Raw genomic sequence first — 139,342 nt, 5'->3', positions numbered from 1 at the left:
ATAACTTACATTCTAGAAAAAAGAAAGATGACAGAGATAGACAGACAGATAGAGGCTAAGTATATTTGAAGTCTTTGGGGGCCTAACATTTAACACCTTTCTTTGGTCCAGGACTTCTCAAAGCTTTGATATGCCACAGTACACTGTGAATGTTCAAGAGATGTAAACTTGGTAGCATTTCCTGAGCCTCCATAGCTCAGCAGGATAAAAACGGGGAAGCTTTTTCTTACCTATGACCTTCGGTTGGTTGCCTAAACTTTTCAGTCTATTTCTTCATATTTTAACATCTAACCTCTTGGTTTCACATGAATTACTTACTATAAACAAGTGCTTTGTAAATGGTAAACACAATAGAACTATTAGATACCAGTTTTGGTCGTATCATGAATGTTGCCCAGTGCTGTGCCATGTGGAACAGAGTAAGACACCATATATAGAGCAATAGACACACAAGGTAAATGAGAGATTCAGCAGGGGAATAGAAGCATTTTTATGGCAAGTTCTATGAAATTCTTTGAACATGGCACACATATTTAAAAAGAAAATTTAGAAAGTGAGTCCAATTTTGAGACTAGATCTTGATAGTGGAAGGTTTTGCTTCAATGATAGTTATGTTTTCTTATATTTATTAAAAAATGAGTTGTGGGCCATCTGGATGGCTCAGTCAGTTAGGCGTCTGCCTTCTGCTCAGGTCATGATCTCAGAGTCCTGGAACTGAGCCTGTGCCGGGCTCCCTGCTCAGTGGAAAGCCTGCTTCTCCCTTTCCCTCTGCCCACCACCACTCATGTGCTCTCAATCTCTCTATCTCAAATAAATAATAAAATCTTTAAATAAAATGAGTTGCATAAGGATACATATTTTGTTAATAAAATTTCACATCCTTATGTAAGTCCTGTTCTTGATTTCTTTTTTGCACCAGTAGGGAACAATCTTGCTCTTGCAAATACACAAATGCCATCTAGTGGCCATTTAAGCAAACTTCAACCACTTAGTGGAGCCATGCAATTATCATTGTTAGAAGAGGCTTGGGGGGTTTTCTTGTTCAACCCTATGCACAGGATGCATGTTGTTCCTCTTCAATGTCCCTCACCCCAGTCAACTGGCATTTGCTTGGACATTTCCAGTGACAAAGAATTCAATACATCCGGAGTCTGGCTTTTTCGTACAGCCTTTGCAAATTCTTCTTTGAATTATGCTTAACTATACCCTCCAGTTGCTTCTACCTTCACTCCTAATTAGGTTTAGTGCCTCTATATGAAATGCACCAAATCTCTTCCCTTCTGGTATATGAAGATAGTTCTTCTAGATAGTTCCCCTCCAGCTCCAACAGTCCCAGTCCTTCCTCTGATGCCAAAATCACCCACCTTTACCCAACTGTATCTAGAGCATCATCAAAAATGGAAAGATTATGATAGTTCTGAAAATACCTTGGGAATAATAATGATGCTGCCAAGCTAACTCTATTTCCCCCAGGATAACTGAGATTAGACTGGTATAGAGAATCACTTTTGAAGAAGACCACCTTCTGCTCCCTTGCTTTTCCTCTGAGTAATGGCAACCGTACCATTTTATATCATGGATGATATAATGTTAATGTAATTGTTAAGTAAAAAATCACATAAATTGTTTTCTCTAGGAACAATGGCTAATTCTACTCCCAACCTCCCATCTCACATTCCTTGTATTTCAAAGTAAATCACCTGTCTCTTGACCCATGCTTTCAAAAAGAAGTTGCATCAACAGGAACAAGACAACAGAAGACAGAGGAAAACTGTTCTTGGGCCCAGGTCATCAATCTTTCTCAAAAACTATTGCTGTGGCACCATATAATGTAGGAATCCATCCCTCAAATGAAAATAATCAGAATGTATAAACTGAAATATTATTGGTCTCTACCAGAATGACATTTGTTTTATGGGTGATTTCTGGACCATAGTGGTTGACTGGATGACAAGGAATGCTTGGGAGAAGGGGTTCGATCACTTTGGGGGGGGAACTAAGTACTTTGGGGGGATGTATTAGTTTCTAGAGGCTTAATTAGGTTAAGGGCTGATGAGGCTCGAGGAAAGGAAGATCACTGAGTATGTCTGGATCTACGGTGATTGTATTTTTGAAGTTGATTGAATTGATTGATTAGAAAGAATTTTGATGAGATGTATAACTTCTGCTTTAATAACAAAATAAAAGGAAAGGTTTCAGCTATAAGTTTGGTCATTTTGAGAAATAACCTTTGTGGTTTGCCAAATATTAAAACTTTCAAGTCAAAATGGGCTGTGCTTAGTTATTTTTAAAAATTATTTGATTCTTTCTCCAGCCTTTCCTTGTGCATTGTACATCAGTGTCTGTATTCATTCCATCTGAGGCCCATCTTGTCTCTTAAAAAGCTAGCCACAAATAGCTCCCAATAACACCTCTGGGCAGACACCAGAAGTAAATCCGATTCTAAGTAAAATGTAGTGGCTTGCCAATGTTTTTACCAGTGAGGAATTACAGGAATTTAGCCATAGAATTTGAAAATAAATTGAAGTCTCTTTTTAGCCATTTTTTGTTTTTAGTACAGACCAAGATCCCGTTCATTGCAACATGTTTTCATAGGCATGAATGCTTGTGTTTGATCCAGGAATAATAAATGATCGACTGTTACCCAGCAGCAGGGTGGGGTGGGATTCCTGGCACTTTTCTTTTTTTTTTTTTTTAAGCAAAGGAAAAAACAACTGAGCAGAAATGTGTTCTTTCAACAGCTTTTTGTGGAAATGTAGGTTAAAGAGACTAGTTTTTTTTTTAAATCCCTTATTGCAATGATTACAAATACTGTTACATGACGCTAACAGGAATGCTGTTTAAATCAATATATGTTATCTGACCTAGATGTTTCCTTTAGGGGCTTCAATGAACAAGACATCTTCAGTTTATTAAAATTTTTATCTTAATGAGTTCTGGGTTCAAATATTTTCTTTTTAAATATAAATATTTGCTTTTGCTAAAGCTAACTTGAAATTCTTGAGCGTTGACTTGAGCATGCACAGAAAAGCTCAGTTTTGTTAGAAGAAGCTAAGGAAATCTACTGTTGGAATTTAAAAAGCAGCTAATGTCTTATAAGTCATTACACTTCACGGTGCAAATTTTCACAATGTAGAGTAATATTTAAAATTATCTTAAACAAAACCTTGATGCTAGGCATCACCAAAGAAAAGTCTGTCTCATTTAAAAAGTGTTCTAAACTGGCAATTCTCAAACTTTTCGTGCTGCAGATTAGCAAAACTTAAAAGACAGATGATATCTGATGTTGATGAGAACAGAGGGAAATAAACACTTTCATATTCCGTTGGTGCTAATGTGAAGTAGGTCAATTTTTAAGATACAATGCTACAAGGGGACATCTGGCTTGCTTAGTCGGTAGAGCATGCAACTCTTGATCTCTGGATCATGAGTTCAAACCCCACGCTGGGTGTAGAGATTACTTAAAATTTAATGCTATAATATTAGGTAGACATACAAAACAAGGAGTTGAATAAAGAAAAGAAAATTCAACCATCTTCCAAGAAAGAAAACTAAGGGGCCTAGAAGTCCAAAGTCCTGTTTCACAAGCAGTGTCCATGTATTTACGAGGGGGTACCAGATTTAACAAATCAATATGCAGATGCCCAAGTCAATGCAAATTTCAGATAAATCATTAATACTTTCATAACTATATATACACCCATAAAATACATACATTTAAAAGGTATATTTTTTAGTATAAGTATATATACTTTTATCAAAAAGGGTTTCCATTGATTATCTGAAATTAAAATTTTACGGGGGCTATGTTTTATCTGGCAGCCCTAATTTAAGATAAAACAATAAGAACAACAAGAGAGGAAAGTTTTACCTGGGGATGATGCTAAAAATCCTGCCCTGCCTCTCCTCTTTTATGATGTCTCCTCCCCCGGGGGATGATTATTGCCAATATTTTGTCACAGGAACTGCTCAGCTAGTTTCTTTATTTTCTAGACACTGTTATCATTACACCTATAAAAAAAAATAGTGTATCTCTCAAAGGTAATGACATTTTTAGCATAATGTGCAATACCATTACCATGTATAAAATTCTATCAGTAATTTCTTAATATACTCAAATATCTACTCATCTCCAAATTTGGAATTTCCAATTGTCTCCTAATGCCCTAATCTTTTCTTTCTTTTCTTTTTTTCTTACAGTTTCTTTGAACAAGAATCTAAACAATCCACACATTGTGCTTTGTTTCAAGTCTCAATTTCTTCATTTAACTGTAACCCCCTTATTACAGCCTGAATTTCAGAAAGGCAAGGCAGCAAAGATCATAACTGAACAAAAGCAACAGTCAGAGGATTAGTCAAGTAGTTATTGCTCAGGATTTACACTGTTCTTTTCCTTGGGTTCAAGTCACCTGTTGTCACATCCTCAGTGTCCACTGTAGAGGACGGATCAGGAATGGCTCCTCTGCCCTGTTCAGGTTGCCTCTCCTCTGTGCCAAAAAAGGTCATGGCAACGTTTGTTCTCAACCCTTGCTGCTGCCCAGGTAGGTGCCCCTCTCTCAGTCTGCCTGGGAGCCACTTCCCTGGAGACTTCCTCCCCCTAAAGTTCTGTGGTCCTTTAACCTCCCTATTCCCTCCCATTGGAGCCTTCCCTTGTCCCCTGATCACTGAGTACCTTCTTGTTTTCTCTTGGATGGAGCCAGAGACAATTTGAAATGCATGAACATGAAGGGAAAAGATCTGAAGTATAGCCTCAAGGTCAAGCGCCCATGAGATATTGAGGTTTTTACCGCAGCCCAGATTGTCTCTTAGTATATCATGTATACATTATTATGCCACAAAAGTCATGGTCTCCTTTTTTTTTTTGCTTCAACTTGTGTCACAAAAGTTAAACTCCTGTCACCCAGCGTGGTGTCTCACTCATGCCAAAAAGGGAGTGTGGGAATGTGATGGGCCAAAAGGGGTAAGGAGTAGGGAAATCCTGCCACATAAAAATGAAGTTAGGTAGGACACATAGAATGGGCCCAATAATTATTTGTTGGGTGGAACAGATGAACAAAATCAGTAAAAGGCACCAATCACAGTGCCTGACACATTGTGAATTTTCAATAAACACAACATTGTAAATTTTCAGTAAATACAACCATAAAATAAGTATTACTATTGGATGATCACTGAGGTCTCTCCCATCTTACCACCAAAGTTCTAAGACATGAATGAGTCAGGATTGGGCCTACATCCAGTAGACACTGGAAGACCCACTTCCTAGGGGCCAGGACAGGCTGCTCAGAGGAGTTACTGCACCTGTGGACTTTCCTTCCTCTTCAGTTATCTTCTCCCACTCACTCTTCCCTAGGAGGGAAGACAGGACATTGTCCTGGAGCTTTGGTGTAGGCCCTTCACATTTCAAACTTTGAATTGCTTCTGGGATCGGCCCCTGTGCTGATATAAATCCTAAATCTTCACATCAACTCCAAAAAAGAGACAGGCTGGATTCCTAGCCATATTTTACAGGTAAGAAACCTAAGGTCAAAGAAAAAATAAATTTTTCCCTCTGGACCCAAATCCTTACCTTCTGATTCCTACCCCAATGCTAGATCTTTCCATTTTCCCATTTCTTTTTCATTGTTTTCAATCCAAATTATATATATATATATATATATATATGTATATATTGGCAGAGTACAAATTAACACATGCCCATTGTAGGAAGTTCAGACAAAATCAAAGCAGTATAGGGGCACCTGGGTGGCTCAATGGGTTAAAGCTTCTGCCTTTGGCTCGGGTCATGATCCCAGGGTCCTGGGACTGAGCCCTGTGTCGGGCTGTTTGCTCAGCGGGGAGCCTGCTTCCCTTCCTCTCTCTCTGCCTGCCTCTCTGCCTGCTTGTGATCTCTGTCTGTCAAGTAAATAAATAAAATCTTTTTTTAAAAAAAGTCAAAGCAGTATAAGACAGAATTTCATCCCCCTATGGTTAACCACTCTAAAAAGTTGGAAGTTTTAAATGTTCTATGTAATTGAGATTATATTGTATGTACACACTTAAATCTTATCATTCACTTAATTTTATTTTTTTTAAGATTTTATTTATTTATTTGATAGGCAGAGATCACAAGTAGGCAGAGGCAGGCAGAGAGAGAGAGGAGGAAGCAGGCTCCCGGCTGAGCAGAGAGCCTGATGCAGGGCTTGATCCCAGGACCCTGGGATCATGACCCGAGCCGAAGGCAGAGGCTTTAACCCACTGAGCCACCCAGGTGCCCCCATTCACTTAATTTTATATCATAACCATCCCTACCATGCTACTAAAAACCCTTTGCTGACACCCTTTGAGTGTGAACAATCTTCCATTTTATGAATATACCACAGTTCTTGACTATGCCATTTATGGATGGACAATTATTTTTCCTAATTTTTCTTGTAAATAATGATGAAATGAACATCTTTGTTAAGAAAACTTGATCCACTTCCTTGATTATTTCCTCAGGACTAAGTCCCTGAAGAGGATTGCTGGTTTGGCAGGTGTCTGGATATGATGCTCTCACCAGCAACTCAGGGAAGTCTCTCTCAAGCTGATACTACTGTGCTCGCTTCAGCAGCACATATACTAAAATCAAGTTGATACTCCTGTCATTCAGAAGCAAAGTAATTTCTAACTTCATTAAGTAAAATTAATAGAAAATTGTAATCTTTAATTTTTCCAAATATGCTTTGTACGTTTTGAAACATATTGGTCTCATGTCTGACTGCTTCAGTAGTTGTAGAATTTACTAAATATTTCATTTGAAATGCAGTAAAAATATTATGAGATCATGCCAAATTTCTAAGTGTCATCACAGTAAGTTAAACAGACCCTGTTGTTACCTAAAGCTGCCAGACAGCTGAGGTCCACAAGAACGGATCTCATAGCAACTTTGCCAGCCCCAACCCATCCTCCAAAGTCTAGAATTGAATAAGCACCTGCCTATTTGACATCTGTACTTGGATATATAATAAATCCTCAAATCAAATAAGTCCAAAATAGAACCCTCAGTTTCTCAGTGCCCTTCTTCTGATTTGTTCCTTCCCCATTTCCCCATCTAAATAAATGGGGGCACCACCACCTGCCGACTTACTCAGGCCAAGAACCTATGGATCTTCATTTACTCCTTCCCTCCCCCTCTATATCCAATGCATCAGGGAGTCCCATTTGCCTCCTTCAAAATGTACTGAAATTGAGCCCATTCTGTCAGTACACATGCTTCTCGGCAGGGCATTCCTCATGTTTCAAAGCATGTTTCCTCCCAGCTCAAAACCCTCCAGTGGCATCCTGTCACACTTGGAAGGAAATTCCCAACTCCCACACAATCTGTGTCCTGTCCACCTCTTCACCCACCCCTCCAGCTGACATCCTTCCAAGCCCTTTTCTCACCGTCAAACTTCCCAGTTCCTTTTTGCTACGAGATTTGGCACATGCTTCAGCCACATCATCACCCTGTGCTGCCCTTCACCTACTCAGGTCTCTGCCTAAAGGGCATCTTTCTACATGCCCAAGATGGACACCCTCCCAACCCCCTGCACCTTTATTCTTCTCTACCACACTCATTACCACCCAACAAGCAATCTCTTCATTTGCTTGTTTACTGACTATCTCCCCACTGGAATGTCCACTCCATGGGGGCATGGACTTCCTCTGCTGTGACTATTGCTAACACACAATATCTGGCAGGGAGCATGGTAGAATGATTGACATGCTCAAATAACTATTTGTTGAATAAATGAATGAGGGAGAAGGTTTTCACTATGAAAAATGTGCATTAGACTCATTTGAGCTTATTACAAGGAAGGACAAAGGAAAGGTCATTCTCTGCAACTTGAGTTCCCATTGGGAGAGGGCTGTAAAGCCCAAATCACTGGACAAACAGAGATTAGTGTCGTTGTATCAGTGCGGCGTCGTGCTAGAGGCTGTGTGCTCCTGTAAAAATGGACACGATATACAGCCCCACGAGTAAAGACAGCAGCTGTCTGAGATGCTCACAAAGGCTCTTGACCAAGAGAAGGTTTGTTGTAAGCACGCTAAATTGCCAAGATTATTGGAGAGTTAGAGCATTTAGGAAAGCAATCATTTCAATTTTAAGAAAAAAGTTTGAAAATTAGTTTTGTTTTCATATGCTCATAAAAAAATTCGTGTTTATTTCAAAGTAGTTACATGTGGCAAAAGTGAATACTTTTGCAGTGAAAGTTAATCTACCTTAAAGCAAGTGGCTCCCATTTCTGATCTCTGTATTGGCGCCATGAAACTGTCCCGCTGTTGGAAATAGAAAAGAGTGTCACCTAGTGGCCACTTATATGAACTACAGCTCCTTGAAAGGTCAAGTCAGAGAACGCTGTATCCTATGGTCCATCTTGCCAGTGGTTACCAGATTTCCAGATTTCACAGACATATAAGGATTTTTGTGTTTGTTTGTTTGTTTATAGAGACTTATAAGGAGTTGTCAAGATTGGTTTTTGTTGACTTAGGATGTTAAACAACAATAACAAATACCACCTGCTATCTAAAAACAACAAAAAACCATTTTAACACCTCCCAAAATAGAAAGAACATAATCTCAGAATAAAGGAAATGTACTTCAAATTGATATTTGAAGTATTTGGCTTTATAAAAAATGTACCACGCAATCTTTTCTTTCCTCAATAGGAAAATGAGGCCTGGAAAGATTTACAGACAGGTACCAACGTGGAAACTTGTATTTAGGAACTCTGCTCAGCTGATGAATCTTTCCTGCAACGGCCTCTGCTTAAATCCCCTCCACCAGGAGAGGCACTCCCTTCAACCACCTCCTTCCAGCACCGAGACGGGTTTCCCTGTAACTTGGGGCAGAATAGGCAGCCTCTACCCAAGGGCCCTGGTTTGGGCCTGGGAGTCTCCTACACCCTTCTTTATTCTGATGTGTGAAAGCGGCTCTCAGATCCCCACCTCCTCTAATCTCTTCCCTGGTCTAAACCCCCTAGTTCTTCAGTCCGTACTTATACTCAGCCTGAAGGGCAATAAAGTACATTCTATGCCTCCCAGGGCTCTGGTTGCTACAAAGTTAAGATTATAGACATTTGTGAACAGATCCTGTGAAGAATCAAAAGTCTGAAAACTTCTTTTCCCAGGCTAACCAGCTCAGAGCAGTACAGAAGTTTTCTTAGGTACCAACCTTCTTGACAAACCTACTGCAAGCACCCCGGGGGAACCCACGGTCCCTTATATTACAAATTCTGTCCTCCACACGTTTAGGTAAAATCTCCTCGAAGACGCCCGCTGAGTCACTGAATAAGGCTGAGGTTTTTTATCAGCTGCTCTCCATGACTGACCTTTCTTAGTCTCTTGCGAGTGCGCTGTGCTTTCCATAGGAAACAAATGGGTGAGTATGCGGTTTCACTTGTTTCAGCGGCGGCGAGTGATAGAAAGCCCATCCTCACCAGCCGTTTAGACCAGCTGATTTATTTCCCTTTGGTGTACAAGCCTAGAAGTGGGTGAGGTATGGCGACCCCACCATATCAGAAACCAAGACTCCTTCTACCTTGTTGTTCCATTCCAAGATCTGTTTATGGTCCAGTGTGACTTCGGTCACTCCAGCCATTACAGCCACGTTCTGGTCACATGAAAAGCCGAAAGGCAAAGTACAGAACACTTTCTCTCTACCTCAGGACATTCCCCAGAAGATGCACCCCACTTCTGTTGGGCATTCCTAGATTCAATGGAGGCTGTGTTGTTGTTTCTAATAGTAAGGAAGAAGGGGGACACTGAGATCGGGGCACAACTAGCTATGTGGACAACAACTTGTATGACATGTGCTCAGGGTCAGACACAAGGTCAAGTGGTTACTGATCCAGCCCTGGCGGCCAGCCTCTCTGGAAAATCACTAACCTTGACACCAGACTGTATAGGACTCCAAGATAAAATCCCCTAAAATAAGATCAATGACCAGTGGACAAAACTGGGCACACAAAAATGTATCCAGTGGAATCATGATCATTCAAGCAAATGGGTTTTTTAACTCAGATCTTCTCAATTAGTGTTTCCATGCAAGAATTCCTTCCTGGCATTTCTCAGAATTGTCTTGTTTTTCCAAAGCCCAAATCCTAGCTAAAGTACATTGGGAAGTCTAGAAACCTGGAGAAAGTTTTCTCCCATGAAAATTAAAACTTAACAATCAAGTGGGGAGTGGGCAAACTAGGTGAAGGGAATTCAGAGTACAAACTTACAGTTACAAAATGAATAAGCCACGGGGATGAAAAATATAGCACAGGCAATATAGTCAATATAATATAATATAGGCAATATAATATAATATTGCGATAACTGTGTGGTGACCAATGGTGACAACGCTTATTGTGGTGAGCATTTTGTAATGTAGATAATTGTGGAATCACTATGTTGTACACCTGAAACTAATATGAAAATGTCAACTCTCCTTCAATTTTTAAAAAAGATTTACTTGAGCAATTTGGGCACTGTTGTATTATTTTATATTTTACTCTGAAAAAAACAAAAATAAAAAATGTTTAGGATAGAAAAACAAAAAAACCAAACCAAACAAACAAAAGAACCTTAACGGTGAACATAGAGATGTCACTAGTTCAAAGAAATCCACTGATGTCAAGTTGGAAGCACATGTAGAGACATAGAGGACACTGAAGCATGCGCTGGAAAATTAAGGTGGACAGATTCCAAATGGGATCCCATCAGGCTTGCCCACAGCAAGTGGGCAAGCATGGCCATGTTAGGAGCCGTGGTGGGCTGGCGCGGGTTTGCACAGGCCCCAGGGAGCAGCTGTGTGCATCCCTTCCCAGTGCTCAGGGACATCACATTGGGAGCTCAAAATTGACCGTACTGGGAATACTTACACCTCCCCTCGGTACCAGGCAAATGCTACATATCAAGGCTTTTATTTTTCCCCCAGAGAGTTGGTTTACCAGCACACAGTGGTTTCTTTTTTTTTTTTTTTTTTAAAGATTTTATTTATTTATTTGACAGAGAGAGATCACAAGTAGACGGAGAGGCAGGCAGAGAGAGAGAGAGAGAGAGAGAGAGAGGGAAGCAGGCTCCCTGCTGAGCAGAGAGCCCGATGCGGGACTCGATCCCAGGACCCTGAGATCATGACCTGAGCCGAAGGCAGCGGCTCAACCCACTGAGCCACCCAGGCGCCCCAACACACAGTGGTTTCAAGTGTGTGTGTGGGGGGGGGAACCGGTCTGCTCCTAACAGTCATTTTTATAAATAAAATAAATACTAGTAATTTTATGCACATAGGATACTTGTACAAGTCCTATGAGTGATGTTAGAAAAATAAAACAATAAATTCTGAGGCAAAGTAAGTCCTTCTTTGGCAATTTCAACAAATGATTTTGTGTAGTATTAGTAACCTTCCCCAGTAGGTCTGAATGTTAATATTATTTGAAAACTTTCCAATAATGATTGCTGGCATTTCCAGGTGTTCAAGTATTCACTACAGGCTACAGTTCTTTGTTAATATTCAATAAAAGAGATGCAAAAAAGTATAACGTGATTGCTTTCGTAGAACACTCCAACATGAAATCAGAAACCACATGAAAATCTGAATTGGCAAGAGCATATTGAATTCAACGGCAAATTCAAACAAATTCAAAATCAAGATTAAGGCAAGCAGACAAAATTGTCATTAAAAAAGGAAACGCAGGGCTCCTGGGTGGCTCAGTTGGTTGGGCAACTGCCTTCAGCTCAGGTCATGATCCTGGAGTCCGGGGATTGAGTCCTACATCGGGCTCCCAGCTCCATGGGGAGTCTGCTTCTCCCTCTGACCTTCTCCTCGTTCATGCTCTCTCTCACTGTCTCTCTCTCAAGTAAATAAATAAAATGTTTAAAAAAAAAAAAAAGGAAATGCAGGATGCCTGGGAAACCCAAGCAGATTCTGCACTGAGCATGGAGCCTGACATGGGGCTCAATCCCATGACCCTGAGATCATGACCTGAGTCTAAATCAAGATCGAGCCCCATGTCAGACTCCATGCTCAGTGCAGAATCCGCTTGGGTTTCTCTCTCCTTCTGCCCCTCCCCCTGCTTTCTCTCTCTCTCTCCCTCCTTAAAATAAATAAATCTTTGAAAAAAAAAAAGAAAAGGGAAGGAACTTCTCTGAAGCAACATGTACGCTAGTGCCCAACTTGAAGATGTTTGGGCCATGTTCTCAAGTCAACCAACATGAGTGCAAAATGAAAGAACATTTTCTACATCTCGAATGCTTGTTGCAAAGAAATTATTAAAACTATCAGGTGGACTATTTCATGCTTTGTGTTTTTAAAGTTCATTTTGTAAATCGTAACTTGTAAATATCAAATATTTGTGGTGTTCCCTTTCCATTTTTTAAGTGGTTTTCTTTGGCATTTATTTTGTGTTACAATTCCCTTCCTTTTATCATTTTCTATACCCAGAGTCTGCATCAGGGAGAGATCATTTTTCATGTTATTGAAATAATATTGTCACAGTATATTGGTTCATGAGGATAATAATATAAAACTGTATTATTTGCTGAAAACTTCTGAAACTTTTAGTATCATATTATCAGAAAATTATTCAGTTTATTATTATGGTCTCTCATTTTTAAAGTATATAAAAGTATTATGAAAGTTGTGGAATGATTTATTGGGGCCCCTAGGTGGCTCAGTCATTAAGCATCTGCCTTTGGCTCAGGTCATGATCCCGGGGTCCTGAGATGGAGCCCTGTATCAGGCTTCCCACTCAGCAGGAAGCCTGTTTCTCCCTCTCCCTTTACTTGTGTTCCCTCTCTCACTGTTTATCTCTGTCAAATAAATAAATAAAATCTTTTTTTTTTAAGATTTTATTTATTTATTTGACAGAGAGAGAGATCACAAGTAGGCAGAGAGGTAGGCAGAGAGAGAGGGGGAAGCAGGCTCCCTGCTGAGCAGAGAGCCCGACCCCAGGACCCTGAGATCATGACCTGAGCCAAAGGCAGAGGCTTAACCGCTGAGCCATCCAGGTGCCCCTAAATAAAATCTTTAAAAAAAAAAAAAAAAAGATGTGGAATGATTTACAATATCAGGAAGCTTGAGAATTCCCAGAAATTCTAATTTGTTGTTCCCGGCTATTGATGTTAGTATCAGTTGGAAATGTGGAAACATTACTCTGGATAACCGATTTTCAAACTTTTTAAAGCAGCCAATCTTTACTATCAAACAAAGCCCACCTTGGAAACAGGAGATAAAAAAGATATAAAAGGAAACTCTGGCTGAAGGAGAAGAATTGGGAGATGGGATTCTGTCCCCAAAGTTGCGACCAAATTGCTGAGTGACTTGGGGCCTGTCACTTACGGATCTCTGCCTTGGTTTCCTCACTTGGAAATTTCAACTAATGCTGCTCTACCTGGCCCCTGGCTTGTTGTGGGAGGCAGCTGAGACCGTGCTCAGAAGAGCTTTGCAAACTTGGGACACCCTGTAGAGGGTTAGGTACCCTGTAGAGGGTTAGGTATCAGGTGTGTGGACGATAAAGGACGTCCACACACCTGATACAACCATTGTAATGCGAGCCCAATGGGGAGACTGGAACTACAGAGGCCACCCATTCTGGCCACTTTCCTAGACTCTCTGCCAGTGCCTGACCTTTTTAAGAGCTGGAGCTTCAAATAAACAAGACCTTGAATTTATAGTGGAATCATTCTACACCTAGTTGGGATCAGACAGTAGAACACAGAAAATTGTACTCCTCACATGAAAGTGATGGATTATAAAAAGGGGGTGTGAATTGTGTGCAAGTTCAGCTAAATGGAAGCCAGGAAGTAGCATTTCAGTCTGGAACTACCATAAGATGTGGAGGAAGATGTCAGTTCCCTTCCCTGAACTTCAGATCTTCAGAACTATCACATCTGTAAAAGGACAGGAGCGCCTGGATAACTGCACATTTCCATGAGGATTCATGCTGTCCCCATTCCCTGGCTGAGCTCACACAGCAACAGGAATCAGTTTTGTTCACCTGCGTCCAGAATGTTCCTGCCAAGGGCAGCTCTGGCATTCCTCAGCCCAGAGAGCTCTTTTTGCAAATAACAGCTATTTTCTGAACAGTAGCAGTAAAGTTTGCTTTTCTTAACCTTTGCACCATTTTTTTAAAAAATATTATTACATGTACTAAAAAGCAACACATGCTTGTTAAAATAAATTCAAACAATGCAGAAGTAACCAAAGTCAAAAGTAAGTTTCCTCCTCCCTGCAACCCTTTGCCCCGGTGGTAATCATATCCTTCCAGACTTTCCATGTGTATATGTATACATATACACATAAGAGTAATTTAGGAGTTTTTTGTTTTTGCTTTTGTTTTCTTAGGAAGAAGGGGTGTTTATTTGCTTCCCCCACCCCATTTCATGGGCCCATTCTGTAACTTGCTGTTTTTTCTCTATTTGTACTGGGCAGTTTCCAAGTCAGTACATTTTTGTAATGGTTATTATTCCGCTTTGTGGATGTACCATAATAATTCCAATAGGGGGGCGCCTGGGTGGCTCAGTGGGTTAAAGCCTCTACCTTCAGCTCAGGTATGATTCCAGGGTCCTGGGATCAAGCGGCTCAGGTATGATCCCAGGGTGTTGGGATCAAGCCCCGCATCCGGCTCTCTGCTCAGCAGGGAGCCTGCTTCACCGCCCCCCCCCCCGCCCCGCCTGCCTCTCTGCCTACTTGTGATCTTTGTCAAATAAATAAAATCTTTTAAAAAATAATAATAACAATAATAATAATAATAATTCCAATAGGGACACACATGTTTCCCTATTGATGGATACTGTGGTCTTTATAATGTTCTCGCTTTCAAAATAATCCTCTAAAAAACAGTAATACTGTAAGACCACCCCTGGACATACATGTTTGCACACACAGTGTGGGTATTTCTGTGTATTGGGATGGCTGGAGATGCACATTGCCCGACACACAGAGCCCAACAACCCACGTTGTTACTCTTAGCCTATTCCCAGCAGCATCTGTAAAGCATGATTTCTATCTCCACGTCCCTATCTGTAGGGTTCTCCTACCCCCTGAGCCCAACTGCCTTCTTCTGCTTTTCAGATGCCACCTGACTCAGCCAGGACTGGGGTTACCTAGAGGAGCAAATTCTAGCCTTAGTCTTGATGAGCAATGATGGTTAAGCCAAGAGTGCTTTGCTGTTGTAACCCCAAAGTTGGTGGCTTAAAACAACACATTATTATAACAAATTTGTTATGTAGATAACAAAGGTACTGTCTTACAGTTCTGGAGGTCAGAGTCCAAACTGGGACATAGGGGGCTCGAGTCAAGGTGTTGGCTTCCTACCTGCAAGCTCTCAGGGAGAATCTGTTTCCATGCTTTTTCCTTTCCAGCTTCTGGAGACTGCTGGCATTCCTTGGATGGTGGTCCCTTCTCTCTCCAAGTCTTTCTTTGACGTCTCTTGCTTCCCTCTTTCACATTTAAGGATCCTTTTGATTGTGTTGGGCCCACCTGGATGATGCAGGACAACCTTATTTTGGGGTCATTTGGTTTTCAGCTGTGATTCCATCTGCAAGAGTAATTCCCCTTTGGATGTAATAAGACATATTCGCAGGTCCTGGGGATTAGGATTTGGACATCTTTGGGAGACCATTATCATGCCTAGCACAGGCACCAAGAGCCTGAAGTTGAGAACAGAGCCCACATAGGAGACTCCTAAGGAGTTTAGATGTATATCTGAGAAAAATCCCTCTGGGGCCAGGTGGGCAGTGGTGGGGTAAGGCAGGGAGGTCAGCCGGAGGGTATTACAGTGGTAAAGCCCGTGAAGGACAGCAACAGTGAAGCCCTGTTCACGTGTGGATTTCCCTGGATCTCTTGCTCTGAAGAAGAAAGGGGTCTTTGCCATACCCAGTCCTAAAGAGCAGCCCAGGAAGTCTCACCCTGATGAACACGAGTGGAACCTCAGCCCTGACCCAGCCCACCACGGCCTCCCTGAGGCTTCACACCTGCAGGGGTACAGGATTCTGTCCTGTTTTGTCGAGAGGAAGTCACAGAGCTGGAAGAGCCTCTAAACCCAGCTGTCAGGAGGGGCTCACCCCTGCCCGGCTTTTCCTCCACATTCTTGACCCTGCAACCAGGGAGGTGTTCCTCTCTGGGACAGGCTGGATTCTGGAGTCAGTGGGCCATTAAATAACATGTTTTCCGGAAAATTACCTTCCTTAAAGGAAACCACTTGTTCCAAGGAATAGAAAAGGGTCATTGTGCCTTGCCAGGCCCCCACTCTCCTTAGGACACAGCACAAAGCTTCTGTCTGGGGAAACCCAGGGCAAATTAGATCCCCAGGTGCTCTGGCCTTCCCTTCATTCTGAAGATAGCAAATGGGTCTGCTGACAGGTGGCTAGAGGCGGACCCCATTTATGGACAAAAAGGACAGTTGAGCTTTGTGCCTGTGGGTTCTTGCCCCAGCAGTGCTATAAGACATTGGGTCCGAAGTGCCTCACAGTGGGCAGCTAGGTTCCTCAGCTACAAAATAAAGGGGATGGGGTGGCTGTGAGCACTGAGATCTGTAGAAAGCCTGGAGTTCTGCACATAGGAGACGTTGAGTAAGTAGGAACAGGTAACAGCAGTAGAAGGAACAGAGAGAACACTGGATTTGGAAACTGGGTTCAAGTGAGGCTCCACCCCAGATTTCTCAGGTGACCTTGAGCAGCCCCTTCCCTTGCTGCCACCAGATAAACACTCCTGGCTTTGCTGGCATTCTGGTGTCTCTGTCCTTGCTGCCAGCCTATTCCAGAGCCTCCCCTCCCTCCCACCCCGCCCTTACACAATTACACAATGGGCTGCGCTGGGCAGAAGGGCAGGAGCACTGGGGTTGCCACACACCACACCACACACACAACACACACCTCATGCACATACACACCCATACCACACACATCACACACACACTTCACTCTCACACCACATAGCCCATGCGTGCTCTGGCACCCACACACTCCACACACATAAGAGAAGTATGATTATAGGAGCTGCTCGTCCCTTCTCTGGGTCATCCTTCCCCACTATCCTATCCCAGCTACCCCATACCCATCTTTCAGCAGATGCTCCTGCTTCTCTGAGACAATGGACCATCCGGCGTGACATGCTCATCTCCCTTCTCTCCCAGACAGGCAGACACACAGCAGTTATCCGCATCCCTGAACATCCTTCCCAGCACCATTGCTGCATCCACACACCACCACCTGGGCCTGACCCCCCCAGACCCCCTTCCTGAGTTCTGCCTCCCAGGCCCATCCTGGGGAGCCCTCTGTGGGTCTTTTCCTTGCTGGTGTACTGTTAGTGTCTCCCTCTCCAATCCTCTTTGCTCAACACATGCTCAACCTCCCTCCTATTCCTAAAAATAATAATCACCGTTGCCTCAGTGTGGCACCATTCTGGCCAAAATACATGGCTCCTCTTCCCTTCAAATTATCTTCAACAGTAACCTCTCCTTCCTCAGCTCCCATTGATCCAACTGCCCCTGCACGCAGAGCCCCTGCACACATGCACGCACCCTAAACACACCACTGTAGGGCCACTCCCTTCACTCCACTCAAACTGTTCTCACCAAGGTCACTGTCAATTCTCATGTTGCAAAATCCAAGGTCTCAGCTCTGTGCTCACCATCTTCAGCCCTCCCACCCCCGAAGCTTTCAACCAGCTGACTCGTCCTCTCTGAAAACCACTTTCTCCCTTACAAGGTTGCCAGATAAAATATAGAACACCAGTTAAAATAGACTCTCAGATAGACAACAAATAATGTTTTAGTATAATTATGTCCCACATATTGCATGGGACATACTTATACTAAATACTGGTTGGTTGGTTGGTTGGTTGGTTGGTTGGTTGGTTTTTTCTATCTGAAATCAAAATAACTAGATGTCCCACATTTTTATTTGCTAAATCTGGCAACCCTACTCCCTGCTTCTCTGTCCCATGTGCTCCCCACCTTCCTACTCGTTCTTCAGCTGCTCCTCCTCAGCCCCCACCTTAGGTCAGCCTGCTCCAGGGTGCTGGCCTTGCCTACCTTCCCTTCTCAAGCTCCTTAATCTCTGGGACAGCTTCTCCCACACCGTTAAGCCCAGCTCCACTCGCGACTGGCCTTGCCCAGAGTCTCGAAAGAACTTTTCTCTAGCTCCTTTGTAGCAACAGCAGATTGCAGTGTTGGGGGGGAGGTGTATGTGTGTGTGCTTGGAAAGACTACCTGCCCAGAGCAACGAGCAAGGCTGCCTCTTTGTTGCCTTCATCATCTATTGCCCAGAAACATGCTGGCCAGATGTGGCAAGAAGCGCTTCCCTTGGGAGCTGGCTGTTGTCCAGCCTCATTTCCTCCCACTGAGCTGCCTACTCCCTGCCCCCACATGTTCTCTGAATCACCACTTGTCCTGCTGCCTCTGGAACACCCTTTCCCAAACTCTCCCTGTTGAAGTGCCCTCTTTTCTTCAGGTCTAGCTCAAAAGCCACCTCCTCCCAGTTTCCCCTGGATCTCCCAGCTCTCCCTCCCTTGAACACCTGAGTATGTTATCTGCAGCCTTGTCCAGGTCACTAAATTAGGAGTTCACCAAGTGCTGGGACCATATCTGGTTGACTCCCATGTTCCCTAGGCAGAACCTGGTACACAGTCAGTGCTCGGCCAGTGTGTATTGAATAGAGAAGTGAATGATTAAATAAGAGAAAAAGTGACAGAATGAACGAACAATTGCTTAAGTAAGGAAGGAAGGGAGACTTATTGAGCAGATGGAGTGGATGGAAGGATGGATAGATGGATGGATGGGAGAGAGAATGGATGAGTGGATAGATGGGAGGGAGAATGGGTGGGTGAGTGGGTGGATGAGTAGGTGAATGGGTGGATGGTTAAGTGGGTGAATGGGAGCAGGTGGGTGGATGGATGTATGGATGAATGGGTAAGTAAGTGGATGGATGGATGGATGGGTGGATGGGTGGATGGTAGATAAGTGGGTGGATTAGCAAGTGAACAAGTGAGGAAAACTCAGGGCTTGACAGACTGCCCATTGCCTGAAGAGTGAGGTCAAGCTCCCCACCATTGCTTTGTTTTCAGAGTCACGTGATTCCAGCCTGCAGACCTTCCTTTCACTGACCCAGAGAGGTTGTGACCATGCAGCACAGGGACAGAGCTCCAGGCCTGGGTCCTGATACTTGGGTCCAGCTGAAAGGCACCTGACCTGGACCAGAGCTGACTTTGCTCACCCCTCCCAGACCTTGCACTTCTATCTCTGCCCATCTGGAGCTTCCATGGCCAGATATTTCTTTGTGTCTAGATATGCTCGCCTACCTCTGATATCTGGGCACATCTGAGAACAGGGCCCTGCTGAGTTCTGAAAAAGGCACCACCCAGGACCCCTTCAAGGAAGGACTTCAGGGTCAGCCTCAGCCGCAGAGCTGCTTTGCCGAGGTCAAAACTTGGGGGACAGGAATGGGGGTGGGCAGCACTCAGAGACCGAGCAAAGGCGGAAGGTGTGTATTAAGGGCCTGCATTATAATTTGACTTTTTCCTCTATCTAGTCCTGCTTTCTCCACCCTCCCCTCACAGATGTTGACCCTATAAACATCTTATACCCCAAGCTTTGTCTCAGTATTCATTTGTGGGGAATGCAAGCTGCAACAGTTCCTTTCCACGTGCATCTATGAAGGCCCTGTTTGGGAGCTCTCAGGTCCAGAGTGACCAAGACAAGCTCCCAAGAACTCCTGTTCCTGGGCTGTGCCTCTCCCTTCCCCATTTCCCCTATTCCATCCCTCTCTACCAATCTGACACTCTCCCTGCCCCCTTCCCCCCCTATACCTCTGCAGCCCCAAGCCTCTCTCTGAGAGTCCTTCCTGTGGCCAAGATGGCCTGCCTAGGTACCTTAGAGCCCAGACCCTTATCAGGGTCAGTTTTGCCACCCTCAAAAAGAGTCCTAGGAGAGCCATCTATTCAGCCCTGAATGGACATATGAGCAAGGAGACCCAGAAGTTTGCAACCCTCAAACTGTACTCTAAATATGGCACAGCATTTATTTCCCAGTACAGAAAAAAAAAAAAAAAGCAGATTTTCTGTTAATAAAAACTGAACATCTCTTTATTTGTGATGAAAACAAGAGCTTTGTTACAGGCTTTTTTGATGTAACATAACATTTTAACTTATTTGGGATTATCTTTCAGTTCATGATTTTTCCATCATTCCTAATGATGCAAGTCATTCACATTCTCTAAGAGCACAAGTGACCTATAAGAAGACAGTAATATAGTCTCATTCAAAATATGTTTCAAAGTCTTCTTTCTGGCTTTCCTGTTAATCAAACAGCTTGTACTTTCTGTGACCATGTTTTTTTCTCTTCTGTTTCATTTTGTAGTTTTCAACACTGGTTCTTGAGAAACCTATATAAGGATATACATTTTCAATAATAAAATAAATGCTTGGTTCCCAAGGAAGCAGTCTTTTGGTTGCAGAACTGCAGGTCTAATTTCAGACAATCGGCAGGGGACTGGTCTCAGGGCTGAGTTCTGTGCGTTGTGCCCTGGCAAGGAACCAAACGACTCCCTCAGCAGAGCATATAAAAATGTAAAAATGTTCACTCGAGGGCACTCTTTCTTCTGGTGGCAACAGAACCAGTTTCACCAGCATGCTGGGATAACCTGAGTGAACTAGCCCTCTGTTCCTGATAAACTCCAGTCATACCACCGTTAGTCTGTAGAGCTGGCCCCCGTGCAATCTGACCCAGTCACTCACTCTTCAGGCCTCCCCTAGGCCCCATCCTGTGGGCAGGGTCCAGCTGAGTTCTCAGGGGTCAGAGCTGAATTCCACCTGGTCCTGGCCCTGCAGATCTACCAGGCTGGCAGACACAGCAAGCTGGGATGGGATGGCACTGGGAGTTTGCCGAATACAACAGGCAGGGAAGGCCAGGAAGGCCAGACTTGAAGTAGTGGAACAGCAGGAAGGCTTGCTGGTGGGTGAGTGGGTCTGACTCACCAGCAAAACAAATCCTAGGAACTGAGAGGCCTCACATGAAGGTCCAGAAGTCCCGGGCACCCACCGCTGCCGCAGGCTGGGTATGGCGACCCGGGCCTGTGAAGAGAGAAGCCTCCTGGCGAAACGTGGCTACCGTGAAACTGTGGCCAGGGCCCCCCTGAGGATCCTGGGCCCTCGAGTCACAGCTGAAACAGCACAGGAGGCAGGTGATGGCTACGGTGACCACAAACAGCACCGCCACCACTCCAATCACTGCTGTTTCCATAGCCCAGCACAGCAGCTGACCGGCTGAGCAACCAGGGGTGTGTCTTAGAGTCTTAGCTCCCCATACGCACCAGGGGGTTCTGGGTGGTAGCAGGCACCCCGCTCTTCCAGCCGCGCTCCTTGTGGGCTCCTAGGCAGGTGCTGGTCTGAGGCCCTGCAACACGGCCCCACTAGGCCGTTGGGTGCTCCGCATTGCACCAGTCAGACCTCAGTTGGTCTCTGTTACTGTTCTCTAAGCTTCTGGCCAGGATCCCAAGTGCCGTGGTCAACTCCAGTGGCAGCTCCTGGAAGAAGACCTATCCTGAAAGATGTGAGCTCAAGAATCCCCGGACTTGGAGGGGCTGAGCGAGAGGGAGCAGAAGACTTTGCTCAGAGATAACCTTGCCAGCCGGGCCCTCTGGTGCCGCCTACCCATTTCAAGAGAGTTTGTCTGCTCAGACAAAAGACAAAATACTCCCCCTCCTGGGGCTCCAGGATGAGCCTGGGCTCCTCCCCTGCAAGAACCTTGGGCCGGTCCTTGAGTAGGCCTATCTGCCGCCTCCTGAGCTCCTGGCCTCAGGCAGGAGGCAGGCAGGCAGGTGGGGAGGAGGGCAATGCCAGCCCTGGGCAAGGTCGGGGTGGGAGCGCTACACGGTCACCTTGAGGGCCAGGGGGCCTTCGGCGGGGGTTGCAGTCCCTTCCTACATGGGACTGGAAGAGGGCTGTTTAGAGAGGGCGGGCTACGCTCCCCCCGGGACCTGACCCGCTCCAACGACTAACATCCGAGCTCCTTTGCCCTGTAGTTCCTGCTCCCGAGAAGCCCTCTTCTGCACGGCCTCCCCCCAGTCCTCCTCGCCGCAGGCTCACTCAGCCTGCTGCCCACACTCAGGTGCTAGGACAACTTACCCTGGGCTTCCCCGAGTGACAGCGCTGGCTGTACGCGGTGCCATGGCCTTCTGACCCGGGGGCCACCCCACGGGCCACCCCACGGCACACTCATCCCTGGGTCCTACAGCCTTTGTCCTGCTTCGGACAAGGCTCCGAGATGTCTGACGAGCTGTGAGCACTTCCTGAATTCCTTCCTCCGATTGTGTGGGCCCAGGACCCGCACAGCTGCCGAGCCCCCTTGGTGACTGCACTCACCCCACCCCCACGCACACCCACGCCGGCCCTGCCCTGCGCAGTCGCAGTTGTGTTCTCCGCTCAGCCTTTCCGGGTGAAGGGTGAGTCCGGCCCGGCCGCTGAGTCCGCCAGGAGAGCTGCGTCCTCTCCGTCAGTCACAGCTCTTCTACAGCTAACCCCCTGCCCTACCCCACTTCCAGAAAGGAGGCTCTACCCAAACTATGAGGAATAGGACAGAGAGAAACAATGCTTCCGGGTGCCAGACACAGCCAGGCATTAGCTCATTTAATGGCCCAGCAACGCTGGCAAGTGATATTGTCTACATTTCACAGACAAAATGCAAATAGTGATAACCACCTGCCTGCAGCCCACTGCTGATGAGTCGTAGTGATAACAAGAGCACCAAATGGTTGAAGGGGAGACTTCCTCCTTCCCCTCATAGCTCAGTGCTCTTCCCGGGTACCACAGGGCCACGGAGCAATCACCTCTTTCTGCGGCTTTACTGATCGGAGTGCAAAGACTCAGAGAGGGCAAAGGGCCAGCCTGAGGTCACACAGCCTGGGTCTTTTGCAAGCTGTCCAAGGCCCCAGTGAATTTTTTTTAGTACCAGTTTTAGGGAGATGCTTAAGCACAGAATGAGTGACTATTGGGACTCCATGAAGCCTGTCAAACTCACTCTTCCTTTTTCCTGGAAGAGCTCAGGGCTCTTCCTCTGTATGAGCAGTGCTGGGCAAGCTGAGCCTGTGGCAGGAAGCTGGACACCTCGAATTGTTGCTATTAACTGGGGCAACCAGAGCAGAGAAGGAAACATGAACCAATCTGTGGTGTGTGGTTTCAGACTGAATTACCAAAATCAACTCACCAATTCAGGATGTAGAAGGCACTAGAGGAATCAGGTTTCAAGCTGAGTTATTTGTTTTCTGACTTCTGGTTTGCCTGTTCTTTGTGGATGCAGAAGAGTGGGAGGCCATCTATGGTAGATGTGTGCTTTTCAGCAGTTTTAAACTGGAATAAAGGGCAATTGCTCAGCCCTCTTATCTTCCACCTTGTATGGGTTTCCTTATCTGACTCTGAGATTTGGGGGCCCTTCCTTGATTCATCAGTAAAACAGGCCTTCTGGTCTGTTCTCACAACAGGCATTCAGTATTTGAATGGATGCTGGTGGCACAGTGAGAGGGACCTGGCTTGTGTTGTGAGGACAGGCGCAGTCTGCTCTGAAGGCCTCTCGGGGTTTCACGTCACACAGGCTGTCTGCCATGTGGAATGACCAACACGGCGCCTCAAGCCCAGGGCAAAAGCAGCAATCTCATAAAGAAGGACGAAGTGTAGATGCCTTCACCACAGTGCCTGTTGCGTCCATCCCCCCACAGCCTTGTGTCCTGTGACAAGTGGCAGCAGCACAGTCAGGCAAGTTAGAAAGATCAAGACAGCCATACGTGTTTGCCCATAGCTCAGAGATGTCCGTACTAAGGGTTTTTTCTGGGTATGTTCTCTTCTTCTTGTGACTATTGTCATCCTGTGACATACAGCCACTGCCCGTGGACCCCAGATGCCATATGACTCCCCAAGATAACTATAACAATCACTTAGATATGTACCTGTCCTCCCATATCCACCATCAGCAACTGATCAGAAATAGACCACATCCCACACTTTCCCTTATATTAGCAAGGGCAAAGATGATGGCAGACATCCGAGAACAGAAAGGAGAGAGCTGTCCCAGAGACTCCAGGCCACACTGAGGTAAGGCAGGCCATCTGAGTCTTGGGGATCCACAGAGAGATGAGGGAGAGGGGATGTTCAAGCCAGCAGGCCACACATGTCCTTCTGTTAAATGTTTCCCCCTTCTCCGACCGCCAACACCGGGGATGGAGTGGGAACCCAAGCTCCCTCAGCAAGGCCCCAGAAGCTCAGAGGCTTAATCCTCTCGGGGCCCTACTGCTATACTTGGTGTCCCATAAGCCCCAAGTTTCTGGCAGTGGTTATTCCAATCATATTTACTTTTCCAGAGAGCACAATGTTCTGAGAATTTTTCCTGAGCATCTGTTGTGTTGGCTGGTTCTGCGCTGGGGGCTGGGAGCCCTCAAAGTTTCTCAGATCTAGGAGGGCAGGGGCCCCCTGAATCCTGCCATAAATCTTGGGAGAAGAAGAAAATGTGATCGTATTCCAACAGAACTAGAAAAATAAATACTAAAAGCAAACTGGAAGCCTATGGGAGGGAGTGACAACTTCTTCTTGAGAAAAGACTCAGAGAGGGGAAGGTATGAAGTGTTTTCTGGGGCCAATGATGGAGCAGCATGGACAGGACAAAAGGAGCAAGGGGTAGGAACTGGATCAGGGGGCTTTGAATAGACAACCGAGAGGCACAGACTCTCCCCCAGGATGATGAGGGGTTTCAGCAGATCCCTCAGACCATGCACAGACGCTTCAGAAAGGGCAGGGCTGGAGGGGGGCAGCAACCCAGGCTGGAGGGACAAGCTAGGGCAAACACAGGAATGCAAGAGGGGAGGAGGATTTGAAGGACACGGCAGAGATAAAATCAGCAATACCTACTGACCCATGGCCCAGAAATCTAGTGTGGCTGTCAGTGTGAATCTGCCTCCCTTTCCCCCTCACACCGCCCAGCCCTCACAGAGACTCCACTGGGAAATAGAAAAGAAACAGGATGTTCTGTTCCAATGAGTCACCAGGCCCCTGACTTTCTGGCCTATTCTCAAGCCCCTCCCCACCACCTCTCCTGGCCCCCAAGGCTCTCCTCCCTCCACTTCCCACCCAAACACAGGCTGAAGGCCTCAGAACAAGATTTCCTTCCTCCCTGTGGAATTCTGCCAGCTATTCGTGGGATATTTGAAACATGCCTCCAGGCTTTCGAAAGAAGGAGTCTCTGCTATCCCATTTTAGGGATGAGGCAACTGAGATCCCGAGGAGGCAAGCACTCTCCCAAGGCCACCTAGCACCACCTCCTCCAGTTAAAGAACCTCTCCATCCCTCTGGTATACACAGGCATCCATGGGCACAGGAAGCTGGAGACTCAAAGCTTGGATAAGAAACCCTGACCCAGTTACCAAGGAAATATTTAATTCAACACAGCCCACAGAGTGGAGCTTCTGCAGGTCCCAGAGCTCAGTCTGCCCTGGAGATGGGCTGGGAAGATTGCTGGAGCCCTTGGGGGCCAGCCTGGGTGGCCTCATCCCTCTTCTCCCTGAGCCCCTGGACTGTCCCACAGAGGCCCAGAGCCCCCCCGGTACACAGAGAGCCCTCTCTGGGCGGGGCCGCATGCAAACCCTAAATCCTCCCTCAGAGCCTGGGTCCAGAGCTTTCTTTCCCTACTACCCTTGGAGCACCATAGGTCCCACCCAGGTTCCCCCAGCACACAGCTGGCCCTCCAGCACCAGGCAGAAGGCACCTGTGTCAAGCATTCACTTCTTGTCAGAGACAAAGGTCCCAGGGCAGTGCAGACACATGCCTGGCTGCTCCCTCTCCCACCTGTGTTAGTCAGGAGCCTCTTCATAAAAGCTTCTTAGCACGTTTTATTTTCTTGCATCAAGGCATAAGTGAATTGACCTTGCAGCCTCATATTGCCTTCTCTCCAAATACAAGGGCATTGCTGGCCCCTCCCAGCTAGCCCCCTGGCCAGTACGTCAGAAGACAGCCCTTCAGAGAGCCCTGCACATCTTCTCTGCGTCCACGTGCACTGACATTCCCTGGGAGGCACCAGGCACCAGGTGACATCTGTCCCCAAAGGAGACCCCTGCTCTCACCCCGTTACCCTCCAGTGTGCGCAGGGCCACCCCCAGTGGCCCTCGGTTCTCTCCTCATCGTACTCCGGGGCGTAGTATGCAGAAGCAGTCCAGTAGGAGCGGCGCACCCTCCCCAGCGTTTCCTGCAGAGAGGCGCCCCTCTGCAGGGGAGCACAGGGGTCCACGAGTCCGGAGTCCCAGGGACAGTAGGTAGGGCAGGCCTGGGCTGCCATTCACAGGTGTCAGCGGCGGCCTCGGCGGGCATGGTGGGCGTGGTGGTGGGCGTGGTGCTGGTGGAGGTGGTGGTGGTGGAGGCCCGCACGGTGCGTGTGAGGCACGTGGCCAGGATGATGGAAGTGGTGAAGGTGTCCCAGGTGGCCCTGGCGCGGGAAGAAGCAAGGCTGGGCCCAGCGGACGCGGTTTCTCCTGGCAGCCGGTCGGTTCCTCTCCACATCCACACGGAGGTCCTGCTGTCCGCGGCACAGGCAGGCGGCCAGCAGCAGCAGCAGGAGGACGGCCACAGCAGCGCCAATGATCAAACCCACGAGGCCTAGCATCTGGACGCTGGACGGGCCTTCCATCTGGCAGCTCCTTGCTGCTTTCTCCCCTTCGGTAGCCTCTGCTCAGCCTTCACAGTCCCGGAACCTTGTTGTCTCGGCCCCCGCGGGCTGGAGAACAGCCAGGGAATGTGGGCGCAGCCTCTTTGGGCCGGAGCTGCCTGCCAAGTGTGAGGCCAAGCGACTGTTAACTCTGGGGAGGTCCATGGGGACGCTGGGTGGGGACAGAGGCATCAAGCAGGGCTGTGGAAGGAAGAGCCCTGAGACTGGGGACAAGAGGTCCAGGCCCCCCACCTCTGCCACCTGGCCAAGTGACCAGGCCAGCCCCCTCCCCTCCCTGGCCTCAGCAGGCACCACTCTTAGATGGGACAACATAGCGAGTAAGAATGTGGGTTCTGGAACAACACAACTCATTAGCTCTGTGACTGTAACACAAGTTACAGTAACACAAGTACTGTGTTAAGTAACACATGTTACTTAACTTCTCTGTGCTTTAATTTCCTCATCTGCAAAATGGCCAGTAAGAGTACTTTCCAGGGCACCTGGGTGGCTCAGTGGGTTAAGCCTCTGCCTTCGGCTCAGGTCATGATCTCAGGGTCCTGGGATCAAGTCCCGCATCGGGCTCTCTGCTCAGCGGAGAACCTGCTTCCTCCTCTATCTCTCTCTCTGCCTCTCTGCCTACTTGTGATCTCTCTCTGTGAAATAAATAAATAAAATCTTTAAAAAAAAAAAAAGTACTTTCCAGCATACACAGGGTTTTCTAAGGACTCAAGGGGTTAAGATTTACAAAGCGCTTACTAGTCCCTGACACGTTTTCCCTCAATATTACTGCAGTGGAGTGTGGCCCCGGGAGACCTCAGCCTTTGTGAGTCTCTGGCTCCCTGTCCAGCCACCCAAGTCCTCCTGGACAGGGACAGGCCCTATGGAATGAATTGTCCTGTACTTCAGGAGCTCAGTGAGGTACTGCGGGCAGATCTGCATCATTGGGCAAGTTGAACCCTGTCTCTAGGTCCTCGTTGCCGCCGGGTCTGGGTGTTAGACCATGCTCAGGAGGCAGGAAGGAGGCTGCTGAGCTCAGAGAGGCCAGACCCCATCCTGCCTCCCGGCACCCGTTCAACAGTCTCGACTGTTGAACAGCCCCTTCTGCCGTGGGCTTGTCAGGTCAGAGATGTTCTCATCCTCAAAGCTCCTCTGCACATGCAGCTCTGCATCTCACTCCACCAGACCACAGATGCCCAGGGCCCTCCACAGTGAGGCCCCACATCCTCTGTGTCCTTCTCTGGTGCACGCTCATCTCCCTGCCACCTGGAGGAATGTTTTCAGCAGCTAGCCTCTGCAGATCCTTAGGCAAACCCTTCCCCTGACCCAGCCCAGTTCCTCCTCTGGAAAAGTGCCAGGGCAAGAGGTGACCTCCAGGGACTTTCCCTCTCAGACCTCAGTGACATGAGCTCTCTCGGGGAGGCCTCAAACCCTTAGTGAAAACCTTCTCTGGATGAAAACGCCAAATGCTGTCTTCAACAAAATTGGACTCAGGGGGCAGCAGCTCTAATGAATCCAGGGGTTTTTGTCCTCAGAGGGAAAGCCACTTAAACTTTTAATGATGCCAAAGTGAGAACTCCCTCCTATGGCTTCTGGAGCCCTGGGAGCCCAGCTGCCTTCTCTCAAGGCCCATTAAGGGATGGGGAGGGGAGTCTGCTGGAAAGAAAAGGAGGAAGGCAAACAGAACTTTCTCCTTCTTCTCTAAGGAGACTCCCACTCCACACCAACCACGGGATGGAGGCAGAGCCCTGCAAATGGCAGACATGCAGGGCTTCAGTCGGCACAAAGCGCCGACTGGAATCGCTCAGACCCAGCCCTCAGTGAGAGTTAGAGAAACTGAGGACAGAGAAGGGAAGCAACTTGCTTCAGGTTTCCCAGCTTTGTGGGCTATTGTGTACAGCAGGTAACAAAGACAGCACTATTCCTGGAGTGATGGGGCATCCAGAGTGAGAGGCTGAGATCAGCTGGGGAACTTCCACAGAGTTAACAGGGACAGGGATGGGCAGAAGTGGATGACACTGAACGTTCCACCCCCTCACACACACATACACATGGCATTTGTTTTCTTGAGTGCAGAGTCACTTCCCATCTGGACAGAAGACAGGATCCCAGAGTGGGTATTTGATGAGATGCTTTGAGCACCTGGGGGAAGGTAGAGAGAGCACAGTCCTCTGGGTCCGCAGAAGTGACTGAGACCTTCTTGGTGGCCTGACTGGACACAAGGGTTTGCAGGACTGAAGACTTTAGAGGAATGTGTGGTTGTGTCAGAAAAGCTGTTCTGTACCACTGTGACTGTATTTCTCCCATAGGGTTTGGTCTTCTGCACACTCCGCAGGCTGCCTTCTTGGCCGACGTGCTGGGACCATGCAGATAGGTCAGCCATTTGGAGTTCCTATCATTTAGCTTCATGCCCATACATTCTAGGGCGCAAAGACTTACACTTGCATGCCTGTGCGCCCTTGTAAACTGTTCTGTGGGTAAACTCATGCACCAAGAATTGTGTGCGCACATACTCGTGCACATATGTTCCATACAAGCTCACAAAATTGTGCTTGTACTAGATACAAGTGGCTCTTGGTTGTCCCACAATCCAACCCCTGTTTTCAGTAATTGGTGGCACCACCTAGTGGTGAAACTGTAAATTGCTAGACATATGAAAAAAGATATCAAGGATTGCATCTTATTACCAGGGTTACTAGAATCTAAAAATGGATAAAGAGTAAAATCCCAAAATTTATATTCCATTTAAATAAGATTCAAAAGTCAATCCATGCATGAATTTGGGGAAATTATGCAAATCAGGAAATTTGTTTTCAGATTAAAAATCAAATCAGGAGGGGCGCCTGGGTGGCTCAGTGGGTTGGGGCCTCTGCCTTCGGCTCAGGTCGTGATCCCAGGGTCCTGGGATCGAGCCCCGCATCGGGCTCTCTGCTCAGCAGGGAGCCTGCTTCCTCCTCTCTCTCTGCCTGCTTCTCTGCCTACTTGTGATCTCTGTCTGTCAAATAAATAAATAAATAAAATCTTTAAAAAAAATCAAATCAGGAAAGACCACTTTGAGAACCTATCTCATAAGTCTGGAGGGAAAAAGAATAAAGAGAGAGAGAGAGAGAGAGAGGAAATTCCCAGGAACTCAAATATGCTTATATAATGGACATTCTAAAAGTAGAGAGCAGAGACCATGGAGAAATGATCATTCAAGAAATAAAGAAAATTCCTGAGCAAGAATTGAGCATTTAGATGAGAAGTCTCACTGCATACTAGGCAAATTATTTGCAGGGGTGGGGGTAGCCAGGGCAGACCGTCTAGGTATACCCAGGTGAAATTTTGACATTAAAAATGTTATGTAAAAAAATATAGAAAGGAATTCAGATGGTACAGCTATATAGAAACAGTCTGGCAGTTCCTTACAAAAGTAAACACCTTCTACTATATTACCCAGCGATCACACTTCTTAGTATTAACACAAAGTAGTTTAAAACTTACATTCACACAAAACCTGCACATAGATGTTTACAGCATCTTTATTCTTAACTGCCAAAACTTAGAAGCAACCAAGATGCCCTTCCGTAGAAGAATGAATAAATAAACCAGGGTACATTAAGACAAGAATATTATTCAGCACTAAGAAGAAATGAGCTATCAAGCCATTAAAAGACATGGAGAAATCTTAAATACATTTTGGTAAGAGAAAGAATACAATCTGAAAAAGCTAAATACTGTATAATTCCAAACATATGATATTCTGGAAAAGGCAAAACTATGGAGACAAAAGGATCAGTGATTGCCAGGAGTCAGAGACGAGAGAAGCATGAAGAGGTGGGGCACAGAGGATTTTTCAGGCAGTGAAACTATTTCCCAGGACACCGTCATGTTGGATACATGTTATTACACATTTGTCACAGCCCTTACAATGGACCACACAAGAGTTAAGCCTAATGTAAACTATGTACTTTGGTTGCCTATGATGTATCAATGGAGGTTCATTAATCACAACAAATGTGCCACCGTGGGGCCAGATGATAGTGGGGGACGCTATGCACATGTGGGGACAGGATGGATATGGGAAATCCGTGTACATGCCACTCAATTTCGCTGTGAATCTAAAACTGCTCTAAACAAATAGTCTATTCTAAAAAAGTAAAAGGATTAAGAAATGATCCTACAAGCAACTGGAGCTGTTCAAACTGTCTCAAAGAATAGAGCAAGATAGGAACTTTCCTTTATTTTTTAATTTATAAAATTTACTTCTACTTTCTAATTTACTTTCTAAACCTAGCATAACCCTGATACCAACCCTGACAATGATCGCATAAAAACACCGCAAATATCAAAACTCTAAAAAATAACATATTTATATCCCTAGCAGAATGTTGAAAGACTAATGCTCCATAAACAAATAGTTTATTCTAGGAATGTGAGAGTGGCTTGATATTTTTAAGAAGTCTATTGTTATAATTATTTATACAAATAGGTAAAAAGAATAAAACCACTTAATATCCTTAGTAGGAGGCAGAAAGGCATTTGATAAAATTCATTATTCATTCTTGATATATATATATGTACATATATATATAGGAACAAAAAAATAGAGTGTATTAGAAGGATACTCCCTTCACATGATTAGAAAGAAAAATATTTCAAACTACCAGCCAACATCATGACTGATGGGAAGAAAACAGAGATGTTCTCATGAAATCCAGGGAAAAGTGAGAATGCTCACTCATACCAATTTCACTTAGCACATTTTTTTTAAGATTTTATTTATTTATTTGACACACAGAGATCACAAGTAGGCAGAGAGGCAGGCAGAGAAAGAGGGGGAAGCAGGCTCCCCACTGAGCAGAGAGCCTGATGCGGGCCTCGATTCCAGGACCCCGAGATCATGACCTGAGCCAAAGGCAGAGGCTTAACCCACTGAGCCCCCAGGCACCCCACTTAGCACATTTTTAAAAGAGCACAAAATAAAAAGTAGAAATATTTACTATGTAATTACATATCTAGAAACCTTAAGAAATTATGCTAAAAACCATTCACACTAATAAGAGGTTTAATAAAGATAATTTAAAAATAAAATATAGGGGTGCCTGGGTGGCTCAGTTGTTAAGCGTCTGCCTTCAACTCAGGTCAGGATCCCAGAGCCCTTGGGATCAAGGTTCACGCTGGGCTCCCTGCTTGGTGGGAAGCCTGCTTCTCCATCTTCCATTTCCCCTGCTTGTGTTCCCTCTCTCACTGTCTCTCTCTCTCTCTGTCAAATAAGTAAATAAAATATTTTTTAAAAAATAAAGGGGCGCCTGGGTGGCTCAGTGCATTAAGCCTCTGCCTTCAGCTCAGTTCATGAAATCGGGGTCCTGGGATCGAGCCCCACATCGGGGTCTCTGCTCAGTGGGGAGCCTGCTTCCCCCTCTCTCTGCCTGCCTCTCTGCCTACTTGTGATATCTCTCTCTCTCTCTCTGTCAAATAAATAAATTAATTAAATAAAAATTAAAAATACAAAAATATAAATACAAAAAGCAGGGACTTTCCTACATAATGGTAATAATTAATTTAAAAACACAACAAAGTAAAAACATTACAGAAATTGGCAGTAAAAAACGTAAAACCTCTAGGAATAAATTAAGCAAGAATACTAATGGTGGGGGCTGGAGGGGGTAAGGGAGACAATATTTTGCTCAGGAAAGAAATATGTGAGTTTCTTCCTTGTAGGCCCAGAGCACCTGTCTGGGGAAAGATTTGAATTATTACAGAAAAAATACAAAGAAAAGGAATGAATATGCAATCTTTGACATTCAGAGCAGGCCTCTTCCTTATAAGTCAAGCCAATGTCCTGAGAGCATTTTCGAAGTTCCTTTTTCTCCCCCTTTCAACACCGGATCAAGAAGCAAGCTGAGGACCCGGCCCACAGAGCTCCCCCACAGCGCAGAAAGCTCCCAACTTGCGTGTGTGACAGCTGAGTAGCAAGGGTTTGAAGCTCTAAGGCAGAGGGGGGCCATGATAGCCAGGCCTAGGGGAAGCCTGGTCTCTTCTGGCCCCAGGTGATGATGAAAAAGAGAAAAGAAACAGAAGAAAGAGATGGGAAGTATAAAATCTGTGAGGCAGCCCCTAGAGGATGGGGGTAGAGATGGGGGTAGAGACCAGTAGACACTGACATTATGTGGATAAAAAATACAGTCTACAAAATCTGGGAATTCATAAAAAACGTGACCTCATTTGCACATACAAGGCAGTTAGGGCTGGAAATGTTCGAGTTGCAACCTTAAATGTATGCACAGACAAGAGCTGGAGAGCTACACGACGTGTTATTAACAGTGCTTCTCACTGAGTGGTGGGGTTACCAGTGATTGATTTTTATTTCGGCAATCGGTATTTTTAACATTTTAACAATAAACACCTTATTTGTATATTAACGAAAGCAACAGAAGTTACAGCAGCTTTAGAAAAGATATTCAGGGGGTGCCTGGGTGGTACCATCAGTTAAGCAACCAACTCTTGGTTTCCGCTCAAGTCTTGATCTCAGGGTCTTGACCCCACCCCCAGCTCTACGCTCAGCGTGGAGTCTGCTTGAGTTTCTCTCTCCCTCTCCCTTTGCTCCTCCCCTCTGTGCTCTCCAGCTCACTAGCTCTCTCTCAATTAACAAATAAATATTCAGAAACCATGCCGACCCAAATAGAATAGCTCTGAATCCCAGCCAAGCCATTCACCTCCTTCACCAAAGAGCAGCCAGACTCCAGAATCATAAACTCGATTGGTGTCAGCTTAAAAATGCCAAAAAGTGTAAAAAGTATATCAGATTGGCTGTCCTCGGGAATGGGAGGGAGCTGATTAACCCAAGGGAACTGCTCTTCCCCAGCCCTCCTGGATGGTGTGCCCATGGGCATTTAGACACGCATATAGCAGATAAACACAGTAAATTTTTTTTAGCCTCACTTTCCCCTTATGCACAATGAGGGAAGGACTGGTGACAGATTGAATCTGTACAGTCAAAGTTGCCTTCCCTTCTGACTTTTCAAGTTTCTACAACTTTCTGAAACCACCATTAAAAGATAACCGTGACACTTAGGATTTCATTTATTTAACTAACATCTATTTAACCTGGCCCCGCATTTCGTGCTAAGGCTAGGGAGAAGAAAGATGCAAATCTTTGCCCTCCAGGAGCTTTCTACCTTGGATAAGAGACAGAAATAGAAATGATTACAATGTACCAGGTAAATTCTGGGACCTGAGTGTTCAGAAGGCCCCAGCACATTGCAAAAGAGAGGGTCATTCATAAGTAATAAACTTCTCTCCCTTTTCTCCCCAACCTGCTATTTTAATAATTGCTAGAATAATTACACTTTACAAATTGATCTCACTTAAACCTCCCACAACTCAATTATCCTCGTGTTACATACATATGAGGCTCATAGCTAGGAAGTGGCAAGCCAGAATGGAGCCTGGGCCTGTCTAGCCCCAAAGCCTACCACCAACACAGTGCTAGACTGAGAGAGGGAACTGAATGAGGCATGAGGCCTCCCTTCAAAAGAGGAGCTGTGTCTCTGAGAATCCACAGGAGAGAAAAAAGAGACTCTGGGAGAATAAAGGAGGAAAAGAAGGGAAGAGTCTTTCAAGACTTCTGCCTTAAAAATTTGAAAAATTCTGATTAGATGTGTAGAACAATGTTCAAAGAGATAATAGTTTCCTGAGTGGCTTTCCAACCTATTCTCCACCAAAAAGAAACATTTTCTTAAAGTAGATAATAATCAGGGGTGCCTGGGTGGCTCAGTGGGTTAAAGTCTCTGCCTTCGGCTCGGGTCATGATCCCAGGGTCCTGGAATCGAGCCCCGCGTCGGACTCTCTGCTCGGCAGGAAGCCTGCTTCCTTCTCTCTCCCTGCTTCTCTGACTACTTGTAATCTCTGTCTGTCAAATGAATAAATAAAATCTTTAAAAAAAAAAGTAGATAATAATCAAAAGATGAGATGGTTGGATAGATGAATTAATATGTGATAATGCGAACAGTAAATTGCTGACAATTGTCAAAATTAGGTTTTAAGTATATGGCTATTCACACTACAATTTTTCTGGCCTTTCTGTATGTTTAAAATTTTTCACATACACACCCACCACCAACCCTCCCCCCCCACACACACAATGTTGTAGGCAGGGGGCAGTAAGCAATAGGTAAGCAGGAAAGTAGGAGAATGGAGTTTTCTAGTGCTGTCCCATATGGTAGCATTAGCCACATGGCGATTGAGTCCATGAAATGTGGCTAATCTGAGTTGAGGGGTTCTGTATACATAATATAGACTCCAGATTTTTAAAACTTATACATAAAAGAATAGAAGATATCTCATCAATAATTTTTATCCTACGGACGCCTGGGTGGCTCAGTCAGTTAAGGTCTATCTTCAGCTCAGGTCATGATCCCAGGGTCCCGGGATTGAGTCCCACATTGGGCTTTTCCTTGCTCACTGGGGAGCATGCTTTTCCCTCCGCCTCCTGCTCCCCTTGCTTGTGCTCCCTCCCTCTGACAAATAAATAAATAAAATCTTTAAAAAAAATTTTTTTATCCTATTCGCAGGTTGAAATGATAATTTTTATATGTTAAATTAAATAAAATACATTATTTAAATTAATTTTTACCAGCTTTTGGTTTTTTAAACATGTACTACACATGTAACTTATATGCACACCCTGTAGAGCATTTCTACTGAACAGTGTCACCTACAGCACTGAGTCACCACAGATCCTATTCTTTTGCTTATTCACACCTGCTCTGGATCAGTTCCTGTGCTGGGCGAGGCAGGGATGAATCAAACACAGTCACGGCCACAGATAGCCGAAGGTCCAGGTCCGGGAGACAAGCCAAGACAGACCTGGAAACCTACAGGATTTCAGTATCTAGGTAATCTCAGTGGCTTCCTTGCTTGTGAGTGTCCATGTGGTGCCTTTCTGATTAGACAGAGGGCAGAACCTTTCTACACATTTAGAAATATGTGGGGGTGTTTGAAGAGGTCAGGATTGAGGGTCAGCATTTCACATGCAAGAGTCAGGGAAGGTAAGCATCCCACACTAAAGACAGTCCCACTAGAGGAGAATTATTTTATCCAAAACACCAGTAGTGTCCCTGTTGAGAAACCCAGTAGGGGAAGAATGACACACCTGTTTCTGCCCACTGGATAAGGACTCTGAGGCCTGTTTACCAACCCATACAGAGGTAGCACCGATATTTCTATGCAGGCAAGAACAAGAAGCTCCCTTGGGTACTGAATCACATAACCCAATTCCATGTCTCCTTAAAGGTAGGAAAACTACCCTGGGACAGTTAAGGACACCCAAGGCTTTGGGTCCCAGCAGGAAACCTGTCTGATTATGAAGACTGCCAAAGGCAGCATTCACTTAGCCCAGCCTAATTAACTGTCTGGGAGCCTGTACCCAGGGTTCAGGGCACCACTCTCCAGCATCAGGCTTTAAAATGCCACAGTACAGCCCACTTCTGGAGGTGGTTCCCAGTGAAAATGAGTCATCCCTTTGGTCTGACCTCAGGGGTTGGAGCTATGGGAGATGAGGTGTGTGGATGGGTGTCCTAGCATAACTGCAGTTAAGGACAAGTCCTCAAACTCCACAGATCCCCAGAAGGCCTCAGTTGAGCACCAGGTGAAGGTGTAAGGACTCTGAGATAGGTGAGTATCACTGCTAGCTTGTGAAATGATCAGAAATCCCTTTCTAGGGGCACCTAGGTGGCTGAGTGGGTTAAAGCCTCTGCCTTCGGCTCGGGTCATGATCCCGGGGTTCTGGGATAGAGTGCATCGGGCTCTCTGCTCAGCAGGGAGCCTGCTTCCCCCTCTCTCTCTGCCTGTCCGTCTGCCTACTTGTGATCTCTGTCAAATGAATAAATAAAATCTTATAAAAAAAGAAAGAAAGAAAGAAATCCCTTCCTAGAACAAGGTTCAGTGGTGCAGGCAAGAAATGAGAGGTGCCTGCATCATAACAGTATCTGGGAGAAATGCAGGTAGAACAGGCTTAAAATATATTGTTGAGATGGAATTAAGAGGACTTCTGACACATTTGATAATGAGACTTAAGGGACCTGGAATGAACAACTGAATGGTAGAATAGGCCAGGATAACTTCTTGAGAAACTTGTCAGTGAAGAGGAAAAGAGGGATGAGGCAGCAGCTGCAAGAGGAAATTATGTCAAAGAAAGTTTTATTTTAAAGATACAGATGAGTGAAAAGAAGGGTCACATGTACCTTGATGTTCATAGCAGCAATGGCCACAATCGCCAATCTGTGGAAAGAGCCAAGATGCTCTTCAACAGACAAATGGATAAAAAAGATATGGTCCATATATACAATGGAATATTACACTTCCATCAGAAAGGATGAATACCCAACTTGTGTATCAACATGGACAGGACTGGAGGAGATTATGGTGAGTGAAATAAGCCAAGCAGAGAAAGTACATTATCATTTGGTTTCACTTACTTATGGAGCATAAGAAATATGAGACTGACACACTACTTACTGTGCAAACGAGGCACCTTGGAGCATAAGGAATAATATGGAGGACATCAGGAGAAGGAAAGGAAAATTGAATTGGGGTAAATCAGAGGGGGAGACAAAGCATGAGAGACTATGGACTCTGAAAAACAAACTGAGGGTTTTGAAAGGGAGGGGGTGGGGAATGGGTGAGCCTGGTGGTGGGTATTAAGGAGGGCACATATTGCATGGAGCACTGGGTGTGGTACATAAACATTGAATCTTGGAACACTGAAAACATAAAATAAAATAAAATAAAAATATAAAAAATAAAGATGCAAGAAGATGGAGCCCTGTATTCCATGGGAATCCCCAAGGGAGGGGTGTAACTCATGGAATGACATTCCTGTGGAGAAGAGAGGGATTAGGGATTAGAGTCAGGAATAGGGGTGGAGTGGGATATTTTGATATTAACTCCCTGTCTCAGTGCCTGGTATCATGAGCTTCCAGCCAACTAGATACCTGAAGTGATGCTCCTTGGAACTCATTCCTTTTCCTTCCTGCTCACAGTTTTTTTTTTTTTTTTTAATTAAACTATGTGATATTTACCACAAAAGTTTTTTAAAAGGTGATAGAAAAATTGAAATCAGAAAGAGAGAAAAGATATGTGAAGCAAATAAGCAAAAGAAAGTTGGTATAATAATAGACAAAGTAAATTTTAGGGCAAAAAAACTTTCTAGAAATAAAGAGGATGCATATATAAACATAAAAGATCATTTTCACCAGGAGGATATACCAATTATAGTGTTGTATGCTCCTAATAACATAGTATGAAAGTATATAAAGCAAAAATTTCTAGAACTCTAAGGAGAAACTGACAAATTCATAATAAGGAAAAGGATTCTAACACATATCCTTAAATTATTGAGAGGTCAAGCAGACCAATCAGTAAGAATTTAGATTTGAACAAAGTTGACTGTGAACTTGATAAAGTGGACATATATAGAATCACTGCCCTCAGCAGAGAAGACACATTCTTTTCAAACACACAGATACTATTGATGAAAAATCACCAGAAAATAGGTCATAAAGCAAATCTCAACAAATTTAAAGGATGGATATCATACAGACCACAATCTTGGAATACAATGAAGTTAAATTAGAAATCAAGTTGAGATAAATTTTTAAAATTTAAAGGTTTATCCAACAACCTCCATTTGTTTGGGAATTAAGAAATATACTTCCATAATAATTAAAAGGAATAGTAATAGAAATTACAAATTATTTAGCACAAGACAGATTTAGAAATAGTACATATCAAAATATGTGGAGTGAAATTAAAAAAGCATTTATGATTAGAAAAAATAAAGTCTTAAATTTAATGAGCTTAAAAACTGAGAAAAATAAGCCAAGGTTAGCAGAAAAAAGAAAATAATAAAGATTAGACCAGATATAAATCAAACAAGGAAGAGAGAAACAATTTTTTAAAAATCAACAAAATCAAGAGTAGGTTTTAAAAAATATATACAATTGGTAAATCCTGAACTAGACTAATAGAAAAAAGAGCAAAGACTCAAATAAATAGAATCAGAAATTAAAGAGGAGACACTATAACAAGTGACAGAGAAATTAAAAATAACATAAGAATTACTATAAACAATTACATATCAACAAATTACATAATCTAGAAATGGATAGATTCTTAGAATGGATAAATTAGAAAGAAGAAATTTCTTCTAAATTCTTAGAAGAAATGGATAAATTCTTAGAATCCCACAATCTACCAAAACTGAATCAAGAAGAAATAAAAAGCCTGAACAGACCAATAACAAAGAGATTGAATCAATAACCAAACACCCCCTACCAATCACAGACTAGGACCAGATGGCTTCACAAGTGAATTCTACCAAACACCAAAAGAAGAATTAAAACCAATCCTTCTTAAATCCTCCCCCCAAAAAAAAAAACAGAACAAGAGGGAACACTTGCAAACTCATAATTTTATAAGGCTAGCATCACCCTGATACCAAAGCCAAAACAGCCGCCATGAGAAAAAACAAAAACAGAAACTGCAAGTAAATATCCCTGGTGAACATAAGATGCAAAAATCCTCAATAAAAATTCTAAAAAAAACTGAATTCAACATTACATTAAAAGGATTATATACTACAACAAGGCAGACTTATTCCTGGAACGCAAGGATGGTTCAACAGACAAAAATCAGTCAATGTAACAATACACCATGTCAACAAAATGAAGGATAAAAAAACATGATCATCTCAATTGATTCAGGAGAAGCATTTGACAAAATTCAACACCCTTTCATTGTAAAAACTCTCAACAAAATAAAAAGAGAAGGAAACTACTTCAACATAATAAAAGTCATATATGAAAAAAACCCACAGCAAACATCATGCTCAGTTGTAAAAGACTGACAGCTTTTCCTCTAAGATCAGAAACAAGGCAAGGATGCCCCCCTTTCAGCATAATACTAGAAGTTCTAGCCAGAGAAATTAGAAAAGAAAAGGAAATAAAGGCATCTTAATTGGAAAGAAAGAAGTAAAATTATCTCTGTTGGCAGATATAATCTTATATTTAGAAAACCCTAAAGACTCCACAAAAAAAGCCATTAGCACTATAAATCAACTCAGCAACATAGAAGGATACTATACACAAAAGCCAACACACAAAAATCAGTTGCATTTCTATACAAGAACAATCTGGAAAGAATCACAAAAACAAGTCCGTTTACAATAGCATCATGAAGGGGCGCCTGGGTGTCTCAGTAGGTTAAGCCTCTGCCTTCGGCTCTGGTCGTGATCTCAGGGTCCTGGGATCGAGCCCCACATCGGGCTCTCTGCTCAGCGGGGAACCTGCTCTCTCTGCCTGCCTCTCTGCCTACTTGTGATCCCCCTCTCTCTGTCAAACAAATAAATAAAATCTTTAAAAAATAAAAATAAAAAATAGTATCATAAAGAATAAAAGACTTAGGAATTTACTTAACCAAGGAAGTGAAAGACTTGTACAATAAGAACTACAAAAAAAAAAAGAAGAAGAAGAAAGAAGAAGAAGAACTACAAAAATTGCTGAAAGAAATGCAAGCAGACATAAATAAGTAGAATCACTTCCCATGTGCCTGGATTGGAAGACTTAACACACTTTAAATATCAAAACTATCCAAAGTGCCCTACAGATTCAACGCAATCCCTAAGAAAATCCCAATGATGTGTTTCACAGAAATAGAAACTCATCCTAAAATACAATGGAATCTCAAAAAATGGCAAGTAGCCAAAACAATCCTGAAAAAGAAGAAAAGGAAGACAAAACTGGAAGACTCACACTTCCTGATTCCAAAACCCACCAAAAAGTTACAGCAATCAAAACAGTATGGCACCAGCAAAGAAAGAGATGTATAGACCATTAGAATACAATAGAGAGCCCAGTAATAAACCCCCACATATATGATCAAATGACTACTGACAACAAGGGTGCCAAGATACTCAGTGAGGAAAGGATAGTCTTTTCAAAAAATGGCACTTGGAAAACTGGGTATCTACATGAAAAGAATGAAGTTAAACCCTTACTAAAACCATATACAAAAATTAACTCAAAATGAATCAAAGACCTAAATGTAAGACCTGAAACAATAAAACTCTTAAAAGAAAACATAGGACAAAAGTTTCATGACAGGGAGTGCCTGGGTGGCTCAGTGGGTTAAAGTCTCTGCCTTCGGCTCCAGTCATGATCTCAGGGTCCTGGGATAGAGCCCCACATCAGGCTCTCTGCTCAGCAGGGAGCCTGCTTCCCCCACCCTCTCTCTGCCTACTTGTGATCTCTGTCTGTCAAATAAATAAATAAAATCTTTTTTTAAAAAAGTTTCATTATATTGTATTTGGCAATAATTTCTTAAATAGGACACCAAGGAAATAGGTAACAAAAAAAAAATTAGACAAACTGGACCCCATGAGAATTTTAAAACTTTGTGTATCAAAAAAACAAAAACAAAAACAAAAACCCACTATCTACAGAGTATGAAGGTAGCCTACAAAGTGGGAGGAAATATTTGCCAATCATATATCTGATAAGGGATTAATATCCAGAATCTCTAGAGATCTTCTAAAACTCAACAACAACAACAACAACAACAAAACAATTTAATTTAAAAATGGGCATAGGCATCAGAAAAGATCAGAAAAAATGGGCATGTGCATCAACCTAGATGGAACTGGAGGGGATTATGCTGAATGAAATAAGTCAAGCAGAGAAAGACAATTATCATAACGTTTCACTCCTATGCGGAATATAAGGAATAGTGCAGAGGACCATAGGGGAAGGAAGGGAAAACTGAATGGGAAGAAATCAGAGAGGGAGACAAACCATGAGAGACTCTGGACTCCAGGAAACAAACTGAGGGTTACAGAAGGGAGAGGGTGGGGAGTTGGGGTAGCTGGGTGATGGGTATTAAGGAGGGCACGTGTGGTGATGAGTACTGGGTGTTACATACAACTAATGAATCGTTGAACACTACATCAAAAACTAATGAGGTACTGTATGTTGGCTAACTGAACATAATAAAAAAAAGAGAGAAGTTATTCCTAAATTAATTAATTAATTAAAATGGGCATAGGACTTGTACTGACATTTCTCCAAGATGATATATTAATGGCCAATAAGCATATGAAAAGATGCTCAATATCACGAACCATTAGGAAAACATAAATCAAAACCATAATGAGATATCACCTCATGCCTATTATGACGGCTACTATTATGGAAAAAAATGGAAATTAATAAGTGTTGATAAGCATGTGGAGAAATTGGAACCCTTGCATACTGTTGATGGGGAGTATAAAATAATAGTACTGCCACTGTAGAAAATAGTGGAGGCTCCTCAAAATTTTGGAGGTTCCTCAAGAAATTTTTAAAAAGAAATGCTATACCAGCCAGCAACTCCACTTCAGGTACATACCCAAAAAAACTGAAAGCAGGGTTAACGTTAGCATAACAGCATTGTTCACAGCAGCTAAAACATGGGAGCAACCCAACTTTCCATCAGCTGGTGAATGTATGAGCAAAATGCGGTATGTCCATACAATGGAATGTTAGTCTGTCTTTAAAAAGGAAGGCATCCTGCAATGGCGACAATATGGATGAACTTTGAAGGCATTATACTCATTGAAATAAGCCAGTCACAAAAAAGATAAATACCGTATAATGCCACATGGTAGGCTCCTCTTCTTATTTACAATTCCCTGTTGCCTTGTCTATGAATTCAGTTTCCATTTACCACCTCCAGGAGTGGCGATGGAGGGGCTGAAGGAGTTACTGAGAGGATGTCAGCTGGGCTTGGCAGCTCCCCATTCCTCCCAGGACTTCTCTGGGTGTCTCTGGTTCAAGCAGTGACAATTACTGACTCAGTTTGAGGGCAAATATCTCCCATGTCCACTACCTGGGCCTGCCTGCTTGCTGTTACAGTCTCTTACCAGTCATCTTGATGGTTCCCCCAGGCCCTTCCTCCTGCTCCTCGTAACCATTGCCTGTGAGCCAAGAACCCCCAAAACCACTGTCTTCATTGCAGTAACCTCTTCCTTGCTTTGGTTGGCTATGGTTTCCTCTAACAATTCAATCTCATTTGTTTATCATTTCTCAGCAATTCTTCAACATTTCTGGTCTGCTGGTAGCACTCTCTCTGATTTTTCAGTGTTGTTAAGAATTAAGAGTTAGGGGCGCCTGGGTGGCTCAGTGGGTTAAGCCTCTGCCTTCGGCTCAGGTCATGATCTCAGGGTCCTGGGATCGAGCCCCACATCGGGCTCTCTGCTCCGCAGGGAGCCTGCTTCCCCCTCTCTCTCTCTCTGCCTGCCTCTCTGCCTTCTTGTGATCTCTGTCTCTCTGTCAAAAAAAAAAAAGAATTAAGAGTTAATTTTTATTTAAATATGTACAAGTTCTATCTTCTACAAGTTTTTGGTAAGACCTCCACACACATATTGAGTCTCCAAACTTGGCTAGCTCCAAGGACTCAAGATCTTACTTTCTGGACCAAAGATGAAATACAGTTTTCTGATTTGTAAATTTATTGTAAATTTATTGATATGAAAGGCCATCCAGATTCATAAAAGTGAAAGTATATTTGAGGTTTTGGCCTCGTTGGAAATGACATAAAGATAATTATAAAGCTTATTATAATTATAATTATAATTATAAAGAAAGGATATATTAGTGAATCGACTGCTGGATTCTGAGAGAATAGATTCTTTTAATACAGGTTTGGTCTCTTCCCTCAGGGCCTCCTAGCAATTAGAAACTAGTAGAGGACACACAGCCACATAACTGGGGCACACAGATTTTATGTCCCCCAGATTCCTCGATCTGTCATCCTGCTGCCAGAGTGATCTCCCTAGGCCTGAGTCCTGGGACTCAGGGCCTCATAGCAGTTCCAACCACCTCTCACCTCCCCAAAGGTCTTCAAGAACGGCCCAATGTCCACCAGGTGGAGCCCTGGAGTTAGAACCCATCAGATGGCCCCCCCAAATCAATCTTGCACTATGACAAGAATAAAACACTAAGAGGAAAATGGGTATATCCCAAATACATGGAAAATTTGACAATGGGGAAGAATATATATTGTTGGAAATCTCTTCACGAACACATTAGAAGGAAAAGAGCTATGTAACCAGGACATTTAGTAAAAGACGTGGATTGATGGAGATCATGTTCCTGGAGGAGAAAACTTGATTTTATAATGACAAGTCTGCCTTTCAAATTTGTCAATGAATTAAAGACAAAATCCCAGAAGAGATTTCATGAAATTTGACAAGCTGACTGCACAATTTTTTTGGAAAAAGAAATGTGCTAGAATAATGAAGACACTATTAAAGAAGGCTAGTAAGAGGGAATCTGACCTAGCAGATAGCAAGACACTAGTAATTACAGTAATTAAAAGAATGTGGTATGAGGACTGTAAGAGACAAAAAAATATATTTAAGACCTAACATCGTGTCTAGAAAGAGATCCACAAATATATGAAAAATGAGTATTGATAAACGGTGCTGCAACAAATGTAATTCTGGAAAATGCAAGTAATCTAGTCACAGAAAACATTCGAGGTGGCCTGGTTTGGGGAGAGGGGAATGGGTTACCCCAGGGCATGGGGAAACTTTGGGGATAACAGATAAATTCTCAGTCTTGATTGTGTTGATGGTTTCATGACCGTACACTTACGTTAAAATTCATCAAGTTATATGATTTATATATATGCAATTGTACATCACTTATGGTCAATAAGACCGCAACAAGAAAGCATGCTTAAAAGCCATATTTAAGAGCGCCTGGGTGGCTCAGTGGGTTAAAGCCTCTGCTTTCGGCTCAGGTCATGATCCCAGGGTCCTGGGATCGAGCCCCACATCGGGCTCTCTGCTCCGCAGGGAGCCTGCTTCCCCCTCTCTCTCTGCCTGCCTCTCTGCCTACTTGTGATCTCTGTCTGTCAAATAAATAAATAAAATCTTTTTTTAAAATGCCATATTTAATATGATTACAAAATCAACTGGGGAGCTTGGGGGGCTCAGTCATTAATCATCTGCCTTCAGCTCAGGTAGGTCATGATCCCAGGGTCCTGAGATCGAGCCCCGCATCAGGCAGGAAGCCTGCTTCTCCCTCTTTCACTCCCCCTGCTTTTAATTGCTTTTAATTGCTCACTCGCTCTCTCTCTCTCTCTCTCTCTCTGTCAAATAAATAAATAAAAATTTTTTTTAAAAAATCTATTTTTCTGTGTAGATATGCATATGTAAATGACCAGAAAAGTATCTAGATAGATATACATAAAACCAGAACACTGGTTACCTTTGGGGAGTTGGGGAGAGGCAGCATGAAAAGGGGGTGTGACTTGTATACCATATACTTCTATATTCTTCATGTTTTTTTAAAAATACGTTCTAGGGGCGCCTAGAACGTAAAAATACGTTCTAGGGCCAGAGGTTTTAACCCACTGGGTGGCTCAGTGGGTTAAAGCCTCTGCCTTCAGCTCAGGTCATGGTCCCAGGGTCCTGGGATCGAGCCCTACATCGGGCTCTCTGCTCAGCAAGGAGCCTGCTTCCCCACCACCCCCCACCCGCCTGCCTCTCTGCCTACTTGTGATCTCTGTCTGTCAAATAAATAAAATAAAATCTTTTTTAAAAATACGTTTTATATGTGTAACTTGTATAAGTACATAAAAAGCTAAGAAAAGCACTTGTATTTTAAAATAGTTAAATAAAGGGGCGCCTGGGTGGCTCAGTGGGTTAAAGCCTCTGCCTTAGGCTTAGGTCATGATCCCGGGGTCCTCGGATCGAGCCCCATATCGGGCTCTCTGCTCAGTAGGGAGCCTGCTTCCCTTCCTCTCTCTCTGCCTGCCTCTCTGCCTGCCTCTCTGCCTACTTGTGATCTCTCTCTGTCAAGTAAATAAATAAATAAATCTTTAAAAAAAATAGTTAAATAAAAATCAAACAACAATAACAATATCCAGTTCCAAAATAAAATGACCATATTTGATAACGAGGCCCTTGAGCCCACAGAGGCACTGGAAGGAACCTCGAGGAGCCACCGTCAGGATACCTGTCCGGAGCGTGGAGAAGAGGAGTCAGGCGCAGTGAGAGGCACCCTATCACCACCTGACCTGGGCAGATCGGCTTTGCACTGAGCGAGGACGATGCATTCACGGGCGGACCCATCAGCATCACAGAGCTACCAGAGGACCCTGAGCCAGCCGCTTCGCCTCTCTAGAGCAGTTGTCCTGTCCATAACAATGAGGGTGCACCAGGAGGTTAGATATGGACTCCCTTGCCCTGATATTCTGCGATTCTCTTTGTCTCTCTTCACCCAATTCCCTCCCCATTACACCCTTTCCAAATTTTGCATTTTCTTGAGATCCCCATGAAAGCTGGCAGGACCTCTAACTCCTGTAAAGCAACTCTGCCTACCATTTGGGTGCTCACCCGTTCACTATTTTTTAAATTTACTCACCGAGAAGCATTTATGCATTTATTTAATTATTCATCCATCCACTCCTTGACTCATTCTGTACACACACACACGTCACACAGGCTGGGGGCCGACCTGTAAGTATGGGCCCTGACCCTGAGTCACTTTCTCCAACTTTTCCACACTAATTAAGATTTCCAAAGAGACTCTGTGTAATTGGGTCTTTGGGACATCATCCCTGAAGCACCCCAAAGTTTCTAAGCTGGGCGCCTTTCCCCTTCTCCCTCTAAATTGCCTTGGGGATTGCACAATCCCTTGGCACATAGGGAGCTTTGAAAGGTGCCTACTCCATTTGGCCTGCCTGCTGCCTGGGAGGCCGTCGGTCACAACGGAGCTGGGAGCTGCCCAGGTCAGAGAGACCCTGGCCACCCACAGTAAGCTACTGAGGACCCTGTGCAGCCTTGAGCACACCAGCGTCTCCTAATTCCACCAAACCTGACACCCTTTAGAGAACCTCCACTGAATTCTGAGTACTTTGCCTAATTCCACCCAATTCTAAAAGCTCCACTTAATTCTTTCAAGTTGCAAACACATCCCTGAATTCTGCACAAATCTAGGCATGTGTTCTTAGTTTGGAAAGCTGGGTCAGTGTGAAACCCTGTGTCCTGACCACCAGGGTTCCCGGGGGGCCCACTTCTTTGAACGGTGTTCTCCGAGCTGCAGCCAAGGAAGGCTCCTGGCCTCTGAATTATCTTCAGGGAAACAGGGAACATGGATCAGAAAGAGCCTCAAGGTAAGTAAAAAAGAGGAGATGTGGGGACAGGGGAAGGGGCCTTGGCTGGGAGTCAGGAGCCCCAAGGAATTACTGGACCCTTGGCTTCCCCCTCCAACTCAGTATGTGATGATGCTGGGCACGCCTCTTCTCCTCTCTGGGTCTCAGTTTCCATATGGAAAGAGGGGTGGTCTCCATGAGCTTCAAGACCCTCCCGGCTCTGCCAGGTTATTGTCCAGATTAGGAACAGCTTATGATTGTCACCCAGCTGCTCGTTCCCAATTTGTCTGAGCCCCATGAAGTCATAGCAAGACAGGAAAGAGTTGACTATGACCAGGCTGGGGGCTTCAACTTGGCCTTCAGAACCTGGGTGAGGAGGGGAAGGAGATGGCACCCCTACAGGCTGGCAGGGTAGGCAACAGACGACTTTGGAAATGCCAACACAGGGCCATGGTACACAAAACTGGCCTGGGAGAAATAAAAGAAGGCTCCCTGGGAGAGATGACATCTGCACTGGTTTTTAGGTAACCTATGTCTAGGAGTGAGGAGAAGGCAGAAAGGATACTGTGGGCTCTGCAGACAAAGCTTCCTAGCCCTGCTTTGGGAACCAGAGTTCCCCGGCATCCAGCCACATCCCTTCTTGGCCTCTCTTCCTACAGGCCTCCAACCCCCCAGCTGAAGGAGAGACAACAGAGCAGGGAGACCTGCAACTCAGCACTCAGGCTGGAAAGCAGACAAGACATTGAGCTAGTGGTTCTGTGACCATGTCCTCACTCTGATGTCTCTTTCTCCTCCTGGTTCTGCCCAAAGTTTGCTCCCCCCCACAAAGGCTGCTCCTTCTCTACTGTATCTCCAGGGCCCCTGCTTGGTCTCCACTCATCCTAGTCATCCTGCTTGGTCCTCTGAAGCCCTGGCCACAAGTCAGAGTGTCTGCACTACTGGTGTGTGTGTGTGTCTGTGTGTGTGTGTGTGTGAGAGAGAGAGAGAGATAGCGCACAAGAAAGTGAGAGTGCCTGCTACCCACGTGCACACCTTCACATGAATGACTGTACAGGGACACACATGAGCCTGTGTGTGTCATATATTTGCACAGCCACATATGTGTGCACATGGGGTCAGAGAGTTGTTTGCACATACACACGTGGCTGGGGGCCGTATGTGGGGACATGATGTGGGTGTGTGTATACTGAGATAGAAAGCCAGTGGCTGCCCATGTTTGCTAGTGATTTTAGGGGACAGATTATAGTATGTGGAACCACATGAAGGGGAAGCTGTAGCCTGACCTGACTAGTGGGGCTACACAAAATGCCCTCTCTCTCCACCCGCGGCCCTGGCAGACACTGGTCTGTGGCTATTGACACTCAGTTAAACAGAAGTGCCCCTCCAGGAGCCCAGTCTCAGGTTTCCCAGCTGTTTCTTGGATGGAGCTTGTAGATCACGCTCCCCTGACCCCACAACGTCTCTAGACACAGCCAAGAAGAGACAAGACCTTCTACCTGAGGTCCCAAGGCTAGAGCAGAGCTCTCCCTCTGCAGAAGGGGCCCTTCATCCCTGCGGTGGGCCCAGCACTCTGGACCCCATGTTTGTTCCATGCAGGAGGGAAGCATCCACAGGGGTCACTCAGCCTGTACCTTGCTGGATGGTGTAGGCCCGGTAACACCCAGAGACTCTGTATGAGGAAGGATGTTTTGTGACCCCCCGCATGGCTTGACAGAAAGAGAAAAAAAGTGGCGGGGGGGGAGAAAAGTATGTCCATGGGACCATGGGACAAACAGTCTTCTTATCTTACCACTAGAGGCCTGCAGACAGAAGCAGGATGAGGCTAGGCATGGAAACTGGAGAGGATTTCTGCCTAGGAATGGTTTGAATTTAGTGGCCTGGGAGCACATACGTTCTCATTTGTTCCCCTAATGCCTAGCATGGTACCAGGTGTGTGGCAGGAACTTAATCTCTTCATTCTGGAACAGATAAACACGCGACAAGTAAAAGGGAACTGTCTCAGGCAGGTGAGGCACCCCCAGGAAAAGGTGCTCCCTCCAGACCCAGGTCTGGACAGCACGTCCCATGGGTTTATTGACATCAATGGCAGGTGCCCGAAACACTAAGGAAAAGTTGACTTATGCTCATTACCCAGTGGGAAGATTAAGGGGAGAACAGGGGAGAAAGATGTTCACGCAGTGTGATAAAAGGACCACCACCATATGGCCCTTGACAGAAACAAACATCTGCTGAGCATGATGTGGGTATGAGCATGATGTGGGTGTCATACAGCTGCGAGGCCTGGATTCTGGACTCACCATGCCACGGATCCATGATGCGATCTGTTTCCTAGCTGCACAGTGAGATCCAACAGGTTCACCTCTCAGGGAGCCTTCCACGCTGATGCCCTACAAAGCCATGGGGTCAAAGCAGCTCTGGCTCAGGCCGGAGAAATTAGGGGTTGGGGGGCCAGGCCAGCTAGTCCTACAAATTGCAGCTCGAAAGCCCACAAGGAAGGCAGATTCTGAAGGTCAGTCCACACACAGTAGCTGACAAACAGGCCCTGTGGAGGGACAGGTGGATGAGCCCGCTGACAGGCTCAAGGTTCAGCCGTCCCTCCAATGAGAGGCACAGTGTATGCCTCATGCATGGAGACCAGAGCTAAGCTAAAGACACAGCCAGACGTCTGCAGGCTGAGAAATAAAGGAGAAGGGCATTCCCAAGAGCGGGAAGAGTGTAAGGCAGCTCAGAGTCTTCCTAAAAGCCAGGAAGACCCTCAGGAACCATCTAGCCCAGGGATTCTCAGGTGTGCCACCAGGCCCAGCAGAAGCAGCATCTTGCAGACTGAGTCAGAAGCTCCGGGGATGGAGTCCAGCAACCTGTGTTGTAACAAACTTTCCAGGTGATTCTGCTACACATGAAGATTTGAGGACCTCTGATTTTCCCCAAACTATGTTAGTAGAACACTCGTCTGCTGTAGGGGTGCCCGGGTGACTCTCGGTTTCAGCATAGGTCATGATCTCGAGCCCATGTCCAGCTGTGCTCAGCAGGAAGTCTGCCGGAGATTCTCTCTCCCTCTCCCTTTGCTCCTCCCCTCTTAAGCACTTTCTCTCTCTCTCAAATAAATAAATAAATCTTAAAAAAGGAAAGAATACTTATCTGCTGCAGATTCATGTAAAAAAGAGGACCCATGATCAAGTAAGTTTGGGGATTACATGCCCTATACCACGTTTGGAAGTCACAAATCGCACTGGCCTATATGAAGTCCTGCAGTAAAGGGCTTTATTTACTTTCAGTTAATTTAGTGTTGTCTCAGATTAATTTTTCAGATTGCCTACTAACATTCCCCCTAACACCCTCTCAGGGAAATGCTGATCAAGAGCAACGCTCACGTCTCACACGGATGAACTGCCGCCCAGAGGTGCACGGATTACCGGAACTCAAGGACGGAGCATGTGTAAGAACTGGAAAAGGCCTTAGCAACATATCCCCACCCAAAAGAGGCCCTGTGGGCTGTCCCCCACCCTGCACCCTCCCTCCCTCCATCCCAGCTGTGTGCCCCCTTGAGCACAGCAATATGGAGCTGGTCAATAGGACAGAGATCTCTGAGTTCTTCCTGAAAGGATTTTCGGGCTACCCAGCCCTGGAGCACCTGCTCTTCCCTCTGTGCTCAACCATGTACCTGGTGACCCTGCTGGGGAACACAGCCATTGTGGCAGTGAGCATCCTGGACGTCCGCCTGCACACACCCATGTACTTCTTCCTGGGAAACCTCTCCATCCTGGACATCTGCTACACATCTACTTTTGTGCCCCTTATGCTGGTTCACCTCCTGTCGGCCCAGAAGACCATCTCCTTTATTGGCTGCACCCTCCAGATGTGTCTGAGCCTCTCCACAGGCTCCACGGAGTGTCTGCTTCTTGCCATCATGGCCTACGATCGCTACCTGGCCATCTGCCAGCCTCTCAGGTACCCCGTGCTCATGAGCCCTCGGCTCTGCTTGTCACTGGCGGGAACCGCCTGGGTCCTCTGTTTCTTCAAATCAGTGACTGAGACAGTCATTGCCATGAGGCTGTCCTTCTGCGGCCACCACGTGATTAATCACTTCACCTGTGAGATCCTGGCAGTGCTGAAGCTGGCGTGCAGTGACACCTCAGTCAGTGAAGCCCTCCTGCTGGCGGGGGCCATCCTGCTGCTGCCTATCCCCCTGGCCTTCATCTGCCTGTCCTACGCCCTCATCCTGGCCACCATCCTGAGCATGCCCTCAGCTGCTGGGCGCCGCAAAGCCTTCTCCACATGCTCGGCACACCTGGCTGTGGTGATGCTGTTCTATGGCACCGTCATATTCGTGTACATGAAACCCAAGAGCAAGGAGGCCCGCATCTCCGATGAGGTCTTCACAGTCCTCTATGCTGTGGTCACACCCATGCTGAACCCTGTCATCTACAGCCTGAGGAACAAGGAAGTGAAGGAGGCAGCCAGGAAAGTGTGGGGTAGGAGCTGGACGTCCAAGTGAGGGAGGCCTGGGATCTTCAGGTTAGTGGGTGAGGCCTCCACAGGCCCACAGTGAGGACAGGTGGTGCACAGGGCTGAGCCTGGAATCCTCCTCCCGGAAAGCCAGCACCAAGTCCCACTGACGCCCCTTCCCTGGCATCGCCCTGGCCGGCCCTCCACATCGCTTCCTGCACCTGTACACCAGCTCCCGGCTGGCCTCAAGGCTGCACTCTTAGTGGTCCTTCCACTCTGTCATCCCCGGGGCATCCAGAGGGACCTCTAGGAAAAACAAATGGGATCGCATCCTCTCCTGATTGGTAACCCCCAAACGGCTCCCCCTACTCTCAGGACAAAGTGTAAGCTCTTCCCGGAGCATTCTAGGCCTTCACAAGCCGGCCCTACTGGTCCTGACTAACCCCCAGCCTTTTGCCCCACCTTCTCCTCCTGACAGCCACACACAACAGCATGTGTGAGCCCCGATGTTGCCAGCCTTGCCCAGCTGCGTGCTCCTTCTGGTTCTTTCCATGAGGCAACCACATCCAGCACGGCTTGACCCTCAAGGCCCAGCTCAAAGGCCACCTCCCCCAGGAAGCCTCCTCACTGAGCTCCTCCTGCTTCACTTGTGGTGTTATTATAAGAGCAGACACAGTCAGAATCTACTCTGTCCCAAGGTCTGGCCCTACCCAACCCTAGGCCCCCTCACAGGTTTTGTAAATAAATACATGAACACAATGTTGCAGGGTTGATAGTGGCAAAGCCTGAGGTCCTTCCTAAACCTGAGCAGAGCAGAGACAAGTGTTCAAAGATGACAGGCATGGCCTGGTGTCCTGGAAGGCGACAGCAGAGGCAGCGATGAGGCCCAGAGTCCATGATCCCCAGAGCGGTCCAGCCCTGGGGTACCGATCACCCTGGGCAGCCCAGGGCCTGTATTCCCAACATCTGTCTGGAACAGCAACAGCAGCCATCGCCGTGCCTCCCAGTCCAGCATCCAGGCCTCACCTGGCTTTGGGGAGACTTGCTCGACCCTTCCTTATCTCATCACAGGGATCCTGCCAGAACTGCCCCTTCCTGGTGCTCAGCCTCTTCCCGCTTTCCTCCTGACAACTCAGTGAGCACACAGTAGAAACGGAAACAGATTCACAGAGTATCTCCATTCCCTGCCCGCCATTCCCCGCCCTCCCTCCACCCCCGGCCTCAGTGGCATCATCTGTAAGAGGAGGAGCTGGCCTCGGCCTCCAAGAAGCAGTCCAGCTCTCCTGTCCCCTGCCACAGGGAAGCCCAGTCCCTGCTAGAGCTCTCAGTTCCCCTCCAATCCCTCTTTCTGCTTTCCATGTTGGTAGGAGAGAGCCCAGCCTGCTCCCTGAAACTCAACCCTCTCTGACCAAGCCAGATGAAGGCTGCCCGTCAAGATAACCAGCTTTGAGGCCACGACAGGAGTTTGGACGTTATCACGTGGGCACTGGGGTTTACAATCACATTTACTTTTAGTTAGATCACTGACTAGATACCATTTTTCACCCATGAAATTGGGGAAGAATTTTTTTAATGTCTACTGGTAATGAAGGTATAGTGAAGAAGTAATGTCATACACTACTGATGGAGATGGGAATAACTTAATATAAACTTCCTGAAAAGTCACTTGGAAGCATGAATCAAAAGACTTAAAAAACTGCTAGACTCTATGAGCGAACCCATCTACTTCTAAGAATTAGTCTCATATGATCATTAGAAACACAAAGATTTATGAATAAGGATATACAAATAATAAATCCTGGTGGTATCCAATGACAGAATGTGATGCAGCCTTCAAAAAAATTCCTCTTTCCTGAAGAATATTTGATAATGAGAAATGCCCACAATGTAATTAATAGAAGAAAGCAGAATTCATAATTTTGCATTTACTATGATCCTAATGTTATTTTTTGAAGTATTTTTGTTACGGATTTATGAATTAGTATAGATGCAAAGAATCCTGGGAAACTATGAAAAAATATTGAGTTGTTTCCACTGGATGGTGGGGTTAAATAGGATTGATCAGATAGAGCTGATTATTTTCTTATTTAATTCCAATAGTTCCAATATTTATAACATGAAAGTGACTTTGAACTTAAAAATAAGGTGATGCATTTTTTTTTTTTTTATTTGACAGAAATCACAAGTAGGCAGAGAGGCAGGCAGAGAGAGAGGAGGAAGCAGGCTCTCCGCCAAGCAGACAGCCCGATGCGGGGCTGGATCCCAGGACCCTGGGATCATGACCTGAGCCGAAGGCAGAGGCTTTAACCCATTGAGCCACCCAGGCGCCCCAAGGTGATGCATTTTTAAGAAATGGAAGATCACCTGGTTCCAGAATACTGCACTGATGAGGCCTCCAGCCTGAGGGACAAGAAGTGAGCAAGCTGCTGCCCTGTTCCAGGCGCTCAGGGTGGGGATGGGAATAAGTCAGGGGCAGCCTGACCCGGTGGGCAACCAAACAGAGAGAGGGCAGCTCAGAAACACTTGGGATACACAGATGACTGCAGAGCTAGAAGATGGAGAGAGAGGCCTGTGGGATGCATCCTGGGTTTCTGGCTTATTTAGGTGGCCAGCACTGCCGCCCCGAGACAGAGATGGAGAAAATGAGAGATGCAGCGGGATGGTGTTGAGTTCCAGGTATCCACAGGTGACAAGAGGACATTGTTCTATGAGCATGGAGAAAACAAGTGGTAACAGTCTTCGAATGTTTGACTTTGACCTGGGATCTTGATAAAGATTCCAGAGGACAAATCACAGTATACGGGGAAAATCTGTAGCTGCTGCTGCTTTATTTAAGGTTGTGTTGTAGTCTCTACAACTGTTTCAGCTGTTTTTATTATGAAAGGAAGGAGAGGAAACCTGGAGAGACCCAAGCACCTGTCTGAACCCAACTCAATGTCCCTCACAAGTGCTCATGGCCTCACGCTCTGTACAGCAATGCGCTTTCCGGAACTTTCATGAGTCCTGATCCTCACAACATTCTGGAATGGAGACACCGTTTTCATAGACCAAGACACCCATGCCTAGGACAGGGGGCCACAGACTTCAATTCTCGGATCCAAGGGGTAGGGTGGCAGCAAGACCCAATCGGAGTCTGTCCGGTGTCTCTCCTGTACCCATCTCACCACAGCCAGGCGCTCCAAGGGAAGTGCACGAATCCCAGGGTCTCTAAGCCCCACAGCTGCCAAACCTGCAAACATGTATAGTTCCAGAGTTTGAACTTTAAATTGGGCAGGGACTGTGAGGTTCCCCAGGGCATAGAGCAGAGAGCTCTGTGGCAGGGGACCAGGAGGCTGGTCCTCGAGCTTTGGCCCTGGCCCAGCCCAGCCCAGTGTGTCTGCTGGTACTGAGCTCAACACCTGCTGGCTCTGCTCTCCCAAGCCCTGGGTCAGGACACCTGGCAGCCTGCTCTACCTACCCACCTGTGTGTGCTCATGCCACTGGGCCACAGGTATGATGAGGTAAGGACGATCCATTGTCCAGCATGTGGGCTATTCTCATGAAATCTTTTCTGAACATATGAAAACCAGAGTATTTGCTTGTGAAAGAAGACATAGTGATACTAGTGATATTGGCTACCATATACTGATTACTTACCACGTGCCAGGCTCTGTGCTAAGAGCTCTGCATGCCCCATCTCATTGGATCTTCAAAATAACCTCACAAGGAAACACTGTGCTTATCTCCACTAGACAGGTAAGGGAAGTGAGGCTGAGATAACTGCTAGCAAGTGGCAGGTCTGGGACTTGAGCCCTGGTGGGTCGGACTCCAAAGCCTTCACTCACCTGCTCTGCCATCCAGTGAGGAAGTGGTCAAGCAGGAATCCTAGATCCAGGCATGTCAGGGAAATTGCAACAGAAGCTTCAGTCCTTTTATGCCCATGCCCTTTCTTTTAAAATAATTTGTGAAGCTTAAAATAAAATATTAAATGGTTCAAACTAGATTTGCCAGCCAATGAAATTGATAGATTTACCTTGCAAAGTAACCCTGGGTCTGTCAGACCTTGGGGATGGAAGTTGCTAGACAGAGTGAGGAAATGTTTCAGAAGGTACAGGGTATTATATGTCACCTAATTGAGTGGTTCCATTCACAGGAGAAATCTGACCGAAGTCATACAGCAGAATCAGAACAAAAGCTACCATCAAACCTGGATCCCTCACTCCTGTCACAAGGCTCCCGGTCCTGGTTCGTGGCATCACCCTGCCTCTCAGGAGCTCTAAAACTGGGGTGTGGAATTCAATAGTTATTCTCAGAGACACTCAGCTTCCTATCTCTCCGTGAACCTGATTTTGCAGGACACGACAGCATGTGAGATGCTGGCAGGTAGATGCCAGAGTGGTTTTCCGAGTGTATTGGGAAACCACCTCATGCCCAGATAGTCAACAGATTTCAGGTTTCCCTTCTCCTAGCATGTGGTAGGGTCACACAGGGCCAGTGAAGTGTGGGCAGAGGTGACCCGTGACACTTCTGGGGCAGAGCATGTAACAGCTGGTGTGAATGCCTAGTGTGTCCTTCTCCAGACATAACTGGTGATGTCCAGATGGCGGGGCCTCCCTCAGCCAGGGTCTCTGAGGAGCTCAGCAAGGAACAGAGCCCCATGAAAAGCTACAAAGGACATGGAGAACGAGAAAAAAACTGTTGTCATGGTAAGTCACTAAGATTATGTGTGTTACCACAGCAAAACCTAGCTCATCATCACTGATGCACCCAGGGAATGGGGGCTGCTCCCTGACATCCCCTCCCATGCCCATGGTGCAGAGTCAAAGCTGCTGGTTACCTGGAAGCATGGTATTTCCTAGACACAGACCTGTTTCTTGGGGGCCAGAAGCCGGTCTCTCCACGAGCTGGCTCTAATTTCCATGAATGTGTTATAATCAGACTCTTAAACTACAAGAGACCCACTCCTCTCTGAGTAGCTCCTCAGACAGAGCAGGGAGAAGCCCGGCACCCCCAGGGCTCTTCTCCAGAAATCACAACAGCTCCTTCTCTGTTGTTATGTGTGTGCTTGTGGGGAAGGTGCTCTCAAGACGAGACATCTGGGATGAGGGATTTGGGGCAGTGGAACAGCACGGGCTCTCAACGGCAATCCCCAGCACCCACCGGGTGCTGGCACTGGGGAGCAGCAGTGGTGGATAGGACACAAACCTTTGATTACAACAGCTCCCAGTCTATGAGAGAGAGACCGCACACTACCACACAAGGCAAAATTCGAGTACCCTGTGCTTATAGCTGTGAGCATCGTGTTGTTGGGATGTGACCATCCCAGAGTTCTACGAAGGCCTCTGAGTAGGCTATGCAGAGGAGGGGTGTGAGAGCCAAGCCTCGAAGGATGAGCAGCAGAGAAAGGCTGCTCCAGGCTGAGGAAAGAGCATGAGAAGAGGGACGAGACAGGAGTGTGCGGGTTTGTCCGTTAGTAGGGAATTGTCTAGTGAGGCTGGAGCACGGTGTGAAGGGATGGGCCCTTCACAGGGTGTGAAGGCAAGTGGGTGGGCCAGCGCCTGTTCTGAAAAGCCCTTAAATGCCTTTGCCATTCTTACTTGGGTCTTCCTGTTATAGAGGAGGGAAGGAAGAGAAACAAGGAGCCAGGTAGTTTCCCATCTTTCACCTGCTTGAGACCCCCCCACACACACACCCCCTTATGTTAGGTGTCAGAATTCGAGGTTAACATAAGTAATTTTGTAATAATGCACCCAATGAAGACCAAACCCTTATACTTGCATCTGAATTGCTGTGGGTATAATCCAGACACATGAAGTCATAACCTAGAAAAGGTACTTCCTTTTAACTTCTTTACAGATTTCAAGTTTTACTTTGTCTTTCCATCTCAGGTTCTCAAAGAGAACCTCAGATTTTAACATCCAGAGAGAGGAAGTGATGTGTCCAAGGTCAGCTAGCATGAGGGAATGAGTGTAAACTCTGTTAGGGCAGAAACCGCATCTGCTTCTGCTGTATCCCCACCTCCCAGCACAGGGCCTGGCACAGAGAAGTGCCCCACAGCTATTTGTTTAATGAGTGGATGAAGGAGCCTCCACCACACTCATGCAATTCTCTCTGTTTTTGCCAAACCTCAGCAAAAGAAACCTTAACCTTAGCTGTTCGTGCAGATAAGATTTAAGGTCAGGTGTTGACCCAGATTAATCCACTGCCCCTGTGCACTCTAGAAATGCTCTTAACAATCACCCCGATTCAGGCTGGAGGAGGGGAAAGTGGCACAGGCTCTGGGGATGGAGTGGGTCATGAGAGGCTTGAGCTCTTATCGGGAGGTGGCAAGCACAGATCCAGCAGGAGCCCTCTGGCTGAAGATAACCGTCTTTGCTCGGGATCCTCAGACAACAGGTGGTGCTGGGAAGCTCATGAGCATCTTTGTGGGTATGTCTCATCTGAGCTACACAGCACTTCCATTTTTCAAAGGGACACTGAGTCTCGGAGAAGCCACACGACGTAGTCAACCTCACACAGTTAAGTAGGACTGACTCTGGGGTGCAAAGCTTGAGTATCTGTTGAGTGACTGCTCTTGAAAGTACTCACTGTGGGCGGTGTGGGAAGGAAGGAGACAAGGTCCTGCTCTCAAGTGTAGTAGAGGAGACAAGTGCACAGCACACGGCAGGAGAACACAGAGGGACAGCGAAGGGCTAAGAGAGTACAAGAAAGGAGAAGGTCACCCCTCAAGAGGCCAGAGGGAGAGGAGAGAGAGATGGAACTGTGGTCTGAGGGACCAGCAGGAAATCCCCATGGGGGAAGGGAGGGAGGGCACTCCTCTAAAAGGGAACTTCTTGGGGCACAGTGTGGCTCAGCCAGTTAAGCTGCTGACTCTTGATTTCAGCTCAGGTCATGATCTCAGGGTCCTGAGATCGAGCCTCTAGTTGGGCTCCACGCTGAGCAGGGAGTCCGATTAGGATTCTCTTTCTCCCTCTGCCCCTCCCCCTGCTCACTCACTCTTTCTCTCTCTAAAATAAGCAAATAAATCTTTAAAACAAAACAAAATAAAAGGGAACTTCTTGGGCAAGATGTAGCACTGGAAAAGACAAGGTCTATTCAGCAGAGGGTGAGGCCACCAGCCCCTAACAAATGCTAGATGCACTGAGGTGGAGGAATAAGGGGCAAAATCCAGCCCTGAAGGCTGGGGCTCCAGTGCTGTCACAGGACATCGGTCTCTCAGTCAGCCCAGGAATGAGGTGGTGACGTAGGTTAAATTTTATACTCAGCTCCAATTTCTGCTTTAGACCAGGGGTCACATGGGCCATAAGACAGCCTTCCTGCCTAATAAGACTGCCGTGCCTTGGGGACATTAGGGCTCCCTCCTGTGAATACCTGACACTGGCATTTTCCCAGGAGGCAGAACAATGAAAGCCATCTGGGAGAAAACTGAGGCCCTCCCCCACTTGCCCTCCTTTTTAGAACTAGTCACTGACTGACAATGCCCCTGCCAGATTAGAACCTGGTTTTCCCTCCTCCTGGGACATCACTGCCAAAATCATTTATCCCACAAGGCAATATGGAGGCCAAGAAGGGAGTCACTTGGCTTGCATGACCACTGGAATATATATGTTCTTGTATGTTCTTTTAAAAATCAACAGATGAGGGGCGCCTGGGTGGCTCAGTGGAGCCTCTGCCTTCGGCTCAGGTCATGATCCCAGGGTCCTGGGATCAAGCCCTGCATCGGGCTCTCTGCTCAGCGGGGAGCCTGCTTCCTCCTCTCTCTCTGCCTGCCTCTCTGCCTACTTGTGATCTCTGTCTGTCAAATAAATAAAATCTTAAAAAAAATGTTAAAAAAAAAATCAACAAATGAGAGGGCCACCTGGTTGGCTCAGTCAGCTAAGAGTCTAACTTTTGATTTAGCCTCGGGTCATAATCTCAGGATCCTAGGATCAAGCCCCGAATTGGGCTCCCCGCTCAGTAGGGAGTCTGCTTGTCTCTCTCTCCCTCTGCCCACCCCCACACCCCTTCTCATGCTCTGTCTCTCTAAAATAAATAAATAAATAATTTTAAAAATTCAACAGATGAGGGAACGGGGGAAAAACGATAGCCTATCATTCCTTAAAGAGAGATAACTGCACGTCAGGCTTACACATCCTGTGGAGTGAGAATGTTTGATCCTTAACACCCAAAGGCACCACTCATCCCTCACCCACGGGCCTGCAAGAGCTCATGTCACCTGATTCAGGGAAGAAGGGGCAGCCTTATGATAGGTTTGGTATGTTTCTGTCCACTTATTTTTCTTACTGTTGTACCCCCAGCACCTAAACAAGACCTAGCACAGAATCAATATTCAGAGCACATTCAGCAAATGAATGAATCTGAAATACCATGAGCATAATTCAGCCATATGAAGTCATAACCTAGAAAGGATGCCTCCTTCAACAGCCAAGAACACTAGATTATGACAGAGTGTGCCAAACATGAATCCTCCTCTCTTGTCTCCCCTGCCCCCACCACGGGAAGAATGAGGAGGAGCCTAGGGGGCTAGAATGTCCTCATTTCCCTAAGTCACATCAGAGCTGCAGAGCTGAAAGGGCCAGCTTGCAGTCCTGAAGTCCAACCCTCTCATTACACAGATGGTGAAACTAAATCGCAAGGGCAGAGATGACCTGCCCAAGGTCAGGTTGCTTGGTTTCCAGGCCAGCAAGAGCTTCTTCTGACTCACGTGTGGTCTGGACAGGAAGGAGGGACAAGGAGATGACAAACCGGACCGCTGTGGCAGAATATGTCTTGCTGGGGCTCCAAGAGCACCGTAACCTTGAGACAGTCCTGTTTGTGCTCTGCCTGGGCATCTACGGTGTCAATGTCCTGGGGAACTCCCTCCTCATGGGGCTGAGCGTGCTGGATCCCCGCCTGCACAGCCCCATGTACTTCTTTCTCAGCAACCTCTCCCTCATGGACATCTGTGGCACATCCTCCTTTGTGCCTCTCATGCTGGTCAACTTCCTGGAAGCCCAGAGGACCATCTCCTTCCCTGGCTGTGCCCTGCAGATGTACCTGACCCTGGCGCTGGGTTCCACAGAGTGCCTGCTCCTGGCCGTGATGGCCTATGACCGTTACGTGGCGATCTGCCAGCCACTTAGGTACGCAGAGATCATGAACGGGCAGACTTGTGTGCGGATGGCAGTGCTGAGCTGGGGGACAGGCTTTGCCAACTCACTGCTGCAGTCCCTTCTCACCTGGAGCCTCCCCTTCTGTGGTCACAATATCATCAACCACTTCTTCTGTGAGATCTTGGCAGTGCTGAAACTGGCCTGTGGGGACATCTCTCTCAATGCACTGATGTTAGTGGTAGCCACAGCGGTCCTGACGCTGGCCCCACTCCTGCTCATCTGCCTGTCCTACGTTGTCATCCTTGCTACCATCCTTAGGGTGCCCTCTGCTGCAGGCCAGCGCAAAGCCTTCTCCACCTGCTCTGCCCACATCACAGTGGTGGTGGTTTTCTATGGGACCATCTCCTTCATGTATTTCAAGCCCAAGGCCAAGGACCCTGACCTGGATAAGATTATTGCACTGTTCTATGGGGTTGTGACACCCTCACTGAACCCCATCATCTACAGCCTGAGGAACGCAGAGGTGAAGGCTGCTGCCCTAGCCCTGCTCGGGGGAGGCCTGCTCTCCAGGAAAATGGCCTACCCTCTCTGTTGCTCTTCACCTCTATCATGCACGGTAGGCTAGGCCCATCGTGGTAGAGACTTAGAATTGCAGTGGCTGAAACCCACAAGGGTTTATGTCCCACTCCTGCTGCAGGTCCATTAGCAGCTGACTGGTGGCTGGGGTCTGCTCTCAATCGCCTTCATCCCTCTGGGCCTCAGGATCAGCAGCTACCATCGGGAGCACTGCTGATCACCGTGACAAAGCCTGCACTGACTCTCTGAGCTTCGCTTCCACCTCCACTTTGTCCGCCAATGCAAGCACGTGCCACAGCTAACATCAAGGGGCAGACGAAGCACACTCACCACGTGTCTGGAAGGAGCAGGGAGACTGAGAAATCTGTGAATAGTCATCAGCAATAATGGCTGCCACCCTGTCCTACAGTCGACCCAAGAGCCACTAGATATTTGCCTTCCTCTTCTCTCACCATCACCACCCCACACCTCCAGTCAGTCATGAAGTCCTAGAGAAGCCATGGCCTAAGACCTAAATGGGTCCCCTCCTTTCTCCTCACAGTGCCTCCTCAAGAAGCCTTCACTCTCTCTCTCAAATACTGCAACAACTGTGTCACTTTTGTCCTACAAACGCCCTTCAAAATCTACCCTCTGCACTAGCTGTCAAAACGCCAATCTGAAAAAATCCAAAAAACAAAATACCAATCAGATCATGCCGCTCTCCTGCTTAGATCCCTCCAATGGCTCATTTCCCATGGGATAAAAGCCAGACCCCACCTCTCCATCCAACCTCATACCAGCTGCTTTCCTCAGCCCCTCTCCGCCCACACACACTCTCCGGGTCCAGGTCCCCTGAACTATTCCCAGTTCCCCAGCAAGTATCAGTCTTTTCTGCCTCTGTCTCCCCCTTGCTCTTCCCTCTCATGTCCAGATGCTTCTTGATCTTTAGCTAACATGTGCTGGATCATAGACCAGGCCAAGCCCTATACTGTGTCCTAAGTGCTTTACTGACTGGGGATCACTTGGAATGAGTGGAGGAATACAATATGGACACTGGTGACCAGAGAGAACCCTCTCCCAACACCTTGGCATTACAGAAATTTATTTAATCCTTACTCAGCTCTGCCCCTCTCTTCCAGAAAACCCCTTCTGACCCCTCCTAGCAGGGTGCAGTCTGTCCCAGCTCTATGTCCCTCTTCACAGAAGGACTCTGTCCTGAATCCTACCTATTTGGGTTCAAGCATCCTAATGACCTGACTCTATATATCCTAATATGAAGGACTAGTATTTCTGATACAAGGAAGAGACATCAAGCCCACACCTCTTGACTCACCATTCAGTTGGCCACATCGCTCTACTCAGGGCCCCAAGGAAGAGACAGAATTGCAGAAAGCAGAGAACAAAGGGATTTTTTCCTGGTTTTTGAGCTTTAAAAGCCTAGGCTCTAAAGTCTTCACAGGAGAGAATGAAGGCATAGACAAGAACTAGGAGAAAAACCTAAGTAAAAGGGAGTTTTCCCAACCTCCAGATTAATGCTCTAAGCTAGGGAGAAGGGAGAGAGAGAAGGGGAGGCAGTAAGAGCACTGGCAAAGAAGGGTCCCAAAAGGAAGAGGCCCTGAGCCATACTCCCTAGGCCAAATATCCGGACAGATTTGTAGGATCTGAAAGATGGTGGAACTCATGCCTTGTTGGTCAGGTAAAACCCAGAGCAGGCCCCCAAAGTAGAAATGGCTTCAAGGTGTGTCTGGGCTCTCCAGGCCTCACAGGTCTTTGTGGGTGGCATGGAAGTCAGGGAGGGCCTCAGCACTGAAAACGGTTATGCAGATGGGAATAAGACAGCACTCTGGGATGGCCTGCCTACACTGCTAACTGGGGACCAGGTGGAATGATGGAACTCACAGGGGATGGGTCCAGTGTGGACCCCAGTGACCAGAAAACAACCTCCCAACATCTTCCCATTATTTAAGATCCTCAAGACTCAGCTGTGACCCTTAGAGAAAGAGAGGAACTCCCAAACTGACAAAGGATATCTCTCAGGCAAAAAAGATGACACTCGGGCAAAACGGGGGCTCAAAATAGAAGTTATGTTCCTGTGATATTTCTCGCACATTTGTGATTTGTACCTGCTAGTCCAATTTCCTGAGACCTCAGCTTCCTTTCCTGTTGGGCATGGGCACCACAAGGGAGGCCTGTCTCACTAATTTAAATCACCCTAGCACGCGCGCGCGCACACATACACACATACACACGCCCCTACTCCCAGCGGCTGCAGCCTGCCATGATGGAGCAAAAGACTCCAGCAGAAGCTCCACCAGCTCATTCCAGCTGGGCTCCCACCAACCCTGCTCATTTTTTTGGACCCTCTCTTTCCCTCTCCTCCCCACACCCTTGGCCCAAGGAAAAAGGGCGGCACAGAACCAGCAAATACTTCATTGGAGACACACCAGACTCCACCTGCATCAACTCAGGATACCAGTGCCCCCAGCCCCAGCCCCACGTGCCCTGCAATCCCCCTCCCGGCACAGCACAGCACGCATGGCACGGTATGGCCCAGACGCTGCCTTGGGAAGGAAGCCTGAGACCAGAGTTGCTGAGCTGCTGGGAAGATTTGGAGACTCAGTGTCCCCAAGATGGACTCCATTTCCTCTGGAATGATGCCATATCCTGAGAGGGCTTTGTCTCCCTGGGAAGGAATCCATATCCTTAGGAGGGGCTCCACATCCCTGGGAAGGACTCCACACCCCTAGGAGGGACTCCTTGGTCCGGAGGGGCTCTAGGGGCCTACACAGGCTCCATCCTTAAGAAGGACTCCATGGATGCAGGAAGACTCCAGGCCTTCAGGAAGTTCGCCAGGTCCCTAGAAGAGCTCCATGTCCTTAAGAAAGACTCTATGTCCTCAAGAAATACAACCTGTCTCTTATCCAGGGAAGGTTCCACACTCCCAGGAAGGGCTCTCTGCCCCTAGGAAGGGTTCATGTTCCCCAAAGGCCAGGCCCAAAGCCCCACTCAGCTGGAACAGATGCTGCTGACAGTGGCCCCACCTGGACCAACAAGGCCCAGCTCCTCCTGCTCATTGATGCACAGCTGGTAACCGCAGCCCCGGGCCCGAGCTCCAGATGGGACCCGGTGGTCAGTCTTGGCACGTGGGGGCAGCAAGAAGCCCACGCTGCCAGCGATGAGCATATGCCAAATGCTGTGAATGTAGAAGTAGTTGTCTCGGGTCTCCACAAAAGCATAGAGTAGGACAGCACTGCCTGCAATCAGGCTGCCTGGACACAGGTAGAAAAGCCAACGGCGCCATGTGGGTGGGTAGCAGTGCCGGCGGCGGACGCTGCGTACTGTCTGGGGGAAGCAGAGAAGTGGGACTCAGGAATACAAGGCCTTGGAACCCAAGCCAGAACTGGTCATTCCCAGGCTTCCCGGAGCCCTCGTCATGACCCAAAGGCACCTGCGAAGTCTGGAGTGGGCACCATGAACAGCACAGTGATGATGACAGGATCCAAGCCCACCTTAAATTGGGGACCAGATCCTTAGGGCCCTGCACCCAAGTCCTGCTGGGACGCCCCCCTCCCCAAGTCCTCCCAACCTTACCCAGGCTGTGGCCAAGATCCCCAGGGCGAAGAGACTGGGTCCAAGCAGGTTCCAGAGTCCATGCCGGTCAAGCTGTAGAGCCATAGACAGCAGCATAGCCCCCAGCAAATACAGCACCTGGAGAGAGAGGACTCCAGGGGCTGGGCCGGGATGGCGGGAGGCACTTGGCAAGGCCCCCAGGGAGAGGTTGGGAGTGAGTTTCAAGTGGACTTTGCCTACGGTTGTCCCCCAGGGCCCACTCTGGACTGACCTGCTTGACCACAGGCTGTAAACGCGCCATGGCAATGACAGTGACCCACACGGACATTAAGGAGCCCAGGAAATCACAGAACTGCAGCACATCGTAGTCCATGATGCAGAAAACCACAATGCCTGGCTGGTCACAGGCATGGTAGAACTGGAGGAAGAAATGACAGGCATTGAGAGAACTTGGGGCAACGGTTCAGGTCCATGAAGCAGGAGAAAGAAGTCACGAGGATGGTGTGCTGCTGTCAGAAAAGCAGAGGTCAGAGGTCACAGACTGAGCAGAACTGGGAAATGCCTGACTCCCTGCTCCTGAGAAGAACGTGGTAGGGAAGCCTGGTCTGCCTCGCAAGCTGTTATGTATACACCAGCCCTGACCCTGTCCTTACCTTCCTAATCTTCCCAATTCTGGAATGTACTATGGAGAGTGCAGGCCAGTGGGGATTCCAGGTATGTCAGTCTAAGGCCTATCCTTCCCTTCTTCTCATGCTCACCATGGGTCCCACCTGTAACACCCATCACTGGCCCAAGCTATGGGGCTAGACACTGGTCTCTTGGCCACCCTAGACCCTAAGCCTCCCCTGCATATCCCAGTTTCCCCTGATAGCTCAGACTTGGAGTTAAGATTCATCCTTAGGCCTTACGCTAACTGGCCCTCTTCATCCCCTCCCACCCAAAGTCATGGGTGGAGGGACGGGGGGGAAAGGAAGAGAAAAGGCAGACCCTGGACCATGGAGAAGAGCACAACACTTTACACCATGGAGAAGAATACAGGGAAGGGACAGCGTCCGCCTAGCCTCTACTGTGGGAAAGATGGTAAAGAGGAGTTACGAAGGGGGCACAGGGGACACAGGTGTGATTAGATCAGACTATACTGGGCACCCCAATTAAGAAACCAAGGTCTGCAGTTAGCCCCCCTTGGTCTGTGGTCCCAACCCCTGTGCCTCTCTGGACAATGCTATCATGGCTGCAGGCATCCTGTGTTCCCTTATTTGTAAAAAGGGGCTAACCAAAAATGATCTGCGTTCTTTTTACCTTAGAACATTTGCTGTCACCGTCTCTGAACTTCTGTGTAGAATTTATGTGATTTTTCATTGATGCCAAACACTAAGAACATGTATGGTTTTAAGATTATCTTTGGTGTGAAGATGACAGGAACGTGTATCCCTATGAGCTCACCCAAAGACAAGACACCGGATAAGAACTATGAGGACAAACAGCTCCAGACCAGGAATAAACATCACAGTGGCATGCTCACTCTCCTATCACCTGATATTGCCCCTTCTCCATGTCACAAAGAACAGACGGTTGTGGTGATGAAAAAAGAAAATTAAAATGCTATAATGGGAGAGAAAAGGTTTTTGGCCTATATAAACTTGGTGAAAATCTACTCATTGGAGTTGACCTTGAGACATTCCAGCAGATTTTACAGGATCAAAAAACTGACTCAATCTGCTCGATCTCTGTCCCCTGCATGTTAACCCCAGTCCTCAGACAACCATGGCAGCTGAGGGCACCTCTTGATAGTAGAAACAAGCTGCTAGAGTTGCCATGGTTGGACTGAAGTTCACCAGGCTGAACTGAAACTGGGGCAAGGAGGCTACGGGTTGTACCACCCAAAGGTGGCCATGGAAGTGGCTTGATCTCTGACAGAAGGGGCCCTTCAGGTACCACTTTCAGCCCAGGTCAATCTCTTCATCATTCTATGGAAAGGCAACCCTAAGTGACAAGGACTCTGAGTCTAGAAGAGAGGTGGACTTACAGACCTCAGTGAGACTGGCAGCCTGGCCCTCCAGAGGCATATCCGTGACTGTGGGTAGAGGGCAGGGAGATAAGGCCCACCGCTGAGGAAAGAAGTAGCTGAGCAATATTATAGAGCATTCTCTTCCGGCAGCAGTGGCCTCTGTAACCTCAGGGAAGGATGGAAATGGGAGAACCTGGTCTCCTGTTTGGATGCATTACTGCTGAGAATGAGAAGGTGGAGGTGAGTTCAGGGAAAAGGAGCATTCTATCCTGAATTCAACTCATAAAGCATGACACCCCAACCTTAATCAAACAGCATCCCCCTTAGAAAAAAGCAGGTGGGAAAGTGAAGCAAGTCTATTGTGAAAATTGGCAGAATCCAGTCCAGGAGCAGAGCTGCCAACAGTAGAGTGGGAAGGCAATTCTTTCTTTCTCTTGTACGTGCTGATTAATTGGGAGTTTAGTTCCTAAGCAAAAGGATTATTTTGGTCTTTTGCTATTGTAGCTATTGGATATTGATTATTCTCTACCTCTAAGACCAGCTGTAAGTACTACAGCTACTAAATTACCCAATACTAGTTTCTGATTTGGATTTTATTCTAAAACACCAATTTTACATTTCAGGCCTTCACCAAGCTTGCTCCATCTGCCTGACTCTCAAGTATATATAAGGAAATGCCCAAACATATCTCAAAGAGGGACTGGTAATAAATCCTTCAATTTCAGATAAGAGAAGATGTGTATCAGAGAAAAGCAAAGCTAAATCACCTAATATTGAAGACACATATAAGGGAATAACTAACTGAAGGCTGATTGTCCTCCTAAGAAATTTCTGTGCAATGAAAAAAGAGTAGGGGATAATGGAGAGATTGTCTCTGGAGTAGAGAGGTTTGGGGAGAAATCATTGCACTAGTACTGACTGATTATTCTCCAAGCATTCTAAAAGGTCAGAGAGATTTTTAAGGTCATAGAAAACCTACAGGAATAGAGTAAGTTAAAATTGCTATGTGAGGTGAACAAGATGATGTACCCTTCACCAATCCTGATCTGGCTATGGTCACTGCTCAGTGTCTAAAAACACCATCGGTAAAGTCCATCACTGACTCCTTCGTGGTGCTCAATTCACTAGGGAAACCAACCAACAACCTGTGTCAGCTTACTTCACTGAAACTTCTCAACCTGGAGAAGACAGCATCTTGTCATCATATATTCTGGGTATCTATCTGTCCCTTCTACCCACACTGCTTCCACTTGCTTTATTTTTCATGGGGCAGAATCCACTGTCCATTGCCATGGCATCCCACTCATTACCATCTTTAACAGGAGATACAACTTAGAGTAAACAAAGCAAAGCAAATCACTTACCACCACAGAGTTCACTGGTATAAACCTACTGCCCATCACCTAGGAGCAACCAGCTGAACAAAACACTGGAATGACCTACTGAAGGCTTAGTTACGGTGTCACCCGGGAGACTCTACTCTGTAAGTCTGGAATAGTCTCCTATGTTTGGCGCACAGTGTGTCCTCAGTAAGCTCTCATCATCTTATACTTTATGCCACGTATGTTCATGAGAGAACATCCCTACACTAATAAACTTTCCTCCATGCAGAAACAAAGAAAGAAACTTGCAATATTGTTGATCCACTGAAAACTGTGGGCTAATTTTTACACTGGTATTTCTTCTGTCAACAGAAATAAAAAGAAATGACAGAAATAACAAAGAAAGATTGGGAAGTTTAAAAAAAGAAATTTAGATTATAAACTGGCTTCTGTTAGTATCATTCTAATCTAATTTGACATCTTCCTCAGCTTTGGACAGTTTATGAGGTAAAATTTTTTTTAATTAACCTAAATTGTTTTCTGTGAGATTTCATATTTTTATAATATAACTATATAGTTCATCTGATGCTTCAAAATGGAGTATCCAGGCACTACAGAGTGTAAAACTGAAGATGCAAATACATTCAATCCATGCAGGGACTGGAATATCTGCACTCAGGATATAATGGAATTTATGGCTATTCCCTTATTATCTGCCTCCATTTCCTCTTGGAAACAGTCAAGTGGGATTTTGCCAAGGGCCACTAAGAATTACTTATGAGGTGTGAGGAACAGAAGAGATAAGAAGAAGGCAGGATATCAGCAATCAGCAAGAAAGTCCCCAGGGACCCCAGGGACTTTCGAACATCAGCTCGTGGGAATGGATTGTGAGGCTCCAACTGGCACTGGGAAGAATCCACGGTGTGAACTGTATGGGCAAGAGCCATACAACTGCAGTGTTTGCTGTATTCCCCTTGATGACTTCTTGCATTTAGTTATATTTTTTTGGGCTTTTGATCAGCTCTTCTTATCTTTTAAGAATTTGAGAACTATTTTTAAAGAAGAATGTGAGAACTATTAAATGAGGTCGTAAGTTTCTCTACATATTCCAGGACTTCTGAGAAACTGACGTCAGGTTAGAAATTTACCAATGCGTCCTCTCTGCCATGGTGTCAGGAGACAATACAGCTCAGTGATTACACGTAAGGCATCTAGAGTCCGGCTGCATGAGAATTCTGGTTCTACCACTCATGTTACACCTCAGACAAAGTATTAAACTGCCCTCACCTGCAAAAAGGGATGATGATGATAATATAAGTGCCTATCTATTACTCTAATGGTATTGTGAGGACAGTCTGCAGTGTCTGACACACTAGATGTTATTTTGCTGTTTCCATTATCTGAACTGGTCTGGCTATACACAAAACAAAGTGCTGGATTTGTGACCTATTTTTAACATATTTTACATGTTATGTAATATATTTTGCATTTTCAATTTACACTCTAAACTCTTGAACAAACCTACTGTCTACTCCCATGCCCTTGATAGGAATCGATGCACTACTCCCAGGTAGAGACTGTCCAGGCTTTGAAGACAGGGGAAAAAACAGTTATCCACGTCCTGGTAGTTCTACCTGCAATTTGACCACTGGGCCTTTAAATGGAGACTACTGGGGAATGAAGTAAGTGCAAACTAAAGAATGAGAAAGGAACAATGGGGAACCTGCCCAGGAAAACTGGATGACCAGTATCATGTTTGGCCCATGTGGAAAAAGAAGAGGAGTTAGAGCAAGACTACAGGCGACACCACAGAGCCGGCATCATTTCCTTGATTTTTTGCTTATTACCCTATTATTTTTTCTTTTTTAAGTAAGCTCCACACCTAACATGGGGCTTAAATTCATAAGCCTGAGATCAAGAGTCTCATGCTCTACTGACTGAGCCAGCCGGGCACTCTGCTTATTATCCTAGTTAAATGGAAGCTCTGCATGTGATGTCAGCCATTGTAGGCTCCCCTTGTGTTCCAAATGGGGAAAAGGCCTTTTCTTTCAAGGATGATTTGCCATTGTATCCAGAATATAAGGAGTCATCTGGTACTAAACACTCTAGAGCCAACACCCAGGATGCTTGTGCAAAGTGCAGGAGAATGAAAACATTCTGATAGTGTTCCAGGATCCTGATACACTTAGGTACTGTTACTGATTGTGAGTCCTATTAGAGCCTCATGCAGCCTAGAGTGGGCTGGTGGAACAGCTGATGCTACAGGATTTGGTGAGCTACAGTATAAAGGGCATCTGGCAGTTAAAAAAAAAAGAGAGAGACAGAGAAACAGTGTCTACTGTAAAAATAGAATGAGGCACTATCAGAGCAGGTCTAAAAAGGGGGACAGCCAACCAAAATTAGAGTGTACTCTTCTCACCCAGCTTAAGAGGGGAAGGTCTCTCTACACAGCATGGTTCTAGCCTCCTCTTCCTCATCTGTGCATGTACATCCCAGAGGACCCTACAACATGCCCCTCAGTTTCAGAACATTCACCTCCCCCTCCACTTTCTGCTAAATGATAAGTAGGATTTTTGTAATTTGGACATATGTCTGATCTATTAATGCCGAACAAAAGGGAAGCACATATTGGTTTTTGTGATATTCTTGTTGCCAAGACATGAGGAAAGTCTGAATCCATCTAAGATTTTTGCAGAGCTCAGAGGCAGGCACTGTATGTCACGAGATGCCAAGAGCCCAGAGAGGAGCTGAAAAGATCCCTAGATGCAGCATCTCAGGGGGAGAGTCTACATGAGGGCTAAGTCACGTTAGCAGACTCAGTCCTCTATCCTTTCCTTATTTATGGATTTATTTACTATTTATGAAGCTTGCTAGTAATATGAACTTTTCTGATTATGGGAAAACACAGAGGAGGACTGTGAACATTCTGTAATGAGAGGTGAAGGATTTAAAACTATATTAAACTTCATCAAAATATGTTTCTTTGCACTGGAATTTGGTATCACGCTGCCACTTCCCATGCCGTCTCAGGATATAGTTGAGTCCACAAAATTTTTTAGGATCCCAAGAGCCAGAATGTTGTATAAATTACCCAGTTATAGAGAACCTCCCTGTCTTCCAAAAGTTCCCATGAGAAATCAAGAGGGCCATGGTGACTGAATGGGGAGATACCTTTTCATACCATGAGAAAGAACAAGCTAAAGATATAGAAATGCCCAGTACAACGAAGAACATGAGCACAGTACAGCCAGCCCTCACATCACCGGAGATGAAAGTGGAGACTCTGTAGAGACACGGGAGAAAGTACAGATCTCTTGTCACCATACCAAGGAGAAAAGGGGAAGCTGCAGACACCATTCCATACTGTAGGACAGCCAGTATATTGCAGAAAAGCTCCCCCTGACCCTCAGTGTATGAGACAGCTGGAGACCACACACTCTTTCTAGCAGCTGTTGGTTATCTTAAGTTACAAACAGCCCTGTTCATTTATCCTGATGTGCCTTACAAAAATTACCATATTCTACCCATGCCGTGAAGAGGGAGACATCCTCATATAATGAAGGTGTAGACATGCCCAAACCCGTGGAAAACACGGTGGAAATGCAGACCCCCACCCATCACCATGAATAAGGACTCGGTGAAGACACAGATGCGCCACATACCGTGGAGAAGAACATGGTGAAGGTGTAGACAGCAGCTTCCAGCACATATCGGCTCCGAATGGCCAGGACCACAGGTGGCAAAAACATGAGGTTGCTCAGGCAGAGTAGCAGTGTGGACAGCAGCTGGAATCCATAGGTGAGCGCATCCGCGCTGTCGGTGCAGCCCCAGCCCCTCCACCCTGCGAGTGGGGAGGGCACAAGGTAGAAGGTGGAAGAGGGCCCAAGGCAGCCACAGGTTCGGCACTCCTGCTGGAGGCCTCTCGCCAACCCTACGACACTGCCAGGGAAGGTGGTCTCGGGCCTCCCATTCTTTCCAAACCCATCCTCAATTCAAGGTGCCGCTGCCCGTCCAGCCCCCACTCCCAACCCAGGAAGCGCGCGCCCACTGCTCCTTCGCCAGCCCAGCCCGCTCACCGGCCTTGCACTCGCAGGCCGCGTACAGGTAGTTATGTGTGCGCAACAGCTTGCACTGGCCGTAGGGCCCGCAGTCGTCCACGCAGGGGGAGAGGAAAGTGCGCAGCCGCACCTCCGCCGTCGCGTTCCGGCACCGCACGTACCTGCGCACACCCGGCTGTCAGTAGGGTCCAAAGCCGCTCCTTCCCCGCCCGGCCCCGCCCAGCCCCGCCCAGCTCACCGAGGCCCCACCCCGCATAGGGAGCGCAGGGTCAGGAACCAGGTCCCAGTCTGTGGGAAGGGGATTCGCAGCCTGGCCACTCTGGAAGTGGCACTGACGGAGAGGAGGAAGCCAGCCAGGGACTCTTGGGGAAGAAGGTAGAAGAGAGGGTATCAGCGAGAGGGAAGAGGAGTCTGTATGGGGTCAAGACCTAAAGAACCTTCACCCACCTGACCCTTCCCTAGCCCATCCTTCCTCCATACCATTCCCCACTGTCACCAGCTCCAGAGTTAAAGACTCTTCTGCTTTGCCCATTCCTCACCCCCACCTTTAGAACATGTCACCGCTGCATCCCCTAGGCTCAAGGGCACCTCGTGAGTCAGGCATCCAAACACCGTCACATTTTCCTGGCGCAGGGAGCTCTGGAGAGGACAGGTATGAAGACAAGGCGGTCACACCCTCCAGACCCTACCATCACCCCGCCACCCCCAGACTCCTACAGCTGTTGAGCCCTCTCCAGAAATCCTTCCAGGAGCTCACTGGACATCCCATTCCTGCAGGTGCTCTCCACCACAAAAGCTGGCCTGCCCGCCTTTCTTTCTTCCTTTCTTTCTCTGTCCTTCTCTCTTTTCTCCCTCTCTCCCTCTCTTATCCCCATTCTTAGAAAAACTGGAGAACACCAGATTCTCCACAGCAGAGATCTTTCAAAGACTGATGCAAATGCAAGGCCCAGTTGTCTTTGAGCAGAACTGTTTAAACTCTGTTCAAACAAGAAAGAACACCCTGTTTCAGTCCCATCTAGCTTATAGGAAGGAGTGGGAGGGGGGCTGTTGCTAGATGTAGAAACTAGTTGTGAACAAAGGAAACTGTAAGGTTTTCAATCATCTTCACTTGGGTCTGAAGGCAGGAGGAGTGTAAAGAAATGTACTCTTCCCTGGGTGAAATGATCCTAGGTACTGAACAGCGGTAACAGAATGTGGTGGGGCGGGGGGATGAAGCAACCTGTCTGGGGTTTAGAGAAACCAGATATCCATAGGAATAAATGTAAGGAGTGTCTATAAGAATAAAAGTAACGGAATGCCATAAGCTCACCTCATTCAGGAAGGATTTGAGGTAGCTTATTAAATGCATATAATAAGGTAAAAAAATGCATGAGGGAAATCTAAAAATCAAGATAAAAAAAATAAAGTCTGTCCCTAGATGTAAGCCATATATTTGATGCTGACTTCCAAGCAACCAAAGCAAAAAAGGAAACATAATGAGTTACCAGATTTTATCTTACAAGTCCATAAGATAAAATTTAATTAGAGTCTCAAGAGAAGCACAGCATCCAAATGGGTGGTTCTCAGGAAAATTCTCATCAAAGAAGCACCGTGTTCTGTGATGCATCCTATCTTCAACCACAAGTGTGAATTTCATACAACTTGCTTTAACTTCCCTCAGTGCAAGCCAGGGTAATATACCAAAGTATTATTCCATAAAATTCATACTAGTGGGAAGCCAAGGCCGGGGGGTGGGGGGTGGGGAGGTATCCTATAGGTATGCAGTTCTCCGATCCAAATGTTCAGTTCTTGATTCCAAGGGAAAAAATAAAAATACTCAGAGGGAAAAATCAGAGTAGATGAGCCAATATATCTTTCAGAATAAATATAATGGGTTGTTTGAGGTGTGCAGCAAGTGTCATGGCAGATGGGTGTAATATAAGCAGATGAATGTAGTGAAGGACAGGGTGAGGGGCTGCAGGGGTTTGGGGCCTCTACTCCCAACATAACTGAGGAAGAACAAGTATGGGTTGTACTGGTCTCTGAAACAGGCTATATAGTTTCAAGGTCAAATCAAGACCTCACTGTCATGGTCCAAAGGCAGTAAGAGTAACAGAGATTTTAAGTATGAAAATAAGGAATGTCTTTGGGTTTAAGAATCTGATCTGTCCCGGGGTGCCTGGGTGGCTCAGTGGGTTAAGCCTCTGCCTTGGGCTCAGGTCATGATCTCAGGGTCCTGGGATCAAGCCCCACATCGGGCTCTCTGCTCAGCAGGGAGCCTGTTTCCTCCTCCCTCTCTCTGCCTGCCTCTCTGCCTACTTGTGGTCTCTGTCAAATAAATAAATAAATTCTTTAAAAAAAAAAAAAAATCTGATCTGTCCTTACCAGCAGGAGGACTAAAATGTTCTGAGCCATGTTCTAAAAAAGGCCACATCTAGCCACAGACCAGGTCTCAGGTTGGCTGAAAGGGAAATGGTTCCCCTCCCCGCAGAGCTGGAGACTAGTACATAAATTATTGGACCGATGCCAATCTAAGACAGTCACTAATGGCCTGACACAGGGCTCTGCCCTAAGCTTGGTCTTATTTAATGCTGAAAATAATAACTAAGAGGTACAGAATGCTGGCTTTTCAAGCATGTGAATTACACAAAGCAGGTAAGACCCAAAACCCAAGCTAGGATTAGGCAGTGGTTCAAAGATGGACATAAATTCTTTCACTCAAGTTAAAAGTTTCACTGCAAGAATACGAGGTGGAAATTAGCAGCAGTTCACGTGAACCAGCTCAGGGCACAAAACTGTGTTCCTTAGTGACAAGTAGACAAACACAGAACTTAATGTGAAAAAGGACTGAGAAGACACACAGTTTTAGGTCTTCTTCAATTTTCCAAAGCTTTGACTTGTGATCCTATTACTTTTATAATAAGAAAGTAAATGTATATAGCTGGTTTGAGAAAATAAAAAGAAAAAAGGAAAAGACTCTGAGATCTTAATTCACCACAACCCCAGGTAATCCCCCAGTGTGATGTGGTAGCTCAAAAAGGCAACTTGACCTCAGGCTGCACAAAACCGCATGCCGCCTCAGTCAAAGCCCCTTGGATCACTTATCTCAGAGACACTAGGACCAGAGGAGACAGAAGAGGATGAGGAGACGTCTAAGATGCTGAGGTTGTTCGGCTTTGGGGAGATGAGGGGCATCTGAAGGATTGCTAAACAGGATAGGAATGTAACAACTGTACCACAATGAAGATGTAAAGTAATAGGGGAAACTATGCAGGGAAAGAGGGGGGATATGGGAACTCCCCATACTTTGTGCCCAATTTTTCTGTACGCTTAAAACTGCTCTGAAAAAAGTCTATTAATTAAAACAAAAAAAGGACAAGGATAGATTTACTGGATATAGCTTCTGGGGCAAAACAAAGATTGGTGGGTAGAAATCCATGGAGGCAAATTTTCATGGAATGTCAAGACAGCCTTTAGCAATCAGAGCTGTCTAAATATGGACTGCATGGCTTCAAGTGGTGGGGAACTCCCCATCACAGGAGATGCAAGAAAAGTGAACACCTGCCAAAGAGGCCCTTGGGAAGTAGAAGGTTAGCCTATAAAACTGCGATAACTTAGCCCACTCTGAGTTGCCCTGGCTCACCCAGCCTATCTGTAGTAGAATCAACACTCAGGAATGTTTGTATGTTTGTTGATCAGTCTTGGACAGAGACATTGTCCCTAATTGTAAAGTGGGCCCAGAGCAACCCAGATATGCTTTGAGAAGGTAGTAAGAACCCCTACATCCCTGACATCTTCTCCTTCAAGTTCCCCTCCAGGGCAAACCCCCCCACCCCACTTTCCACCAAGAGTACCACATTGAGCTGGAGCTCCAGGCTGAGGACGCCTCCACTGTCCAACACGGGCAGCAGCCTCAGGGCAAACACTGCAGGGCGCTCAGGGGGCAGGGCCACACTGGGGCCGAAGAAGATGTAGAAGTGGACGGAGAAGGTGTCCAGCTCATTGCGCAGTGTCGGGCGCACTGGCCAGCAGTGCTCTGGTGGGGATGTGGCCCCAGGCCCCTCCGCAGAGGCCCCCAGAGAAGGCGGCTCTGGGGGCAGTGGCTGGTTGCCCAGTGACTGGGGCATGTTCATGGCAGCTCCAGGGACGAGGACACGGGACAAGCTGGGCTGTGGGCACTCTGTGGGCAGAGGAAATCAGTGCTGGGGACTGCTGCCCTCACAAGACCTACAGCCCCACAAACCAGATCTGAGCCAGATAGTAATTAGCAAAGGGTAGGGAGGGATGAGAATTAGAATCAAATGTCCCTTGGAAGTATGGGGCATCCAGGGTCACAAGATAGGGCCCCGGGGAGGTTCCTAGCGGTCACTGCCAATGGAATGTCATGTGGAGGGAGTCAAGGTCATCTCTCCCTCCCCAAGGACAGTGAAGACACTGTAGAAACAGATGATGGGCTCTCTCACAGATTTGCATGGGCTCTGGCAAGGACAGTGTCCTAGAGGTTTTAGATGCCCCCACCTACCCCCAGGAAACTGAACGAGATTCAATCAAGGGGAGTAATGAGGTCCCTTAGCCCCAGACAAATGCAAAAAAATATCCAAAGGCCTTCCAATGAATCGAAGATCCAAGTGGAAGGGCTTTAGGAAGTGTGAAGGAGCCTGGGGAGTTGGGGAGATTACAGGGACATCACAGAGGGTCAATGAACACAACCACCATGGCTGCCTCTTCTCAGCCACCAATGTCGGCACAGGCTGAGTGGCCAAGGCAGATGTGGGGCTTCTGACCTTGCAACCGCACGCACAGCTGGAACCGGACAGTCCTGCCAGGACCCCGGGATGGGATCTCCACACGCACGTAGACCCAATGCCCCCAGGGGGGCAGTGCCAACTCCAGCTGGCACACCGAGGCACCGCCACAGGACAAAGAGCTTGAGTTGTGCAGGGGTGGGGCCTTGGGACGTAGGCGCAATGTCAGGGGGCAGGCCAATGCCCCGCGGCTCCCCACACATACCAGCTGTGCTGAAACCCTGTAAGTAAAGCTGGGCACAAAGACCCTGGGCAAAAGGGAGGTTGGGGGTAAGAAAGGTGAGAAAGTGAGAGGGGCACCAGAATGAGGAAAATGCTTAGGAAGAAGGTAGCACGGAGGGATGGGGAAACAGGAGAACAGGAAGATTTTTTTTGCTTCCTCCCATCTTGCTGGGAGGGAAGCAGGGGTCCAACCCACCCTGGGGGCTCTGGGTGACCCCACAGCCCAGGTTGTCCAGTGGAACAGTAGGAACAGGTAGAGAGGCTGAGTAGCCAAGAGAATACTGTTCTCTCTTTGAGGCCAGGGAAAGAAGAGGGAAAGGGTCAGGTTCAGGGGAGTATTCGACTTACTTGTACAGTGCTGAGCGATTGTGGGCCGAGAGGGTTTGCTCTGAGGGACGGCCAGGCACCAGCACAGCAACGTCCAGCAAACGCCGGATAATCAGCTGTGGCTGAAGGAGGTACTGACACTCATCCTGGAGACCCTGAGACAAAAGCAGGAGTGGTGGGAGGAGAGACCGCAAGGGTGCTACTAAAGCAAGGCAAACAGAATCTGCTGAAGGGTGGGGGACAAAGCTCCCAGGACTAGGACTGAGGTCCCTCTAAGCTCTGAGTCCCTCCTGCCTGGTCTCCACCTCTGTCTTTCCTAGGTGCGTAGGATCTGCTATGATCCTCAGCATTGGCTGAGGCTTGGGGGCTCAAAGCACCGCCATCCTGACAATCAGGCCTGCACCTCCTCTACCCTAACCCCTCCTCCTGGGCATTCCTAGACAGCCCCTCGGGGTAATTTCAAAACACTCCATTTCCCCTCCAAGCCCTCAAGAACTCAGAACACTGGCTCTCTTCTGGGGTTAGAAGCTCCCTGAGGCCTCTAGTCCAAACCCACCCAGTCTTCCTAATCTGAATCTCTCATTTCCTTTATTCCCTACTCAGCCCTCCCAAGTGCTGGTCCAGTCTCTGCTTTAACACCCCCAGGGAAGGGCCACTCTACCTCCTAGGCATCTCCAGAGTGTAAGCAATTTGCAAACAGGAAACTTGTCTTATTTTATTTTTGCTCCTCCAGACATGAAGCCTAAAGTAAAATGCATGCTTCACAGACGAATGTCTGCTGAATAAATGAATGAACACAGCTCTGATGTTTATGAAGCCAGAGCGTGTTTTCTGTCTCCCCTCCCACTGCTCTGCCTCAGGGGACCCACAGGTACCACTGCTCCTTCTGAATCAGGGTGGGTTTCTTCCATTACTAGACACAACAGCCACATGTAAGCGGCTCTTCTGGGTGAGATCCCTGACCCTTGTAGACTCAGTTTGCACCACCCCAGCACGTAGAGCCTTCTCACTCCTCCAAGGGCACAGTCCCTTATGGCCCGTCCTCTGCAGCATGTGCAGCTACCTAAGTCCTCTGACCCCAGCAGGTCAGAGGAGGAAAGGGCTCCTGGTGAGGCTTTGCTGTTCTTCTGGACAAATGACCTTATGCTGGCCCAATGGAGGCCACTGTTAACTTATGTGGTTATTCTGACCGAGACAAACCTCTAAACCTCATTCTGACAAAAGTTCCAGGCTCTGACATCCTACTGGGTTCCATACTGTGGAACAAGCCAGCCAAGGTACTGATTTCTAGCAAAGCTCCCCAAGGCTGGAAGGAGGCCTTGATGATGCCAGGCCAGAAGACCTCACTACCCTCTGCCTGGGATTCTTCTGTGCCTTTTGCATCACTGCATTCCCAATGCCTAGCACACTACCTGGCAAATACTAGGTGCTAAAAAAAAAAATCTGTTGAGTTAAAGAATGGGTGACAAAAAGAGGGTCCTTTCAGGGCACCTGGGTGGGCTCAGTGGGCTCTGCCTTGGGCTCAGGTCATGATCTCAGGGTCCTGGGATCGAGTCCCGCATTGGGCTCTCTGCTCAGCAGGGAGCCTGCTTCCTCCCCTCTCTCTGCCTGCTTCTCTGCCTACTTGTGGTCTCTGTCAAATAAGTAAATAAAGTCTTTTATATATATATATATATATATATATATATAGTCCTTTCAGAGAGCTCCTCAACCTACCTAAGTTGCTCAAAGACCTCCATCTCTGGGTGCCTGGGTGGTTCAGTCATTATGTGTCTGCCTTCAGTTCAGGTCATGATCCCAGAGTCCAGGGATCGAGTCCAACCTTGGGCTCTGTGCTTGGCGGGAAGCCTGCCTCTCTCGCTCCCACTCCCCGTGCTTATGTTCCCTCTCTTGCTGTCAAATACATAAATAAAATCTTTAAAAAAAAAAAAAAAAAGACCTCCATCTCTGATACCCACAGCAGATGTCCTTCATCTTTGGTGTCAAACCCTAAGGATCAGAAATACTACCACACATCATCTCATCAACCCCACTTCCTATGGGAGCAGTCACTGCCAGAATAACCTTGCAGTGAGCAAACTCAAGGGTGAGGGGTAACCCCTTTCCTTGCTGGATGGACAATCCAGGGGGAAGAAACACTTTGTTCCACATCTTTCTTGCTGTTGGCTTAACTGAAGGATTAGTGGACATGACCTTAATGGTTAAAATGTGCTACTTCCTTAAACTATATAATGTGCACATCAAAGCTCCTCCCTTATTACAGAGGGAAGCATCCAATCAGTGGAGAGCAGGGAAGGTGCAGAGATGCGGCAGCCTTCACCCTGTGATAGGGCAAGAGGAAGGGCACCAGAAGCCAGGTCTTCAGGAGCTGCCAAGGCATAAGCCAAGTAAGAGTGCCCAAACTGAGCCAACATCAGCAGTCATGTAAGGAACGGGGCCAAAGCAAGGACACTTGAGAAACCAGGAGGGCCAAAGTGAGAAGCAGGGTGGGAATAAGTCTGAAAGAAGCTGGGGAGGAAGGCCTTTGACTGAACCCTAGTATGGCTGGGCTGAGTTTCCTGAGGAAGGTCTCAGCAGGGTGGCCAGTGCCAGACTCTGGATAGGGCTTACAGACTAAGATGCCCAAAGATGCTTGCCCTTCCCTACAGGAATATCCCAGGACCCAGCACAGCCTCTGGCCCTCAGTCAGTCAGCACCAATCAACACACAAGAGTGCTGGTCAGACCGCAGGGGGCAAGAGTGCAAGCAGGGAGACGACTGCGAGGCTACTGCGGTGGCCCAGGAGAAAGCTCAGGAAACGTATGCTCGGGATGAAAAGAGAGAAGCAGATGCATCAGAGCATACTTTAGAAGTCGAATCAACAAGACTTTTTCTTTACAGACTAGCTATAAAGAAAGAAAGGGAAAAGAAGAATCAAGTATGCCACCTAAATTTGGGGTTTAAGCAAATGGTGAATGGCAGTGCCATTGACTGAGAAGACCAGAGAGAAGAGGCTTGGGCTGGGAGAAGAATTGGAGTCAAAGAGATTTTCTGTTTGGGTTCTGCTTTGATTTGTATATGCCAAGTCTGAGACATTTCTTGGACATCTAATAGAGATACCAAATAAGCAGTTAAATACAAAGTCCAAGATGCAAAGAAATTAGGACTCATGGAATACACTTAGAAGATAAAACTTACAGGTGGTATTTAAAACTGGAGACACCTAGCAAGAGAATGGAGAAATAAAGAAGGAACTGCCTCAGGACCAGGCACTGGGGCCCTACAAAATGCACCAAGCAGAGGAACACCAAGAAAGGAGACAGAAGGAGTGGTGGGCAGGAGAAAATCAACGCAGTTCTATAACGTCAGAAAGGCCACGAGGAGAAAGTACCTCAAGAAGGAAAGAGTAATAGAAGGAACTAGTCAGCAGCTAGTTACTACTTAACTCTGGAGAGAGGAAGTGGGGACTGGAAGGAGTGAAGGGAAGAGGAAGACTTACTTTTCACTGTATGTCTTTTGTACCTTTCGAATGTTGTACCAGGTGCATATATTACCTATTTGAGACACAAATATAATAATTTAGAAGGAGGAGGAAGAGCAGAATGAGCACTGTTAGCAGATTTTAATCTCTTCAAGTTGAGATACAGAGTTACACTTGGTCTGGTTGATGGATTCAGTCGAATCCTTTCTTCTCTACTATCTGCTTCTTTGCTTTCCTTATCCTTGTTTTCATTATTTTACCTGCTTTCACTTACTTTCAAATCTTGGAGCTGGAAAAAGGAAGCATTTGAGGAGAACACTGCTCCAGACATTTGGAAAACTTTCCCCTAATGAGCCATGTGGTGCCAGATGTTACCTATAGTCCAAAGGCCAGTCCGGCAGTGCAGACTGGGCTTCACAGAATGAACACATGCTCCAAAACAGAGAAGGCAAGGCAATGGAAGGCATGGGTCAAGACAGAAGAGGTAGACAGGAAAAGGGGGAAAAGGAAAGAAGTGAGATCAGTTTTGAACATTATGAATTTGAGAAGATAGCAAAAGAACAGTAAAAATCGGCCATGCCCCCACTGTATGCCAGGCTCTGTGCGAGGTACTAGGAATACGGTAGTGAGTGGCACAGACACAGGAGCTCACAGAAGTGTAAGACCAGAGCTCAGGAGAATGGCCTGGACCAGAAAAGTTACTTCCCTTTAACAACCTCTTAAAAGTCCTGATCACTCTCAGGATAAAGTTCAAATTTCTAGGTCCTTCACGATCTGGCCTCTGCTCATTCCTCTAGCTCCCTTACCCAGTCCAACAACCAGTCCACACCGAACCACTTCAGTTCTCCCTTCTGCACATTAGCCCATGCTAACTCCCACCACCTGGAATGCCCTCTCTTGCTTTTTCAACATCAGGCCTCACTTCCTGTTTCTTAAAACCACCTCTACCATACTACCAAACTGAGTTAGCCTTTTCTCCTTTGTCCTTTTAAAACATCTCCTGTATCTCATTAATACACATCTTATTTATCTGTGTCCCTTGCATGCAATCCAAGGTCTGGGACAAAGCAGGTGTCCAAGGACTAATGTCTAAAGAGAGGTCTGAGCTCATCCCCAAACCTGGGGAGGGCCCTAGAAACAGTGCTGCCTTCTTATGGTCGGGACTCTTCAGTCCCCACCTGAGGCCAAGACCCACAGTAAGTCAGGACAACAATATAAGGAAAAAGCAAGTCAAGAAGACGGAGCCCTGGAGGAATGGTCTGGACAATTAACTCACAGGCTGGAGTCTAGGGAATTCACCAGAGAACTTAAGAATCCTTAGAGGCCCATATAAGATTCCAAAAGATAATCAAATTCTTAGAGGAAACACAAGGATGATCCTTGCCCACCCCTCACCCCCAAGTCTCTAGAAGATGCCTTAACTAAAGACCTACATCTCTCATGATATCCAGGTCTGCTGTCATCCATGGGCAAGGTATAAATGTGCCACCTTATCTTTAATATCACCATACCTCAGGAGTTCTGCCCGCTAGCCCCCCAGCTTGCAGTTCCAAGTCTCCAGACCCCACTTGCTGTATTTAGATGCAAATGGTTATGTCAAGGCTGGTTCTGACCTCTCCTAACCAGGCGCCCAATTCCTCTTGCTCATCCAGAAGTGTTTTTAAATAATGAGAGCAGGGCTTCAGAAAGATTTTTCCTGTCAGTTCTCACAAAGAGAATCAAGGATCAAAGTTACAATCAGGAATGGGCTCTTTGGGATTTGGCCAAAGACCTAAGGCATTTCTTGAAATAGAATAACCCTTAGGTCTGATGAGAATCAAGACCTACCTAGAACCCAGAGCCATTTCTAGGTGAGTTCCCGACATGCTGTCATCCACAGGGCTCCCAGGCCTTGACAAGAAATTCTCTGGGACAGCCCTTTCAGCAAAAATAGGCCCATCACTGAGGCCTTAAGATAGGACCTCAGCCACAGTTCCCATCGCTGACAACAGCAGTGCCAGTGCACCTGTCCCTGTGTAATTCTCAGCTCATTCAAAAGCATCATAACACCTTCTCTGAACACTGCGCTATAGCAGGAGGAGGAGAGGTGAGTTTGGTGTAGTCACAGCGCCGCTGTCCTCAAGGAACTCAGCCTGGAGAGATACAGCTGAGTCAAATCTTCCCCTGATTGGAAATTTCTGCCCTTTTCAATGATCAATGGCCAAGTCCCACTAGCGTTTGTGTTCTTCAGCATCCTGTTCTTTAAATCCTTGCTCTGCTTATGCTCAGTCTTTCACCCTTACCACTGGCCCCACACACGTAGCCACTCCACTCTGCCAAAGGCCAGCTTATCATACCCTCCCTTCTTGCCAATGGACAGGAGTAAGAAACCTATAGATCCTCTCACTACAAGGAGGAAATCTAGCCCATTCCTGGGAGGGACAGGAAAACTTTGTGGCATTTCTTTCCCCTCCAAACCAGAATGGAGAAGCATCCTGACCTTTGAACCTACACTGCACACTTTAAAAACCTCTATTCTATGAAATCAGAGCTGACATTTGGAGAAAAGAGAAGCAACAGTCAGGACAGACACCAGCTGCCCAAGGCCTCCTTTTAACAGGAAAGGATTTCCCTGTCCCCAAGTGTTCTTCTGTGGCCTTCCAGAGGGTGTAGGGAGCTGAAATCATGATAGAAGAGGAATGTTTTCTCCCAGATGGACCAATAACTGGGCTGGAGCTTATGAGAGTCTGCAGGGCTATTACCAGTCAAGATGTAGAACAAGACCAGTCCTGGGTTTGTGCAGCAGCATATAACCAGTCCCTGGCTGGCTTCTGATCACCTTGAATAACCCTTACACCTTCTAACAGGGACACTCCTCCACAGTGCCAGGGCCTGTGACTGACTCCAGACTCTGCACTTTCCCTTCAGCACCCACTATGTCCTCCTAAGGCTGCACTCACTATATCCTCCTAAGGCTCCCAAATTGCCTCCAAAAGATCACGACCTCTGGCCCACCAGGTAAACTGCTGGCCTCTAGCCACGGGCCACCCTAGCCACCCTTATGCTGTTGCCCACCCTGGCACAAGGCTGGTGTGCCAGGTGGCCTGTGAGGGGGGATTCAGCAGATATGGAGAAGCAGCTTTGGCCCCCTCCTACCCTGGGCAGCATCAACCCACCTTGACAGAGATGTGGCCATGGGCCTGGGGAAGGTGGGCAGCCAAGAACCAGTCCCCAGGTAAGGGGCTGCTGACGTTAAAGATGCCTGAGGTGCGGTTGGGCAGTGTCCAGCTGAGGGTCAGGGAGAAAACCCCAGGAACAGCCGTGTCCCCTGGGAAGTGTGTGTGCAGGGGATTGATGACAGGGGGTGCCCCGGACCGGAAATACCTGGGGGACCAGAATGAGAAGAGGAAGACAATAGGCAATGGGGTGGGAGACGGGAAACGGGGAAAAGAAAGAACTGTCACTCATCGCCAGTAACACAAGTGAATTCCCTATACTGAGACATGCAGCAACACGTTCCAGGTCAGGAGTCAGGGCATAAAGAGTAAAACATCAGCTCAGGCTCTCACACAGTCAAACAGTAGTCAGGAGACAGGGGTCTTGTCCCTTACTCAGTCACACTTCAGTCTGGACAAGGGTGAGGGGACAAGGCCAGGAGGTCAGTTTAGATACTCATACAGTCACACTTTAGTTTGGGAAGTGCTCTAGGGTTGGAGGTGGGGGTCAGAATGTTAACTCAGACACTCACACAGTCACACTTTGGTCTGGGCAGTGGTCCCCAAAGGTTCCTCCCTGCTCCTTGAAGATGATGAGGTTCCAAACAGCCAGGAATGTGTCCTCAGGAACATGGAAGTGGAAGAGCTCGGTGCTGGCAAAGGAGCGGAATGGACTCAGCTTTCGGGGTGAGCAGGTGGAGTAGTCAGTCAGGAAGAGGCCTCCTGGGGAGCAGGCAAGAGAGAAAAGAGCAGGGTTGGACACAGGGTACTTTCATTAAGCAACAGAAACACCAGTCTTCCTCACCAATAGCACCAACTCAACAAATATTCTTCCCTGAGCCAGGAGCTGAGGCTCATGGTGGCCTAGTCATCATCTGCTTTAATCCTTATAATGACCTTGGGCGAAAAATGACCTGTTTTTACAGATAAGGAAACTAAGGCTCAAACCTAGATCAAACTGAGGATTCAAACCTAGATCTCACTACATCCTAAACCAGGACCCTTTATATACCCCCACAGCGTCCCTCACTGAAGAGTCATTTTTCTCTTCTTAGCAAGCTTAACAAAACAGAGGTGTGAATGGCATGTGTTTGGTGGGGGGGCAGACGGCGGGGCACATGGGTTCTTTGGCCACTGAACAGACTAGAACTCCACCTGTGGAGCTTGGGAGTCAGCACTGAACTGTGTAACTTCCTTGTTTATTTTCTTCCCCTTTCTATTCCCCTGTGGTTCCAGGAGCAGTAAAAACCCTCAGAAGCTTCACAAAAGCTGTCTGTATCCTGGCTCAGGGCAGGAGGGGCGAGGGGGGGAAAGTGTGGTGAGGATGCAAGGGGCCTGCTTGGGTGGCAGAGGCAAAAACAGGAGCTTGTAGGCCACCATGAGAACTCCCAGGAGAGGAGGGGAGTCATCAGGTCCTGTAGGATTCAGAATGAGCAACCAGAGGGCGTTTCCCCTGAGGGAGGCCCAGTGATGCAGTCAGTCAGTGACTCAGTGGAATCTCAAACCACCTGGAAATATTCACACTTGGGCTTGGGGGGACAGGTCATCTCCAACTGAAGTGTCAAAATACAAGTACCTGATCATGGTTGTTCACAGCAGAGCCAAGGTGAGCAAAAGAGGCTGGTGTCAGCAGCTCTCCAGGCAAATGCATGGGCACTCGGACTACTGTTGACAGTGAAAACCACCCAGTAGCTCAGAGGCACAGAGGAGTGTCCCTGATGGCAGGCAAAGTTCTGGAGAATCTGACTGCTCTGGAAACTTAAGATCAGCCCTAGAGAAGCACAGAAGGGTGCCCCCAGGACTGATGAGAAGGCTGGAACGCCAGCAGCTTTCAGGACAGAGCAGGGGATAGAGGGGAAACTGCGATGGGGTGTTTTCAGCCAAATAGTAAATACCCACAGGGCATACCTAGTCTGACAAACTCCCTTCCAGAAATGGGAGCTATACCTCAAGATGAGGTATTGAAATAACAGAGAAAGAGGCATCTGGGAAAGGGAGGTTGCTGAAGGAGGGAACACTGGAAAGGAAGGTGCTATTGAACTTCAAGGTCACCCTGCAGGGAGCTGCCCTAAAGTATGTAAATATTGGCCCTAGACTGGCCTATGCTCAGCTTCAAAGCTATGGCTTCAAAGCCAAGGACTAGTCAGTCCAGTTCAGACCATAGGATCAGTCTCAACTGTCAGTGAGGAAAACCTGCCCCCTTTCGAAATAAGCTCTGATAACAGGGAAGCTGGAAGCCAAGAGCAGAATAGCCTGGCTACTATTGTTTACAAGGAAGTGGAGCTCTGGAGCACCCTCTGCTGGGTTTAGGGGAGAGCTTCTCCTCCCCAAAGCTGGTACTAGGGATGGGTCATGGGATGGGCCACTGCTATTGCTAGGAAGAAATACTGGCCAGGCCCTCAGGGCAGACCCTCAGAGAACCGGTGGTGAAAAGCAGCTAATGACTTTCGGGAAACAATGGATAAGCACAAAGTACAAAAGTACAAGTACAAAAAAAACCCCTGTGATTCAAAGGAACATGGCAAGGCCTGGAGAACTGGGAAACTGGTTAAGCCACCCAAAAAGTGGCCAGGGGCTACAGAGGTCACAGAATGGGCTGGTGGGAAAAGTGAGTGAGCAGCAACTGGACATGGTGGGAGGAACCTAGAAGTTCTGAGGGCAAATGCTAGAGGAGGTGTCCACAGCCCCATTCACTCCAAGCTTTGGTTTGGCATTCCACAATGGCCTACAGAGCTGTGTCCCAGAGGAAGCATGAGTAAAGCCCTAGTCAAGCTCAGACAAACCTGCCCTGGATGTTCCATGCTTCCACATGAAGCTATGGTGATTCTCCACCACCATCTGAAACACACATGCGCACGTGCGCACGCACACGCACACACACACACACACACACACACACACAGGCAGAGGCTGGTCCTGCTAGTGACAGCACTAAGTAAAACAAAAGGTCATTTCCTGGGATGGCAAGGCACACCTGAGCTACGCAACTATAGTCAACTAAGCCCAAGGAAAAGACCCAAGGATTAGGATAGACCAGGAGACCCAGGAGGTACCTTCCATTCCTGAAATGAGACTGAAGCCAACAAAAAGTATTTACTAACATGCTATGTGCTCTGACGTGCTGTGATGGTCCTGTGACACTGCCAGCCTCTCCTCAGGTGAAACCTGTCACCACCACCAGGTCACAGAGCACCTCTGCAGGCCAGGACACAGCCACCAGGGCAGGGATTATTAACAACATGAAGGGCAGCCCTTAGTAGAGCCTCTTCAGAGCTCTTTTCCAACTTCATTACAATTCTCCCCAGAGCACCTGAACCTACTTCTGGACAATCGTCTTTTAATCCACATCTTTGAGCTTCCTACAGTTCTGTGGCTGTCAGCCACCATCCTCTCCTAGCCAGCCCATGCTTGCTCAATGGGCTCGCGAACAAAGAAGCCATGCTGGTAGGAATGGAAGCTAGAACTGGGCTCAATAGTAGATTCTCCCTCACCTAAACTGAAAAACTGGTTTGGCTACTACCTCTACTGAGTGCCTAATTTGCCAGCAGCAGTCATCAACACTGAGCCCCTCTATAGCCCCTTCCTTCCAAGAGTCAGGCTAGGGGCACATGGATTACTCCTAGATGCTGTGGGAGGCAGCAAGCACTGCCTCCAACTAAGAAATGCACTTGGAAAGTGACACTTCGTGATCTGTCTATAAGAGAAGGAAGAGCTGAAGAGGAATATGTGTGGCCACAACACGTACTCTCCCCCTCACGCTATAACATAGGTACTCGGAGGACTTAGGGCCTCATATGCACGCCATAGAACATACTAACCACAAGCATGCATACACACTGCACATGACCAGCATTTCCCCAGTCCCCTCAGGTACACAAACACATAGGTACCCAGATGCCAGTGAACACACATATAGAGCTTGGACACTTCTGCAGGGGCATGACCTTTAGCCTGTACTGATCTCCTCAAGCTTATACACGGAACTAGGTCCCCAAAGCTCACTGAAACTCAACTCCCACCCCAGCTGCTCTGTTATTTTTTTGCCAAAGACTCCCTTAGGCACAGCTCCATCCTATCTAGAGTGCCAGAGGGGACTGGGGGCTAAGAGGCCGTGAAGACTACAGTCATCTCCTTAAGATGGGGCCAACTTTATGGCCTATCTCCTACAGCCAGGACCCCCTCCTGCTCCCACTTTCCACCCATTTAGAAGTTGGGCCTCCCCTTCTCCGAATCACTTGCTCCCTGGATGGTGCTCCTAGGCTGACAATTGGCTAATGAGGAAGAATTTGTGGATTAAGCACCTGTGTGAGCAGACAGAAGACAGGACAGGTTGTGCTTTCAGTCCTCTCTCAACTGGGTCTATTTTCCTAACAGGCATATGTTGCAGTGAAAACAAAAAACACTAGTATGAAACAGGAATTAGGAAACTTTTTCTAGCCTCAGTACTGCCATTTACAAGCTGTATGACCTTGGGAAAACTGCCCCATAACTGAGCCTCAGTTTCCCGATCTATAAAATGGCCTCTATATTTCAAGACTGCTCTAAAAGTATCAGGAGGGCACTTGGGTGGCTCAGTGGGTTAAGCCTCTGCCTTCGGCTCAGGTCATGATCTCAGAATCCTGAGATGGAGTCCTACATCATGCTCTCTGCTCAGCAGGGAGCCAGCTTCCCCTTCTCTCTCTACCTACTTGTAATCTGTCTCTCTCTGTGTCAAACAAATAAATAAAATCTTTAAAAATAAATAAAATAAAAGTATCAGGAATTATTCCTAAGCAAATCAAACTTATCTGGAATAAGACTCATTACAAGAAGAAAACTAACCCATGTCCATCTGTTTGCTACATGCTGTTCTCAAAACTGTTTTCTTAACCCTGTTTTAATGCATGCCCAGTATCTCAAAGTTCAGGCTAGATATTCCCACACTGGACTAGAGGCTCTCTGATATAGGATCATGCCTCCCCCATAGAACTTCCCTTGCAGAAGAAGCTTCCAAGTTTTCCTTCTTGGAAAAGCAAGAGTCAAAGCAGGGTCAGGATGCCACCAGGAAAGAAAAACTTAGGGTCTCTGACCTGGGGACTATTAGGCACATGCTGAGCCTCAAGCCCACAATTTCCTCTCTTCCTACCCTCCCAGTTTCTCTCAGTTGTGTAAGACCTCTCTCCTCCCTATTTCTCCCTACTTCTTCCCCAATGATCTAGTTGCCCAGGTCCCACGTCTCCTGAATCCCTCCAGTCCACCCCTCCCTGCCAGAACCCCATCCCTGCCTCAATCTTCCTGCTTCTGCACTCACCAGCCCCTGGGCCAAGGACAGAGAACAGCAACAGCAGCAATAAGGCTGGCGGCAGCTGGAGCCCAGACCTGAGTCGAGGCTGGGAGAGGGGCAGGGTATGAGAGAAAGGGGTGGGTAGTGGGAGAGACTTGGGTAAACACAGAGATGAGGGCAAAGGCTGAGATAATGGATTGGGCTGTGCTGGGCACTGGGGCTTGAACAAGGGCAGGGAATGGGATGGAATGAGGGGCTGTAATGGGGACTGGGGCAAGGGCAGGATTTGCGCCCCGGGTTTAAGCAAACACTGGGAATGGGGTTGGGACAGGGGTTGGGCTGGGATTTGTGACAGGAGGTGGAACAAGGGCAAAGGAGGGGTTGGAGGCCAGGACAACCACAGGGACTGGGACTTGGACTGAAGAGGGGGCCTGGGTTGAGACTCGGATCTGGGCATTCGCTGGAACCCAGGCCGGGGCAGGGGCCGATTTGGGAAGCAGGGCGAGGGCGGGGCTGGGGGCCAAGGGCTGGATGAGGATAGGACGAGGGGCCGGGACAAGGGCTGGGCCATGGCCCGGGGCGGGGGCGGGGCCGGACAGGCCAGCGCGGGTCGCGCGCGGAGCTGACCCACGGCTCCGCTCCCCACCCCCAGGGAGTGGCTTTCGATGTCCTCGTGGGCCCGGGGCCGGGGTCAGGCCGGCTGAGGCCAGGCCGGGGACCTGGGTAGGAGTTCAGGCCTGGGCGACTCCGGGCTGCGCTGGACGGGCGATAACCAGGCCCCGCGGCGGCGGCCTCAGTCTGACGTAGTTATGACCCTCCGCCCCTCTATCAGCTCGATTGGTTCTTCTCAGTATAGCCCACCCCCTGCCCTATTCTATTGGTCTCCAACTTGATTCTGCGGGCCTCCGAGGACAGACTCCGCCCCAGCCCCTTGATCCCCTGCCTTTCTCACCCCAACCTCGGAGCCCGGTTGCCAACCTCAGATCCTCACAGCCCCCAGTGATAGAACCACAGACATCTCATAGGAACCCTACAGAGACCCTCACAAGCCCAGACACCTACGGACGTCCCCACTGATGTCCGCAGACTACCCAAACACTCTCACAGAGATCCCGCAAACCCGTTTAAAAGAAGTGAACCCTCTAGGCTCGTCCCCTCCGGGTCCAATGCAGCCTCCTCTGGAGACCAGTGCTGTTGCCACGGAGACTCCTGGGCGTTCCAGTTGCCCTGGTGACGGATCCCTCCACTCCCGGCCCGGGTTCCAGAGGTTTCAGTCAAACTCCTCCCTCATCGGCCCCGGAACCCCTCATCCCTCCCCGTCCCGCCCTCCCCCAGGTCTGGCCAGAGTTCCTTTGCAAATTTCTGCAGGTGTCCAACTTCCCTCCCCAAGTGGTAGACTTGAAGGCAAGGCTTCTCATTACATAGCAACAGCAAGGCGGGTCTCATCCAAGAGCTATCCACCCCTCGCTAACATTTCCCCTTCCCAGCTTAAGACGAGATTGTGACCTAAGGAAGGACTTGTAACAGCCAAGCCAAAGCCCAGAGGTAGGTGGTTTCTCCAAAGCCTCCTCTTCCAAACTCTCACACCACTCCCCTCCTAACACCTTCTGCCCCTTTCCAACTCAGTCCACCCCCCCCCATTCTGTATTTTTCATCCTTACACTCCCCCTCCGCCACGTTTACTCCCCACAATTCCCTCTTCCCCTTCTTTTTCTCCTTCTTCTCCCATCCTCTGGTTCTCCACCCTCAAGTATCTTTTTCCTCTTGCTGAATGCCTAGTCAGATTCCTATCACCCTACCTCTCTCCCTACTTAATGTCCCAAACTTCCCCTTTGGAAAGATTCTAATGAGTGTTAAGTGGTGTGTTTAGTATCTCTGGAGCATGGCGGGAAAGTAGGGACCACAGAAGGCTAAGGCTGGAATACTTAGGCTCTATTGCAAATAAAGACAAGCCTTGAATTTCAGGGCCAAGAAATTTAAACTTAATCCTTAGGCTGAAACAATTGAGTGTTTTGTTTTGTTTTTCTTTAAATATTTTATTTATTGGGGCGCCTGGGTGGCTGAGTGTGTTAAAGCCTCTGCCTTCAGCTCAGGTCATGATCCCAGGATGGATCATGGGATGGAGCCCCGCATCAGGCTCTCTGCTCAACGGGGGAGCCTGCTTCCTCCTCTCACTCTCTGCCTGCCTCTCTGTCTACTTGTGATCTCTGTCTGTCAAATAAATAAATAAATCCTTTTTAAAAAAAAGATTTTATTTATTTATTTGACAGACAGAGATCACAAGTAGGCAGAGAGGCAAGCGGAGGTGGGGGAAGAGGCAGGCTCCCCGCTGAGCAGAGAGCCCAACGTGGGGCTCAATCCCAGGACCCTGAGACCATAACCTGAGCCAAAGGCAGAGGCTTAACCCACTGAGCCACCCAGGCGTCCCCAATTGAGTGTTTTTAAGCAAAGGAATGACGTTTTTAGGTTTATGTTTTTAGAAAGATCTCCATTGTGTCATTAATGAGGACTGACTTCTTTTGGACATCCTTCCAAGACAAATTTGTCACACCCCACTCCAGAGCGTCCTGAGCTTACCCCAGCACAACACCAACTCATCTGTATTGTTATTTTGGTTAGCCAGATATCCTTCCCAGGTTCTTTCAACTGAGTCCAGTGCTTAGCACAGTGCCTAGGTGAAAGTGTAAGATTGAGTTGTTTATAAAAGCAAAAGTTACATAAATCAGTGAAAGAATGGCTGAGTGGATTAATACGCTGGAGGAGGCAGAGGGGTGAAGTTACTATATAATCAAGGTAGAAAATTCTGAGAACTTGAACAAAATTAGAGGGAAAAGAAAAGAGAGAGTGGATTTTGGAATTATTTAGAAGATAGGAAATACAGTCCTTAGTGCCTATTTGTAGATGAGGTTTGAGGGGAAAGGGTAAGACCAAAATAATTCCCATAGTTCAGCTTTCATGCCCTGCCGGACATCCATTTAGCCATGGGTATGAGTGTTAAGTACAGGGATTAAAAGGTCTGAGCTGGAAGTATGGATTTAGGAAATCATCCACATACCAGCTAGAAGTAACTGAAGCCTTGAACATGAGTGACATCATCAAGGAAGGATGTATGTGGTCTCTAGACAAAACCAGACTGCACTCAGGGCCCTGCCTAATGCATCGTGGCATTGTCTTGTACTCAGGAGCAAACCCCCACTTTGGCTTGGTATCCCAGTCTCTAGAACTCTACTACCTGACCTCCATCGTCCTAAGGCCCAGGACGTGCTCTTGGACTAGTCAAGTTGCTATGTTCAGTCTCCCTCCTGGGTCACGGTCCTCTATTACCATCTACTGATGGGATTCTGACTGTTTCAGCCTTTTTCTCTCTAAATTCCAGCTTCCTCACAATCTGTGGCCACATGTCACATGGGGTCTAGGCACACAGAAGAACCTCCTGGCACCAAAGTTCATCTTGCTTCCCCCTTATATCTCAGGTGCACGGAAATCCTTATCCTAACTCCATAACCCCCACTGTACTCTGACTTGCAGACCCTCCAGTCCCAACCTAATGAAGGCTGTATCCTATTCTACCACTAGATGGAAGCAGACAAGGTCACAGAAGAGCCTCATAGCACCATGGATACAGAGGAGCACCCCTCTTCAAAGGACCTCTCTGCTAAAGAATCACAGGAGCCCCCTATCCCTGAAACACCCTTTGAGACTTCCATCTCTGACACCCCCTTAGAGCCCCTTGCCGCTGAAACCCTTTTGGAGCCTTCCATCTCTGAGACCCCTTTAGAGACCCACACCTCTGAATCTCATATGATTCCATCCACTTCCCAGGCCCCTTTAGAGACCCACACCTCCAAAACCTCTTTGAAAACTTCCATCTCTGAGACCCCTTTAGAAGTCCACACTTCTGAATTGCCTATGGTTCCATCCACTTCCCAGGCCCCTTCAGAGACCTATACCTCTGAAACCCTTTTGGAGCCCTCTATCTCTGAGACCCCTGTAGGATACTCTGAGAACCCTTTGGAAACCCCTATGCCTGAGACCCTGTTGGAGACTCTCATCTTTAAGGACCCAGAGAAACGTGTTTTTTCTCATACCTCATCACAAGACCATGTTCCTGTATCTTCCCCTGATACTCTGGAGGAAGACCTCTTTAAGTATTCTCCCAGTGAGGTCTTGTGGAGAAGGAAGTCCAGCCAGATCTCTGAGTATGAGAGCCTTCAAAAGCACTCCCTTTCAAGCCCTTCAGCCCCGGTCCACCTGGACACATCTGCAAAGGAAGAGGAAGAGGAAGGAGAGGACAAGGAGCAGGTGGAGGCCACTGACAGCAGCGCACACACAGCTCAGCCAGGACAACAGCCGGGCAAGAAGAAGGGGAAGAAAGGATTTAGCCGTAATTGTGCCTGCACTTTTCCCCATTCTCATCACTGCCTTATACCTGCCCCAGGAGGAGGGGATTGGGTTACTCTTTAACCTGGCCTCTTCTCTTAGTTTTAGGGCCTCCACACTTCTCCTTGGTTACTCAGCTTCTCCCTTCCCAGATTACACAGCCCACCCAGTGGTCCCTGCCGAGCAAACAGAGCTGGTGGAAGTGGCTAAGGCAAGGCCCAGAGAGAAGTTCGGTGCTCAGATGAACTATCTTTTCCAATGGGAGAAGAATGCAGCCTTGAGTGCCATCCAGACAGGTGAGCCCAGAAAACCCTTCAGAAGCCTGTGACAGGCCATGGCCATCCTCCAATCCAACTGGACCAGGGAACCTGCCCTGATCAATGGATTGCTGTCCCCTGTGGAAATGGCAATGCTAACTGCCTTTAATCTAGGAGGGGAGAAGCCAGGTGGGCCAATGTGGATAGCATGGTACAGAAAAAAAGTGGGGATATTCATATAAAGCCCAGGGAGGGACAGGAAGCTAAACTAAAATTGTTAAAAGGAAAAAAAAAAAAAGAATGGCCATACACCAGACCCACCTCTAGGGCTCTGAAAGCCTGGACCAAACAGACCTTAAGGCAGAGATGGCCCAGGACCCTAGACAATCCAGGAGACTTGTGGCTCTGACATGGCAAAAGGCCTTGGTCCCCTTGGTGGAACTTCACTAAAAGGCTGTCACCCAGCATGCCAGACTCATTATCACCTAGGTACCCAAAAGCTGTGAGTCTCTTCACCAAGGAGGAGAGTGGGAACTTCAAGCCCTGTTGATTCCAAGTCTCAGCCCAGAATCAGTACTCTTGACAGCCCCATAAGTGGCATGCTGTGCTTATGTATGCCTGCATATAAAAGGTGTGCAGATGGAAACCCATGCCCTCCAGTGCAAGCATGTATACCTGTGTTGCTGAAATTCATGTCTATAGCAAATACCTTCAGAATGAAGGCCACCCCGACCTGCTCTGCAGATTCTGGGGTTTCTAGACAATTCAATAGACAGGAGTTCATTTATTTTTGTCTTTCATACTTCCTTTCCCCTTATGATAGTAAGAGGGTTATGTTGAAACTAGATGGGCCTAAGATATAAAGACAACCAGGCAATCGTATGTCTTCTCACTCCTCATGCAATTTACTCTCATTCTCATGCTGGGACCCTTCCCCCTCTACCCCTGGCCAAGAAAGTCACAATGATCTCATCTGTCTTAATTCAGGCATTGAAATGGCTTTGTTTGCTTATTTTAACATCTTCTGTCACCCTTATTCTTCCTGGAAATGCAAGGTCATTCTCAGAACCTCCTGCCTGCTCCTCATTTTTCAAGGCTGCTATACTTCTCCACATGGAACTTCTTCATTTTCCTGTTTAAACAGGCAGCTTTATGTAGTAATTTAAGTGTCATTCAATCCTGAAAAAGGTATTTAGGGTTCCCTCCTAATATTGGGGATCTTGAGTCCCTAGAGAATCAGGATGTGTGCTGTGTAGAGAAGGATCAAATGTAAGCTTTTCTTTTATTTAGTCAGCATTTACTGAGCACCAGCTGTGTGCCAGGCATTGAGCCAGGTGTGGAAGCAGTGGCTGGTGGGATGTCAAAAACAAAATCCTTCAAAAAATGTGTACTCTAGGGGTGCCTGGGTGGCTCAGTTGGTTAAGCATTTGCCTTCAGCTCAGGTCATGGTTCTAGAGTCCTGGGATCAAGTCCCGCATTGGGCTCCCAACTCCATAGGGAGTCTGCTTCTCCTTCTGACTTTCTCTGCTCTCATGCTTTCTCTTACTCTCTCTCTCTCTCTCTCTCTCTCTCAAATAAATAAATCTTTAAAACAAAATGTGTACTCTAATGAGAGACACCAATAAGTAAAAAGGATAATTATAATTCATTCTAATAATTTCTATGAGTGAGGTCAGTCCACAGTGCCTCATAAGCAGAAAAAAAAGGGCACCTAATCTTGGGTGCTCGGGGAATAAGTCTTGGAAGGGATGACTTCTCAGCTGGAATCTGTAAGATGAGTAAGAAGAGGTGGACAGGTAAAAAGTGAGGGCAAGGTGCCAGTAGGAAAGTGCAAGAAATGTTGAACGGAGCTCAGAGCTCAGCTCTGGAAGGGCAGAAGTGTACAGGCATTTCTGTGCAAAGCTCAAGAGTTGGGATTATAACCTAAGGGCAACTGAGAGTTACCAAAAGGTTTTAAGTGGGACAATAACATGAGCAAATTTGTGGTTTTGAAAGACTGCTCTGGCAGTAGTGTAGACTTCAGAAAGATAAGACTGCACACAGGAAGACTACATTGGGCAGTGGTAATAATAATCCAGGTCAGAAGTAGATGCGTGGAGGTGGAGAGAAATAGAACGTTCAAGAAATGTTAAGAAGGTAAAACTGACCTTTGGATCTTTGGATGTATGGGATAAGAGAGAAGGACATGCCTGGAATGACCCCCAGGTTTTTGGCTTAGATACTGATTGGATGATGATGCCATTAGAGAAACAGAGAAGATGCATGATAAGTATGTGTTTGGATGAACAGAAGACAAAGCTTGAGGGCCAGGTTTGAAAGGAATAATTGGCTGTACCACACTTGAAGAGCTGGTGGAACATGCTGTTGAAAAAGTCTGGAGATACCTGACTATATGTCTGGACTGGAGACATCCTTCACGTAAAAATAGCTGTATGTTGTATGGAGATGTTCTAAGCAAAAAGAGATGTTATCACGCAAATATTATATGAGCATGGAATCAGTTGTCCCTGTCTGGTATTTTCAGAGTAAACATCTGTGCCATAGACACCTTTGCCACAAATAGTGCACCACAAAATTACTTGACCATAAGGCAATTTGCCATAAAAGATTAAAAAAAATAACTAGTTGGTAGTTTGGTTTGGCAGTTTGTTAGTTTCATCAACTGGTTGAGTTTGGTTTCATTTCTCCATTGACACAATTCTCTTATTTTTATATTACATAAATCTTGGGCTTCATAATTGTCTACACAGTGACACAGAGTTTTAAACCCACACAACTTCCCATACAACTTTGGAATGTCTATCAATGGACATGTGACAATCTGTCGAGAACAAAGAGCAGTGTAGAAAGCTTTCAGAACACAATACAAAGCTCAGTTACAAATATGTATCCTAGTACTTGGAAACTGATACCTCTTAATGAGGGGAAAATTTTAGAAAAAAAGAAAAAGTGATGAATAATGAGCAAAAAACAAAACAAAAACAAACTGATGAATCAACACGCCAAAAAAACCCAAAAACAAAAACAAAAAACAACCAAAAAACAAAAACGTATAATACTATGAATTTAAGACTTTGAAGACAAGTGGTTAGGTACGATCCACAAAATAAAATGAGTTATTTGCATGGTATTGCCATGAATCTGTTCTATACATTTTAAATTCATTTTAAATTCAATTTTTTTGCATTTTGCAATAAAGCCATTTTTAATTTTGATATTCAGTTTCCATGTTTCATTATGCCCTTTTTGATGAATGTCTTTTTTTTTTTTTGTAATTTTATCTTTTGTGGCTAAATTGTCTATGGCCAATTGATCATGCAGTGAAAATGTTTGCACTGAAAATGCTTGGGGCAAAGATTCTTAAGGCGAAACTACATAGAATCACCTTGTACAGAGTCAAAATGGCATCCCAGATAATGCCTCCTCCCCCTGCCAGTCCTTGTCCACTTATAACAGGAAGAGTGTTTGGAATCAGAGCAGAGAGAGGAGGGTTCCACTCTGGACTACATGGCCTGATGTCAACTGTCCCACTTTAAGAGCACGGACACCTATAATGGAGTCTGAGGTATAGTCACCAGTCTCTGTTTAAACTCTAGTCTTCATCTGAGAGCTGAACACTGACTCCTATATCGTTACTTGGACTTGACTCTCCCAGGCCCCCAGGCAGGACCTCAATCTATGGGAACTGACCCTCCTTCACCTCCACACCTCATCTGCTCAGCCTCTGGATGGAATTCAGAATTCCTCTAGTAGAATCCTAGCCCCCGCTCACCTCCATTGTGACTCTGCCCATACGCTGCCCCTTCGACCAAGCCTTGCTGGTGTAATGGGGCGCTGGCACTGTGGGCTGTCAGTATCAAGACAGAAGTAGCAAAGCCAAAAGCCACATCTGGACAGGCTTTAGACCCTTAAAGACCATGGGTAAGGCAAGAAAACCTAGGCTGACAATTAGGCACAGAATTGTGAATTGTGGCCCTGGCCAAAGTCAAAGACCAGAGGACACTAACCTCAGGGATATGCCTATAATACAGGGTCTCTCTTCCCTTCTGAAGGAATTTCCTCCTTCATTTACTCAGTCAAGGAGTCTGTGCTCTCTGAGCACCTATTTCGGGCCAGGCCCTAAGCTAGGACAAGAGATGCAAATGAAAAGCCAGACCCCTCCTTAGAAGAACTTAGTTTAAGAGAAACATAAGTGAAAAAATCTATTCCAATGCATTGTACTGTGATAGGAGTAGCGGGAAAAGTCAAAAACATGGGCCCCTAGACAGAAAGAGGAAGTCAGGGAAAACTTTTTAGCAGAGGTGACACTTCACTGTAGCCTTTAAATGGGAATGGGTCCTATGGCTGAATGTCCCATTCCATGAGGACTCATCCAGGATTCTTACCTAGAAATTGGAGTACTCTCGGGTCTCCTAAAGGGTGAGAAAATCTGAGTGGAATGTACTCTCTGGCTCTCCTCCCACATTTACATGGCTCCACCCTTGCCTTGTAGTACCGCCGACCTGTGAAGCCAGTTTCAGATCCCACTGTGGAAACCAGGCTCTCAAGGGTTGTGGCATCTCACTGGTGCCTGCTCTCAGGGATACTTCTTAGCCTCACAAGCTTCGATTTCTTGATCTTCACCACTCAGGACTTCTGGCCTACCTCTTTCTCCTGATTCTTAGAGAACCATAGGCAGACCTTCTCAAGTTTGCAGACAGCATTAGTTCCGTAACACCAGGAACACAAAAAGGAAATATGAAGGTGCGAACCTTGAAAAGTGAGGAAAGCCCTCCTCCTGGTCCCAGAGCTGCCCAAACTCCTCCTCCTCTGCCTCCGGTGCCTTCAACAACCATGCTTCTGAGGTGCCAGTCCTCACCACCTCCTCTACACCTGGCCAGTCATCTTCCCTTCCCTCACCTTAGACACTTCAAGGAAACAAAATAAAGTTGGGCTTTAATGTGGGAAGGGGAAGAGATGGGAATCTTCACAGTCACAGAGAATTTGGCAAGATTCATGTTCATCTTCAAACAAAATTTCATTTATAATTTTGAAGATGGTCTTCAGTCATTTCTGACAGGCTAACAGAGATGGAGTGGATCCTGGGGTGGGAAAGGAACTGAAACCCTTGTGGAACACTGAGAAAACCTGGTGGGAAATTGTCTAAGGGGGTGGGGATGGGAACTTCATGGGTGGAGGTGAATACATCTAGGCAGAGAGGTGAGAACGCCTTGGGCAAGGGGCTTGCGCTATTTTTCCTTCTCACTTTTCCTTGTTAATCCCTCCACACTCAGGTCTCTACATTGGCTGGCGCTGCCCCCATTATCTATGGGACTGTTTCCGGATTGGAGATGAGTCCAAATGCTTTTGTGGACACTTGCTGAAAGAGCACCAGATCATCTCAGGTAGGGAGAACTGACCAGCCTCTGTCAGGGGAAGGGATAACTATACTCTGGCCATATGACAGAAAAGTGTGTGTGTTGGTATGGGGGGTGGGGGGAGTTGGCATGGGAAGGCCTGGCCCTATTAGGTGTTCCCCATTCCCCATTCCCATTAGACATTTCTCCCCATTCCCTTAGACATATCCGTGCCCTGCAATGTGGGCCAGTGTCGCTGCCTCATGTTCTGCTTTATCCCATCACGCCCAGAGGAGGTGGGTGAGTTCTGGCTCAAAAGACGAGCTACCTTTGACCCCAAGGCCTGGAGGGCCCAATGTCGCTGCAAACACAGCCATGAAGAGCACACAGCTACTGGGTCCCATCCCTGCAGGGTGAAAGGTAATTTCTAGGGTGAGGGGAGTACAGGGGTGGGCATGGGTAGGATGCAAATAGTTTGGGAATAAGGATAGGGGAACTGGTAGAAGAAACCTGTGTTTGTGGTTGGTATGGAAGAGATGAGAATGTAGTCAGCCCAGGGGGAAACACCAATTCCCTATACTTGTCTGGCTTCCTCCTTGCCCCAGGTTGTTGCTGCAATTGCTTTGAGTCTAATTTCCTCTGTGCGGCCTGTGACCGTCGCTGGGAGGAACATGAGACTTTCTTTGAGACTGAGGAGACCCGGCGACGAGGAGGGAGGCCTCATGGTGAGGGGGCAACCTAGAACAGTGGGGGTCTTAGTCAGAAGGCCGGGCAGGAAGGTGCTCCCACCCTCAACCATCCCCTCCAGGACTACCTCACCCTCTCACCCGCTGCACCCCATACTTGCACCTGTTTCTACCCCCAGGAGCAGACTATATGCCTTTTGCAGAGATGCCTACCTTCCGAGAAGCCAACTCTGACTGAGGCTCTACAGAAGCAGGGGCCCTCTGGCCGTCCTGGCTCCCACTGCAGACCCCCGGGGCCTCCTGGCCCACACAGCCTCTGGCCTGACCCTTTGTCTGACTCCCTCACCTGACCCTTTCACCTCTGCTTTTCCCTCCTCCAGGCACAGACACTATCAACACCTGGCGCAGGCCTCTTTGAACCTGGCTCAAATCATCAATAAAAGGGAAGCCCCTGGAATCTGGCCTGGTTCTGTATGGGGCAAATAGATCCTAGGATCTTAGAGTTGCACATAATGCGGGCAAGAGAGAGGACCACAAAGGAGACAGGCTGGATCAAGCCAACTGCTTCCACCAAACCCACATTCGAGATGCTAGCTCTGGCATCCGAAGGACGGAGTGGCTTCAAGGAAGCCAGGGAGGGAGGGGGTTTTTGGAAGAATAGAGTAAACACTGGTGTTGGATGCAGTTGGAGATGCCAGTAATAAAGACTGAAAAATGTCCGCTGGATTTTACAATTAGGTCTTTGGGCACTTCAGATAATGTAGTTTCAGTGATGCAGTGGGGGTAGAAACCAAACCCAGTAAGTCTGAAAGAGTTTCTTTAGGAAGCTTGGATGAAAAGAGCAGGAGAGAAGTCAGACAATATCCAGAGAGAGATGTGGAATCAAGAAACAATTTTTAGGAGGGAAAAAGGGGAGGAACCAGTAAAGGAAGATCTTGAAGGATACCGAAGAGAGAAAGAGAAGCCTGGTGAGACATCCCAGAGATGGAGGGAGGAAATGAGATCAGGGCAGAGGTGAAGGGATTTGCTCTGGAGGAGAACCACCACCTCCTAAGACCAAGAGGAAAGAAGAAGGAAAATGATGGGCCTTCACTGAGCTGCAGGAAGCAGGATCTTGTGGAAGTTCTCCCTGTGAAGTAGGAGACAAGGTCAGTTGCTGGTCATGAAGGCAAGGGGTAGGAGTGGGGAGTAGGAGAGAGGAGAAGATTTGGGAAGGCTGATGTGGGAAATCACAGAAAAACCTAATCAGTGGGCAGTTGAGGATTCAAGTACAGCTGGAAGCAGGAACCTAAAGAGGAAGAGAAACACAATAGTTAGATTGAGTTAGATTGATAGCTGATGATGGGAGGGTGTCAGGAAGGATGATCAGGAAAGTCAAAAAGAAGGCTTGAGAATGTAGGGAGAGCTGACCACACAAATGGACAGAACGTAAAGCCAGGAAGCAACTGACAAACTGAAAAAAAAAGAACAAAGGAACAGAAGTCTCTAATGAGGTCCAGTAGCTGATGTAGTGGTGGGGATCAGTACAGGAGACATTGGTCAGAACCTACAGAGAACTTCAGCTCTTAGATGAGAGCATCTGCCAGGGATCACAAAGACTTGGAGTAAAGAACTGTGGGCAAGGGGCCGAAACCAGTGACTGTGGCCAAAATCAGTGAATCATAGTTATTTTTACAAGGAGTAGGAGATTCGGGCTCTAATGGGCTCTGTGATCCCAGGCAAGCCCTCTCTGGGCCTCAGTTTCTGGCTCTGTAAAAGAATAATCACTGTGCTACCTGCTTTCCCTGAGAACCCAAAGAAATAACCAGTTTCAAAGCGCTTTGTTGTCTACCATGCCTGGCCAGTTTCCTTCCCCTTCCTAGATCCCAGCTCCTCTTACCTCTTGAGCTTCTCCAAAGCAGCTCTATGGGCTGCTGCGTTCTCAAAGGCACCACAGAGAACTGCATGTAACCTCTAGGGCACAGAAAAGGCCAGTCTACATTTCCCCACATTTGGGGAAGCTAGCTATACTTCCAAAGGAAGAGATGCAATCTGGACTGCTAGAACTCCTAGAGGAAAGTACAGGGTCGAATGTCTGCCCTTTGGAGGATAAAAGGACTTTCTAACAATAATACGGCTATAGCAAATGTGGTTACTATCTCTGGAAGTAAAGAGTTGTTCTTGGCTGGTGATATGCAATTAGCGCCATAATGACCATTCACTAAAACTAATTCAATAGTCAGCAGTAAAGCAATGGCTACTGTGAAAACTCATTCAAACAAATAATATGCAGAGGGTGCCTTTGTGGCTTAGTCACTTGGGCATCTAACTTGGGCTCAGGTGGTGATCTCCAGGTCCTGGGACGGAGCCCTGAATGGGCTGAGGCATCCTGTTTCCTGCTCAGCAGGGAGTCTGCTTCTGTCTTCTCCCTCTGCCCCCATCCCACCGCTCATTCTCTCTCTCTCTCAACTAAAGTAAAATCTTAAAAACTAATAATAGGCAGACATTACAAAGTATATTTACACAGACTAATAATATGGAAAATTGATTGTCAGGGGCATTACATATTATGAAATATTACATATTATGTAATATTTTAAAACATTTTTTTTAAAGATTTTATTTATTTATTTGAGAGAGAATGAGTGAGAGAGAGCATGAGAGAGGAGAAGGTCAGAGGGAGAAGCAGACTCCCCAAAGAGCTGGGAGCCTGATGCGGAACTCGATCCTGGAAGTCCGGGATCATGACCTGAGCCGAAGGCAGTCGCCCAACCAACTGAGCCACCCAGGCGCCCCATATTTTAAACATTACATGTTTTAAACATATATATTTTAAACATATTACATATTATGAAAGCAAATGAAACACCAAATATTATTCATTCCACAATCATTGAGCACCTATCTATGTCAAGGACATGAACTAAAAAAAAAAAAAAAAACCTAAAGATACAGTGGTGGCTTTTGTCCTAAGTGTTGAAGTCATACTAAAACTTAACTGTGTGAGTATATCAGCACTGTGACCCCTGTTCCTTCTGTCAAAAATATATATTTCGGCAAAACAAAATATACTACTGACGCATTTTCCCTTGTTCTTCAAACCTGACTAACTGAAAATGCCAGGAGCAAGGCTAACCATTTCCGATTAGGAAAGAACACTGGATACCTATGCCTTTGCTTATTAGTCGTGTGGCAAAGACAGGCCCCTCCCGTCGCACCCCCGTTTAAAAAGAAAGGGAAAAAAGGGGGGGGAAATGCCCTGAAAACAAACTGCAGAATCTTCAATCTTGGTGTTTGGACACAAGAACATAAACTAAGGAGAAACTGCCCTTGGATGAGTAAATTTTAAAAATCTCTGAAATGCTCAAGGGGCTGAAATGCCCTTGTAGGAAGGAAGCTGGGTATCTATCCCACCAGTTAAAGGACCCCCCTCCCAATTCGCCTTCTGCCCCACTCGCCTGGAGCCGCCGCCCCGCCCCCCTCCGTGGCCTTGGCCTTCGCGGGTTGCGGTGGTTCCCGGAGCCAGCCAGCGCCGAGCTTTCACAGAACCCGCCCTCTTCCTGGCCAATGCCGGGAGAGGGGCCACGACCTTAGGGGGCTTGGTGCCACACGAGTGTGGTGCAGCAGAGCCAATTGGAGGAAAATCCCACCTGGTCTCCTAAGCCTTCCAATGGAGTGAGATACTCTCTTGGCGAAACTACTTAGGGGGCCCAATGGCGAAGGAACCTTCACTCTGACCAGAAGTCGAGGCCAATGGAGTGGAACACTCGCCCTCCAGCTGGCAGAAGAAGCCAATGGGATGAAAAGATTCCGCCTCCGGGGTGGTGGCGGAGCCAGCGGAGTGAACGGCACCACCCTCTGGGATAAAGGGCAGCAAGCGGCCCAGAAGCGCGACCAATGGGATGGTAGGGCTAGCTCGCGGCGGCCGGCGGAGCCAATGGCTGCCGCTCACCGGCTCCCGGGCGGACCCACCTCGGGCTGGCGGCGGGCCCGCGTACTGGGGTTCGGAGAAAGGCTCGGCGACTGAGGGGCAAGATGGCGGCCGCCCTGGTGCTGGCTGCTGGGCTGTGCGTGGCGCGCAGGGCGGTGGCGGTGGCGGTGGCGGTGGCGGGGCCGCGGGGGGCACAGGTGAGAAGCGACCGTGGGAGCTCAGAGGGCGTCCCGCGGGCACTGCCGTTCTCCGGGCCAGGGGTTGGCGTTCCTCCCCCAGGTGCGCGCGGCCCTGCGGCCTCGCGGGAACGGAGCCCGGACGCCGGGCAAGGAACGGCGCCCCTCCCGTGGTGCAAGCTCCGGGGCTGTGCGGTGAGGTCGGGCTGGTGGGCGGCGGTGGCCGACGCCCTGCACCGGTGGGGGCGCCGAGGTCGCGAAAGGTCAGTGGATTGGCTGCTGCCTTCTAAGCCTACCTGAAACCCAGGTGACCGAACGCCTGCTCCGGGCAGCCTCCTCGGCGCCCCCTGCAGGAAGTGAAATTTGTCTTCTTGGAGCCCGTCTCCTGCCCCTGTCAGGCCCCTGGCCGCCTGAGCACGTGTATTAACCTCTCATCTTCTCCACTTGTCAGAGGGGTCAGGTTCATCCCACCTCTTTCTCCCACAATGTGACAACACTGACTTCAGCCTTCTCTGAGCCCCTGGAAAACTGGGGCCTCCCTACCCGCAATCCCCTGGGGCTGGGGTTGCTGAGTTCACATAATTCTTCCCTTCACTGATTTAAGGGACTGAAGTTAAAATTCACAGAGGTCAGATCTGACATCAAGACGTGCTTGTGTCAAACTTGAATAAAACGGGTAACACAACTGAAAGATCAGGCAACAGGTAATGGAAATAAGTGGAAACTTAGTAACAAGGTGTGAGTAAATGGAAAGGGCTCCAGTGGTCTCAAAGGTGATACAAACCACTCCCTTTATTTTATATTTAAAGCCAAGAGGAGGGATTTATCTAAGGTAATTCAGTGGTAAAAGAAGAACTGGGACCTAAGTGTCCAGTTCTCATCCTGTGTCCTTTCCTCCGAACAGTAACTAAATTTACTAGACACGTTAGGAACAGGAATCAATTGCACTGCTGAATCCTGCATTGTAATACGGCCTTTATCTAACCAAGCTCAGCACTATAACCCTACTCTCTGCTGCTGATGTTCTGAAATTCAGGAACTTGTCTTTTGGATGGGAAACACTAATAGGTTCTTAGAAGAATGAAGTTAATGACTAACAACCCAGCCTTTGCCAGCCCTGACTCACTATATGGGAAAGGTATTGTCAGCTCCCTCCCTCGGGTATGTCTGACCCACCTTCAGGTCCGAGGAGCTGCAGGTGTGACTGATGGAAATGAAGTGGCCAAGGCTCAGCAGACAGCTCCTAAGGGAGCAGCCCCAACGGTCTTCTCCCGGATCCTGGATCGAAGCCTCCCAGCTGATATTCTATATGAGGACCAGCAGGTGGGGTGCCTTTAGGGGTCGTCCCCTTAGGAACTTGTGAGATACATCAGCCTGTTAAAAAGTAATATGGTGGCCTCTGGCCTGTCACTACTCCCAGTGTCTTGTATTCCGTGATGTGGCGCCTCAAGCTCCTGTGCACTTCCTTGTCATTCCTAAGAAGCCCATTCCTCGGATTAGCCAGGCTGAAGAAGAGGACCAGCAGGTGGGAAGAGCAGAGCCAACATTTGGCTTTGGGGCAGGGGAGCCCTGGACAACAGCTAGAGGTTTTTCTCCCTGTAAATGAAGCCACCTGTCTCCCTCCCCTTTCCCTGTAGCTTCTAGGACACCTTCTCCTTGTGGCCAAGAAGACAGCAAAGGCTGAGGGCCTGGGAGATGGATACCGACTTGGTGAGTAACTTTTGGTCCTTGAGCCCCTCACCTATAAATTCTCAAACCTGTCCCTCAGTCTGATCTTTAGTCTTTGACCTTTCCCGTGTTCCATAACCCCATGCTCTATTTCAGTGATAAATGATGGGAAGCTGGGTGCACAGTCTGTGTATCATCTGCACATTCACGTACTTGGGGGTCGACAGCTCCAGTGGCCTCCAGGTTGAACCTACCAACTGACCAAGAACCCCAGACCTGGATGCTTGGAGCGTGGAGGGGAATGAACCCTATGATGCTAATAAACTTGATCTCCCTCGATTTTGGATCACTGTCTTAAATATATAAAGATACCACAAATAGGAAAGAACACTGATTAAACACAATGATCTCTATCAACTATGGACTGAGTGAGAGACATTAAGGAGACCCATCCTGTAGTTAAAGAAGCATTTGCCTATAGGTCTGTGAGTCCTCATGACTAATGATCCACCTGGGTCAAGCTTCTAGAAAAGTAGCAGTAGGAATAAGCCTGTGTGAGTAGGAAGAGATTGAAACCCAGGGGGGAGACCTGCTCAATCCTGGCCCTCATTCAAATGCCAGGCCGAGTTCTAGGGGTTCTGAGAGGAGGATGGCCTTAACATGAGGGCCTTTTACTGAAGAAGTAACCACACGAAAAAGGCTGCCACCCTTTGACTGATCCCCATGTCTCACCGTTTTGCTTTTGAGTTGTCTAATGTATTTTCAACCTTAAACATTTTAAAAAGACTACCTCCACTTTTGAGAATGAACTAAGGGGAAGTTACTGTTGCCCCTACACAAGCACACCAAGTATGCTTTAGTCTGATACCCCAGCCCTGTGCTTGTCTCCAACACAAAGAACCACCTTAGAAAGCCTCAAAAGAATCACGCTTAAGTGTAGAAGGCAGGGCCGTAGGCCAGCCGTACCTTAAAAGCTGGGCTGAGGCGGAAGGGAGTCTGAATGGAAAGCAAACTTCCCAGACAGCCGCAGGTTGAAGACTTCCGCCCCGCAGAGAATTTGCCTTCACCCCCCCCCCCACACACACTTCCGCCCAACTCTAGTTCTGCGCAGACTCCTGGAATTATTTGCCGTCTCTATGGCAACCCAGTAGCTGCTGCCGGAAGATGGAGACCACCGAGCCTACCAAGGGATCGCGGTCTGGGTGAGAGCGGCAGCTTTGGCTGCAGGTGTAAGGGTACAAGAAAGGTCAGCCGACTTACTGGGCTGCGCTTTTGATGTATTCGCTTCCTTTTAGATCTTTGGACGTGCAGCCTGGCGCTGGAGGGCTCAGGTCTTCTTCAGAACCGTTTCCTTTGGATGGCCGTCCTAGGTCGGTCCTGGCAGCTGCAAATACTGCATCTGCAGCTGCCTCCACCGCCAAAACCGATGCGTTATCTACGAAGACCCGAGTCCGCTACTCTGAGCCGAGTGTTCTCATGGACCGCTCCTCTGACAGTCTTCCTGGGGAGCCCTGCACTGGAGCCAGCTTTACCCACAAGATAGACCAGAGAAGACTTGGCTTTGAGCCTGTCTATGCTTCCCGTTTCACCCAGGATCCCTGTACTACAAATGACCGTAGCTCTAGTCCTGGCCCTGTTACTGGCTCCAGTTCTGGTCCTGGCCATGGCTCTGGCCCTGGCTGTGACTCTGGTCAAGGGACTGGTTCTGATTCTGGCCCTGGTCCTGCCACTGAATCTGGGCCTAGTCCAGACCGTGGCCATGACCCTCAGCTCAGCCTCTGCAATCTCCCAAACTTCAGAAACCTTGGGGCAGAGCTGATCCCTAATTATTCCTGCTGGAATCACTACTGCTGCTGGGAACCTCAGAAACAACCCTGGAAAAGTTTGCAAGTCCCAGAACCTGGTGCACGAGGGCAATGGAAGACCCCCCAAGTTGAAGAGAAGTGTAAGGTTCTCAAAGAAACATTGCCACGGGGACACTGCCTTCTCTACAACTGGGAGGAGGAGGTATTAAGGTTTCAGCCTTTTCCTGAAGACTGCCCCCAGTTTCCTGGGGGAGGCAGTAGTTTATTATGAGGGTGGGTACCATAAAGGATATCTTGGTCACTCACCTTGGGGCCCACAGAGAGCCACCAACCACCTGGATCGAGTCCCAAGCATGCAGGATGGCTCCGAGAGTTTCTTCTTCCGACATGGACACCAGGGACTGCTGACCCCACAGCAACAGTCACCCATGTCCTTCAGGACCACCCAGAAAGACTCGTACCAGCCCCCACGAAACTACTATCAACCAATTCGAGGTGGGAAGCATGAGAGAATGGGCATGAGCCCATTAGAGAAAAGAGAGAGGAAAAGAATTTCTGGTAGGACTGTGGATTGTCTGATGGGTAGAAGGGTAAAACCCGATGATTTTCCTTCCTTTTCTCACATTTGTTTCTTCTGGGCCTGCTTCTTAACCAGACTCCCCCACTCTCTCCACTCCCTGCCCTCCCACAGGAAAGCGGGAAGCCATGCTGGAGATGCTCCTGCACCATCAGATCTGGTAAGAAGCTGGGAGAAGGGTAAAGGGGATGGGGGAAGACAAAAATCTGGAAAGAATGGCTCTGACATCTCCCAGGACTATATAGTAAAGAGGTGCAGGCAGAGCAGGAACCCACAGGGAAGCACTCTGAGGTCGAGTCTGTGACACACCATGACTACCAAAAGGAGCTGGTACACGCCGGGCCTCCTGCCCCAACCAAGGTGAGAGTTTATCCCATCCGACTTGTACAGCTGGCTTCTAATGGGCTGTGGGGAAGTAGCAGAGGTTAAGAGAGGAAGATTCAAACCAAGAGCTTTTCAGGTTTTCTCCCTTACAGCCTCATGACTACCGTCAGGAGCAGCCTGAAACCTTTTGGATACAGAGGGCACCGCAGCTACCGGTGTGTGAGGGTGTTGGGAGTCGGGGAGAAGAAGGAGGGGAAGAGGCTGTTCTGTTCAGGCTTGGCGCAGAGCAGGATCTGTCCTCATTCTGGCTCTCCCCTAGGGTGTCAGTAACATCAAGACACTGGACACACCATTCCGGAAGAACTGCAGTTTCTCAACACCAGTGCCTTTGTCTCTGGGGCAGCCTTTGCCCTATGAACCTGAGAATTCTTCCCACCAACTGGGAGAAATATCCTCCCTTGCCTGTCAGGGAGCACAGGGTGGGGAAATGGGTAGAACTACTATCTAAGAGTTGAGGCGGGAAGAGGGGTGTGGAATACAGAATCCATTTCCGTCTGTACTGGAGAGGTGGGAAGGAAGGCGATTCTGTCTGTACTTGGTGAAGGGGCTTTCCATAAAGGGTTCTCTCTCACCCTGAGACTGCTATTTCAGTGAGTCCACGCGTTACCATGTTCACATCCCATAACCTTTCCTTGGACTTGCCCCTAACCCAGACTCTGACATCATGACATTTTTTGTTGTTTTATATTTGGCCAAAATATTCTGGTTTAGATACAGATATTTACAGAAGGTAAGGAAGAAGGGAACCTAGCCAGAGCGAGGCAGGTATATGTACAAGGCTGAGCTGCAGAGAGCAACAACTTCCATATAAGGCAGGGTTTGTGCATGTTGGTTTCCATCTTACACAACAATGTCCATTTCTGGTGTGTGGAGAGATGGTGACCACTGCCCACCCAGGTACCAGCAGCAGGAGATTGTCTGACTTGGGAAGAAGTAGGTTCTACAGGAGTCCAGTGGGTCCTTTCCGCTCTCCTAGGAGCCAGTAAGTTCGCATCTTTCCTTTTCCCTGGAAGTGGGGGAGTGAAGATAATTCAGATTCTTCTATGGTATTCCTTCATCTCTGTCTTTCCCCCCTGGTCCCATAATTGCTTTCATCCTCCCTTTCCCTGATCCCTCCTCATGGCCTGCCATCACCTTCATCTCCACATCCCCCCGAAGCTCTAGCTGGAAGCATCCTAGCTCATCCAGGGCATCCTTGGTGGTAGAGGAGACATGGATCTTCAGGGCTGGAGTGGGATGGGGTGTGGGGATGGTGGGGAGATGAATCAAAGAAAAGACAATAGAAGAATTGGCGGTATCGGAGAGAGCGTTACCAGACCACCACCCCTCAGGAGGCTCTCAGTCTTTCCCAGGGCACAGGCACTAGAACCAAAATATGTCCAAGGATGGGGCAGTCAGGAACTGTGGTATCTCAGATTGAGAGATTTGGAGGAACTCTGAAAAGAAGAAAAGGACAACACACATTGAGGCTAAGGCTGGGGTTGAGGGCTGATGTTTTACCTTGACCGTTAGACTCCATGCGGGAAGCAGTGTTCACCGTGTCTCCAAAAAGACAATAGCGGGGCATCTTCAGGCCAACAACCCCAGCGCAGACGGGCCCTAGGAGAAGAAACAGGTTGGGAGAGCCTGGGGAAAGCAGACACAAAGACTGGGGGGAGAGTCAGCCTTACCCGTGTGGACCCCTATGCGTAGCCTCAGCTGGTCATGGGGTCGGTGGCGGATGCGGAAGGAAGAAACTGCCTCCAGTAATGCTAGGGCCATACGAGCAATTTCCGGGGCATGGCGCTGACCGTTTCGGCCTGGGAGGCCAGATACCACCATGTAGGCATCTCCAATTGTTTCTACCTGATTGAGATGGGGATTAAAATGTCACCTCTATGTGTGTCAGTGGGAATGGAGAAGCATAGAAGGAGAAAAGCTGGACACCACTATGAGTCAACCGAACAGCCTGGGAGGCCGGCACATTGACTGGAAAATAAGTGAGAATTGGCGGGGGTAGAGGTGGGTGGGTTCAGTTTAAGGGAATCTTTAAATCCTCCTATCCTACCCCTGTACATGGCGAACATTCAGTAAATGTTTGCTGAATGAATGGATACCCTCTCTGCAACAAGACATGGACAAATAAGTTCTGCTGTCAGGAAATGGGAAGCAAGAAAACAGGGCTGCCCTGAAGAGCACAGAGGCTGGTGAGGAGGGCAAGCAGGCCCATTGAAATAGGCCTCAGACAGCCTGAACTGCGCAAGGTAAGAAAGCAGCCGCTTGGCTTTGTTAATTGTACTGAAGTACACAAAAGAATGGCCTGTTTTTAGGAACTAGACACTGAACCATTTAGGGATAAAGGGGCATCATGCCTGCAACTTACTCTCAAATAACCCAGAAAATAATTATATAGATTTTTAAAAAAATAAGGCAAGTGAGGTAAATTACAAATAACTGGTGATTCTGGGTGAAGAGTGTACGGGAGTTCTACATTACAGTATGAAAGACATGGTAGAGTAAGTCCAAAGGGAAGGGACAGGAATAGTATTAACTATGCAGTATTAGACACTTTCCACAATAAATCTATTATTCCTAACTTATAGATAAAATTCCTGACACTCAAGGAGATTTCCAGTTACTTGCCCAAGGCCACACAATTAGTCACAAAATCAACACCTAAATCCCAATGGTTTTTACTCTGAAGTATAATAAAGCTCGCTCTGTGCCAACTCAATGACTTAACAAAATTTTTTACAAGGTAGCCTGTCCCTCGCCCTAATAAATCATTCTGTACCTACATCGCATATGATTCTTCCATGTCTAGAAGGGATGGAGAGATTGAGAAAAGATGGATAGGCTGTATTTATAACCCTAGGCAAAAAGTGGCAGATGGGGGCTAAATCCTGTGATGGTTCTGATTAGGGAAGCCTAAAGGTTCACAAGAAATCAGAAAGATACATTAAGAGGGCCAGAGCCTCATTTGTCTACAAAGGGCCCCCAGTATTAGGGTGTTGAGAGCCAGGAGGGCAAACTGACCATCGAGCAGGGTAAGGCATATAGGGTTTGGAGAGATTGGGTTTTCAAGGTGGTCTCCAAAGGAGGGTAGCCCCAGCTCTCACCTTGTAGACGTCAAAGTTGTCAATTATGGCATCAAAGCAGGTATACAGGTCATTAAGAAGTGTCACCACCTAACAAGGATGGGAAAGTAGAGTCCCTGAGACTTGAGCCTAGCTTTCTAAGAATTCTTAACCCATAAGCCCTAACAAAATATGGGATCTCCAGAACAAATGAATCTCCCCTACTATCAAGGCTCCCTATGCCCCCAACGAAGCTCCCCCAGATCCCTATCCCGCCCCCTACTTCTCACTCCTGGTTCTCACCTGCATGGGGGTGCTCTCTGCTGACAAAGCTGTGAAGCCAACAATGTCACTGAAGTAGATGGTAACACTGTCAAAGGCCTCAGCCTGTACAGTCTCTCCCCGTTTTAACTGCTCTGCCACTGAACTAGGAAGCAAGGGCCAAACTCAGAGAGAGAGGATGGGAGGAGAGAGGAAATGAGTGCGCGGCAGAGCAGAGACGCATTATAACGTGAAAGCTAAGCCGGGTAGAAGAGAAGGAAGGTGACGGGACTAGCTCAAGGTAAAGTATTTAAGTGGTGGGGGTTGGAAGGGGACCCCTGGGGATGGGGGCTAAATGTCTCAAATTGGGATTGTCCTATATCTACTCGCTAGAGCAAAGGCATGGTAGAGCCGTGTCCTAAAAAGAAGGGATGGGAAGCCAGGAAGAAGGCAGCATATCTCATTCAGGGACAGAATGAAAACACACAGGCTATAGCCAAAAAGTCTCACTGCACCAGGATGAAACAAAGCAGGGTTCTAAAAGCTGGGAAGTGAGTTCTCAGGAGCTTGAGCAGGGAGAACCCAACAGCGCAGAATACCAAAGGAAAATCTGGGAAGGTGACCAAAGTCTCACTGGGGTAGAATTTGGTAGAGCAGAGCCTCAGCCTTGCGTTTCTCCTCCAGATAGGCCTGTGTGCGCTCTTCCACCAGCTTCTCCAGGTTATTGGCATACTGCTCCATGCGCAACAGCAGGTTGTCCAATATGCTCGTGCCGCCCTCCCTGGGGGGAGGCCAGGATATGGTACCTGCTCCCACTCTCTCAAGACTCCCAGGACTTCCTACCCAACCTACCCTCTTTGCCCCACCAGCCCCACCTCCTCCACCAAAACTGATGAGGCTTCTATCCCTGGGGAGCCCATGCCCCTTCGTGCCCTCTCACTTGTTAAAGCGGCGAATGAAGCCCTTAATTTGTCCAAAGTCTGGCCGCTCAGTGGGTTCCTGGGCCCAACATCGCTCCATCAGCAAGACCAGCTCTTCATTCAGTTGGGTCCGGTCAATGCTTGGCCGGAAATATGGCCGCTGACCATTTCGGACCTTCTGGACAATCTCTGAGGGTGATAAAGGGTTTGGATGAAGAACAGTGTCCCCTAGGTAGAGGAGTCTATGGGCAGTAGATTGACTCTCACCTTTGGGGCTGAGGTCCAGGCCCTCCAAGTAGAAAGGGCCACTGCGAAGTGCTATCTCCTGTAAGATGATCCCGAAGCTATAGACATCAGCCTTCTGCATGCCCGTGGTTGGCAGTGGGTTCCCGCCCAACAGTTCTGGGGCAGTCCACAGCTTCTCTGAAAAGAGGGAATAGGCTGGCCAGGTCCTCAAAAAGAGTGTCCCCAAGCCCATAATACTCCCCATATTACTGTCATTCCATTTCCCTCTCCCACACTCCCTAGGTGGAAATGGTCAAGGCCAGAGCAGAAATATAAAAGTGGGTTGTGGGGGAGGGCCTCACTGGCATAGAGGGCGTGGCTGTCATCAGGTTCAGCAGTTGAGCGGAAGCTGGCCAGGCCATAATCTGTGATTTTGAGCACAAAACGACTATCCACCACGCAGTTGGAGGACTTGAGACTCCCATGGGATGCAATAATGCTGTTATGGAGGAAGGCCATGCCCTGCAGGATACAGATCAAGTCATGGGTTTGAATTATATCCAGCTTAGGATACCCCCTTCTCCATGAGATGGGCATTAACTAGGTGTCTAAAGAGCTTGGGACCATAAAAACAATAAGCTACTTTTGGAAGGTGTTCTTTACAGTAAGTTTCTACGAACGGAAGTGGGCAGAATAGGAGAGTCATCCCTTCCTGGTACCATTAACAGTATATTGGCACCACAGCACCAGGGACAGGTGAAATGTTTAAGGGGTGGGACAAGGGGAGCTATAAGTTATTGCCCTGGAAAGGGCAGTCAGTCTTCTGAGTAGTGAACAGAACTATGAAGATAAACTCCAAGCATGATATGACTGACACTCATGATGGCTTCAAATGTATGGCCACTACTTAGGAAGACGTGGCTAGAGACCCCGGTATCCCGAGTACCTAGATGCATTGAGGAAAACTAGCCACTTGCAAACTTTAACATACAGCCATGTCTGGGTAGGCAAGTCAGGATGGAGGAAGAAAGCAGTCTACTAGAGAGAATGCTGGGGAAGAGAGAAAGTGGAAAAAATAATCAATTAGTAAAGCCCTGGACGACGGACAAAAGTGGGAGACAGCTGCCAAGCCAACACAGAAGCCAGAAGAGAAAAACTTTTGCTTATGAGGGACTATAAGGCAGGTCCTAAGAAGGCAGAGTGGTGCTTCCCAAAATGAAACCCTGGGAGCCCTCGCAAGTCAGGTAAGGTGGAACAGAAAAAGGAGGCAGTGTTCTGTATGCTAACCAAAATACCTCTGTCTAAATATTTGGCCCTGGACCTACACAATTCATAACTCTAGTGTCTGTGAACGCCTTCCTTTTATTCCTTTTGATAGCAACAAAACCTTCGAGAGTCACCAAATTTGTGAATACAGAAAGGATTAGACTTCTGGCTTTGTTCTAAACCACTTTTCCACTAAATCATGAATTCTCTCCACACCATAAGAGACTCTTAATCTCACAAAACAAACTGAGGGTTGCTGGGGGGTGGGAGGTGGGAAGGTAGGGATAGGGTGGGTGGGTTATGGACATTGGGGAGGGTATGTGCTATGGTGAGTGCTATGAAAAGTGTAAGCCTGATGATTTACAGACCTGTACCCCTGGGGCAAATAATACATTATATGTTAATTTTTTAAAAATCATGAGTTCCCTCAAGAGTCCTGTTTTTCTTATATTATCATCACAGTCAGCCACCACATCAACTCTACCAATATTTTATCTCTCACATGATGGCAAATTTTCACACACAAAGACTTTTTTAAATAATCTCATGAGAATTAAACAGATAAACCAAAGCCAGCTTCAGGTGTGGTACAAGTGATCCACTAGGCTAGCTCACTGGCTGCAGGAATTGCTCTAAACACCTGTCTAACCCATGCAAGATTCAAATTCATACCTTTGCAAACCCATGCACCACTGGGGTCACTTGAAAATAGCTAAAAACTAATATATGGGAAGATACGAAAGGTTTAGTATAATTTTCCTTCATTTCTCTTAGTTTTACTAGTTAGTGTTCTTTTTTTTTAATTTTGGTTTTTCTGGGGGGGGGGGGAAGAGCAGCTATGCCCAAGTCGGTCAGAGAATAAATGATGAGAAAAAACAGGAGAGAATTATGTTTGGAGACCCCATTCATCTTTATCCTGCTAAGAAATCTTAATATAAACTCTTGGAGGTTTGAAAAAAAAAAAAAAAGATGATGGCACACGATCTGAGATATCTAAGGCAGGATCACAAAAATTCTTTTCAAGTGCAGGACTTTTTGTGGCAGATATATCTCCCCCAATTAAAAACTCCAGACCTGAAGACATCCAGATGGCCAACAGACACATGAAAAAGTGCTCCACATCACTCGGCATCAGGGAAATACAAATCAAAACCGCAATGAGATACCACCTCACACCAGTCAGCATGGCTAAAATTAACAAGTCAGGAAATGACAGATGCTGGCGAGGATGCGGAGAAAGGGGAACCCTCCTACACTGTTGATAGGAATGCAAGCTGGTACAACCACTCTGGAAAACAGCATGGAGTTTCCTCAAAAAGTTGAAAATAGAGCTACCCTATGACCCAGCAATTGCACTACTGGGTATTTACCCTAAAGATACAAATGTAGTGATCCGAAGGGGCACGTGCACCCAAATGTTTATAGCAGCAATGTTCACAATAGCCAAACTATGGAAAGAACCTAGATGTCCATCAACAGATGAATGGATAAAGAAGATGTGGTATATATATACTATGGAATACTATGCAGCCATCAAAAGAAATGAAATCTTGCCATTTGCAACAACGTGGATGGAACTAGAGGGTATTATGCTTAGCAAAGTAAGTCAATCGGAGAAAGACAACTATCATATGATCTCCCTGATATGAGGAAGGAGAGACACAACGTGGTGGGTAGGAAACGAATAAATGAAACAAGATGAGATCGGGAGGGAGACAAACCATAAGAGACTCTTAATCTCACAAGACAAACTGAGGGTTGCCGGGGGGATGGGGGTTGGGAGAGGGAGGTGGAGTTATGGACATTGGGGAGGGTATGTGCTATGGTGAGTGCTGTGAAGTGTATAAACCTAGAGATTCACAGACCTGTACCCCTGGGGCTAATAATACATTGTATGTTAGTAAAAAATTAAAAAAAAAAAAACTCCAGACCTTTACCCATTATTACCCAATCATTAGAATAAGGGAAACTGGAGAGAATGGGACTTTCATAGGACTAGAAGGAGAAACTGAAAGCAAAGATCAAGAAACAAAGGCATTTTAGGGGCACCCAGGGGACTCGGTCATTTAGGCATCTGCCCTCAGCTCAGGTCGTGATCCCAGGGTCCTGGGATGGAGCCCCACATAGGGCTCCCTGCTCAGAGGGGCGTCTCCTTCTCCCTCTGCCCTTCCCTGCCCCATTCTTGCGCTCTGTCTCTTTCTAATAAATAAATAAAATCTTAAAAAAGAAAGAAAGACATTTTAAAGCAGATGAACTCTTAAGGAAGAGCAGGGAAGACTCACCTTAACAAGGTCATTAATGAGGGAATAACGAAACATCCAGTCCAAGTTGATGCTGTCATTTTCCAGAATATCCTGGTAGTGACATGGAACAGATTATGTGACTATCCTAGGCCCACTAGCTAACATGTGCTTATCTCCCCCATCCCTAAAATCTCTACCTTTCCCTTACCTGTAAACTTCCCCGAGGACAATACTCGGTCACAATGCAAATGTTGGGGGGATCAATGCAGGCACCAATGAAGCGAGTGAGATGGTTGAACTGAACATCTCTCATCTAACAAGAACAACAAAAAGTGGGAGAGGAAAAAAGAATTGAAAGAGATTAAAAATTAGATACAGAAATAAACCACTACATTGAACAGGACCTTTCTCTTAATTGTACCCACAACTTAAAATCCTTTATAAATAAGCCCCTTGCCTTCCTACCCAATTTTACTATTCTCCTCTTCCCCCTCCCCTCTTTTCTCCATTCCTATTTACCCCTCACCCTTAACCCATACACCATTACATACGTGTTTGAGCTCAAACAGGACCTGCCGGGTCAGCTCAATGCGCTTCTTATTCACATGTTTGATGGCGACAACATTGCCCTGATGGTGGGAGTGAAAGGGGGAAAAGGGAAGTTAGTATCAGGAGTTCTTGGGAGGTAGGAAATCCTGGAGAAGTGTGGGAACAACCAGGAGCTCAGCTAGACATAGAAAGGAAGGTTATGAGGGGCAGAGGTTCATGGCAAGAGGTGACAGATGGGGATGAGACAGGATGAAATGGTGGGGACCAGAACAAGCGGATGACTGTTCACCTTGAAGTGACCGGTGTTGGCAAAGATCTGGTATTTCCCATGGGCTGTCATGAGCGAGCCGTAACTGGATCCCCGCTGGGGCCAAGGGCAACATGGAGGCGGAAGGATGAAAGGAACATTAGATGATGGTGGCAGTGCAGGGGCTATCGTTACAAGCCAATGTGCTGGGAAAGGTCCAGGGTACAAAAGAACAGGCACTCAGAGGGAAGCAAAGGGACAGCTGAGACCAGAGCTCACCAGCGACAGTGTGAGGCGACTGCCTGCACCTTTATGATATCGTTCTGAATTGCCAAATTGCAGTTCTTCCCAGCGAATGCGCCACAACATGCTAGCCAGCTCCTTCTCCAGCATCAGCTTTCTGTAAGGACTGCACACCTCAGTTGACTGGCAAGCCCGATCCTCCCACCCCATGAGCTAACAGTGCGGTTGCAGGGGCTTCCCCACAGCTTCCGGAGCCGCCACTGTTACACCCAAGGGAGAACTCGGAGCAGGACTGCCACAGGAGGCTGCGTTCCCCACCCCACAAGGATATGTGCCCTGTGCTCATTGCAAAACACAGAGGCTGAAGGTCAAAGTTCTTTCTTAAAATGGTAGCGTTCCCAGAAAATTCACCTTTGCCCTTAGAAGACCCCATGCAAAACCCCTCATTAAGACGCTCAGTCTAGGACCAAAAGGGGGAAAACAACACCTAGGCTGAAAGCTCAATGAGAAAGGCTAGAGAAGAAGGTGTTAGGCCTAAGAGGTGACCATCAAGCTAAGAGTCCCGCTAACCTCCAGAAGGCTGAGCGGCGGGAGGGAGGGGCAGGTCAGTGGGAAGCCCAGGACTCACCGGAAGATGAGGAAGCTGGAAACACCAAACATGATGAAGGTGATTCCTGTGCCCAGAGCCACAATCGCCAGTGTTGAAAGTGGAGCTGAAGGAGGGAAGGGACCCTGAGAAAGACTGTGTGGAGTTGTGGATGGGGAGGGGTGGTGCTCAGGGTGCAGGGTGCAGTCAGATTTCTTGAGGGAAAGGAGTGAGGAGGGGGTATACAAGTAGAGGGAGTCAGGGAGAGGAGATGAAAGGATAGAAGTAAGGGGAGGAAGGATGACTCCCAGCCCCTGCACACACCCACTTTTATCACAGGATGGGTCGTCCAAGTCAAAGGCACAGGGGGGATTGTCCAGGGGGGGGGCCCCCTTCACCCAGGGAATAGGCCGTCCTGTCCACCAAATCTGCTTCTCAGCTCCTGAGTAGTGGGCTGCAGGCTGTGAGGAAGGAGAAAACTGGGCCCATGGGCCTGCTCCCACCAGCCTCTCCCCAAGAACCCAGTGTTTTGGCTGCTTTTCTCCCCAGCCTACCACCCACCCAGGACAGAGCTCCAGCCAACAAGTGTCTGCCTCTAGTACCTTGGATTCTGCCCCACCAAACCCCTGAAAGCTGGCTATTCAGGGCCTACAATCTCCTCCCTGCCTCCTCCCCCCATCACCTGGAAGTCCCCAGAATCCAGGTCTCCCATGGCCCACAGGACAAAGTCAGTCTCTCGGTCATTGTTCTTGTCCATAACAACCAGTCCAGTTACACCTAAGACATAAAAGAGTAGCCCTTCCTCTGAGATCTACCCTAGGCCTCTCTCCTGTGCCCGATTCCTCCGATTACCTCAGATCCCTCCCAGCCCATGTTCTTTTTTTTTTTTTTTTTTGACAGATAGAGATCACAAGTAAGCAGAGAGGCAGGCAGAGAGAGAGGAAGGGAAGCAGGCTCCCCGCTGAGCAGAGAGCCCAATGCAGGGCTCGATTCCAGGATGCTGGGATCCTGACTTGAGCCGAAGGCAGAGGCTTAACCCGCTGAGCCACCCAGGCGCCCCAGCCCATGTTCTTAATACACGGCCACCTTCACCATGTTCTCTGACCCTTCCTAACTCTTTCTCTGCCCCTGGCATCTGTATTTTCTTCTGCCTATTCTGCTCCCTGGCCCGACCACAGCACTCTGGCCTCCACCTGACCCTCTCCATTACCGTGGTATCTTCGTCCCTGCATCTTCTCCACAATTCGAAGTCCATCTTCCCGGGTGCCTCCCTCCTGGATTGTCTCGTTCAGGACCTCAGCATACAGCAGGATCCCATCGTAGAAGCAGCCAGCAATGAGGTTCATCTAGGGGTGGTAACTTCAGCAGGGCTCTCCAAATGTCCAGGCCCCTCCCCAGCCCCCTTTCCTGTCTCTGGGGTCTCCTTCTACCTCTTCTCTCTTCTCTGGTTTGCTTCCTTCCTTCCTCTCATTCCTAACATGCCATCCCTACCTCACTGGACAGAAGAGCAGAAGGGAAAACCCTGGATGACAGCAGATGGTCCCCAAATTGGGCTGGCTCCATGGCCAAGGCTGAGTTAGGGAGAAGAGGCTTTCCTCAAAGCCTGGCCCAAATCTCAGGAAAGCGAGATCTACTTACCAGGGAGGGGGCCAGCTCCACACCAAAATCTTCCCGGGCTCTTATCAGCAGACGATTCTGGAATTCCTGATACTCGGGATTTGGGGGTTCTCGGTAAGTGATCACCAATACCGTCTGTACCAACAGCACATGGGAGAGAGTGAACAGGATTCAAGATAGGCATTGGGGAGGAGAGGAAGCAGGACAGGGAAGCTCGGTGAAATATTCATGATACACAATATACACAGGTGAGTCTGAAGGGCGAAAGGATACGAAGCTCTGAGTTGTGCGTGTACCTGCGTGTGCAATGTACGCGTGGTGTGTGTTTAACACATCGGGGAAGAGGGGAGTGGCACTCCTCCATGAAAGGTGCACAGTTCTAGAAAGATGGAACCTGGGAAATAGATATCAACTCCAACCCCCAGACCTGCCCCTCATCTTCCTGAAGCCCCTACCACCAGGTAGCCCTCCCTGCCAGGCTGCCACAGCCCTCACAGCTGCTCCACCCCAGCCTCTCTGGGCACCCACTCGCTATCAAGGACAACACGGATCAGCAGCTCCTCTCTGAGGTGTTCATTACTGTTCATGTGATCAGTAAAATGTTGATATTTTCCTTTGGGCCACTTGGACACCGTGCCTCCACCCAGTGAATTAAACAGATTTCAGGTTCTAGGACACCCGAGGACAATACCTAGAGACAACATTTCTGTCAGTGAAAAGCTGTGGGTCCATTCACTTAACGTGTGCAGAACACCCACCCTAAGCAGCCCTGTCCTGCATACTGGTGTGGTCCTATATGTCACTAAGTAATACACACGTGTCACAGAGAAAACACAGAGTCATATGCCCACATGCATTTCATAGCTACACAAACGACACACTCAATCTCAGCTGGGCCCACAGCTCACTGGCCTTGGGTCAGTGCATCCCTATCTCCACTAGGACACCCACTTGGCGTCACACACTGCCCCTTCCTTAGCTGATGGACGTGTTAGCCTCTGCTTACACCTCAGGCTCGCACAGTGACTGAGACCAGCCCTTGCCTTGGATGGGAAACTGGGCAAGACATCATTCAGATCAACGCATTTTGTGAAATGATAGCTTAAAATCTATTCACTTCTACCAGTTTTGTTCATTCCTGTCACTGAAAGTACATGTGGACAAGGAGATACTAGATAAATCACCTATACATGATTTATTTTATATCAATTCATTCTAGGAAGGAAATAATAAAGTTGGTTTCTAGTATGTATTCATTACATTAGACTAGTGTTTGCTTCATAGTGTAATTATTCTTACTGGAGCATTAGGGTCCTTGATCACATTCTTGTAATACTCTCCCCTACTCAGGTAAAATTTAAAAGGAGAAGGGGGCTGGAATTTAAAAGGAGGATAGGGTTGGAAAAGTTTGTTCAGTAACACCTATTTCAAGAATAAAAGAAAAATAGAAGGGTAGGATATTGTTGACAAACAATGTTTAAAAATCTGTAAAAAAGCTCAAAAAGATTGTGTTAACACAATTTATTTTTCAATAATAAATGCTGATAACAGGTTTTTAATGCTTTTTAAGCACTTCATAATTCTCTAGTCTTCTCTGTTTCCTAGACTAGCTGTTATCACACTTTTTGATTTCATGACCCCTTTATACAACTAAGTTACTGATGACCGCAAAGAGCTTTTGAGTATATGGATTACATCTATCAATATTTCCATTTTAGGAATTAAAACACAAGAATACACAAGTACACCTTCTCCAACTGCCAGGCTGACAAGAGCAGCCCACGTCATGTAGCCTCTGGAAAACTCCACTGTACAATCGTGAGGGATAAGAGAAAGGAGGCAAATAAACATCTTAGTATTGCGTTTTAAATAGTTTTGACCTCGTGGTCCTTCTGATAGGATTTCAAAGGCCCCCAGGGTCCCAAGACCACATTTTGAAAACTGCTATGCTAAACTGTCTTGCTGTGGTTCCTGTCTACTTAAAAAAAGAAGAAGGAAAGAAAAGAAAGAAAGAGAAAAAGAAAGCAAAGGAAAAAGAAGACCCTCCAAAGAATTTCTGTGCTTGCTCAGGGCTACATAGAGAGAAGAAGGTAAAGGCAGGTAATGGTATCCCTTTTCACAGTGGACCCACCCCAGGTGAGAAAAGAACAAGCAAAAGCTGCCAAAAATGGGTTTAGCCATAGCTGAAGGCAGAAATGCAGCTAGATGCCAGCCTGTGCCTTGAGGCCTACTCTGGAGGCCCTCTACCGCCATGGCAGGAGGCACTATCAACAGTGGCTTAAACAAATTCTTTGCAGGAGAAAGTCGACTTACACAGCCCTTGGTTCAGAGCTTACTTCCATTCTAGCTGCTGGTGTCCCCCTCTGTAATGCAATCCATACTGGTCACCTAGGCTGTGACCTCTGCCTAGGTTTCAGACCCGGAAGGCCTCAAATGCACAGCCTGGGCCTCGGAATCCTTACAGACTGGTCATTTGCTTATTTAGTTCTTTTGTATCTACTTGTTCTTCCCTATCCTGGTTGATCATCTTGGTTTATGGGACCTGCCAGCTCCACTCCTCTGTAGACAAATTCCTAGTCCTATCTCCACTCCTCGCCAACACACACCTTACTTCAATTCAGTAAGTACATGCTAGGCAAATTGAGAATGATCAAGCAGCTGTGGCTTAATGAGAGAGAAAAATCATATCAATATACTTAATTTCAGAGCCCTCTCCCCTAATAGGCCAGTTATCTCTAGGGTAAGGGCTCTCTACTCGATCACCCCTGGCCGGAGCTGACCACCCAACTTCCATCACCCCCTGCCCTGCTTCAGCACTGGAACAGGATAAGTAGCTTTTCCAGAGAACACCCCATTACCTCCTTACCCTCACCCCACGCCAAAGCCTTGATCTTTCCCTCAGCATATTCTTTTTTTTTTTTTTAAAGATTTTTTTTATTTATTTATTTGACAGAGAGAGATCACAAGTAGGCAGAGAGGCAGGCAGAGAGAGAGGAGGAAGCAGGTTCCCCGCCGAGCAGAGAGCCCGACGCGGGGCTTGATCCCAGGACCCTGAGATCACGACCCGAGCCGAAGGCAGCGGCTTAACCCACTGAGCCACCCAGGCGCCCCCCGTCAGCATATTCTTGATTGCTGATTCCCCCTTCTCTTGTGTCCTAGCAAAATCTCCCTATGTTTTTCTATCTGAATAATGCCTGCAGTGAGTGAGAATTAATTTATCTGACTGTTGGCTGACTTGATCTCATTTCCCCCTACCCTAAGTGCTAGGGCCCCTTCCTTGCCTGGCAGGAATTCCCAGGTAGGAAAGAGAGGTGTTCCTTCCACACAAAAAAATACAGCCCAAAAGGCTATGGAGTCCTCCCATCCAGGAGAGTCATAGAAATCTTCCTCGACCACACTAGCTAAGGTACAATTCCCTTGTTATTCCCTTTACATGAGAGGCCTTTGTTTTGTTTTGGTCTTTGTTTTTTGTGGGTTTTTAAAGTAACATTCATTGCAAGTCCTCCTAAGTTTGTATTTATTTGCTTATTTAGTGTCTGTCCATCCTACTAAATGTAAGCTCCAGGCAAGGACTACAACTGTTACATTCTCCACTGTATACCAGTACCTAGCAGAGTGACTGGGATATAATAGGGGCTTGTTAGATACTAACAGAATGAGTCAATATTTGAATGAATCAAACAACTGAACAATGCGGTAAATTCTACAGAAGACAGAGTTAAGCACAAGAATAGGAAATTCAGTCCAAATCAAGGATTGTTTCCTCAAAGAGAAAATAACTCATCTGAGTCTTAGAGAACACATAAATATTATTCAAACATACAAAGGTAAGAAGGTTCTTTTAGGCAAAAGTTACAGCATAAATGAAACCCATCCTGCCATGGCCCATGTTCAAGCGTGACAGTCATGGACCCAGACCCAGACATGTCACTCACAGTCAGATACAACCAAGTCTATACTGACAGCCACATAAAACTTTACTCACTGGGGAAGACAACAATCAAAGTCCAGCCCTCGCACACATCTACTGAATTTCAGACTCAGAGAATCCCCATAGGCCCCCTCAAATCCTTTTCAGGAAAAGGAGGGATGTGAATAAATAAATAAGAAACACATATATATAAATTAGTGAAAAATTGGTGAGAGTATCAGGAAACAGTTTGTGGGTATGATTTGAAGAGACAGAGATTTGGGATGAGGGAAGGAAGTACATTCCAGAAAAAAGGAGCAAAGAGCACAAAGGCAAGAGGACAGGGAGGCCCAGAGGCTAGGGAACTGAGAGAGGTCTGTTTGGTTAGAGTACTGGGCATGAGGGACACCGGGAGGCAAGATTGAAAAACTGAGCTGAACACAGACTGTAGAAGGTTTGAAACGTTGTGATAAGGAGTCAGGATTTTATTATGTAGAAAGTCAGTCATTAAAAGTTTTGAGCAGTGAAATGAATGGAGTCATGTCAATTTCCCCCATAAATTGTTTTGTAAATTCATGTCTTTCCACTCCTACTACTGCCACTGTCGTTCAAACCCATATCACTTCACCCCATTCAAGACCCAAGTATAGGCAATCTTACTGCCTCTAGCCTCCTCCTCTCCTAACACAACCTGAATTCTGTCTCTGTATTTCTCTTTGAAAAAAAATCTCAAGGACCCCACATTCAAGTCCAAGTATCTTAATCTTAGGTTCAGGGCACTCCTTAATTTGATTATACCTCTGCAACATTATTTCCTATATCTGCTTCAAGCCAACCTTCTTTCTTGGCAGGTCAGTGTCTTCTTGGTCCCCCAAATATGCCCATTCCTATCTTTTTCTCTTTGTTGAGGCTGCTGCATCTTTTCTCCCACACAGACTAGGAAGATGACATCTATCTTCCAAGTCATAATAGATTCTTACTCCTTTATGAAAAGGCTTTCCTAAACCCATTCAGTCTCCCTCCTCTGAACCCCCTCAAGTTCTTAGTGTCTGTTCTGGGATACACAAGCATCATCTTTCTCAGACTTGTAGCTAACTGTACTACAATCATGCCTCACTTGTCCAGAAAGGTTGGAAGTCCTCTCAGGGTCTGGAACCAGGTCTTTTCTAGAACTTCTCTCTCTCACAGTATGGGACTTAGGAGTGTTCTGGGATCTTGGGAGGTAGTGCCGACACCAAAAGAGCCACAATAGTGGAGAAGTAGGAAAGAATGATATGAAACTTAAAAAGCCTCTGTTCATTTCCCTCCTATAGTTTATAATTCCAGCCCAATGTCTGGGGTTTCTGCGGGTCTTATGAGAGACAGAGAATGTCCAAAGAAGCTCCTCTTCCCCCTCCTTCAAGTCTGGCTCAAATGATACCTGAAAGGCCTCTCTGAGGGCCTGGGCCTGTTCCCGGGTGCGATTGTCTTGCCACGGCCGGCCTGTGGAGCGTGTGGGGCCAGCACGGAGACTCTCCCCAAAGACATCCAGGTAAAAGAAGACATAATCCCCATTGGTCAGGTTCTCCCTCTGGGCCTGAAGAAGAATCTCATGCAGCATCTCCAGAGGGCCACAGATATACACGACTGAGAACAGGTACAAGACAGAGGGGAATTCTTAGAAAGGATCCAGTCCCCACACAGCCCCCTCTCTGAACCATCTGCATTTCCATCTTTAGCAAGGAAGAGAGTGCCCTAACCTATCAACCACCCAACATATGCTCCCCATCCCTCCCCCTTGGAGTCTATGTCATAAGTACCCTGGGGCCTTATGGACCATCTGGCAGAGGTCAGAGTGTGACTCCAGACCCCAGAGGAAGGGACCTATCAGCTTTAAGCCCCTCCTCTTCCCAGAGCTCTGACTGTTGCCCCCCACCCAGCCCTCCTCACTGCCCTGCTGTTCTCTAGGCTCAAAAGCACTGACTGCTCAGAATTTCTCTCAGTGTCAGCTTTACCCTGTCTTTCCCAGACAAATCTGCCGAACCCCAAAAGTTCATTTACGGAGTCCTCACTATTTTTCTGCCACCAAGGGGTATTGGTGCCCCAGTCTAAGAAATCTCTGTTCACAGATGGATACACATTCACTACTCCAGGGCACTCATTTCACACTGCTCCCCAAACTCAATTTCCACCCAATCCCACATTCTTCCCTGACACAGGATTCACCTCTCATTCTACCTTAACTCTTATCCCTGGTTTACAGCTGCCTGTGCCGTCCACGAGCTCCCCTAATAGAATGCCTTCACCCTCTCACAGGTGCTCTGTCCACGCGTGCTTCTTGACCCCAGCCACCAGCTCCTCAGTGCCCACCTCCATCCACCTTCTCCCAGTGCTGAGCTCCAGGGCTATGGCGACCCTCCCCCCCACCAACCCTGACCTGGACCTGGACCTGGACCTGGACCTGGACCACACTCACTGCGCCCGTTGGCCCGGATGAAGTGGGTGGCCTGCTCCGGCCCCCCCGGCTCTCGGGCATACACCTGGTGCTGCACACTGAGGTTGCTGCCCTGCAGGGCTTCAAAGACGCCCTCGATGGTGAAGTAGTGAGGCCGGTCATCGGTGCGGGCGTCCAGATACAGCAAGGCAGCACGGGCCGTCCAGTTGAAGTGCCCGTGTAAGGTCACTACAAACTCACCCAGCTTGGGAGCAGAGGGGCCAGTACGCACCAGGGTACGATAATGCTCATTCTTAGCTGCAAAACCAGATGCCACAGCACCCGCAGTCAGCAGGGGAAGACGCCAGTGTGAGGCAAAGCGGGCCACAGAGGCAGCAGGGTACACGCAACCGGGGCCCAGCAGAAGGTCAGGATCGTGGTACAGCTTGAGGTCCACCGCGCGCAGTGGTGCCAGGTACTCAGAGCAGGCGCCGTCTAGTTCAGAGCTGACAAACCGGAGGTCCACGGGCAGCGCCCGGCCCAGCGCCTCCATAGCTAGTGCCACTGCGGGACCCACCCGTGGCCAGGCCCAGGCATAGCTCAGGTTGTGTTCCGGCAGCACCACCGCCAGTGTCAGGTTCCGTGCCCCGGGAGGACGCACCCCACCTGCCAGGGCGGCCAGCAGCAGCAGGAGTGATGGCAGTGCCATGGGGAGAAAGCAGCAGCCCCAGCACCCGCAGAACCTGGTGCCACTCTGGCCTAGGGGGGAGGCACGAGCACAGCCCAGCCTGGAACCTGGGGAAGGTGGCCGGGAAGGGAAGTGGGGTAGGCTAGGTAGGCTGGTATACGGAAAGCGGTGGGGATGGGAGAGGGGGAGATGGGACGAAGCCCCACGGGTAGAGGCAGGGAGTGGGTCTACCAGCCCGGGGCAAGGAGCGAGGGCTGAGTAGAGTGGCACGAACAGGGAGGGACCAAGGGGGCCTGCGACTGGGATGGGGACTGTGAGAGGTGAAGGAACCTGATAAAGCTGAGAAAGGAAAGGGGATCAGAGACTGGGGGGGTGGGGGTTGGGGGGAGGCTGGTACAAAGAAAAGGCCCTGGGGGACCTCCCCGCTGAAGGGGCTGGGAGGGCTGAGAGCTGCGAAAAGGAGGACCAAGGGGGTAAGGTGGGAGGGGGCCTGCGCCGCGGAAGGACTAAGACCATGGGCGGACGGGGAGCGAAGCAAGGCCTGGGCCGGAGGAGAGGGAAAGGCAGGGGTAAATCTCCCTGTGAAGGCTTCTCCAGAAGCTCCTGCTTGGACTAACGGGCCCAGGGCGCTGGTCCCATCCGGAGCTGCGGCGGCCCCGCCCGTGTCCCAGGTCCTCTCTGCTCCAATCCTCCTGGGCCCCGGCGGCGGCCGGGGCTGCCCGGCGCTTCCTCCCGCCCCCTGCCTGGGCCCCCAGGCGCGCCGCTTGTCCAGGTCAGGTCGCCGCGGCCGGGGCCGTCTCCGCTCCCTGCGCCGGCGGCGGCGGCGGCGGCCGAGTGTGACTCCCTGGGCAGGCCGCCCGCCCCCGCCCCGCGCCTTCCCCGCCCCCTCCCCCCGCGGCCCCTCCTCCTCCCCCTCCGGCCCCACCCTCCGGCGCCTGCTGTCTCCCCCCACCCCCTTCCCTGACGCCCAGGGACAACCCAGATCTCCTACCCACCCAGTGACAACTCGGGGGCTCCACACAAGGGCCTCTCAGGCCGGCGAGGTTCCTGGGTGTCCTCTCACTTTAAGGGCCTACCCCTGTCTCCCCCCAAGCCCCTGGCCCACTCCGCCACTCTCTCCCCATCTTGCACGATGCCACAAGCTCAGAATTCCTCTTCTCCCCACACGTGTACCCCATTGTTCTTAGGATACCCTCTCAACTCCCCTGAGTCTCTCCAACAGTCTAGTATCCAGAAAGCAGTCAGGAATCCCCAAATATTTGGTATCCTCACTAGTCCTCCGCCTACTAAACCATAGCACCCTTCCCATTGCCAGGAACCTCTCACTCCTTCACCATGAAGACATGCCTGCTACCTGGCAGATGGTGCCTCCAGGACCAACGGACTCCGATGGCTGATTTTTTCCTGAGTCCTTACAAAGTCCTTGGGTGGGTTTCCTTCCATAGAACTCAACCCTCCGACCTCCCTCTTCCTTCCCCATGCTCCCTTCTGTAGTCTCCCATGTCCTCAGAGGCCTGCTGTAGCCCACTAGGCCTCTACCACACCATCTGCTCTAGGGACCCAGCCCCGGAACGGCCACTCCTCTTTTGTCTCCCTGCACAGCCCAGGCTTGCACCTGATAACAGCTCACAGACTGACTAAGCAAAACATTCCCCACCAACAGTGGAAGCCCATTGTATCCCCCTTGGGCTCCACCCTGCTCCCAAGCCACCAACCTAGAAGGCTCTCCCCAGATACCCCATATCTGGCATGCCAATCTGATCCCAAGAACAGCTTATGAGGAATGCTATCATGGTTGCTGGGAGGAACTGCTATGGGACCTTGGGGAGTGTCTCTCAAACTGTCATAAAGGAGAAGCATATAAATCCATTTTCCTCCCCTCTCTTTGAGCCACAGTTTGTCTCCCCACTTCAAGCCTCTTCTCCAGAAATCACAGTGCCAAGAAGCTGAGAGCTCCAAGAGTAAAGGGAGGGGTGTAGGTGTGTAGGGGGAGAGGAGGGGCCTAGTTTCTCCGAGATGAAGGCGACACCTAGTGGTTTTGAGGGGGAAATTAAGAACAATGACATTTTGTTCTTAGGTGTGATATTTCTTTAATTGAACACTGGCTGACTTGCATAAGCTGTAGGGATGAGTACAAGAAAAACTGAATAATGTAGCCCTTACCTTGGAGGAGTGTGTAGTTGGAATCCATGGGGTGCAGAAGCCAAAGGCAAGCCCCCAACAACAACTTGCCCAAGTGCAGTAGAAATGGAAGCTTTAGGACTTCTTTAACACAGAGGGATGACAACTCCAAGTCTAGCTCCTGACACTGTGAATAAAAAGGAATTTTGTCCTATCTGAGCAAGGAAGAGAAGGACAAAACAGTCAAAAGGGTGATGGGACAACCTGAAAAAAATATGGTTCTAACTTCAGATCACATCAACCAAATGATATGTTTTAAACAATGATATGCAGTTTAATAAAAAAAAAAAAAAGCAAATCTATAATGACACAATCTCTGCCAGAATCACTAAATTTCAGGGCCAGGAGGAGCCTTATAAATATATCGTTCAATAACCTTATTTCTAAAAACCGGGAGCCCAGGTTGGCTCAGTTGGTAGAGCATGTGACTCTTGATCCTGGAATTGTGAGTTCAAGCTCCAGGATGGCCATAGAGCCTACTAAAAATAAAAAATAAAAAATAAAAAAAATAACAGAAAACTAAGTCCCAGAAAGGGAAACCATTCCTCCTCCAATCCTACATGGCCTTCTAATAGCAGAGACCAGAATCCAGGTAAAACTCCATCTAGATATTCTCAAGGTGGGGCTCTGTACAGATACTGTGCTAACTCATGAACTTACTGTACGAAGCCATGTTTTTAGGATAAAAGACCACCAAAGACAGAGACAAGTCTCTCTGGAACACCTGCAGACCCTAGTGAGGACGAACACCACTGTTGTCCAGACTCCCACACAAGTTCAAGTACATGATATGTCATTATTCTGAATATTAAGAACAACTCTTAATTATGCTATGGATTAAACTTTCAATCATCTTGCCCCTTTCCTTCCCACTAATACTAGAAAGTGGGAAAGGGCAGGGAAATAAAAGTTAATTGCTTAATCCAATTTCTTATTACCACCCAGTGAAAGGTTTTTGTTTGTTTTTTTCATTTTTGAGGAGAGACTGAAAATATTATGTAAATGAGAACTTTGGTTGTCTATTTATTCCCATTATCTAAGTGATCACTGTTCTCATTGATATGGACAAAAAGATTTTGGCTGTATTTGGCGACCTCATTGTAATTTATAGAAAACCTGAGCAATCTAAAGACCCTGCTAGCCTGACCAGCACCCAGCCAGGCTCCACCTTTCTCTCCGTAGGGTTGGTATGGCCTCCCACTACTTCGCAGACACCACCTATAATTTCTTCTAGAATAGGGCCCAGCCCAAGCACCTCTTTTCTCATCCACTACAAAACTGCCAAGCATCAAATCAGCTAGCTGCTAAAAGCTGCTCTGGTTTCCAAAATGCCCAGTTCCTCAGCAGAAAAAAAAATCCTATCTCCAGTCACACTCAGGCCAAAGGAAGCTCAAAACCCTTGCCGAGTTCTGGGGCCACCATGGGATTTAGGCTCATGCTAATCCTCTCTGTGGCAGGCCCTGAGGCCCCAAACTGACTCCCAGTTCGGTACTGAACAATGTTAGAAATTACCTGGTTTCACAGCTAACTCTGGACCCTGAGCTTTGCTCCACACCAGACCACGCCCCCAGACCATGTCTCCAGACTTGAAGGGTTCCAGGAAAACAAGAACAAAAACAAAACAAAACAAAATGAAAAACAGAAACCACACACCTTCCAGTCTTCTCTCTGCTTGACTGACCTAATATGCAGAAAAGGCCTTTAACTATATGTGAATTTTCTCCTGCATACAACACGGACAGGTCTAAAGGAACCTGCCAACAGAGGGCAGAGAACAGCCATGGAAAGCAGGATAAAATAAAGGAGAAAAGATACACTTCGAAGCAGCATTTCAATAAAGGGAGAGGAGGAGGCAGTGTAAAAAAGAAAACACAGTGAAACATATTGAAGGCAAAGAGAGAGTTTACAAAAATTCTACATTGCTTCTTTTAACCCCAGTGAGGGAAGAGAATCCTGAAAACAGGTCAAACTCCATTATCACTCATAGCCCACTCCTCTACACCTCCTTACTCCCCTCATGTTCTATACAGCAGTGCACAAAATGGCTTCAGACCTTGATAATACTCAATATCTTTCAAGAGCTGCTATTATTGTTTAAAGGGTCAAGGGTTTTTACTTTGTATTCACACATCAGTTAAAAAGATTTTGAATTTAAAGTACTTTCAAGGGTGCATGGGTGGCTCCATGGGTTAAATTCTCTGCCTTCGGCTCAGGTCATGATCCCAGGATCCTGGGATGGAGCCCCGCATCAGGCTCTCTGCTCAGCAGGGAGCCTGCTTCCCTTTCTCTCTCTCTCTGCCTGCCTCTCTGCCTACTTGTGATCTCTGTCCATCAAATAAATAAAATCTTTAAAAATAAATAAATTATTTTTTTTAAATAAAGTACTTTCAAATCAGAAATCAGATCCCAGCTTCTAACTTACCTGTCTAGATATGTATGCTGAAAGTCAAACTGGTACCATACTCTGAGGGCCAGAAACACGAGTTTTGTGAAAAGACATTTCACATGGGTGGTTTTTCTAAGGATTCTTGAGTTTAAGAACGTCAGGAGGAGCAACTGTGTGTTTATCTTCACGACAGTTCATGCCCCAGGTGAACCCTATTTTTTACCCATCTACTCCATTAAAGCCTGGACCTGCACCTCTATGCATTCCCAGTGGTTTCCGTTGTTCTTCCACATGTGACATGTTTTCCCAGATACATATACTGCTTCCCTATGTTCCTAATACCATCCTTCAGCATTATTACCAACCCCAGTAATTACTTAGCTCCCACTGGGAGCACTGGATAATATAAAGCTTCAGATATAATATTCTGTGTTATATTTCTTTCTCCACTCCACTTAAAAGTCTACTGTCTTTACAAAATCTTTCACTGAGAAAAAGAGACACATGTTCCTGCCCCACAAATATGTCACATAAAAAGAAGTAAAGGAGGGGTGCCTGGGTGGCTTGGTCAGTTAAGCATCCAACCCTTGGTTTCAGCTCAGGTCCAGATCTCAGAGTCCTGGGATGGAGCCCTGTGTCGGGCTCCGTGCTCTGTGGGGAGTCTGCTTTACAGTCTCACTCCCTCTCCCTCTCCCTCTCCTTCTTTCCCTCCGCCCACCACTCACTCTCCCTCTCTCTCATGAATAAATAAATCTTTAAAAAAAAAAAAAAAAAAAAGCAGTGGCAAAGGAAACATGACCACAACAGCTTCTAGAGAATGGAAATGTATTAATCACTTTTTAAATCTTTAGCTCTACTTAGAATTTCCTAGAGAAGCCAAAGACTGGGAAGAGGAGGAGAAATCTGAAACAGGATCTGACAAAACTTGTGCTCTTTTCACATGGCTACAATATGTCATGAAAACCAAAAGAGTAGCTAGTTTTGGGCATGTAGAATTGGTTGGCAGACAGACTAAAAGCAGGAAGACCTGAAAAGAGGTCAAACTCCATTCTGAGGCTCCTGGAGAAATCCAAGCATGAACTGCTAAGTGCCTGATCTAGGGTGATGGAATAGTAATGGAGAGAGAAAAACAAATATGCTATAATAGGAAGGAAGAAACAACAGGACTTGGTGGCAGACTAGAGCCATAGGATGAAGAGGAAGAAGGCAAAGACTATGCTAAGGTGGGGGGTCTCACAGGTAAAGGCCAGGGTGAAAAATGTAAATGTGAGAAGGAGCTAGGGGTCTGCAAACCCTGAAGCCCCTGCTCCATCAGATGTGAATGCCCCCACTCTGGGATGGAGCCCAGAGTCGTCAGCTGGTACAATTCTCCTTTAGGACTGTTTCGACAGCATCTGTGACAACTCTCTGGGGCTCCAGTCTCACCTCCCTCCAAGTCATCCTCCATGATGTGCTCCGATGCCAAAGTGACCTTTTGAAACAAAAACCCAAGTATGTCACTTCCCTGCTCAAAATCCTTAAATGGTTCCCCATGGAAGATGTGTTTTTCAAGCTGTTATTTTTAGTATTAAAACCCTTCCTTCAAACCACAAATTTAAATGTAAAACAGAAATGAAGCCCAGCTGTTCCAGAAGCAATAGCAGTGGCAGGCCCAGACGCCCATGCCCCCTGCCCTTCGTGGCTCTCCATGCAGAGCCCCCAGGCCTCTGGACGTCTCCCCTTCACACGTGGGGAGCACCGATTATCCAAAATGTATGTATGTAAGATGGTTTCAAGGAATCCACTTCCAGATCCTCACCTTCCATATGTACTCATTCCTAAATGAGCTGCCAAAGAACAACCTTGTGCTCACACATACCTCCTGCTTTAAGAAAGAAAGCCATGTCCCTCGCTCATGCCAAAGCTAAGGATGAGGAGTTGTTCTAGGGAGTGAAAACTGCTGGGACACCAAGCAAAGGGATATATAAATGAAGACATTCAAAGGAAAACTTTGAAAGATGAATCAAGGTGCCTTAAATTGATAGGCTTCCTGCCTTTTCCCCACCCTACACATAATTCTGTAAAAGGTAAAACAGCACTGGAAATGGCAGGTTTAGGGGTGCCTGGGTGGTGCAGTTGGTTAAAGTGTCTGACTCTTGGTTTCAGCTCAGTTCGTGATCTCAGTCAGAGTCTTGAGATCAAGCCCTGCGTTGGGCTCTGCACTCAGTGCAGAGTTTGCTTAAGACTGTCTCTCCAGGGGCACCTGGGTGGGTCAGCTGTTAAGCATCTGCCTTTGGCTCAGGTCATGATCCCAGGGTCCTGGGATTGAGCCCCTCCTCGGGCTCTCTGCTCAGTGGGAAGCCTGCTTCTCCCTCTCCAACTCCCTCTGCTTGTGTCTCTCTCTCCCTGTCAAATAAATTAAAAAAAAAAAAAAAAAAAAAGACTGTCTCTCCATTTCCTTCTGCCCCTCCCTCTCCAAATAAATGAATAAATCTTAAAAAAAAAAAAAAAAAAAAGGCATGTTTAGCCCAGGCTGGAATTCATTAGCCAAAGGATACATTAGTGATATATTTTGCCCTAAAAGTAACTGAAATACACTAAAATAATTGGATTTTACTATATATAAATTATACCCCAGTTAACTTAACTTAAAACAAATCAACCAAAAAAAAAAAAAATGTAACTGGAAAGTTCTGCAGGTCATCAAAAAATTCATTAAATAAAAACCACAGGTAAACAGGTAAAAAACTTATTTAGTATTTAGTGTGCTTTAGAAAATAGCTAAAAATCTACTTTATTGAATTGCCATGAGATATCTGCTACAATTACAGTCAATCCTCAGTTCATTCCGACTTGTAAAAATGATCAATGTTTTCCATCTCCTATTAACAATACATAAAGGTAAGCTTGGATTATAAATGCGAGATTTCAACTTAAAATTGTGTAAGGGGGTTATTATTATTTTAGGGAGCTCAGGAGCAAAAAAGTTAAAGGTCTGTGGCTCAAAATAACACTATGAGGGGTACCTGGCTGGCTCCATCTGAAGAGCATGCAACTCTTGATCTCAGGGTCATGAGTTCAAGTCCCACATTGGGCATGAGTCTACTTTAAAAGATAAAATAAAGCAACACTTTGAAAATCAATGGCTACATAGTGACTCTTGATCCTATCAAGATGTTAGTCTCCTGGGGTGCCTGGGTGGCTCAGTGGGTTGAGCCGCTGCCTTCGGCTCAGGTCATGATCTCAGGGTCCTGGGATCGAGTCCCACATCAGGCTCTCTGCTCAGCGGGGAGACTGCTTCCCTCTCTCTCTCTCTGCCTGCCTCTCCATCTACTTGTGATCTCTCTCTGTCAAATAAATAAATAAAATCTTAAAAAAAAAGATGTTAGTCTCCCTTTTGCTAATAAATATTTTAAATAACAGCAACTCACTAACTTAAAATGAAATTCAGAGATAATATAAGCTATCTATACATATAATTTCAAAACACCAATAAAATGTCCTAGCTGTAATAGAAAACAGAAGTAAAAGACAGTAACTGGTGGTAAAATAGTAGGTATTTCAATACATAAGTGATTGGACAGAACTATGATAGAATTTTCAAGGAAGCACTCACATGTTTTTGCACCTAATTTTAAAGAACGAGTAAATAAGGATTTAAGAGATCAGAAGCCATCCTATTTAAAAAAAAAAAAAAACCTAGATTAAATATCAGTGTTAGGACAAGTAATAACAGACCAAATTTATTTATATATGATACCCTACACAAATGTTCGGTGGAACATTTGAGAATCATACAGAACTCAGGAGATCTAAATCATGCAGAATCCAGAGCTTTTGACAACCAAAATGTACTGCCAGTGTTGAAGTACAAAGACTGACAAGATAAAATTCCTTCTCTTGTGGAATACATGACCTAGTAGCAAAGGTAGAAAAGTAGAGGTAGAAAGGTAGAAAATACCTGCTTTAAAACAATATTCTCAGTTACATGGATCTGCTCTCACACTGAAGTCTAGCATCTGTGGCTCCAACTACTAACAGGGCACGAGCACCCACCTCCCATCACTATAGCAATGAAAAATGTCCCACAAATGTCCAAAACACCCCTCCACGAGCAGTACCACTGCTGTTAAGAACTTCTGGCCTCCAGGATAGAGAACAAGCTTGTTAGCCCATCAGGATCTGGGTGCCAGCTTTTATTTCCTGCCTCCTCTGCAGCCACAATGCCTTCAAAACACACAGAACTCTCTATTGTTCCCTAAGTGGGCCACACTACTCCATGCCCATCTTTTTTCCAACAGACTGAAATGTCTTCTCTTCCCTTGCCTTCTGACTAACCACTCATCTTTGAGGCCTTTCGGGCCACTTTTTTGTAACCCTTACTACATGGTCTTTAAAGTAGGTAGCTACTTTCTACCTACCCTGCTAGACTATGAATTCCATGAGGGAAAAAATTCTGCCATGTTTAATCTTTGTACCTCAACACCAGCAATACATTTTAGATGTCATATCAATGTTTTATCAATGAATAAACAAGGGGACAGTTGAAGGGATTCACTTTACAAGAAAATTAGTTATTTCCTCTGAGACAGCAGGGAAAGATGGGACAGGATCCAAGGATGGAATTAGTGATAGATAAATTTAACTTCTTTGTTGAGCACTGAACTCAGCTGGGCATAAACATAAACTCCCACCCTATCACAGTCTTAATCTGTGCCATGACAAATATCTTCTTCTCCCTCACCAGTATGGACAGATTCTATAACTCTCTGTTCCCTTTCTGTTCTGTAAAAACTCAATCCAATCCAACTGGCTTAAAAGCCCATCCCAGGTCCAGTGAGAACTCATCTACCCTATTCCAACCCAAGCTTAAGCTGTGGCTTAAGGAACCTGAAGTTGAAAGGGGACTATTGGGATGCCTGGGTGGCTCAGTTGGTTAAGCCTCTGCCTTCGGCTCAGGTCATGATCCCAGGGTCCTGGGATTGAGTCCTGCATCGGGCTCCTTGCTCAGGGGGGAGCCTGCTTCTCTCTCTGCCTCTGCCTGCCGCTTTGCCTGCTTGTGCTCTCTCTCTCTCTCTGACAAATAAATAAATAAAATCTTAAAAAAAAAAAAAAAAAGATGGGGCGCGTGGGTGGCTCAGTGGGTTAAAGCCTCTGCCTTTGGCTCGGATCATGATCCCAGGGTCCTGGGAGTGAGCCCCACATCGGGCTCTCTGCTTAGCGGGGAGCCTGCTTCTTCCTCTCTCTCTCTCTGCCTGCCTCTCTGACTACTGGTGATCTCTGTCTGTCAAATAAATAAATAAAATCTTTAAAAAAAAAAAAAAGAAAGAAAGAAAAGGGACTATTGTCCCTTCTATGGCTTCTCCTCTTCTGTTTCTAGTTCTCTAGAAGGTTCTCTAGGGAGGCTCTAGCTCTTCAGGGGTTGGGAACCAGGAGGAGAGCAGAAAGGAAAGAAGTAACTGTCTCTTTACTAAACAAAGCAGTTATTGCAAACCACTCCTGGCCGTGGATGACAGGCCATTAGAGCCTGTTGCTTGGCAGATATCAAAATGCCAGATATCTCATACGGTGCTTGTCTGAGTTCTTTATAAAGTCCCATGAGGACTCTCCACTGAGCTGTGCTCTAATGTAGACAATCCTGTTCCAAGTCATTTCCCTTAACAACTCCTAACTTCCGTCCAGCAGGTAGCTTCTTGCATGGGCTACCAGCAAGATAGATGAAGCCAGCTATCCTTCTCAGGGTCCCTTTGACCACAAGAAACACAAATAACCTTGCTAAGCCGAACACAAGGAATACAGGTTATTCCACTGCTAACCCCCTTTCCTGCCCTACTTCTCTCTAATTAGCTTTTCTCTTCTCAGATAAATGCAGAGCTGAACAAATCCACTGTCCAAACAGTCCAACCAGGAAATGAGAAATCAGTCGCCTTTATACAGACTCTCTTTGATAGCTTCTTGCTTGGTTTGGGGGCTAAAGGAAGGGAAAGCATTCCCTGCTAGGGTCATGATGCCCTCCCCCTTGAGTCATCTTACATCTTATGCAGACTGGGAGTGAGGTGGGGTAATGAGGAATGGGTGGGACTAGTGGCTGGAGGTTCCAGGGCCAGTTCGGCTCCTTCTTTATAAACGCTGGAGAGAGTGACTGACCCCAATTACTAGCAACTCTCTCTAGAATGTGTGTTACTTAGTGTTTCTTTGTCCCCCATCTTTGGAACCTAGTCACCAACTCCAGGGCAAAAGGAAGGACTCAACTCAATATCTGCTACAATATACTAAAACGAATGAATGAAAGGGTATATGAAATAAACAGCTCAGCTACATTCCTAAATGAGGAGGCAAGGTCATCTTCTGAGTGACAGAAAGAACCAGGAGTTAAAAGTTCAAGCAGAATATGGGGCACCCTGGTGGCTCAGTCAGTTAAGTGTCTGCCTTTTGCTCAGGTCAAGATTCCAGGGTCTTGGGATCGAGTCCTGAGTCAAGCTCCCTGCTCTGCCTACTTCTCCTTCTCCCCCACTTGTGCTCTCTAGCTCTAGCTCTCTCTCTCTCTCTCTCTCTCAAATAAATAAATAAATAAATAAAATCTTTAAGAAAAAAAGGTTCAGGCAGAATAAAGAAGATAGACAGAGATTGTGGATAGAACATCAGATAAAAGCCATGGATAATTTCCCCTCAATTAAAAAAAAAGGCACATATACATATTACCCATAAAATGCTGCATATCATTTCAGGGGCACAAGGATCCAGGATCTCTTAAAACATCCAAAGGGGCCAAAGGACCCCAGATTAACAAATTTTAGGCTAAGAGAAAGCAAGCAGGAAGGTAACAGTTGATCATATATGTAGGAGGAAGGAGTGGTATTTATGCAGGTAAAGCAAATGCTAGAAGGTCAGAAATTTAGGGACACAAATACCCAGAGGCAGTCCGTGTCAGATGCCAGTTTTCTAAATGCAATATTTAATCCAAACTATTCTGATTGCTTAACACTATTCAATTTATTTTTTAGTATCATGCCATGATGCATCCTTCTATATAGTAAATATAACAAATAATTGAGGGACTTCAGAAAAAGGACCAAGTATTTGATTATGCCTAAAAATATAGTTGGGGCACCTGGGTGGCTCAGTGGGTTAAAGCCTCTGCCTTCGGCTCAGGTCACGATCTCAGGGTCCTGGGATCGAGCCCCGCATCGGGCTCTCTGCTCACCAGGGAGCCTGCTTCCTCCTCTCTCTGCCTGCTTCTCTGCCTACTTGTGATCTCTGTCAAGTGAATAAATAAAAAATCTTTAAAAAAAATTTAAAAATTTAAAAAAATAAAATATAGTTGTTAGACTAGAAATCAGTAACACCGATTGCCTCTGTAAGGGGAATGAGTATCTAAGGGGCAAGAAGGGACATATTTTTTTAAATTATATATTATTTTGTATTTCTTTAATTTTGTAACATGTACAACTATTACTCAAAAACTTTAGTTGAAAATTAATATTAACCATAAACCAAAAAGTATAAAAATTTAATATTGATAAAGCATACTTGATACTTTAAATATATTAAAGGAAGATAATGGGACATCAAAACGAAAGATGGCATTTCCTTAAATAGGTAAATCCACATGATATATTCCTCACAGCTGCACTAGGAATATTTAAAATATTAGATAGTGGAATGGTGACATCAGAGCTGCTATAGATTAAATGTCTGTGTCCTCCCAAATTCCTATGTTGAAATCTTAACCTCCAAGGTGATGGTATTAGGAAGTGGGGCCTTTGTCAGGTGATTAGGTCATGAGAGTGAGTCTTCATGAGTGGGATTAGTGCCTTTATAAAATAGATGCCAAAAAGCTCCTTCACCCAAGTGAGGACACAATAAAAAGACCACTGTCTATGAGGAAGCAGGTCCTCACCAGACACAGAATCTGCTGGCACCTTGATCTTGGACTTCCCAGCCTCCAGAACTGTGAGAAATAAATGTTTGTTGTTTATAAGCCACTCCGTCTGTGGCGGTTTGTTACAGTAACCCAAATGCCCTAAGACAAGAGCTGAGAGGCTTCTTCTGAAAACCAGTGACTTGGGGCAAAAAAATCATCAAGTGTTATGGAAAAGTATAATCCGATATTAGCAAATCTTAGAGTTAGGACTAGAATGTTTTTACAAGAAATGGGTACTTAAAAAACTCTCCAAACATGATTCAGATAATTTCATGTATAATGTGATAAAAACAAAGCTAAGATTGGTTGGGGTGTCTCTGGCCCAAGAACGCAGTCATGAAAGCAATTTGA

General features: G+C 47.2%; 9 protein-coding genes across 21 annotated transcripts; 5 read left to right on the top strand and 4 right to left on the bottom strand.

Annotated features, from left to right (window-relative positions):
* Positions 1 to 20,047: 20,047 nt before the first annotated feature.
* On the bottom strand, positions 20,048 to 21,347 carry LOC111145895 (small regulatory polypeptide of amino acid response-like). Its single transcript, XM_022501196.1, has one exon. It carries the CDS (start codon positions 21,222 to 21,224, stop codon positions 20,991 to 20,993), a length of 234 nt encoding a protein of 77 aa, XP_022356904.1. The 5' UTR covers positions 21,225 to 21,347; the 3' UTR covers positions 20,048 to 20,990.
* Positions 21,348 to 25,836: 4,489 nt separating this feature from the next.
* LOC111146180 (histidine rich carboxyl terminus 1) lies at positions 25,837 to 26,792 on the bottom strand. The gene has a single exon (XM_022501614.1). The coding sequence runs from the start codon at positions 26,643 to 26,645 to the stop codon at positions 26,307 to 26,309; it is 339 nt and encodes a 112-aa protein (XP_022357322.1). The 5' UTR covers positions 26,646 to 26,792; the 3' UTR covers positions 25,837 to 26,306.
* Positions 26,793 to 50,394: 23,602 nt separating this feature from the next.
* On the top strand, positions 50,395 to 51,392 carry LOC111146372 (olfactory receptor 13J1-like). The gene has a single exon (XM_022501904.1). It carries the CDS (start codon positions 50,395 to 50,397, stop codon positions 51,331 to 51,333), a length of 939 nt encoding a protein of 312 aa, XP_022357612.1. The 3' UTR covers positions 51,334 to 51,392.
* Positions 51,393 to 59,906: 8,514 nt separating this feature from the next.
* On the top strand, positions 59,907 to 60,980 carry LOC111146120 (olfactory receptor 13C7-like). Its single transcript, XM_022501518.1, has one exon. The coding sequence runs from the start codon at positions 59,907 to 59,909 to the stop codon at positions 60,978 to 60,980; it is 1,074 nt and encodes a 357-aa protein (XP_022357226.1).
* A 2,344-nt stretch (positions 60,981 to 63,324) lies between these two features.
* Positions 63,325 to 103,780, bottom strand: LOC111145921 (transmembrane protein 8B). 6 transcript variants are annotated; one of them, XM_022501234.1, is made up of 13 exons: positions 103,729 to 103,780; positions 84,389 to 84,578; positions 83,817 to 84,024; positions 77,223 to 77,356; positions 76,632 to 76,900; positions 75,702 to 76,027; positions 72,414 to 72,507; positions 72,107 to 72,230; positions 71,887 to 72,029; positions 71,473 to 71,651; positions 64,752 to 64,898; positions 64,502 to 64,618; positions 63,325 to 64,252 (listed from the first exon to the last, which is right to left on the bottom strand). In XM_022501234.1, exons 6-13 carry the CDS (start codon positions 75,978 to 75,980, stop codon positions 63,917 to 63,919), a joined length of 1,419 nt encoding a protein of 472 aa, XP_022356942.1. In that variant the 5' UTR covers positions 75,981 to 76,027; positions 76,632 to 76,900; positions 77,223 to 77,356; positions 83,817 to 84,024; positions 84,389 to 84,578; positions 103,729 to 103,780; the 3' UTR covers positions 63,325 to 63,916. The 6 variants fall into 6 exon arrangements, with proteins under 6 accessions (XP_022356942.1, XP_022356940.1, XP_022356938.1 ...); XM_022501232.1 differs by lacking the exon at positions 103,729 to 103,780 and adding an exon at positions 103,407 to 103,458; XM_022501230.1 differs by lacking the exon at positions 103,729 to 103,780 and adding an exon at positions 89,146 to 89,613.
* LOC111145922 (family with sequence similarity 221 member B) lies at positions 90,635 to 100,234 on the top strand. Its single transcript, XM_022501237.1, has 8 exons — positions 90,635 to 90,663; positions 92,695 to 92,780; positions 92,934 to 93,475; positions 93,654 to 93,794; positions 99,029 to 99,139; positions 99,314 to 99,511; positions 99,697 to 99,816; positions 100,158 to 100,234. The coding sequence occupies exons 2-8, from the start codon at positions 92,695 to 92,697 to the stop codon at positions 100,193 to 100,195; spliced, it is 1,236 nt and encodes a 411-aa protein (XP_022356945.1). The 5' UTR covers positions 90,635 to 90,663; the 3' UTR covers positions 100,196 to 100,234.
* LOC111145923 (histidine triad nucleotide binding protein 2) lies at positions 103,460 to 105,870 on the top strand. Of its 4 annotated transcripts, none has more exons than XM_022501240.1 (5): positions 103,460 to 103,661; positions 105,046 to 105,186; positions 105,284 to 105,388; positions 105,501 to 105,573; positions 105,688 to 105,870. In XM_022501240.1, the coding sequence occupies exons 1-5, from the start codon at positions 103,659 to 103,661 to the stop codon at positions 105,777 to 105,779; spliced, it is 414 nt and encodes a 137-aa protein (XP_022356948.1). In that variant the 5' UTR covers positions 103,460 to 103,658; the 3' UTR covers positions 105,780 to 105,870. The 4 variants fall into 4 exon arrangements, with proteins under 4 accessions (XP_022356948.1, XP_022356947.1, XP_022356946.1 ...); XM_022501239.1 differs by lacking the exon at positions 103,460 to 103,661 and adding an exon at positions 103,671 to 103,884; XM_022501238.1 differs by lacking the exon at positions 103,460 to 103,661 and having other exon boundaries at positions 103,829 to 105,186.
* Positions 105,871 to 106,680: 810 nt separating this feature from the next.
* LOC111146109 (sperm associated antigen 8) lies at positions 106,681 to 108,842 on the top strand. The gene is made up of 7 exons (XM_022501503.1): positions 106,681 to 106,733; positions 106,827 to 107,538; positions 107,657 to 107,831; positions 108,028 to 108,073; positions 108,159 to 108,273; positions 108,390 to 108,452; positions 108,557 to 108,842. Exons 1-7 carry the CDS (start codon positions 106,696 to 106,698, stop codon positions 108,743 to 108,745), a joined length of 1,338 nt encoding a protein of 445 aa, XP_022357211.1. The 5' UTR covers positions 106,681 to 106,695; the 3' UTR covers positions 108,746 to 108,842.
* A 120-nt stretch (positions 108,843 to 108,962) lies between these two features.
* Positions 108,963 to 126,910, bottom strand: LOC111146108 (natriuretic peptide receptor 2). Of its 5 annotated transcripts, none has more exons than XM_022501502.1 (22): positions 125,876 to 126,910; positions 124,841 to 125,046; positions 119,532 to 119,645; positions 119,104 to 119,239; positions 118,576 to 118,670; positions 118,222 to 118,354; positions 117,936 to 118,020; positions 117,344 to 117,464; positions 117,107 to 117,181; positions 116,820 to 116,897; positions 116,477 to 116,581; positions 116,308 to 116,379; positions 113,122 to 113,281; positions 112,802 to 112,957; positions 112,555 to 112,723; positions 112,249 to 112,395; positions 111,657 to 111,780; positions 111,396 to 111,464; positions 109,968 to 110,142; positions 109,798 to 109,896; positions 109,432 to 109,523; positions 108,963 to 109,303 (listed from the first exon to the last, which is right to left on the bottom strand). In XM_022501502.1, the coding sequence occupies exons 1-22, from the start codon at positions 126,540 to 126,542 to the stop codon at positions 109,238 to 109,240; spliced, it is 3,144 nt and encodes a 1,047-aa protein (XP_022357210.1). In that variant the 5' UTR covers positions 126,543 to 126,910; the 3' UTR covers positions 108,963 to 109,237. The 5 variants fall into 5 exon arrangements, 4 of the variants coding, with proteins under 4 accessions (XP_022357210.1, XP_022357209.1, XP_022357207.1 ...); XM_022501501.1 differs by having other exon boundaries at positions 117,344 to 117,473; positions 125,876 to 126,862; XR_002640521.1 differs by having other exon boundaries at positions 108,971 to 109,303; positions 109,968 to 110,138; positions 117,344 to 117,473; positions 125,876 to 126,862.
* Between the last annotated feature and the right edge of the window lie 12,432 nt (positions 126,911 to 139,342).

The sequence above is a fragment of the Enhydra lutris genome, unplaced genomic scaffold (genome assembly GCF_002288905.1).
Source record: "Enhydra lutris kenyoni isolate GAN:26980312 unplaced genomic scaffold, ASM228890v2 scaffoldscaffold13, whole genome shotgun sequence".
In the NCBI taxonomy this organism is placed as follows: domain Eukaryota; kingdom Metazoa; phylum Chordata; class Mammalia; order Carnivora; family Mustelidae; genus Enhydra; species Enhydra lutris.
The sequence above is the reverse complement of the archived record's forward strand: the minus strand, read 5'-3'. Positions and strand labels throughout refer to the sequence as shown.

What these genes read in the sequence shown, in the direction of transcription:
- LOC111145895 (XM_022501196.1), bottom strand. Translation starts at nt 21,224, where the DNA reads ATGGAAACAGCAGTGATTGGAGTGGTGGCGGTGCTGTTTGTGGTCACC.
- LOC111146180 (XM_022501614.1), bottom strand. Translation starts at nt 26,645, where the DNA reads ATGGAAGGCCCGTCCAGCGTCCAGATGCTAGGCCTCGTGGGTTTGATC.
- LOC111146372 (XM_022501904.1), top strand. Translation starts at nt 50,395, where the DNA reads ATGGAGCTGGTCAATAGGACAGAGATCTCTGAGTTCTTCCTGAAAGGA.
- LOC111146120 (XM_022501518.1), top strand. Translation starts at nt 59,907, where the DNA reads ATGACCTGCCCAAGGTCAGGTTGCTTGGTTTCCAGGCCAGCAAGAGCT.
- LOC111145921 (XM_022501230.1), bottom strand. Translation starts at nt 89,575, where the DNA reads ATGCCCAGATCCGAGTCTCAACCCAGGCCCCCTCTTCAGTCCAAGTCC. An exon ending in TGTCCTTGGCCCAGGGGCTG is followed by an intron (nt 84,579 to 89,145) that starts GTGAGTGCAGAA and finishes CCTGCTCCCCAG; the next exon opens with GAGGCCTCTTCCTGACTGAC. An exon ending in TCACCATGTTCTTCTCCACG is followed by an intron (nt 64,899 to 71,472) that starts GTATGTGGCGCA and finishes TTCTTCCTCCAG; the next exon opens with TTCTACCATGCCTGTGACCA.
- LOC111145922 (XM_022501237.1), top strand. Translation starts at nt 92,695, where the DNA reads ATGGAAGCAGACAAGGTCACAGAAGAGCCTCATAGCACCATGGATACA. An exon ending in GCCAGGACAACAGCCGGGCA is followed by an intron (nt 93,476 to 93,653) that starts AGAAGAAGGGGA and finishes CCTTCCCAGATT; the next exon opens with ACACAGCCCACCCAGTGGTC. An exon ending in CTTGAGTGCCATCCAGACAG is followed by an intron (nt 93,795 to 99,028) that starts GTGAGCCCAGAA and finishes CTCCACACTCAG; the next exon opens with GTCTCTACATTGGCTGGCGC.
- LOC111145923 (XM_022501238.1), top strand. Translation starts at nt 104,944, where the DNA reads ATGAAGTTAATGACTAACAACCCAGCCTTTGCCAGCCCTGACTCACTA. An exon ending in CTGAAGAAGAGGACCAGCAG is followed by an intron (nt 105,389 to 105,500) that starts GTGGGAAGAGCA and finishes CTTTCCCTGTAG; the next exon opens with CTTCTAGGACACCTTCTCCT. An exon ending in GGGAGATGGATACCGACTTG is followed by an intron (nt 105,574 to 105,687) that starts GTGAGTAACTTT and finishes GCTCTATTTCAG; the next exon opens with TGATAAATGATGGGAAGCTG.
- LOC111146109 (XM_022501503.1), top strand. Translation starts at nt 106,696, where the DNA reads ATGGAGACCACCGAGCCTACCAAGGGATCGCGGTCTGG. An exon ending in ACCAAGGGATCGCGGTCTGG is followed by an intron (nt 106,734 to 106,826) that starts GTGAGAGCGGCA and finishes GCTTCCTTTTAG; the next exon opens with ATCTTTGGACGTGCAGCCTG. An exon ending in GGCCTCCTGCCCCAACCAAG is followed by an intron (nt 108,274 to 108,389) that starts GTGAGAGTTTAT and finishes TCTCCCTTACAG; the next exon opens with CCTCATGACTACCGTCAGGA.
- LOC111146108 (XM_022501499.1), bottom strand. Translation starts at nt 126,542, where the DNA reads ATGGCACTGCCATCACTCCTGCTGCTGCTGGCCGCCCTGGCAGGTGGG. An exon ending in CCCTCAGAGAGGCCTTTCAG is followed by an intron (nt 119,646 to 124,840) that starts GTATCATTTGAG and finishes CTGTTGGTACAG; the next exon opens with ACGGTATTGGTGATCACTTA. An exon ending in CCTGGACCTCAGCCCCAAAG is followed by an intron (nt 112,724 to 112,801) that starts GTGAGAGTCAAT and finishes TATCACCCTCAG; the next exon opens with AGATTGTCCAGAAGGTCCGA.